Source organism: Oncorhynchus mykiss, chromosome 16, assembly GCF_013265735.2.
Source record: "Oncorhynchus mykiss isolate Arlee chromosome 16, USDA_OmykA_1.1, whole genome shotgun sequence".
Taxonomy (NCBI): Eukaryota; Metazoa; Chordata; class Actinopteri; order Salmoniformes; family Salmonidae; genus Oncorhynchus; species Oncorhynchus mykiss.
Window position 1 is genome coordinate 72,814,927 of NC_048580.1, and position 144,179 is coordinate 72,959,105.

Below are 144,179 nucleotides of genomic sequence, written 5' to 3' on the forward strand. Positions count from 1 at the left end.
TCTCCTACCACTCCAGAGGCCCATCCAATCTCTTCTCCTACCACTCCAGAGGCCCATCCAATCTCTTCCCCTACCACTCCAGAGGCCCATCCAATCTCTTCTCCTACCACTCCAGAGGCCCATCCAATCCCTTCTCCTACCACTCCAGAGGCCAATCCAATCTCTTCTCCTACCACTCCAGAGGCCCATCCAATCCCTTCTCCTACCACTCCAGAGGCCCATCCAATCTCTTCTCCTACCACTCCAGAGGCCCATCCAATCCCTTCTCCTACCACTCCAGAGGCCAATCCAATCTCTTCTCCTACCACTCCAGGGGCCCATCCAATCTCTTCTCCTACCATTCCAGAGGGTCCATCCCATCCCTTCTCCTACCACTACAGAGGCCCATCTCATCTACTGTCCAGACTTCCAGCATCTAGTGTTGGGTTACCTGGTGCGCAACCGGACTTTGTCTCTGGTATTAAAAGTGGGACTTTGTCAGACTTCCACCAGCCAAGGGTGGTCTGTCCAGCTCTACCTGCCCCAGACAGACAGTACCACCACCAACTAAACATCTGTTGCTAATCCCCAACCCAGTCCCCAGTTCCTCAGCCCAATCCCACTGCAGGGGAGGATGGGTGATGGGCCTTTGAGTCTCCCTGGCCTCTCTCCTTCTGTCTCTCTCATCCTCACATGGAGCCTCCTTCTGACACCTCCAGTTCCCCCTGGGACACCTCCAACTCCCTCTCCAGATCTCCAGGTTGGTATCCACGAAGATTGCAAAATTCTGGTAACCTTCTCAAAATTCCCATGGTTTTCCAGAAATTATGTTTAGAAGATTCTAGGAATAAGGAAGGAATAAGCAGGAAATCTGGAATCCTCCAACTCCGATTTCTGGAAACATCTGGGAATTTGTGGAAAGTTATCCAAATTTTGTACTGACTTGGTAGACTTTGTGTTTATGATCTCTGATAATTGTTTGTGTATGTATTGTTGTTCTCAAATGGCTGAGGCAATTCTACATGTATTTGAAATATGCCTAATAAAATGAATTATTTATTTCATTCAGGGCCATGGCTCCCAGCCCTCCCAGCATCGCTGCACCCCAACGTGAGTTTTCCTGTGGGCATCGGCGCCAGCGGAGCCCCCCTGTCCCTGACCCACTCCCTGGCCCTGGTTGCCATGCTCCTCATGGACCTCCTGGCCGTCGTTGGCAACCTAGCTGTCATGGCCGTCATCACCAAGACGCTGCAGCTGAGGAAGTTCGCCTTCGTGTTCCATCTGTGTCTGGTCGACCTACTGGCGGCTCTGGTTCTGATGCCTCTGGGGATGCTGTCGGACCGGATCTTGGTGCATGATGAGGCACTCTGCCAGAGCTACCTCTGCCTGAGTGTAGGGCTGGTCAGTGCTGCCATTTTGTCTATCTCAGCCATCAACGTGGAGAGGTATTACTACATCGTCCACCCGATGCGCCATGAGGTGAAAATGACAGTAGGGGTGGTTGTGGCAGTGTTAGTCGGGATCTGGGTCAAAGCTATTGTGATGTCAGCTCTGCCTCTACTGGGCTGGGTGCCCCAGGGAAACCAGGGGGTAGGTGACGGACTTGGAATAGGACTAGGGAGTCCCATGATCCCGGGTCCTCCAAGCCAAAGACGTTGCTCCCTACACTGGACTGGAGGAGGAGGGACCACACGATTAATCTTCATGGTCTTCTTCACCTTTGTCTACTTCCTGTGTACAGTACTGATCATCCTTATTGTGTACTGTAACATGTTTAAAGTAGCTCGGGTGGCAGCCATGCAGCATGGCCCCTTACCTACCGGGATGGACACACCTGGTCCCCGCCCTCACCGCTCCGAGTCCCTCAGCAGCCACTCCACCATGGTTGTCAGCTTGGGGGGCCCTGGGGGCCCATGTCCTCCACTCCGCACCCCCAGTCAGAGGACCTTCAACGGGGGTAAAGCCGCGGCAGTCCTGGTGGCGGTTGGAGGCCAGTTCCTATGCTGCTGGCTGCCTTACTTCTCCTTCCACCTGTACGCCGCCCTGGTCTCTACCCCCCAGGCCTCCCTGGTCTCTACCCAGCTGGAAGAAGTCGTGACCTGGATTGGTTACTTCTGCTTCACCTCCAACCCTTTCTTCTACGGCTGTCTGAACCGGCAGATCCGCACGGAGCTGGGCCGAAGCCTGGCCTGTCTCTTTAAGCGGGCGGGGCCGGGCGATGGGGATCAGCTGGCCAGCAGAGAGGCCTCCATCGAGGAGAACTTCCTCCAGTTCCTTCAGGGGACAGGGTGCAATCTGGAGCCCTCCACCCAGGCACACAGCAGGGCTAGCAGGCCCGAGGAGGAGGCGGGGGAGAGGGGCCCTCTTCGAGATGTACCTCGTCAGGACAATACTCTGGTCCAGGAACACACGCCTGTTGACTTCCACATCCCTGGACAGATTATCGAGAAGACCTCGGAGTTCTTGGAGCAGCAGGATCTGAATCTGAACGATGACATCAACCTAGCGGACAACTGCTGCAGAGTAAACAGGACCGTGCTGGACAGTGCCTGAACTCTAGTATTGGACGTTCATTCGTACAGTAGGCCTGTTTTTGGACCAGGCATCAGAGGTAGAAACACTAAAAGCCTTCGTCTGCAGGCCAAACATCGGCGTAGAAGTCCTGTGGTGGGAATGGCAGGTAGATGACCTGTCCTTTAGAACAGTCTGGGGGTATTTCTATTTGATGCTGTTTGACGATTTTGTTGTCCACCGTTGCTACAGTTGGATTATGGGACATGATGTACCTGATGACATGATGTACCTAGTAGGTGAGACATTGCTCTTGAGCTACAGTTACAGTGAACCTATCGTATAGACTTGGTATCGTCTTATGAAGAATTCAGGTTATTATCGTTTGCATTCTTTGGGACTGTCACTTGAATCAGGGTTCCTCTAGGAGGTATTAATTCCATTTGAATTCCAGTAAAATCAGGAAGTAAACTGAAATTCCAATCATCCTCAATGCTTTTTTAAAAAAAATGTTTTGGTTTACTTCCAAAATAGACTGAATTGAAATGTAATTGACCCTAACCCTGGTATAACAACATTGGTACCCATTTACCATTAAGACCAAAATCCATTACATCAAATACGTACAGACAGTCTATCTACCTCCCTTGTTTCCTGTCAATCCTCCCACTGATTTATATATTCTGGTCAAGGAGAGAACATTCTATCATACTACCACTTCGCAATCTTTGTTTTAGTGTGGATGAACCCCCCCCCCCCCCCCCCCCCCACCCCCCCCCCCCCCCCCCCCCCCCCCTCCCCGCACCAAGACAATCAGTTAAACACCTGTAAAACTCCAGTCCTACAGACATACATACAGTAGCAGACAAAGGGGTTAAGAACCAGGTCAACACACAGATCACAGAAAGGCCGAATCCATTTGTATCACTTTCTCATTCTCCGCTTCATAATGCAACCAAGAAATGAATACAGATTTAGTCGACTTTCCATTTCTGACTGTATCTCAATCTGAAGCTCTATGGGCCCTGGTCATAAGAAGTGCACTATATGAGGAATAGGGCACCATTTTGGATGCGGACAATGTGTTAACGGGATCATTTCACAGCTGGTTCTTCGCCAGTGGTATTTATAAGCAAGCTGGCACATTAGGTTATTTTTAGACTCTGAATCCATTACTGCTATTATTTGGTCTATTTATTTGAGCATAAACCCATATTGTTGTGTAGCTGTGATATCACACAGACAACAACTTCTTACCTACTGATATTATCTGATCTTATCTTCCATGAGAATGTCGATGTAGATTATTTGGCACGATGTAACAAATGGTTAGGCAATAATTACTGTTTAGAATAGATACGGTGTAATGACAAATCTAGCTTTTCTATTCTTTTTTTCCCATATTTTCCACAGCTCCATGCTCAATTTGAGCCCTCTCTCTGTCACGGAAGGGAAGCGTGGAGTTTCATCGTGTTCAAATGTCAACTTCGTTCAAAATGTCAGTTGAGAGTCGGACAGCCGCAGACAGCTGTTGAAGCCGCTTATGAAATGGGGACAATGGGGACAGATTCAAAAGATTTGGCGCTGACTTCCAAATGGCACCCTGTTCCCTATATAGCGCACTCATTTTTTTTAACCAGAACCCTATGCGCCCTGGTCAAAAGTTTTGCACTACGTAGGGAATAGAGTGCCATTTTCGACAAAACCAATTGCCAACCTCCACCAATGTCCCTGGTGTTTACAGGTAAACGTTGGCGAGTGCCTGACAGTACAGGCTAAGTGTTCTGTGGTGTTTACCCAGAAACACCCACGGCTTGTTGTGGCTACACAGCAAAGGTGACAGACAGACAGGTGTGATGAATTATTCTTACACATGGCACGCTTTTACCTCAGCCCTTCTCCTACAAGCTGTACTCTCTCTCTCTCTCTCTGTCTCTCTGTCTCTCTCTCTCTGTCTCTCTCTGACTCTCTCTCTCTGTTTCTGTCTCTCTCTCTGTTTCTGTCTCTCTGTCTCTCTCTCTGTCTCTCTGTCTCTCTCTCTGTTTCTCTCTCTCTCTCTCTCTGTCTCTCTGTCTCTCTCTCTCTGTCTCTCTCTGACTCTCTCTCTCTGTTTCTGTCTCTCTCTCTGTTTCTGTCTCTCTGTCTCTCTCTGTCTCTCTGTCTCTCTGTCTCTGTGTCTCTCTGTCTCTCTGTCTCTGTCTCTGTCTCTCTGTCTCTGTCTCTCTGTCTCGCTCTCTCTGTCTCTCTGTCTCTCTCTCTCTCTCTCTCTGTCTCTCTCTCTCTGACTCTCTCTCTCTGTTTCTGTCTCTCTCTCTGTTTCTGTCTCTCTCTCTGTTTCTGTCTCTCTGTCTCTGTGTCTCTCTCTCTCTCTCTCTCTCTCTCTCTGTCTCTCTCTCTCTGTCGCTCTCTCTCTCTCTGTCTCTCTCTGTCTCTCTCTCTCTCTCTCTCTGTCTCTCTGTCGCTCTCTCTCTGTCTCTCTCTGTCTCTCTCTGTCTCTGTCTCTCTGTCTCTCTCTCTCTGTCTATCTCTGTCTCTCTCTCTCTCTCTCTCTGTGTCTCTCTCTCTCTGTCGCTCTCTCTCTGTCTCTCTCTGTCGCTCTGTCTCTCTCTGTCGCTCTGTCTCTCTCGCTCCGTCTCTCTCTCTCTGTCAGTGTCTGTCTGTCTGTCTGTCTGTCTGTCTGTCTGTCTCTCTGTCTGTCTCTCTCAATTCAATTCCATTAAAAAAGCTTTATAGACATGAAAAGTGTTAAAAACAGACATTGCCAAAGCAAATGTGTAAATTTATCAGATCGTGATAATGTTGCCTTCACTTCCCTCTCTTTTCAAGAGAGTCCATCAACGTCGGAAGTTTTAGATTTGGGTGAAAAGGTTTTTGGAGAGAAGAACTTAAACGTTCCTAATTTTCTTGTGTCCATATTGACCCTGGTCAATAGTTGTCCACTATGTAGGGAATAGAAGGCCATTTGGAATACAGTCTTGTGTAATGACTTCAGTGCCGACTGTTGTTTTTCAATAGGACTGTTTTTGTTTCTAGCACATTTATGTTGCATGAAAAGAAAATGGGGTGGTGAGGCAAAATCAATGTCGTCCTGAGTTGTCTTTCAACGGGGTTGCAGTTTAGTACGGCCTTCGCTTGTGAACGAGCTGGGAATATCTCGCCCAGAGAACAACCTTCAATTCGTATTTCAGACCATATAGCATGTTTTCTCCTTCAACATGAACCTTGAATACCATGGAGGATGTCCTCAAATGGAAGAACATGAAAATGTTTGGCTATACGGCTATATATAGTATATATATAGTATATATAGCTAGATGGTTGATTTAAAAAAAAAGATTGACAGTATATTTATTTATTCAGTTATTCATTATTTTTGTATTTAATAATTTATTTTGTACCGACCCGTGAAGAAATTGACTGTTTGGTTTTTTTGTCCGTTCTGTTTTATCGCTTTCTATTTTGACATCTCTTCTGTATTGGTTACCAATCACCGAGTTAATTCATTCTCTTCTGTTAATTAAAGATATAGACTAGATGAACCTCTGTGTCCTTTTTCATGACCTCTAATACGCTGTCAAATGTGACCAGTGGTAGGACCACTTATTTTTTCATGACCTCTAATACGCTGTCAACAAATGTAGATAAATAACTTAGATATGTTTAAGTGACATTATTTAAATGATGCCCATTAATCATCATGCTTCTGTGTGTGTGTGTGTGTGTGTGTGTGTGTGTGTGTGTGTGAGTGAGCCTGCATGTGCACGCTTCCATATGTGTATGTGTGTGTGTGTGTGTGTGCGTGTGTGTGTGTGTGTGCGTATGTGCGAGTGAGCCTGCATGTGCACGCTTCCGTGTGTGTGTGTGTGTGTGTGTGTGTGTGTGCACGTGTGTGTGTGCACGTGTGTGTGTGTGTGTGTGTGTGCGTGTCTGCGTGAACATTCAACATGTATCTCTGTAGGTTGTATTGGCGGGAGGCATTGAGAGTGATGGTGTCATTGGAGGTCAGAGGTCAGATGAAGCCAGAAGAACACGATGAAAGAGGTCTGACATTAGGAGTAGCAGCATTAACAGCAGCACTGACTGACAGGCTCTAAAATATGAAGGAAGATTGTCACACTGTAAATCAAGGAGAGTTGAAATCATAGCGTTACATTTTTTTTTTGGGGGGGTGGGGGTTAAATTGACTCTACCGGGAGTTAGGCAGCCTAGTGGTTAGAGCGTTGGGCCATCAACCGAACGGTTGCTGGATCGAATCCCCGAGCTGACAAGGTACAAATCTGTCGTTCTAACCGTATTTTGTGTGTGGTACAAGCAGCTAACTGACGACGGGACGGCCCCTGGCATTCGTCCCGGTTGAGTCCGTTTCCGTCGTTACTTGGACTCTTTACAACATGCTAGGTGTTATAGCAAACGTGTCTTTGGTTGCCAAGGCAACCCCTCCCCTCCAGCAGCACAGCACATACAGTCAAGAGCAGAGGAGAGGGAAACAATTGTTTTTTACACCCACATTGTTTATATTTTTTTATTATGTTTTGCTATTCAAATGATTATAATGGTGACTGGTTGACCAATAACCTTCATCCAAACATTACATAAGTGTCACAGTCCGAGCTCTGATCATTGGCTTGATCGCTCGCAACCCATAACAATCTCCACCCAGTTGACTGCTTTAAAATCAGGTCATCTAGAACCCTCCTTCTTCCTCTATGAACCTATGACCTCCATCTTCACTGACCTTCGACAGTGGTTGTCTCGCTTAGGCGGCGTTCACCTCCTCTCGTTCTCTCCCTCTTATCTGGGGCGGCAGGGTAGCCTAGTGGTTAGAGCGTTGGACTAGTCGCCGGAAGGTTGCAAGTTCAACTCCCCGAGCTGACAAGGTACAAATCTGTCGTTTTGCCCCTGAACAGGCAATTGAAAATAAGAATTTGTTCTTAACTGACTTGCCTAGTTAAATAAAGGTAAAATAAAATCTGTTAACTGATAAACTCCTCTCTCCTGTGCTGCAGTTTAAAGGGGCCAGTCTGTGACGTGTACAGCTGTTTCTGATCGTCATGGCGGGGGTTTTGTTGTTTTTCAAATGATGGATTGAGCCGTTGTCAACGGAGTGACTCTGTGTTTTGATGTTGGACTGGAGAGAGAGGGAGGGAGGGCCTCCTGGAGGTTGGTTCAAACGCTCTCTGACCTTTCAGTGGGCTCAAAGAGTGGTGAAGCGGCTTCTGTCTCAGTTTAGGGTGCTGTTGAATAGTCTGCTCCCAGGTCAGTTTAGGGGGCTGTTGAATAGCCTGCTCCCAGGTCAGTTTAGGGGGCTGTTGAATAGCCTGGTCCCAGGTCAGTTTAGGGGGCTGTTGAATAGCCTGGTCCCAGGTCAGTTTAGGGGGCTGTTGAATAGCCTGCTCCCAGGTCAGTTTAGGGGGCTGTTGAATAGCCTGCTCCCAGGTCAGTTTAGGGGGCTGTTGAATAGCCTGCTCCCAGGTCAGTTTAGGGGGCTGTTGAATAGCCTGCTCCCAGGTCAGTTCAGGGGGCTGTTGAATAGCCTGCTCCCAGGTCAGTTTAGGGGGCTGTTGAATAGCCTGCTCCCAGGTCAGTTTAGGGGGCTGTTGAATAGCCTGCTCCCAGGTCAGTTTAGGGGGCTGTTGAATAACCTGGTCCCAGGTCAGTTTAGGGGGCTGTTGAATAACCTGGTCCCAGGTCAGTTTAGGGGGCTGTTGAATAGCCTTGTTCTAGGTCTGTTTGTGCATTTGTCTACTCCATTGTCATTGTCAAGCCACAGATGCAATTCCATAAGGAGCTGGCAAGGGAGCAGAAGCAGACGGGCTAGAGGAGCCAGGTTAGAGGGAGGAGCCAGGTTAGAGGGAGGAGCCAGGCTAGAGGGAGGAGCCAGGCTAGAGGGAGGAGCCAGGCTAGAGGAGCCAGGTTAGAGGGAGGAGCCAGGCTAGAGGGAGGAGCCAGGCTAGAGGGAGGAGTCAGGCTAGAGGAGCCAGGCTAGAGGGAAGAGCCAGGTTAGAGGGAGGAGCCAGGGTTAGAGGAAGAGCCAGGCTAGAGGAGTCAGGCTAGAGAGAGGAGCCAGGCTAGAGGAGCCAGGCTAGAGGGAGGAGCCAGGCTAGAAGGAGGAGCCAGGCTAGAGTAGTCAGGCTAGAGGGAGGAGCCAGTCAACATGTGCTTTTTTCACTTTTTTCCTGACTTCTCTGATGAAATGCAGAGTGATCTACAGTGCCTTGCATAAGTACTCAGACCCACACCTCACATGTTATTGTGTTACAAAGTGGGATTAAAATGGGTTTAATTGTCTTTTTTTGTCAACAATCTACACAAAATACTGGAAGACAAATTATATATTTTTTAAAGATAAATACAAAATTCCTAACTAAAATATCGTAGTTATATTTTAACAAATCAGACATTGAATATCTCTTTAAACATGGTCAAGTTAATAATTATGCTGTGGATTATACAGTGAGTGTACAAAACATTAGGAACACCTGCTCTTTCCATGTCATAGACTGACCAGGTGAATAAAGGTGACAGGTTGTCACTTGTTAAATCCACTTCAGTCAGTGTAGATGAAGGGGAGGAGACGGGTTAAAGAAGGATTTTTAAGACTTGAGACAACTGTGACATGGATTGTGTGCCATTCAGAGGGTGAATTGGAAAAAACTAAAGATTGAACGGGGTATGGTAGTAGGTGTCAGGCGCACCGGTTTGAACTGCAGCGCTGCTGGGTTTTTCCACACTCAACAGTTTCCCGTGTGTACCAACAATGGTCCACCACCCAAAGGACATCCAGCCAACTTGACACAACCGTGGGAAGCATTGGGAGTTAACATGGGCCATTATCCCTACAGAACGCTTTCGACACCTTGTAGAGTCCATTCCCCCTGATGAAATCCATCCACTGTTTCCATGGCAACCTGTCACCAATGACATTTTGGAGGAAGCGAGGTAGGAGGAGCAAGAGGACGAGAGGAGAAAAGGATTCTGATATGCTCTCTCCTTCTCCTCTCTCATCCCACCATCCCCCTCTACAGAGGATCTATTGAGTCAGTCGCTCTTATGCTCAATAGACATATACCACTGAGGTATATATATATATATATATATATATATATATATATATATATATATATATATATGACAATACATAGGGATTTATTTCAACATCCTTCTTTAGAAGGAGAGGACATTTTGCTCATATCAAATTACATACCCGTCTTCTAAAATCCTGTGGCTGCCTTTTATAATCAATAGGCTATGTTGATCTAATTTGCCAATAAAATTATGCAATTGTCAATTAAACTTAACATATGATGGATGATGTCTGTCTCATCATGTCTTGACTGGATGCAGATGTGCCCTCATAAATCTGAGCTGCCTGTAAATGACGATAAAATTAAATTCCACTGGGGGAGCTCATTCCAAAGAAAAAAGTTCCTCTGATCCCACCCTCCCCCCCCCCAAAAAAAAAAAATCTGTATTGTATTACCTCAAATAGAGGCTTTTGGATTGCTGCAACAATCATATTCAAAGGTGAGAATTAACCTCTACTGAGCATCTACTACTGAGACCAGAGCAATGTGTAGGCCGATATTATTTTAGTGTCAGAGAGGCACATCCTTTTCCATCCATCCCCCAAATATAGATTGTCTTTTTAGCCTGGTGTGACGTACCATGAGCGCAGCTGGCAGATGCGTACACCACCTCGCCATATGCGACAACATCAAGAAGACTTTGACATTTTTGTCGGTAGATATTTTATGAATCAATGACACAGTAGCTTTGAGTGGTATTACGAGCTGGCGAGCCAATAGTTTTGAAAGAATTCGGGACGAGGGATCTACTCACCAGTTTTCTTTTTTACTACGTTATTAACATTTGTAATAGGAAAGTCTTTTTTTTTTGCGTAGCTACTTTCTTAGTAAACTTGCCTAGGTCGCGGGCTCTAGCTTTACGTTAGAAAACGATTGCACTGTTTCTACTACTTGGGCAGCATCCGTAGTTCTTTCAACGCGAAACCACACTTGTTTTGGTGGCGTGAGTTTGTCCGCATCTCGTTTCTTTCCCATGTGGGATAGCAGTTATAGTGGTCGAGACTAGTCGACTGCCAACGCCTTTTTCTGTCTCTGACTGGGCGAAACTAAACGCTTTCTATTTTCCACCTCAACAATTTATGAGAGGTAGCTGCCATTCAAGCCAGATATTGAAGAAGTAACTAGCTAACTAAGAGATTCAAAATGGGTTGCACGATCAGCCAGGAGGATAAAGCAGCGATGGAAAGGAGTAAAATGATTGATCGGAACCTACGAGAAGACCGAGACAAAGCGTCCAGGGAAGTGAAACTACTACTACTTGGTAAGTCATTTTACATAGAAAGCTTGCTATTTTCCCGGTAACTAAAAAGGAGTAACAATTGCATCAAAATCTAGAGGAAGAAAATGCTTTGTTTGCTCTTTCAGAATAGTGGTACAGTTGTAGTTAGACATCGTTTAAAATCTAATCACATTTTATTTGTCACATGCGCCGAATAAAACAGGTGTAGAACTTACCGTAAAATGCTTATTTGATGGCCTTAACCAACAATGCGGGTTTAAGAAAAAATAATGACCAAATAAAGTTTTAAAAAGTAACCCAATAAAATAACGAGGCCATTCAGGGGGGACCGGTACCGAGTCAAAGTACGGGGGTACAGGTTATTCGAAGTAATTGAGGTAATATGTACATGTAGGTAGGGTAAAGTGACAAACAAGTGTGTGTGTGGGTGGTGGTGGTGGGGTAGCTGTTTGATTAGCTGTTCAGCAGTCTTATGGTTGGGGGTGAAAGCTGTTAAGCCTTGTGGACCTAGACATGGCGCTCTGTTACCGCTTGCTGTGCAGTAGCAGAGAGAACAGTCTATGACTTGGGTGGCTGGAGTCTGACAATTCTTTGGAACTTCCTCTGACACTGCCTGGTATAGAGGTCCTGGATGGCAGGAAGCTTGGCCCCAGGGATGTACTTGGCCGTATGCACTACCCTCTGTAGGCAAGCAGTTGCCATACCAGGCGGTGATGCAACCGGGCAAGATGCTCTCGATGGTGCAGCTGTAGAACTTTTTTGAGGATCTAAGGATCCATGCCAAATCTTTTCAGTTTCCTGAGGGGGAATAGGCATTGTCGTGCCAGCTTCAAGACTGTCTTGGTGTGTTTGGACCATGATACGTTTGTTAGTAAATGTGGACACCAATGAACTTAAAGCTCTCGACCCGCTCCACTACAGCTCCGTCGATGTGAATGGGTGTTTGTTCGGCCCCCCTTTTCCTGTAGTCCACGATCAGCTCCTTTGTCTTGCTCACGTTGAGCGAGAGGTTGTTGTCCTGGCATCACACATAGGGTTAATTTGCCCTTCCATTGCTTGTTTTTAGTGTGATCGGATCTCAAATGATTACTTTCTGCAACATTATGTATGTATGTAGGTGACATCTGAATGTAGTTTAGGATCTTTCTCCACCTGTTGAAATAACTCTTACATATTAATCTCCACACACTCTCTCTCTTTCTCTCTCTCTCTCTCTCTCTCTCTCAATTCAAATTGCTTTATTAACCAAACAATGTACGTTTTGCCAGAGTGTCCTTTGGAATTACAATGCATTCGGAAAGTAATCATACCCCTGAGTGTGTGCGGTAAGATTAATGTCCATTGTATAGTTCTTTTTAACCTTCATTTTTGTTGTTTCTAATTGTCCCTGTTAACAATATTATTGTAATTATGTTAATATTGTAAATTAATCACTTACAGTGCATTCAGAAAGTATTCAGACCCCTTGACCTTTTAGACATTGTTACGTTACAGCCTTATTCTAAAATGGATTAAGTAGTTGTTTTTCCTCATCAATCTACACACAATACCCCATAATGACATCACAATACCCCATAATGACATCACAATACCCCATAATGACATCACAATACCCCATAATGACATCACAATACCCCATAATGACATCACACCCCATAATGACATCACAATACCCCCATCATGACAAAACAAAACAGGTTTTTTGAACTTTTTGCAAATGTATAAACAAAAAATATCACAACAGGTGTTTACAAATGACATTTACATAAGTATTCAGACCCTTTCCTCAGTACTTTGTTGAAGCACCTTTTGGCTTTTTGGGTACCACGCTACAAGCTTGGCACCTGTATTTGGGGAGTTTCTCTCATTCTTCTCTGCATATCCTCTCAAGCTCTGTCAGGTTGGATGGGGAGTGTCGCTGCAAAGCTATTTTCAGGTCTCTCCAGAGATTGGGATCAAATCCGTGCCACTCAAGGACATTCAGAGACTTGTCGTGAAGCCACTCCTGCGTTGTTTTGGCTGTGTGCTTAGGGTCGTTGTCCCGTTTCCCTTCACCACAGTCTGAGGTCCTGAGCTATCTGGAGCAGGTTTTCATCAAGGATCTCTCTGTACTTTGCTACGTTCATCTTTGCCTCGATCCTGACTAGTCTCCCAGTCCCTACTGCTGAAAATCATCCCCACAGCATGATGCTGCCACCACCATGCTTCACCGTAGGGATGGTGCAGGGTTTTATCCAGACGTGACACTTGGCATTCAGGCCAAAGAGTTCAATCTTGGTTTCATCAGACCAGAGAATCTTGTTTCTCATGGTCTGAGAGTCTTTAGGTGCCTTTTCGTAAACTCAGAGCGGGCTGTCATGTGCCTTTTTACTGAGGAGTGGCATCTGTATGGCCACTCTACCATAATGGCCTGATTGGTGGAGTGCTGCAGAGATGGTTGCCCGTCTGGAATGTTCTCCCATCTCCATAGAGGAACTCCAGAGCTCTGTCAGATTGACCATTGGGTACTTGGTCACCTCCCAGTCAAAGGTTTTACACTTTTTTTTTTTGGTTACTACATATGTTATTTCATAGTTTTGATGTCATCACTATTATTCTACAATGTAAAAAAGAGTTAGTGTTAGTTTGTCCAAACTTTTGACTGGTAATATATATCTTACACCCACCCACCCACCCACCCACCAACCAACCACTTGGGCTCCTGAGAGCTAGTGTCAACTGTGAGCTGTTGCTAGAATGCCAAGTCAAACCTCTTATGGTTTTCATTGTGATTCAGTGGTGAGGATAAATAAATTCTCACCATGAATGCTGTTTTTCAGTGTCTGTGAGATTTGAATGTGTCAGGACAGTAAGGGACAGAGCAAGCAGTTGCTTTATGTTCTGCTCTGCATCAGGTAAACCGATAACAGTTTTACTATCGTCTTTAAAACATCTGAAACGTGTTACCTTACGTCCTCCCCCATAAAGCATGTGGTTGCCAATGGAGCCATGTAGTACAACTATAGCTAGGATATGGACAGACTATGTCCCATGTGAGAGAGCGCATCATTAGCTTTGTCTCTCTGTGTGTGTGTGTGTGTGAGAGAGAGAAACAGAACTATGCAGATTGGTGTTAAATAGGTTTATACATCTAATGGAAAAAATACATTTTTATTTAATATTTTCTAACCAACCGCACTGAAAAGTGGTTTTTCCATTTCCAGGCTTGGCCCTCACTTCTCTCTCACAGGCCTGGGTTGGAACGAAAGGAATTTCTAGGGGGAAACGAGAGCTGGGGGGGCGGGATTAAAGAGCTGATGTCTATGGTGATAGGTGGGATGGGCTGAGGGGGCGGGATTAAAGAGCTGAGGTCTATGGTGACAGGTGGGATGGGCTGAGGGGGCGGGATTAAAGAGCTGATGTTTGGTAATGTATTACTGTTATGTGACTGCTTTATATAAAAGTGCCGTGTATGTACAATCTATATGTAAAAAAAAAAAGAGAGAGATTTGGCCTCCGAAGAGGTGGTGGAGGGGATACTAATATCTGATACCTTATTGACATAAGTATTCAGACCCTTTGCTATGAGACTGGAAATTGAGCTCTGGTGCATCCTGTTTCCATTGATCATCCTTGAGATGTTTCTACAACTTGATTGGAGTCCACCTGTGGTAAATTCAATTGATTGGACATGATTTGGAAAGGCACACACCTGTCTATATAAGGTACCACAGTTGACAGTGCATGTCAGAGCAAAAACCAGGCCATGAGGTCGAAGGAATTGTCCGTAGAGCTCCGAGACAGGATTGTGTCGAGGCACAGATCTGGGGAAGGGTAACAAAACAATGTCTGCAGCATTGAAGGTCCCCAAGAACACAGTGGCCTCCGTCATTCTTAAATGGAAGAAGTTTGGAACCACCAAGACCCTTCCTAGAGATGGCCGCCCAGCCAAACTGAGCAATTTGGGCAGAAGGGCCTTGGTCAAGGAGGTGACCAATATCCCACTGGTCACTCTGACAGAGCTCTAGAGTTCCTCTGTGGAGATGGGAGAAACTTCTAGAAGGACAACCATCTCTGCAGCACTCCACCAATCTTGACTTTACGGTAGAGTGGCCAGACGGAAGCCACTCCTCAGTAAAAAGGCACATGACAGCCCACTTGGAGTTTGCCAAAAGGCACCTAAAGACTCTCAGACCATGAGAAACAAGATTCTCTGGTCTGATGAAAACAAGATTGAACTATTTGACCTGAGTGTCATGTCTGGAGGAAACCTGGCACCATCCCTACAGCGAAGCATGGTGGTGGCAGCATCATGTCTGGAGGAAACCTGGCACCATCCCTACAGCGAAGCATGGTGGTGGCAGCATCATGTCTGGAGGAAACCTGGCACCATCCCTACAGCGAAGCATGGTGGTGGCAGCATCATGTCTGGAGGAAACCTGGCACCATCCCTACAGCGAAGCATGGTGGTGGCAGCATCATGTCTGGAGGAAACCTGGCACCATCCCTACAGCGAAGCATGGTGGTGGCAGCATCATGTCTGGAGGAAACCTGGCACCATCCCTACAGCGAAGCATGGTGGTGGCAGCATCATGCTGTGGAGATGTTTTTCAGCGGCAGGGACTGGGAGACTAGTCAGGATCGAGGGAAAGAGCAAAGTACAGAGAGATCCTTGATGAAAACCTGCTCCAGAGCGCTCAGGACCTCGGACTGTGTCGAAGGTTCACCTTCCAACAGAACAACGACCCTAAGCACACGGCCAAGACAACGCAGGACTGTCTTCGGGACAAGTCTCTGAATGTCCTTTAGTGGCCCAGCCAGAGCCCAGACTTTAACCCAATCAAATAATGTTATTGCACATTCAAAACCCTTGCTAACTGAGGCTTATTCTTAGTCTGTTTAACTTGGGGACATGTGAAAGTCTCCTGTAGGTCTGAAATGCACATTTTAATGTGATCACATAGGCCTAGTCCTCTAACAATGGGAGCAATTTGCAGTCCAAATAGAATCCTATCAAACTCTCACACACACCATGTCAAACTTGGCAGATTTAGCTATTTCTCTGAAAACCAATTTTTGTTGGAGGCGAATCGTTATAGTATTTAGAAGGGTTACTGAATGAGAAAGTTAGTGAGGATACCACAAAACCAAGCTCCGTCTTTTCCTCTCTAATGATCCATCCCTGACTAAAGCTTGTTCTTGCTTTACAACCTCTGTCTGCTTGTAGTCGCGTCAGCGTTGTCCCCGACTCCCATCTATGACGTCATCAGTCAGAACACGTAGAAATGGAGTCCAGAACACCGTAGATGATATACATTTCTTTACACTGTTTGGAAGTCAGCGTTGTCCCCGACTCCCATCTATGACGTCATCAGTCAGAACACGTAGAAATGGAGTCCAGAACACCGTAGATTATATACATTTCTTTACACTGTTTGGAAGTCAGCGTTGTCCCCGACTCCCATCTATGACGTCATCAGTCAGAACACGTAGAAATGGAGTCTAGAACACCGTAGATTATATACATTTCTTTACACTGTTTGAAAGTCAGCGTTGTCCCCGACTCCCATCTATGACGTCATCAGTCAGAACACGTAGAAATTGAGTCTAGAACACCGTAGATTATATACATTTCTTTACACTGTTTGGAAGTCAGCGGATCATTCAGATGTAGATTCCTTAGCTGACTAACAAGTGCTTATTATTATTATTATTATTATTATTATATTGATTCCTAGTCCAACCTCCTAAACAGTCTAGTAACCAGTCCAACCTCTAAATAGTGACTACTGTACCATTGCTCCAGCAGTGCCTCCTCACTGTCTAAGCTAGACTAATTAGTGTGGTGCTACAGCGCAAATGCTGATTCAACCATCCATGCATGTTTATTGAACTTAACGTCTCTGTGGTGATTTGTGCTCCATTTAGGAGACACGTGTGTACACACACACACACACACACACACACACATACAGAGCTATAGACCTACATGCATACACACACACACACACACACATACAGAGCTATAGACCTACATGCATACACACACACACACACACATACAGAGCTATAGACCTACATGCATACACACACACACACACATTCAGAGCTATAGACCTACATGCATACACACACACACATACAGAGCTATAGACCTACATGCATACACACATACAGAGCTATAGACCTACATGCATACACACACACACATACAGAGCTATAGACCTACATGCATACACACACACATACAGAGCTATAGACCTACATGCATACACACACACACACACACAGAGCTATAGACCTACATGCATACACACACACACACACACACACACACACACATACAGAGCTATAGACCTACATGCATACACACACACACACATACAGAGCTATAGACCTACATGCATACACACACACACACACACACACATACAGAGCTATAGACCCACATGCATACACACACACACACACACACACACACACACACACATACAGAGCTATAGACCTACATGCATACACACACACACACACACACACACACACACACACACACACACACAGAGCTATAGACCTACATGCATATACACACACACACACACACACACATACAGAGCTATAGACCTACATGCATACACAGACACATACAGAGCTATAGACATACATGCATACACACAGACACATACAGAGCTATAGACCTACATGCATACACACAGACACATACAGAGCTATAGACCTACATGCATACACACACACACACATACAGAGCTATATACCTACATGCATACACACACACACAGGAGTGCTCACAAGCACCACACACATGCTTTGTTAATAAGCAGTGTTCACACCCTGTAGGCCTATTGTAAATTACAGTTATATTGTAGCAGTCGTCTCACTCATAGTTTCACCTTTTATTAGTACAGGAATCACATGGGATACACCGTCCAATGAAACGCTTACTTGCAGATTCCTTCTGGACAATGAAACAACAATAAGAAACAGTACTGGGCCGTCTTCACCACCCTCTGCAGGGCCTTGTGGTCCCAGTGATGTACTGGGACGTCTTCTCTCACACTATATACAGGGGGTACCAGTACAGAGTCAATGTGGAGGCTGTATACAGGGGGTACCAGTACAGAGTCAATGTGGAGGCTGTATACAGGGGCAGGGGGTACCGGTACAGAGTCAATGTGGAGGCTATATACAGGGGGTACCGTTACAGAGTCAATGTGGAGGCTATATACAGGGGGTACCGGTACAGAGTCAATGTGGAGGCTATATACAGGGGGTACCGGTACAGAGTCAATGTGGAGGCTATATACAGGGGGTACCGGTACAGAGTCAATGTGGAGGCTAAATACAGGGGGTACCGGTACAGAGTCAATGTGGAGGCTATATACAGGGGGTACCGGTACAGAGTCAATGTGGAGGCTATATACAGGGGGTACCGGTACAGAGTCAATGTGGAGGCTATATACAGGGGGTACCGGTACAGAGTCAATGTGGAGGCTATATACAGGGGGTACCTGTACAGAGTCAATGTGGAGGCTATATACAGGGGGTACCGGTACAGAGTCAATGTGGAGGCTATATACAGGGGGTACCGGTACAGAGTCAATGTGGAGACTATATACAGGGGGTACCGGTACAGAGTCAATGTGGAGGCTATATACAGGGGGTACCGGTACAGAGTCAATGTGGAGGCTATATACAGGGGGTACCTGTACAGAGTCAATGTGGAGGCTATATACAGGGGGTACCGGTACAGAGTCAATGTGGAGGCTATATACAGGGGGTACCGGTACAGAGTCAATGTGGAGGCTATATACAGGGGGTACCGGTACAGAGTCAATGTGGAGACTATATACAGGGGGTACCGGTACTGAGTCAATGTGGAGGCTATTTACAGGGGGTACCAGTACAGAGTCAATGTGGAGGCTGTATACAGGGGGTACCAGTACAGAGTCAATGTGGAGGCTGTATACAGGGGCAGGGGGTACCGGTACAGAGTCAGTGTGGAGGCTATATACAGGGGGTACCGGTACAGAGTCAATGTGGAGGCTATATACAGGGGGTACCGGTACAGAGTCAGTGTGGAGGCTATATACAGGGGGTACCAGTACAGAGTCAATGTGGAGGCTATATACAGGGGGTACCGGTACAGAGTCAATGTGGAGGCTATATACAGGGAGTACCGGTACAGAGTCAATGTGGAGACTATATACAGGGGGTACCGGTACAGAGTCAATGTGGAGACTATATACAGGGGGTACCGGTACAGAGTCAATGTGGAGGCTATATACAGGGGGTACCGGTACAGAGTCAATGTGCGGGGGCTCAGGTTATTCAAAGTAATTGAGGTGATCTGTACATGTAGGTAGAGTTAAAGTGACTATGCATAGACAGAGATTAGCAGCAGCATAAAAGAGGGGTCTGGGTAGCCCTTGGATTAGCTGTTCAGCAGTCTTATTGCTTGGGGGTAGAAACTGTTAAGAAGCCTTTTGGACCTAGACTTGGTGCTCCGGTATCACTTGCCGTGTGGGAGTAGAGAGCAGAGGTTGACCGATTAATCGGAATGGCCGATTAATTAGGGCCGGTTTCAAGTTTTCATAACATTCGGAAATCGGTATTTTTGGACACCGATTTAAAAAAAATTTTTTTACACCTTTATTTAATCTCTAATTAGGTCAGTTAAGAACACATTCTTATTTTCAATGACGGCCTAGGAACGGTGGGTTAACTGCCTTGTTCAGGGGCAGAACAACAGATTTTCACCTTGTCAGTTCGGTGATTCGATCATGCAACCTTTCAGTTAACTAGTTCAATGCTCTAACCACCTGATTACATTGCACTCCACAAGGAGCCTGCCTGTTACGCGAATGCAGTAAGAAGCCAAGGTAAGTTGCTAGCTAGCATTAAACTTTTCTTATAAAAAAAACAATCAATCATAATCACTAGTTAACTACACATGGTTGCTGATATTACTAGTTTTCTAGCGTGTCCCGCGTTGCATATAATCGATGTGGTGCGTATTCTCGAAAAAGGACCGTCTTGCTCCAATGTGTACCTAACCATAAACATCAAGGCCTTTCTTAAAATCAATACACAAGTGTATATTTTTAAACCTGCATATTTAGTTAATATTGCCTGCTAACCTGGCTCGTTGCGAACTCTGTGAATATTATTTCTTCCTAACAAAGACAGCCAACTTCACCAAACGGGGGATGATTTAACAAAAGTGCATTTGCTGAAAAAGCACAATCGTTTCACGACTGTACCTAACCATAAACATCAATGCATTTAAAAAAAATCAATACACAGAAGTATATATTTTTAAACCTGCATATTTAGCTAAAAGAAATCCAGATTAGCAGGCAATATTAACCAGGTGAAATTGTGTCACTTCTCTTGCGTTCATTGCACGCAGAGTCAGGGTATATGCAACAGTTTGGGCTGCCTAATTTGCCAGAATTTTACGTAATTATGACATAACATTGAAGGTTGTGCAAAGTAACAGGAATATTTAGACTAATGGATGCCACCCGTTAGATAAAATACGGAACGGTTCCGTATTTCACTGAAAGAATAAACGTTTTGTTTTCGAGATGATAGTTTCCGGATTCGACCATATTAATGACCTAAGGCTCGTATTTCTGTGTGTTATTATGTTATAATTAAGTCTATGATTTGATAGAGTAGTCTGACTGAGTGATGGTAGGCACCAGCACAGCAGGCTCATAAGCATTCATTCAAACAGCACTTTCATGCGTTTTGCCAGCAGCTAGTCGCTGTGCTTCAAGCATTGCACTGTTTATGACTTCAAGCCTATCAACTCCCGAGATTAGGCTGGTGTAACCGAAGTGAAATGGCTAGCTAGTTAGCGGGGTGCGCGCTAATAGCGTTTCAAACGTCACTCGCTCTGAGACTTGGAGTGGTTGTTCCCCTTGCTCTGCAAGGGCCACGGCTTTTGTGGAGTGATGGGTAATGCTGCTTCGAGGGTGGCTGTTGTCGATGTGTTCCTGGTTCGAGCCCAGGTAGGGGCGAGGAGAGGGACGGAAGCTATACTGTTACACTGGCAATACTAAAGTGCCTATAAGAACATCCAATAGACATAGGTATATGAAATACAGATCGTATAGACAGAAATTGTCCTATATATATATATATAACTACAACTTACAACTTCTTACCTGGGAATATTGAAGACTCCTGTTAAAAGGAACCACCAGCTTTCATATGTTCTCATGTTCTGAGCAAGGAACTGAAACGTTAGCTTTCTTACATGGCACATATTGCACTTTTACTTTCTTCTCCAACACTTTGTTTTTGCATTATTTAAACCAAGTTGAACATGTTTCATTTTATTTGAGGCTAAATGGTTTTTATTGATGTATTATATTAAGTTAAAATAAGTGTTCATTCAGTATTTTGTTTTAAATATATATATTTTTAAATCGGCCAATTAATCGGTATCGACTTTTTGTGGTCCTCCAATAATCGGTATCGGCCTTGAAAAATCATAATCGGTCGATCTCTAGTAGAGAGAACAGTCCATGATTCGGGTGGCTGGAGTCTTTGACCATTTTTAGGGCCTTCCTCTGACACCGCCTGGTGTAGAGGTCCTGGATTGCAGGAAGCTTGGCCCCAGTCCTGAGCCGTATGCACTAACCGCCGAGCAGTTGCCATACCAGGCAGTGATGCAGCCAGTCAGGATGCTCTCGATGGTGCAGCTGTAGAAGGAAATAGGCTTTGTCGTGCCCTCTTCACGACTGTCTTTGTGTTTTTACAGTTTTAAATATTTAACCTTCATCTAACTAGGCAACTTCTCTAGGGTAGGGGGCAGCATTTGGAATTTTGGATGAAAAGATTGCCCAAATTTAACTGTCTGCTACTCAGGCCCATAAGCTAGGATATGCATATAATTAGTAGATTTGGATATAAAACACTCTAAAGTTTCCAAAACTGTTAAAATAATGTCTGTGAGTATAACAGAACTGATATGGCAGGCGAAAACCCAAGGACAATCCAACCAGGAAGTATTATTATTTTGGGATTTCTGTTTTGAATTTGGTGCCCTGCAATTTCACTTGCTGTTGTCGAGTACCAGAGAGGTTAAGAACAAATTCTTACTTACAATGACTGCCTAGGAACAGTGGGTTAACTGCCTTGTTCAGGGCCAGAATGACAGATTTTTACCTTGTCAGCTTAGGGATTCGAACCAGCAACCTTTCGGTTACTCACTCAGATCACATTGTTATTGTTGTAACTTTTAATGTGTTAGAGTTCATGTTTACAGTTAATTCATTGAGCTGTATCTAAAGATATTTTCTTTAGTTATTTACATATGTAATTGTATTATAAATTGTGTGAGGGAGAGAACTACATACATACTTCTGCTCTATTGGTTAGTATTGCATTACGCTAGTGACTGAAGTACCAGAATGCCTTGCGACAGGTAGTAGACAAAAGGATGAATGCGCCAGTTATGTTCAAGTGATATTCCTGACTTTCGCTAGGAACTTTCTTTTATTGTTTTGTAGAATCTAAAGTTGTTCAATGAAACGTGAACAAGTATTATTACTAAAATAAGCTTTCATTTCACAACCCGGCGTCCCGAGTCATTACTTTTGAAGATAGTTATTCTATATTTTTGGTGCCGAAACCTGGGAAAAGTATGAGCTGCTACGAAGATCACAGGGATGAAGCGACTGAAATGGTTGAGGAGGAACGTCGGGCATGAAGCAGAAAGAATGAGACCAAAGCGGGGTGACATTCGAGGTTCCACAACGCGGATTTTGGATCAGATTGACGTTGAAATCACCCAGTCAAATCCGAATACCGATCGCTTGAGTACATTGTTGGAATTGCTATCAGCTGAGGAGGACAGTTCGTTTGAACTCGATCGTGGAATTGAACAGTTAACGCCATTGGACGGATTGGAGGAAGAGATTGCATGCACGGAGGATTACAAAGAGCGCATTATCATGCTGAAGAGTCGTGCACAAAGAGTGATAACGAAGAAACAGGACGTCATCCCACTACCAGCCCGGGTGAGTGACGCTAACTCAAACAGATCACACAGACAATCAGTAAGGCTACCAAAGTTGATTAGAAAATTCTATGCAGATGTCAGTATGTGGCAGGAGTTTTGGAGCCAGTATGAGACTGCTATTCACAACAATGATTCACTGTGTAATAGAGAAGTTTACCTATCTGAAAACATATCTCATTGGACCAGCTGCAAAGGCAGCAGCATGACTGATGTTAACAGACAGTAACTATGATGCAATAGCTCTGCTCAAGAGCAGATTTGGAAGGTAAGATCTTGTGATTAGTTCTCATGTCAAAGCTGCTGAATCTCACTCCTGTGAAGAAATCCTCTGACCTAAATGCATTGAGGCGGCTATATGATGAATGTGAAATTCAGATTAGGAGCTTGGAATCACTGGGTGTAGTGTCAGAAACCTCTGGAAGCCTACTATGCCCAATCTTACTGCAGATGATTCCAGAGGACATAGCTCTTGACTATAGTTGTCAGAGGGGAGTAGATGATGAATGGAAAGTGTCTGAGATTATCAGTTTCCTACAGAAAGAGGTTCAGAGCAGGGAGAGAGCGCTCCAAATGACAAGATCATGCAACCAACAGAAAGAGGACAAACCATTGAACAAGTCATCCTCCTCCAATGAAATGAAAACAAAAAGACCCAGACAGCTGCGGCACTGCACACAGCCAGCCAGCCACAAGGAACAAAACTGTCTATTCTGTGACCGTGCAGACCACAAATCAGAGAACTGCCCTGACCACAATATTGCTACACGCAAAGAGAAACTAAAGAAAACAGGAAGATGCTTTTTATGTTTAGGACAGAAACACCCAGCAAAATTCTGTAAAGTCAAAGATGTGTCATGTGCAACATGTGGAAGCAGACATCACATTGCTGTGTGTACTGGTAAGAGGATTGAGGTTCAACCCCCTACTGTTTCTGCAGATGATTATGTTTCCTCAGTTATTCCCCATTCAGTGAAGATGAAACCAGATGGACAGAACACTGTGTTTCTACAAACGGAAAAGGCATGAGTAGAAGGCCCATCGAGCAGGAAGATAGCTAGAAGATCTGTCCTGATAGGAGCAGACTACTACTGGCAGATAGTATCAGGCAGAGTGGAGCGACTGACGGGTACGCTGGTTGCTTTAGAGAGCACTTTTGGATGGTCTGTGCAGGGACCAGTGTCCATATCATGTGTCGCCAAGGCAACATGAATGTTCAGGAGCTTGAGTCTCTGGGTATTATAAGTGAGAACACAGAACCCAGAGGAAAACGAGGCTCTACAGAGGTTAGAGAAAACAACCGCCTTCAAAGACGGACGATAGCATGTGGAGTTGCCATGGAAATGAGAAATGCCAGAACTCCAAGACAACTGTAGAATCGCCAAGAAATGGTTTGAAATTCTGAAGAAAAGACTGAAGAAGGATGTGACATTGTACAGCAGATACAATGAAGTAGTAGAGGACTACTTATAACAGGATATGGCAGAGGACGTGCCCAAGGACAACGCATCAAGTGCAGACAACGTAAAATACTACTTACCTCACCATGCAGTGCTCCGAGAAGATAAGGTGACGACAAAACTGAGATTGGTGTTTGATGCCTCGTCCCATGAAGATGGCTGTCCATCCCTCAATGACCGTCTACTCACAGGACCGAACCTGAATCCGGATCTGCTCAGCGTTCTGATAAGGTTCAGACTACATGAGATCCCATGAAGATGGCTGTCCATCCCTCAATGACGGTCTACTCACAGGACCGAACCTGAATCCGGATCTGCTCAGCTTTTTGGTAGGGTTCAGACTACATGAGATCGCATGAAGATGGCTGTCCATCCCTCAATGACGGTCTACTCACAGGACCGAACCTGAATCCGGATCTGCTCAGCGTTCTGGTAAGGTTCAGACTACATGAGATCCCATGAAGATGGCTGTCCATCCCTCAATGACGGTCTACTCACAGGACCGAACCTGAATCCGGATCTGCTCAGCGTTCTGATAAGGTTCAGACTACATGAGATCGCATTCATGGCAGACAGCAAAAAGGCTTTCCTGCAGATATCTCTAGCAGAGAGAGACGCCGTGAGATTCCTATGGCTCACAGGCCCACCAAGGGGAGAAAATGAAGAGGAGCTGCGTGTGCTGAGGATGAACAGAGTGGTATTTGGAGCTTCCCCAAGTCCATTCTTGCTGGCAGCTACAATTAGGAAGCACCGGAAACACTATGAAACAGAACAACCAGAAGTTGTAGAGATATTGAGAGATGTAGATGACTTCATTGCAAGTTCACGCAATGTTGAAGAGGTTTCCTTTGTGACAACTGCAAAGCAAATGCTGTCGATTGCAGGCATGGACCTCTGCAAGTGGATTACCAACTCTCTTGATCTGAAAAACAAAATGGGAGGAGAGTACCGACAACTGACCACCCGTTGATGTTAGAAACACAAGGAGTAGTGCTGAAGGTTTTAGGTTTAGTTTGGAGGCCGGAAACGGATGACTTTGTGTTTGACCTCAGGCCGCTACTGAGCATTCTAAAGCAAAAGGAAAACACAAAGAGAAGTGTTCTGCAGTCGTCGACCCTCTTGGTTTTACCGTCCCCCTTCACCATCAGGATCAAGTGCATGTTCCAGGAAATGTGGGAGAAGGGACTGAATAATTACCACCTAATCTGACACGAGAATGGCAACAGTGGTGTTCAGAACTACCCCAGTTACACCTGCTCGCCATACCAAGGTGGTACAGAATAGACATGCGACCACAGAGCCACACGTGTTCTGTGACGCAAGTGAAAGGCGGTGCAGTAGCTCACTTGCAAGGTGAATCACAAGACCGGGAAACAATGACGAGTCTAGTCGCATCCAAGTCCAGGGTCGCCCCACTCAATAAAATTACGCTGCCACGCCTGGAGCTCATGGGAGCTGTGATTTGGAGCGAGACTAACAAAACAACCTGATCACCACACTGAAAATGGAACAAAAACAGATCGAAATGTGGACAGACTCGATGATCGTGCTGCATTGGATTTTCAGCTCAGAAATGGAAACAGTTTGTGGTGAACAAGGTGACAGAGATCCAGTCCTTGACCAATCCAGAGTCATGGTCACATATTAAAGGGAAAACGGATCCAGCCGACCTCCCTACAAGAGGACAAACTGTTCGAAACTTAACACAGAGCCATCTACGGTGGAATGGACCCAGCGTTCTGACATCACCCAATCAGTCCGAGGAGACTGATGATAACAAGGTTGCAGAAGAGGTGAATACAGAATTCAAGTCCAGTCGCCAGGTTACTGTACAGCTCACAGCAAACAGCACAGACATTACTGAACCTGTGTTGGAGCTTGAAAGGTACAGCAAACTGAAAAGAGTGTTCAGAGTTGACCGCCTGGATGATGAGATCTATAGGCAATGCTCGTACAAACATAAAGATGCAAGGTGAACCGACTGCTGACGAACTGAAGCACAAAAGTACTGGTTCAAGGTAACATGAGTTTCAGTCAGGAGATCAAACTACTGAAGGCAGGAAAAGGCCTAAACAATGACTGTAAAATTAGAGAACTGAAACCGTTCCTGGACGAACACAAACTACTCCGTGTAGGAGGAAGACTGCAACAGTCCAACTTCACATTCAGAGAGCAGCACCCATGGGTTCTGCTCAACAAGCACAGATACTCAAATGATACAGTACCATCATGAGAAGGTGATGCATTCCGTAGCAAGAGACACTCTAGTACAAATCAGAGAGCGATACTGGATCAGGCAGCTGATCAAGAGCACAGTGACAAGATGTTTAGTGTGCAAGAGATTCAAGGCAAGGGCCAGACAGCAGGTCACTCCGCCTTTACCAAAAGACAGAATAACTGAATCTCCACCATTCGAAGTCACAGGTGTGGATTTTGCTGGACCGCTCTACAGGAAAGAAAATGTTTCTGTGAAGAAGTCATACGTTGCACTGTTCACTTGTGCTGTAACCAGAACAGTGCATTTGTAACTGGTCTCAGATCAGTCAACAGAGACATTCCTGTCAGCTCTGAAAAGATTCATCTCAAGGAGAGGATTATGCAAGGTAATCTACTCAGACAATGCAAAAATGTTCAAGAGAGCTGATCAGGACTTGAAAGAGCTGTAGAAGGCAATTGAAGAGCCCTAACTCTTGGCGTTCTTCTCAGAAAGGGGCATCACCTGGAGGGTCCATCTCCGAGCGAGCAGCCTGGTGGGGTGGATTCTGGGAAAGACTCGTCAGGTCAGTGAAAGCATGCCTGAGAAAGGTTCCCTGGGAGAGCTTCACTCAGTCCTGACAGAGGTTGAAGCTATCCTAAATTCTAGGCCTCTTCATGCACAATGAAGTGGTGTTCAGTAAAGTCAGCACACTGCTGTGACACACCACAGCCCACCCCACTGAAAGCGGGTGACGTTGTACTCATCTGCGAAGATAACACACTCAGACAAACCTGGAAACTAGGAAAGATTGAGGAACTGTTTCCAGGCCGAGATGGCCTAGTTAGGTCATGTTCAGTTTGTACTGCTTCAGGGACTTTGTTTAGAAGACCTATTAATCTCAGCGATTTAGATGAACACCGTTGTTCATCGGGGGGAGGATGTTGGAACTTTTTAATGGGTTACAGAGTTAATGTCATTGAGCTGTAGCTAAAGATATTTTCTTTACAGTTATTTACATATGTAATTGTAGTAGAATTCGTGTGATGGTGAATTTACGGTATTGACTGCAAGTACCAGAATGCCTTGCGACATAATTTACAAACAAAGCATTTGTGTTTAGTGAGTCCACTAGGTCAGAGGCAGTAGGGATGACCAGGGATGTTCTCTTGATAAGTGTGTGAATTGGACCTTTTTCCTGTCAAAATGTAACAAGTACTTTTGGGTGTCAGGAAAAATGTATGGTGTAAAAAGTACATTTATTGTCTTTAGGAAAGTAGTGAAGTAAAAGTTGCCAAAAATATAAATAGTAAAGTACAGATACCCCCAAAAAACTACTTAAGTAGTTCTTTAAAGTATTTTTACTAAAGTACTTTACACCACTGCTCAGATCACATCATGTTCCTTCATTACTACTCTCACTACGATCACATCGGGGGCCCCTCAGGGGTACGTGCTTAGTCCCCCTCCTGTACTCCCTGTTCATCCATGACTGCATGGCCAAGCACAGGCTCCAACACCGTTAAGTTTTCTGACGACACGACGATGGTAGGCCTGATCACCGACAACAATGAGACAGCCTATAGGGAGGAGGTCAGAGACCTGACAGTGTGGTGCCAGGACAACAACCTCTCCCTCGTTGTGAGCAGGATAAAGGAGCTGATTGTGGACTATAGGAAAAGGAGGGCCGAATTCACATCGACGGGGCTGTAATGGAGCGGGTCGAGAGCTTCAAGTTCCTTGGTGTCCACATCACCAGCAAACTATCATGGTCCAAACACCAAGACAGTCATGAAGAGGACTCGACAATGCATATTCCCCCTCAGGAGACTGAATTTTTTTGGGCATGGGTCCCCAGATCCTCTAAGTTTTACAGCTGCACCATCAAGAGTCCTAACTGTGACTGTGACAGCTAGCTAGCTATGTTAACCGGGTGCTTTCTTAGCTAGACTACCAATGTTTTACAAACAAAAACACTAGCTAGCTCAATTAGCTACCTAAATATCACATAGGCTAGACCCTAAACTTATTGACTTAGCTAGCTACCTCTGCTCTAACAGGTAGCTAAGATAGCTAGTGAGCTAACATTAACATTAGCTGACGTTAACGGAGAAACTTTGACAACAACCATGAACAGTCCAGAAATGAAGCTAGATACAATGTCAAACTAGTTAGCGACTGCAACGAAATACACTACTACAAATACAATAGCTACAATGACCTATTTTTAACTTTTTGGTACCTTCTCCGGCTGGCCTCCACTGTTAACCAACTGACTGACCCTCACAACGACTGTTGGAAAGTCGAGCACAGAGGCAGGCTCGAGCTGCGGAGGCCACTGCTGCTGGATCGTGTGTGTGTTTTTTGAATCTTGAATGAAACTTTTGTCTATTTTCCGGTTCAGTAACAATTTGGCATGCAACCTTGGGTTATGACAAAGAAACACGATGGCAAAATGACACAGTTGGCGATACATCTTCATAACTTACCCGGTTTAGATACACTATTTTCCATTCCTATGTCTTCTCAGAATGCGCAGGCATAGCTACTGTCAAAAGTTGCATGCGGGACATGTCCATAGTGTGTCATCTCATAGTGTTGATGTCTTCACTATTAGAAAATAGTACAAATAAAGAAAAACCCTGTAATTAGAGTAGGTGTGTCCAAACTTTTGACTGGTACTGTATATGAGCCCAAGCCCCCCCCCCCCCCAAGAAACATGAATTAAAATAGTGACGGTGCCGTTATACAATCAATAGCCTACCGCGTATTACGCATGGCAGAAAAAACATGAAACAAAACTGACTTTTATAAGATGTCTTTTGGTACATAATTGGTCTAGTCTATAACAAATTGTAAACTTAAATTGTAGTGATTTGCCTTTTGAGTGTAGACTGTATTATTATGCATACTGGATGGAATGGTCACCTTCTGGTCCAAACTTTCTATTTATGAGTCCTGGGAGAGAAGGGTTCTTCCTTGTAAAAGTTGCGTCGTACTGCAGCACAGCTTGCGATCTGCCGCAAAATTCTATGGCACGTTATTTAAGTGTCAGCCATTGTTTCCATTAATGGTAGTTAGTGCTAGTCTGCCCACTAGAGGGCATCTTTGAGAAGCGAAGTTAATGAAATGACATGGAACTGTAGGGCCTAAGAGTCAAAGGGAGTCTTGAACAGATGGGATTGATTTTTGGAAATGTAGATGAATTAATTTGATGACTATTATGGTGTTTCTATTCCAAGAAAAACTAACATGTGTTTCTTACTGTAGCTGTTTTAGCACAACCTCCTTATTGGCATAAAGACCTTCTTCTTCAAAATGAACTACATCCATCAATCATTAATTTGTGCATGTCATCACACAGCATACAAGTCATCCATGTCATTAAATACAGTCAAGCATTTTAGTTATAAAACTAAATATTTAACAAAGGGAGCCTTGAATAATTGAAAAAAAAAATTTGGGCCTGATGCAGGACTCAAGTGCCAGAGAAGAGAGACTGTCCGACTGAAAACGCCTCCATTAATTTACGAAAAAGATAGTAAATTAGTGCCACAGTTTAGACTACCAATAGATCAGCGTTCTAACTTGTGATAGTGTGGTGCAATGACAGAATGCCACCATCTACCACAAACGGTCGTGGCATAAACTCTAAACTTTTAAGGGAAGAACCACTGTAGGCAATGCTGTTGGTTCGTTGACTGTGCAGGGCAATTTACAGAGTTAGCCTACAATTTCATAGTGAATTTGCATACTTTCACACATGACCTTTTAGGTAGAAAATATCTCACCACTGTGCGTTTCCATCTCCTCCACTCACTCCTTCATTCCTTTCTCAAGCACACAGAGGAGCTGTCAACCATGATAAATAATGAAATATGTTTAGTTGTGAAAACATTCCCGAAAAAGATTTCTCTTGGTTTCCCAAATTAAGCCCTGGGTAGCTGCAGGAACAGGTGTTGGAGAGCCAATGGCATACAGAGATTGGGTGGAATATTACCAGTCACGCAGCGAGAGGCTGCGTGCTCCTCAAACAGTGGTTGATGCATGGAGGGAAATATCTGGAGTAGCCTATCTAGCATGACTGAAAAGCGAACAGGCGCTTCCCCAAATTGAAACCGACTTGCCTCATATGCATAGACTAGTGATGTAGCGGTTTGTTACTCTTCTTATTGGCTGAGGAACAGGGGCAGCTATTTTAACGTCTTCAAACTGTGGATCTGAATTCGGTAAGAGGGACACGTGGCGTCGCATCCTCCACTTGCATGTTCTGTTAATATAAAGATTTCTGTCATTCTGAGCACCGTGGGTGGACTCCCCTGAGCACTGTGGGTGGACTCCCCTGAGCACTGTGGGTGGACCCCCCTGAGCACCGTGGGTGGACTCCCCTGAGCACTGTGGGTGGACTCCCCTGAGCACTGTGGGTGGACCCCCCTGAGCACTGTGGGTGTACTCCCCTGAGCACTGTGGGTGTACTCCCCTGAGCACTGTGGGTGTACTCCCCTGAGCACCGTGGGTGTACTCCCCTGAGCACCGTGGGTGGACTCCCCTGAGCACCGTGGGTGGACTCCCCTGAGCACCGGGGGTGGACTCCCCTGAGCACCGTGGGTGGACCCCCCCCCCCCTGAGCACCGTGGGTGGACCTCCCCTGAGCACCGTGGGTGGACCCCCCCCCCTGAGCACCGTGGGTGGACCCCCGAATCAGGTTAATCAGGTTACAATGCATATTGCTCTGGTAAATGTCTCGTATGTCCGGTAAATTAAAATGCTGCCGGTCAAATGTCCACCTCCACATTTTCATAACGGAAATCCTGAAATATACCTATTACTCTTGTAATTTCTTTGTCAGAATAAGCTGCCACGGGCTGCTTGAGTGCGGAGGGGAGACGACCCCACAACTCGCCACCGAACAGAACTAGTTCCCGTCTGTGCCTCACAAAAGAAAAGTTTGAATTACGCCAATTAAGATTCAAATGAGAATTTTGATAATAACGTGCGACAGGACAGGCTCTAGTCATTTAACTGAATAGCCTGAAATGTTTTTTTCAGCTCAGATTTAATCTATAGGCAGTGTTTTTAGTTTTTTTTTATGTTTAAAGAAAAATATGTATTCATTCAGGTTCACAGTGTGGACCGAACCGAGGTCCCCCATACCGAACCGAGGTCCCCCATACCGAACCGAGGTCCCCCATACCGAACCGAGGTCCCCCATACCGAACCGAGGTCCCCCATACCGAACCGAGGTCCCCCATACCAAACCGAGGTCCCCCATACCGAACGGTTCGGTACTGTTAAACCCCTACTGACCTCCATTCATTTAGTCACCCTAACACCCTACAGGCTACATACAGTATATGAGTTTTTAATTGGACACCCTACAGGCTACATACAGTATATGAGTTTTTAATTGGACACCCTACAGTATATGAGTTTTTAATTGGACACCCTACAGGCTACATACAGTATAGTGAATTCATGTGCTACTTCTCATTACAGTTAACTGTGTTACATTCATTATTTCATGGTATACAGAAACTATCCCGTTCTCCCCATTGGTATCTGACTGTCTCCTTTTTAAGGGAAGCACCGTTGGTATCTGACACTGTCCAGGTATTCCCTTAGTGCCTGGCAGCTCTCTACTGCAGTGTCCCATCCCAGACTGCATCGTACTATAGTACTGTCAATGAGGATTCTTCACCATGATACTAGTGCCCATGTCCCCTTTTCTATAGCCCACACACACTGAGCTATAAATATGGGCCAATGAGAGACTGATTTTCAGAGGCAGAATCTACCTCGTCTTCCTCACACATAGAACAAACCTCGGGCCAGCTGGCACCTACTAGTTCCTCTGCTGAATGCAAAAGGATACGAGGGAGGGTTATGGAGATGTAATGGTCCATGACGGTTTTTCCTTATCAGTAGACCTACAGTCATACAAACAGCTACACTAAGAGTGACATCAGAACCCCTGAGAGACTGATGACGGCGGCCTAACTATGAATTTTAGAAGACCTGTAATTGGCCAGCCAAATAACCGTGGTCTCCGTAATAACCATTGGAATAGATGCACATTTTCGCCGCTCCTGACTGCATGTCCTGCCATAGAAGGAATAGAACGGGCGTCACCCATTCAAGTCAATGATAGCATAATGGGTGGACTGGCGGCCACATTCAAGTCAATGATGGTATAATGTGTGGACTGGCGGCCACATTCAAGTCAATGATGGCATAATGGGTGGACTGGCGGCCACATTCAAGTCAATGATGGGTGGACTGGCGGCCACATTCAAGTCAATGATGGCATAATGGGTGGACTGGCGGCCACATTCAAGTCAATGATGGTATAATGTGTGGACTGGCGGCCACATTCAAGTCAATGATGGGTGGACTGGCGGCCACATTCAAGTCAATGATGGGTGGACTGGCGGCCACATTCAAGTCAATGATGGCATAATGGGTGGACTGGCGGCCACATTCAAGTCAATGATGGTATAATGTGTGGACTGGCGGCCACATTCAAGTCAATGATGGGTGGACTGGCGGCCACATTCAAGTCAATGATGGGTGGACTGGCGGCCACATTCAAGTCAATGATGGGTGGACTGGCGGCCACATTCAAGTCAATGATGGGTGGACTGGCGGCCATTGCGATTGTACCCATAGGAGCAAAGCAGGAAGTAAAATATGTGTTGATTCAACTGACATTTACAAAAAATACATTCCATTGTATGAGCTACGTTTAGTTAACCTTTTCACACGTGACTTCCAAATATCTCTACCGGTCGCCCCCAGCGTGAGTTGTTTTATGCACGTGATGTCAGAATAATTTTGCACGCCCAATTTTTCAGTTTTTGGTTTGTTAAAAAAGTTTGAAATATCCAATAAATGTCGTTCCACTTCATGATTGTGTCCCACTTGTTGTTGATTCTTCACAAAAAAATACAGTTTTATATCTTTATGTTTGAAGCCTGAAATGTGGCAAAAGGTCGCAAAGTTCAAGGGGGCCGAATACTTTCGCAAGGCCCTGTATTTGCCAGCTATGTGTGGCACCATGTTTGTTGACATTATACAATGCATTCTGGGTGTCACGTAAATGTCTGTCAGACCAAAGATGTTAGGAGGCAAAGGAACGGTTCACTCATCTTTCGGGTAAACTTCCGGAAGTGAATGAACGGAAGTGAATGATGGTAGACGACACCTTCTTCATCATGCATACTGCAAACAGACCAAACTCGTCTTGTCTCCACTTATTGTCTTTGGTTGACGTGAAAAACACATATGGCGACGCGCACAAAAACCACCCATCTTCGGTTTTACTTTTGATTTTAAGCTGTTTTACTCAATGATTCGGATCAGTGTTGAGCTCACCCGTGATGTATTATAATTGCTGTTAGCTCATTCATATTGTGGTTTCTGTCAGCTGAGTTATCTTAATATGACTGCTTGTGTTACGTCAATCTTTTCTCAGTTAGCGCTAGGACTAATGTAGCCTATATTTTCCGGTTTAGATTATTGTGTTATGCTGTTGCTACTTCTGTGAATGTCTGAACGTTCCATCCAAAAACAAACTGGCCATATTCAGAACATAACTTTTGTAAGGACTGTCTTTGTGCAGAAATGTTTCTTTGAGAAAAGTGTGCCTAGCTCAAATGCTGACTGTTGCGTTAATCGAAACTGGATATTCTAAATAAGTGTTCTAATCGCACCGGTTTGAGCGTACGCTGCAGGGACCACTGTAGAATCACACCCGTTTGTTGGTACCCGTTTGTTGGTACGTGTGAAAAGGTTAATATCATTTGAAGGAACATTCTACATCACAATGGAAATGATTGCATCACAATACCCTGATGAAGACAGCTTATTGCATCTGAGCTCCTATAGTGTGCGGCTCTCCTTTTAATTTTTCAAGTGTTCTACTCCGCTAGCCAGCACCTCGCCTAAATCGATGTGAGTTTCTTTCGCCTCTAGATGCATCACAATACCAGGCAGCCATTGTGAGGGTACCCATGAGTTTTTACCAGTGAAAATGCCAGAGTTAGAGGTTCCATGTCTAACCTTTCATCTGTATTTCATCTCTCTTCAGAAGACTTAAAATAGACAGACAGAGAGAGAGAGAGCGAGAGCGAGACAGATCTCAACCCAGAGTCAGAGCGTTCAGTCAGCCCACTGACACCCCTATCAGATCACAGTCTTCTTGAACAGAGCAATACTCAATCACGAGGCGTCAAAGGAACTGAATAATATTAAGAAATGCTATAGAAGGAAGGAAAGTAGTCTGGAACTCTGCCAAATAACAATTAGGCAACAACAAATTCAATCCCTTTGAGACAACTTCCTGGACAAAATGTTTCACTGTAATAATGAAAGTGTAACATTGGGAGTAGAAAATCTAAACTGTATATTTGACCTCCTGTTTCCCTATCAAATCTAAACATTTAAGTAGACAACCTTAAAAAATGAACAACAGTGACAAAATGTTTGATGAAGAATGCAGAAACCTATCCAACCAAAAACAGAGACCCAGAAAACCTGAGCCTGTGCCTTAAATGATAGAGGAACACACTACGGAAAAAGAAGGAACAGCACGTCAGAAATCAGCTCAGTGTAATTGAAGAATCCATAGAATCTAACCACTTCTGGGAAAATTTGAAAACACTAAACAAACAACAACATGAGTTATCTATCCAAAACGGAGATGCATTGATAAACCAATATTTTTGGCTCTAGAACAAACAGCAAAAACATATACATGATCAAATACAAATCTTAGAATCAACTATTAAAGACTTCCAACACCCACTGGATTCTCCAATTACATTGAATGAACTACATAACAAAATACAAACCCTCCAAATCAAAAAGGTGTTGATGATATCCTAAATGAAATAAAATATGCAGACCACAGATTCCTCAACCCAATTGAGATGGTTTGGGATGAGTTAGACTGCAGAGTGAAGGAAAAGCAGCCAGCAAGTGCTCAGCAAATGTGGGAACTCCTTCAAGACTGTTGGAAAACCATTCCTCATGAAGCTGGTTGAGAGAATGCCAAGAGTGTGCAAAGCTGTCATCAAGGCAAAGGGTGGCTACTTCGAAGAATCTTAAATATAAAATATATTTTGAATTAACATTTTACTTTTTCTTTTGGTTACTACATTTGTGTTATTTCACTGTTGTGATGTCTTCACTAACATTCTACAATATAGAATCCTCACTTTTGACTGGTACTGTGTATATATAAACAAATTGGTGAGGGCACTAGAACAGTCTGCAGCACCCGGCCTCACTCTACTGAAATCAAACGTCTACTGTTTTCTGACAATCTGGTGCTTCTGTACCCAACCAAGGAGGGCCTACAGCAGCACCTAGATATTCTGTCAGACCTGGGCTCTGACAGTAAATCTCAGTAAGACAAAAGTAATGGTGTTCTAAAAAGGTCCAGTTGCCAGGACCACAAATACAAATTCCATCTAGACACCGTTGCCCCAGAGCACACAAAAATGTATAGTGGTTCTTCCTTTATAAGTTGTCGTACTGCAGCACAGCTAGCAGGTTGCTCCAAAATTCTATGGCACGTTATTTAAGTGTCAGCCATTGTTTCCATTAATGGTAGTTAGTGCTAGTCTGCCCACTAGAGGGCATCTTTGAGAAGCGAAGTTATTGAAATGACATGGAGGTGTAGGGCCTAAGAGTCAAAGGGAGCTTTGAATAGAACAGACACTATGGGATTGATTTTTGGAAATGTAGCTTAATTAATTTGATGACTATTATGGTGTTTCTATTCCAAGAAAAACCAAAATGCATTTCTTACTGTAGCCGATGTAGGCCTAAGTGTTTCCGTTAGTAAATTATGACGCTGTACAACGTGACCGGTCGGGAGTAGACCTAGGCTACTAAGTGACTGCAAGCGAAGAGCAAAATAATCCTAATATTCCACATAAAAATCTGATTGATTCATAAAGACCAGTCCCCAAGCTCTGTCATTCGGTGATATTTATTCCCATAGTAATGTATGGATCCAGACAGATATGGTTTGAAAACAATGCATTTGGTGGTCTATGCAAAAGAGATGGGAGAAATTCCCTGAACTCGGCAAGAGTCTATTGTCCTGCTGATAGCCCATCAAGGGTGGATGGCTTCTTGTTTATTCTTAAAAGAACTCCAGCTCAGAGAAGAGAAAGGAGCCGTGAATAATATGAATAATATATATATATATTTTTTTTTCAGAACATTAACCATGTATGTTCTCTAGTTTTGACCCAATGATTTGTCTGACAAAGACCTTTGCGTGGCCCAGGCATGGATCAAAGCTGGCGAGACTTTCAATGACGTCATCTTCACAGACGAGTCAACCGTTGCCGTCAACCACTTTTAACAGCACAATACTCAACTCTAGTGAGACTCACCACTTTAAACAGCACATTACTCAACGCTAGTGAGACTCACCACTTTTAACAGCACAATACTCAATGCTAGTTTGACTCCACTTTAAACAGCACATTACTCAACACTAGTGAGACTCACCACTTTAAACAGTACATTACTCAACACTAGTGAGACTCGCCACTTTAAACAGTACATTACTCAACACTAGTGAGACTCACCACTTAACTCTTGCAACTCCCCCCTACTTTGTGCAATTTCCGCCTGAAGACATACCCAAATCTAACAACCTGTAGCTCAGGCACAGAACCAAGGATATGCATATTCTTGGTACCATTTGAAAGAAAACACTCCGAAGTTTGTGTAAATGTGAATTGAATGTAGGAGAATAACACACAATAGATCTGGTTTAGATAAAACAATGAAAAAAAACATGTTTTTTCTTTTTGTATCATCTTTAAAATGAACAAGATAAAACAAACATTCAGATAGGATGATAGGGACAATTTCAGTGAAAAACATAAGAGGGCAACAGTACTTGTGCAAAGTTTCAGAATGATAACCAAAATGAGTGTGCTACATGACATTTATCATGAAGTCACCCAGGTGTCCCACACAAGTAACCCAAATGTACCCAAGTGGCCAAATTGGTGAAGGTATACATTTTGAAGCAAATAACTATATACAAAATGCCAAAATGGTATTCTAACACACCCCCCCCCCAAAAAAAAAATTAAGAAAAAAAAAAGAAAAAAATATGAAAAAAAAATATATATATATATATATATATATATACATTTACAAAATAACATGGGTAACTATTTACACACTTTCAATATTTGGAAGACCCTCAGTCCTCTATCAAATCAAATCTATTTAAATAGCCCCAGCCTAAAACCCCAAACAGCAAGCAATGCAGGTGTAGAAGCACGGTGGCTAGGAAAAACCAGGCTGAGGGGTGGCCAGTCCTCTTCTGGCTGTGCCGGGTGGAGATCACAGTGGTTGTAGAGGGTGCAACAGGACAGCACCTAAAGAGTAAAAATGAACAGTTTAGGGTTCCATAGCCGCAGGCAGAACAGTTGAAACTGGAACAGCGGCAAGGCCAGGTGGACTGAGGACAGCAAGGAGTCCTCATGCCAGGTAGTCCTGACGCATGGTCCTAGGGCTCAGGTCCTCCTCCGAGAGAAAGAGAGAATTAGAGAGAGCATACTTAAATTCACACAGGACACCGGATAAGACTCCCATTTGGAGTCAGTGTCACTGTGAAAGAAGATGTTCAGTTAGAATAGTTTCACATATGAGCCCTGTATCAACAGGTATAATAAACAGATATATAGAGAGAGTTGAAGGTTGAATATATTATTATATTATTATTATTACCTGCTAGATCTACTGTCTCTTATATTATGACAGACCAGCTAGATCTACTGTCTCTATTATATTATGACAGACCAGCTAGATCTACTGTCTTTATTATATTACTGTCTTTATTATATTACAACAGACCAGCTGTATCTACTGTGTCCATTTCACTTTAGCCATTGATGTGGTCCTGCCCTCTCCTCAACAGCCTCATAGACTATTTCATCTGGGTTGGGGTGGGGCGGCAGACACACGCATCTCACATTTCATGACATTAAATGTTTATATATTGCTTCTAAAATAAATAAAAAATCACAAATAATATTTTATATTATTAATTTCAAACAGGGCATTAGCATGATAAGAACTTACCAGTCCAAAACGATATCCTCTCCCGTTCAAAAAATATTCCTCCACAATTGCTAAATGAAGCGTCCTACAACAATCTCTGTCTCACCTTCCCAGTCAATTTATTCTAAAGTTGTGTGTACATCTGTATATCTAGACTTAGATTTAGCTTTCCCTGACTTAGTCGCCATAATGATTGATATATAAACAGCTGAATCTGCGCATTCACCAAACAATGCAGTGCGTAATATGTGTTTCTCCTTCCGGTATGAAACTTCAATAGCGCATGACTCACTTTACGCTGGAGTTTACTACATGGGTTGGTCTTGCAACACATAAACATGGCGTATTGCCGTTTAGCTCAGCTCATTGGCTATCTACCCAGCTAGATTTCAAGACGATCAGTGGTCATTGGGTTAAAAGACAGTCAATCAACGAAACAGCGGGCCAATCATTGGTTCACAATGATGTCATTACTTGTTGTCTTCAAATCGGTTTCTTTCAGTCAATGCGTCCCGCGAAATGGCCCATCAGGTTTGATTGTGTTACAAACAAACCAGTTGATTGCAGTGAAACCAAACATGACTGGAAAAGTCAAGTTCTGTGTGGGTGATTTACCTGGAATGTGTCGTCGAAAATGGAATGAGACGGAATTCACTACACAAGCGGTTCACAAAATGTTTCGTGTTAGGCTATAAAAACGACATTTAATTATTTTGGGATATGTATACCGAGTATGTTCACATCCCTGTCAGACCATTTTTATTGGTAAACTACACGGTAATGTAAAAGTTTGTATTTTTTTTAGTGATCCAATACGTAATATAGTAAGTACACTTATCATAATTTGGTTTTAATCCAGACAGGTCAGAATAAGTATCTAAATCCTGTGGAGGGATTCTAATTGTTGTTTTTAAAAAGATAACAGCGTACAATGAAACCCTTGTTTTTAAGCCCTGGATTTCTAGCACTTTGATATTATTGTTGGATCTGATTTTAACAGCTAACATTTCAGTGGCCATTATAAATAGATATGCCGACAGTGGACAACCTTGTTTTTACTCCTCTTGACAGTTTAAAACTTTCAGAGATGTAGCCATTATTTACTATTTTACACCTAGGGTTACTATACATAATAACATTTTATAAGGGCTTCTCCAAAATTGAAATATTCCAGGCATTTATATATAAACTCTAGTCGTACTTTATCAAAGGCCTTTTCAAAGTCGGCTATGAATGCCAGGCCTGGTTTCCCAGATATTTCATAGTGTTCTATTGTTTCCAGTACTTATATTATCTCCAATGTATTGTCCATGTAAAAAAAAAAAACTGTCTAATTAGGATATTAATAATATCAGACAATACCTTTTTTAAATTCTATGCGCTAAGCATTTTGCTAGAATTTTTGCATCACAACACTGAAGTGTAAGAGGCCTCCCATTTTTTTTAAATGGTCTGGATCTTTATATTTACCACTTGGATCCTGTTTCAGTAGTAATGAAATCAGACCTTCTTGGTGAGTGTCTGATAATCTACCATTTATATAGGAGTGGTTAAAACACGCTAATAACAGTCGTGAGTATATCAAAAAAAGTTTGGTATCCAGCCCTGGAGTTTTCCCAGCCTTAAAGGCTTTAATTGCATCAAGAAGTTCCTCCTCTGTAATTTGGCCTTCACATGAGTCTTTCTGTACATTATTAATAGGAAAGAAATCCATACAATTAGCTTCGGTTAGTGGAGATGGAGGCGACTGAAACGAAAACATATGCTTAAAGTACTTTACTCCCTCTTTCAAAATGTTGTTTGGTGATTCATGGGTGACTCCATTTCTAACAAGTTTCAGTAAATACCTTTTGGTAGCATTCCATTTCCTTTGTTAGTATGGACTCTTTTGACCTAAAGTGCTTCTTTTTTTTTTTTAGAGATCGATACTGAATTGCATGGCCTCTAAAGACACATTAAAAAAGTGTCCCATACAATAAGGGGATCTGCTGTACCTATGTTATGTCGGGAAAAAGTCAGTTATCAATTCTTCTGTCCTAGTTAAAAACAAGTTATCATTCAATAGATTTTGATTAAATCTCCAATATCCTTGCCCACGTGGAAAATCTGTAAGAGTAATATATATTCCCATTATGTGATGGTCCGACCGCATCCTGTCCCCTATCAACACTTTTTAAACTTTTGGTGCTAGAGAGATTGACATAAGAAAGTAATCAAGACGACTAGCTTGATTGAGCCTCCTCCATGTATATCTCACTAGGTCAGGGTATTAAACCTCCTCCATGTATATCTCACTAGGTCAGGATATTAAACCTCCTCCATGTATATCTCACTAGGTCAGGATATTAAACCTCCTCCATGTATATCTCACTAGGTCAGGATATTAAACCTCCTCCATGTACAGTGCCTTGCGAAAGTATTCGGCCCCCTTGAACTTTGCGACCTTTTGCCACATTTCAGGCTTCAAACATAAAGATATAAAACTGTATTTTTTTGTGAAGAATCAACAAGTGGGACACAATCATGAAGTGAAACGAGATTTATTGGATATTTCAAACTTTTTTAACAAATCAAAAACTGAAAAATTGGGCGTGCAAAATTATTCAGCCCCTTTACTTTCAGTGCAGCAAACTCTCTCCAGAAGTTCAGTGAGGATCTCTGAATGATCCAATGTTGACCTAAATGACTAATGATGATAAATACAATCCACCTGTGTGTAATCAAGTCTCCGTATAAATGCACTGTGATAGTCTCAGAGGTCCGTTAAAAGCGCAGAGAGCATCATGAAGAACAAGGAACACACCAGGCAGGCAGATACTGTTGTGAAGAAGTTTTAAAGCCGGATTTGGATACAAAAAGATTTCCCAAGCTTTAAACATCCCAAGGAGCACTGTGCAAGCGATTAATATTGAAATGGAAGGAGTATCAGACCACTGCAAATCTACCAAGACCTGGCCGTCCCTCTAAACTTTCAGCTCATACAAGGAGAAGACTGATCAGAGATGCAGCCAAGAGGCCCATGAGCACTCTGGATGAACTGCAGAGATCTACAGCTGAGGTGGGAGACTCTGTCCATAGGACAACAATCAGTCGTATATTGCACAAATCTGGCCTTTATGGAAGAGTGGCAAGAAGAAAGCCATTTCTTAAAGATATCCATAAAAAGTGTTGTTTAAAGTTTGCCACAAGCCACCTGGGAGACACACCAAACATGTGGAAGAAGGTGCTCTGGTCAGATGAAACCAAAATTGAACTTTTGGCAACAATGCAAAACGTTATGTTTGGCGTAAAAGCAACACAGCTGAACACACCATCCCCACTGTCAAACATGGTGGTGGCAGCATCATGGTTTGGGCCTGCTTTTCTTCAGCAGGGACAGGGAAGATGGTTAAAATTGATGGGAAAATGGATGGAGCCAAATACAGGACCATTCTGGAAGAAAACCTGATGGAGTCTGCAAAAGACCTGAGACTGGGATGGAGATTTGTCTTCCAACAAGACAATGATCCAAAACATAAAGCAAAATCTACAATGGAATGGTTCAAAAATAAACATATCCAGGTGTTAGAATGGCCAAGTCAAAGTCCAGACCTGAATCCAATCGAGAATCTGTGGAAAGAACTGAACTGCTGTTCACAAATGCTCTCCATCCAACCTCACTGAGCTCGAGCTGTTTTGCAAGGATGAATGGGAAAAAATGTCAGTCTCTCGATGTGCAAAACTGATAGAGACATACCCCAAGCTACTTACAGCTGTAATCGCAGCAAAAGGTGGCGCTACAAAGTATTAACTTATGGGGGCTGAATAATATCTCACTAGGTCAGGATATTAAACCTCCTCCATGTATATCTCACTAGGTCAGGGTATTAAACCTCCTCCATGTATATCTCACTAGGTCAGAATATTAAACCTCCATGTATATCTCACTAGGTCAGGGTATTACACCTCCATGTATATCTCACTAGGTCAGGATATTAAACCTCCTCCATGTATATCTCACTAGGTCAGGATATTAAACCTCCTCCATGTATATCTCACTAGGTCAGGATATTAAACCTCCTCCATGTATATCTCACTAGGTCAGGGTATTAAACCTCCTCCATGTATATCTCACTAGGTCAGGATATTTAAGCCTTCATATATCCAACAATTCCAATATATCCATGACATTCATGATTCCCTTGAGTGCATGAGGGTGATAGTTTGTAGTGTGATCTCCTTAAGTGCATGAGGGTGATAGTTTGTATTGTGATCTCCTTAAGTGCCTGAGGGTGATAGTTTGTATTGTGATCTCCTTAAGTGCCTGAGGGTGATAGTTTGTATTGTGATTTCCTTTAGTGCCTGAGGGTGATAGTTTGTAGTGTGATTTCCTTAAGAGCCTGAGGGTGATAGTTTGTAGTGTGATTTCCTTTAGTGCCTGAGGGTGGTAGTTTGTAGTGTGATTTCCTTTTCGGTCCATAGAGCTATTTAAAACCATATTATAATCTCCCACCATAACGATACAGTATGGTGTTGCTTATAGAGTTGATCAATTATTATATATTTTGTCAAAGAAGTGTGGATCATCGTGATTTGGACCGTACAGGTCAACGAGACATATCTGTTTATGGTCCAGTAACATATTAAACATCATCCATCTACCTTGAGGATCTGTTAGTTATGGTTGAGGATCTGTTAGTTATGGTTGAGGATCTGTTACTTATGGTTGAGGATCTGTTAGTTATGGTTGAGGATCTGTTAGTTATGGTTGAGGATCTGTTAGTTATGGTTGAGGATCTGTTAGTTATGGTTGAGGATCTGTTAGTTATGGTTGAGGATCTGTTAGTTATGGTTGAGGATCTGTTAGTTATGGTTGAGGATCTGTTAGTTATGGTTGAGGATCTGTTAGTTATGGTTGAGGATCTGTTAGTTATGGTTGAGGATCTGTTACTTATGGTTGAGGATCTGTTAGTTATGGTTGAGGATCTGTTAGTTATGGTTGAGGATCTGTTAGTTATGGTTGAGGATCTGTTAGTTATGGTTGAGGATCTGTTAGTTATGGTTGAGGATCTGTTAGTTATGGTTGAGGATCTGTTAGTTATGGTTGAGGATCTGTTAGTTATGGTTGAGGATCTGTTAGTTATGGTTGAGGATCTATTTGTTATGGTTGAGGATCTGTTAGTTATGGTTGAGGATCTGTTAGTTATGGTTGAGGATCTGTTAGTTATGGTTGAGGATCTGTTAGTTATGGTTGAGGATCTGTTAGTTATGGTTGAGGATCTGTTAGTTATGGTTGAGGATCTGTTAGTTATGGTTGAGGATCTGTTTGGACAGATGGGTGAAGTTGGTTATGGTTGGAGTTAGAATTTTGGCTGTCAGAAGTATTAAAATCAACCAATGTCAGCCTTTTTAAATGCTTTATTATCCAAATGTTTAAAGTGCATGTGGGGTGACGGGAAAGAAAAGGAAATGGTGCAGTTTGAGGCAATGTGGCAGAGAGTGATGGGTGCGCTGGAGATGGGGGTGGGAACAGGTGGGTCTGGGGGGGGTGGGTGAACAGGTGGGTCTGGGGGGGTGTGGACAGGTGGGTCTGGGGGGGGTGGGTGAACAGGTGGGTCTGGGGGGGTGTGGACAGGTGGGTCTGGGCAGGTGTGGACAGGTGGGTCTGGGCAGGTGTGAGCAGGTGGGTCTGGGGGGGTGTGAACAGGTGGGTCTGGGCGGGTGTGAACACAGGTGGGTCTGGGCGGGTGTGGACAGGTGGGTCTGGGCAGGTGTGAGCAGGTGGGTCTGGGGGGGTGTGAACAGGTGGGTCTGGGCGGGTGTGAACACAGGTGGGTCTGGGCGGGTGTGAACAGGTGGGTCTGGGCAGGTGTGATGTAGTTGTCTTGTATGTGTATGTTTTGTACTGTCTAAAAAATATAAAAATGAATACAAAGAAAAATCAATCTGGCATCTGATTATTTATTATGAATAGGATTTGTTTGATTAATTTTGTTTACATTAATTATAACTACAATGTCACAAATAATTGCTCACACACAACATGAGTCGATTAACTTGGTCGAAACAACCAAAACATTTATTTATTAAAGGTGCTTATTTATTTTGATCCGAAGCCATGAATGAGTGAGTGAGTCATCTTTATGCTGACGAATCCTCGCTGGTCTCTTTCATTCAGTTTCTTCTTCACCTCAGCAAAGGACTCCGTGTTTCAGCAACTCACTTTATATATAGAGGGGCTATCAGTCTTTCACACTGTGGTAAATAATGGCACTTTGTTATCTATAATTATTTCTTTCTGTTTTTAGAGGGAGAGAAACCAAAAGGCCACCGTACCTATTTTTCAAAAATCGTCTCTACACGTCAAGTGTAATTCCCCCATTTGTATTTACCCAAGTTCTCTCTCAACACCAGGACCACCGGCAGCGTTGCGTGTGTGTGTGTGTGTGTGCCTGATGCAGGACTCAAGACTGAAAACGACTCCATTAATATCCGAAAAGAGAGTCAATTTGTGCCACATTTTAGACTACTGATAGATGAGCATTCTGACTCCTCCTTGTCGTAGTGTGGTGCAATGACAGAATTACGCAATCTGCCACCATCTACCATAAACGGTCGCTGCATAAACTCAACACCTTTTTAAGGAAGAACCACTGTACGTACCTCGGCCTAAACGTCAGCGCCACTGGTAACTTCCACAAAGCTGTGAACGATCTGAGAGACAAGGCAAGAAGGGCCTTCTATGCCATCAAAAGGAACATCAAATTCGACATACCAATTAGGACCTGTCTAAAAAATACTTGAATCAGTTATAGAACCCATTGCCCTTTTTATGGTTGCGAGGTCTGGGTTCCGCTCACCAACCAAGAATTCACAAAATGGGACAAACACCAAATTGAGACTAATTCTGCAAAAATATCCTGTGTACAACGTAAAACACCAAATAATGCATGCAGAGCAGAATTAGACTGACACCCGCTAATGATCAAAATCCAGAAAAGAGCCGTTAAATTGAACAAACGATTCCCAAACCTTCCATAACAAAGCCAGAGTGGTCCTGGGGCTCTGTTCACATACACAAGCAGACCCCACAGAGCCCCAGGACAGCAACACAATTAGACCCAACCAAATAATGAGTAAACAAAACATTATTACTTGACACATTGGAAAAAACTAGCAAAAAAACTGAGCAAACTAGAATGCTATTTGGCCCTAAACAGAGAGTACACAGCGGCAGAATACCTGACCAATGTGACTGACCCAAACGTAAAGAAAGCTTTGACTATGTACAGACTCAGTGAGCATAGCCTTGCTATTGAGAAAGGCTTCCGTAGGCAGACATGGCTCAAGAGAAGACATACTATGTGCACACTGCCCACAAAATGAGGTGGAAACTGAGCTGCACTTCCTAACCTCCTGCCAAATGTATGACCATATTAGTGACACATATTTCCCTCAGATTACACAGATCCACAAAGAATTCGAAAACAAATCCAATTTTGATTAACTCCCATATCGATTGGGTGAAATACCACAGTGTACCATCACAGCAGCACGATTTGTTACCTGTTGCCACAAGAAAATGGCAACCAGTGAAGAACAAACACCATTGTAAATACAACACATATTTATGTTAATTTATTTTCCCTTTTGTACTTGAACATTTTGCACATCGTTACCACACTGTATACAGACATATGACATTTGAAATGTCTTTACACTCACAAAAGTTCAAAAGAAATAATGTTTACTGTAAGTAAATGTGTTTATTTTATTTAAACATATGTTTCCCATTGCCAATAAAGCCCCTTACATTTAAATTGAATTGAAAATGTTTAGCTTACAGTTCAAAATGTACTTTTCTGGCTGATTTTGTTTCATTTATTAGTTCTCCTGTAATCGATGAGTCTCTTTTTTTTTCTCTTTTCAGGTGCTGGGGAGTCTGGGAAAAGTACAATAGTGAAGCAGATGAAGTAAGTTCAGGAAACATCTTTCATCAAACTGCATTATGTCAAACTCACAAATCCCCATGATGGTTGCAGCACAGAACTAGAATGAGTTGGTGATGAGCGGTTTGACTGTTCTGTTCATTCCATTTCTATGGGTAGAATGTTGGTGATGTTGGTGATGAGCGGTTTGACTGTTCTGTTCATTCCATTTATATGGGTAGAATGTTGGGGATGTTGGTGATGAGCAGTTTGACTGTTCTGTTCATTCCATTTCTATGGGTAGAATGTTGGTGATGTTGGTGATGAGCGGTTTGACTGTTCTGTTCATTCCATTTCTATGGGTAGAATGTTGGTGATGTTGGTGATGAGCGGTTTGACTGTTCTGTTCATTCCATTTCTATGGGTAGAATGTTGGTGATGTTGGTGATGAGCGGTTTGACTGTTCTGTTCATTCCATTTCTATGGGTAGAATGTTGGTGATGAGCGGTTTGACTGTTCTGTTCATTCCATTTATATGGGTAGAATGTTGGGGATGTTGGTGATGAGCAGTTTGACTGTTCTGTTCATTCCATTTCTATGGGTAGAATGTTGGTGATGTTGGTGATGAGCAGTTTGACTGTTCTGTTCATTCCATTTCTATGGGTAGAATGTTGGTGATGTTGGTGATGAGCAGTTTGACTGTTCTGTTCATTCCATTTCTATGGGTAGAATGTTGGTGATGTTGGTGATGAGCGGTTTGACTGTTCTGTTCATTCCATTTCTATGGGTAGAATGTTGGTGATGTTGGTGATGAGCGGTTTGACTGTTCTGTTCATTCCATTTCTATGGGTAGAATGTTGGTGATGTTGGTGATGAGCAGTTTGACTGTTCTGTTCATTCCATTTCTATGGGTAGAATGTTGGTGATGTTGGTGATGAGCAGTTTGACTGTTCTGTTCATTCCATTTCTATGGGTAGAATGTTGGTGATGTTGGTGATGAGCGGTTTGACTGTTCTGTTCATTCCATTTCTATGGGTAGAATGTTGGTGATGTTGGTGATGAGCAGTTTGACTGTTCTGTTCATTCCATTTCTATGGGTAGAATGTTGGTGATGTTGGTGATGAGCAGTTTGACTGTTCTGTTCATTCCATTTCTATGGGTAGCACGTTGCAGCCCAAAAATAGCATTCCAACTCACATACAACACGACAGTAGCAGTCCAAATAGCATTCAAACTCACATACAACACGACAGTAGCGCGTTGCAGTCCAAATAGCATTCCAACTCACATACAACACGACAGTAGCGCATAAACCATGGCAAAAGGTTACTGTTACTATTTCTGGTTTTGACATTTGTAAGTTATATAGCTGATTATTTTAACTTATTAAACAGTTAACCCGATTAGTTAAACTTGTTAACTGTCATTCAGATAATATGCTGTCGATGTACAGTACTGTCTTTTGTGAGGGTTTAATGGTGCAGGGATAATTGCCATTGCCAGCTGAGTTCATCTCTTTCTGTCGTGTGTGTGTGTTTTGTGTGTGTGTGTGTTGCATAGAGAGATGCTAGCCTCATTTTAACGTGGCGCTCAGGCAGAGAGACGATGGAGGGAAGCACACATTGCATAACACAATGGCCACAGAGGCCAGCAGCTAGCCTGGCATGGCCTGAATAGACTACCAACCCTGGATTCCCACATTTAGCATGCCTATTTACTCACACAATAGACCTGTTAACAGTTGGTTGGTTTTGGAAATGTCTTGTCTTGAATGGTCACGCATACAGAAAAGTTAAAAACTTCAGTTAGATTTCCCTTAGACCAGAGTGACAATGTTCCGCTGTGCACATTACGTAGAAAACATGCCTAATCCATTGATTCATACCAAGTGTTAAGTTGTATTTAAAAAATATATTATATTTTTGAGGAGGGATGGGGGACCGCCACCATCCACCCCTTCAGAGGACAACTTAATTAATGATATTCAAGTGTGGATATTGGACGTTTATTGAATATTGGACGTTTTGAATGTTCTCCTGTTCAGAATCATCCATGAGGCCGGCTACTCCGAGGAGGAGTGTAAACAGTACAGAGTGGTGGTGTACAGCAACACAATCCAGTCTATCATCGCCGTCATCAGAGCCATGGGACACCTAAAGATAGACTTTGGGGACCCCGCACGAGCGGTAGGCACACAACGCAACGTAACTTTATGGTCTGGCAAAACTTGTTCTTAATGAGTGGTTCGCATTGTGTCTATGTTTTTAATGGCCTGCTTTCTTAAACTATGGGTCGGGACCCAAAGTGGGTCTGGCATGTGAGAGGTGGGTCGCCAGTTATGATCACATGCTATTTCATCTTAATTTGGGTCTTTTGGAGGGCGATTTGAGTCACCAGAGGACGGTCAATTTCTCATTTGGGTCTCAAGCTGAAAAAAAGGGTTTGAAGAACCCATGCCCATCTGTATTTGATGAGCTGAGTCTTTAGAGTTCTCATCGTCTACCGAACAGGTCTCACATTTTCACCCAAAGGGTCTGATTTAGAGTTGAGAAAAGTGGACGCAACTCAGACTTTCACTTTAATAATTTACAGAGTTTAACGGGAGGCTTGCTCAAAAAGGTGATGTAAGGATCTCAGGACAGAATATTGCCCCAAGTGCAGTGGTGTAAAGTACTTTAGTAAAAATAAGTACTACTCAAGTAGTTTTTTGGCGTAATATACTTTACTATTTATATTTTTGATAAAATATAATATATCTAATTTACGTAGGTATTCACACCCCTGAGTCAATATATGTTAGAATCACTTTTGGCACATTTGTTAAAAATTTGTTAAGCAAATTTTTACTCCTGAACTTATTTAGACTTTCCATAACCAAAGGGTTGAAAAAGTACTGACTCAAGACATTTTCAACTTTTAATTTATTTAGTAAACATTTCTAAAAACATAATTCCACTTAGACATTATGATGTATTGTGTGTAAAACATTTTTAATTCAGGCTGAAATAAAATGAAAAAATGAAAAAAAGTCAAGGGGCTGTGAATGTACCTGTAGGCATGTACCTGTAGGCATGTACCTGTAGGCACTGTACCTGTAGGCACTGTACCTGTAGGCACTGTACCTGTAGGCACTGTACCTGTAGGCACTGTACCTGTAGGCACTGTACCTGTAGGCACTGTACCTGTAGGCACTGTACCTGTAGGCACTGTACCTGTAGGCACTGTACCTGTAGGCACTGTACCTGTCTGTAGGCACTGTACCTGTCTGTAGGCATGTACCTGTAGGCACTGTACCTGTAGGCACTGTACCTGTAGGCACTGTACCTGTAGGCACTGTACCTGTAGGCACTGTACCTGTAGGCACTGTACCTGTAGGCACTGTACCTGTAGGCACTGTACCTGTAGGCACTGTACCTGTCTGTAGGCACTGTACCTGTCTGTAGGCACTGTACCTGTCTGTAGGCACTGTACCTGTCTGTAGGCACTGTGTCTGTAGGCACTGTACCTGTAGGCACTGTACCTGTAGGCACTGTACCTGTAGGCACTGTACCTGTAGGCACTGTACCTGTAGGCACTGTACCTGTAGGCACTGTACCTGTCTGTAGGCACTGTACCTGTAGGCACTGTACCTGTAGGCACTGTACCTGTAGGCACTGTACCTGTAGGCACTGTACCTGTAGGCATGTACCTGTAGGCACTGTACCTGTAGGCACTGTACCTGTAGGAATGTACCTGTAGGCACTGTACCTGTAGGAATGTACCTGTAGGAATGTACAGTGCCTTGCGAAAGTATTCGGCCCCCTTGAACTTTGCAAACTTTTGCCACATTTCAGGCTTCAAACATAAAGATATAAAACTGTATTTTTTTGTGAAGAATCAACAACAAGTGGGACACAATCATGAAGTGGAACGACATTTATTGGATATTTCAAACTTTTTTAACAAATCAAAAACTGAAAAATTGGCCGTGCAAAATTATTCAGCCCCTTTACTTTCAGTGCAGCAAACTCTCTCCAGAAGTTCAGTGAGGATCTCTGAATGATCCAATGTTGACCTAAATGACTAATGATGATAAAAACAATCCACCTGTGTGTAATCAAGTCTCCGTATAAATGCACCTGCACTGTGATATTCTCAGAGGTCCGTCAAAAGCGCAGAGAGCATCATGAAGAACAAGGAACACACCAGGCAGGTCCGAGATACTGTTGTGAAGAAGTTTAAAGCCGGATTTGGATACAAAAAGATTTCCCATGCTTTAAACATCCCAAGGAGCACTGTGCAAGCGATAATATTGAAATGGAAGGAGTATCAGACCACTGCAAATCTACCAAGACCTGGCTGTCCCTCTAAACTTTCAGCTCATACAAGGAGAAGACTGATCAGAGATGCAGCCAAGAGGCCCATGATCACTCTGGATGAACTGCAGAGATCTACAGCTGAGGTGGGAGACTCTGTCCATAGGACAACAATCAGTTGTATATTGCACAAATCTGGCCTTTATGGAAGAGTGGCAAGAAGAAAGCCATTTCTTAAAGATATCCATAAAAAGTGTTGTTTAAAGTTTGCCACAAGCCACCTGGGAGACACACCAAACATGTGGAAGAAGGTGCTCTGGTCAGATGAAACCAAAATTGAACTTTTTTGGCAACAATGCAAAACGTTATGTTTGGCGTAAAAGCAACACAGCTCATCACCCTGAACACACCATCCCCACTGTCAAACATGGTGGTGGCAGCATCATGGTTTGGGCCTGCTTTTCTTCAGCAGATGATGGTTAAAATTGATGGGAAGATGGATGGAGGACCATTCTGGAAGAAAACCTGATGGAGTCTGCAAAAGACCTGAAACTGGGACTGAGATTTGTCTTCCAACAAAACAATGATCCAAAACATAAAGCAAAATCTACAATGGAATGGTTCAAAAATAAACATATCCAGGTGTTGGAATGGCCAAGTCAAAGTCCAGACCTGAATCCAATCGAGAATCTGTGGAAAGAACTGAAAACTGCTGTTCACAAATGCTCTCCATCCAACCTCACTGAGCTCGAGCTGTTTTGCAAGGAGGAATGGGAAAAAATGTCAGTCTCTCGATGTGCAAAACTGATAGAGACATACCCCAAGCGACTTACAGCTGTAATCGCAGCAAGAGGTGGCGCTACAAAGTATTAACTTAAGGGGGCTGAATAATTTTGCACGCCCAATTTTTCAGTTTTTGATTTGTTAAAAAAGTTTGAAATATCCAATAAATGTCGTTCCACTTCATGATTGTGTCCCACTTGTTGTTGATTCTTCACAAAAAAATACAGTTTTATATCTTTATGTTTGAAGCCTTAAATGTGGCAAAAGGTTGCAAAGTTCAAGGGGGCCGAATACTTTCGCAAGGCACTGTACCTGTAGGAATGTACCTGTAGGGAATGTACCTGTAGGCATGTACCTGTAGGCACTGTACCTGTAGGAATGTACCCGTAGGACATGTACCCGTAGGACATGTACCTGTAGGAATGTATACCCTTGGAAGTGAGCCTTTATTGGAAGCAGAGTTGGAAGGTTTTGCAGCTTCCGGGGGTTTTCCTGAGGAGGGGGGAGGGGCATTCATCTTTCATAAACATATGGCAGTGGTTCCCAAAGCTCTTCCACCTGTTCTATTTATTCTAGACTAGCACATCTGATTCAATGTATCTAGGGGTTGGGGATTATACACTGAACGGAAATGTATAAACACAACATGCAACAATTTCAAAGATTTTTACTGAGTTACAGTTCATATAAGGAAATCAGTCAATTGAAATACATTCATTTGGCCCTAATCTATGGATTTCACATGACTGGGAATATAGATATGCATCTGTTGGTCACAGATACCTTAAAAAATAAGTAGGGGTGTGGAACCAGTCAGTATCTGGTGTGACAACCATTTGCATCGAGTTGATCAGGCTGTTGATTGTGGCCTGGGGGATGTTGTCCCTCTCCTCTTCAATGGCCGTGTGAAGATGCTGGATATTTGCGGGAACTGGAACGCGCTGTCGTACACATCGATCCAGAGCATCCCAAACATGCTCAATGGGTGACATGTCTGGTGAGTATGTGGGCCATGGAACTGGGACATTTTCAGCTTCCAAGAATTGTGAATAGATCCTTGAAACATGGGGCCGTGCATTGTCATGCTGAAACGTGATGGCGGTAGATGAATGGCACAACAATGGACCTCAGGATCTCATCACGGTATCTCTGCATTCAAATTGCCATTGATAAAATGTAATTGTGTTCGTTGTCCGTAGCTTATGCCTGCCCATACCACCACCACCATGGGGCACTCTGTGGAGGACCTGGGCTGGCGTGGTTACATGTGGTCTGCGGTTGTTAGGCCGGTTAGACGTACTGCCAAATTCTCTAAAACGACGATGGAGACGGCTTATGGTAGAGAAATTAACATTTAAATTATCCGGCAACCGCTCTGGTGGATATTCCTGCAGTCAGCATGCCAATAGCACGTTCCGTCAAAACTTGAAACATATGCGGCATTGTGTTGTGGGACAAAACTGCCCATTTTAGAGTGGCCTTTTATTGTCCCCCCCGCACAAGGTGCACCTGTGTAATGATCATGCTGTTTAATCAGATTCTTGATATGCCGCACCTGTCAGGTGGATGGATTATCTTGGCAAAGGAGAAATGCTCACTAACACGGATGTAAACAAATTTGTGCACAACATTTTAGAGAAATACGTTTTTTTTGTGCGTATAGAAGATTTCTGGCATCTTTTATTTAAACTCATGAAACATGGGACCAACACTTTTTACATGTTGCGTTTATATATTTGTTCTGTTTAGTTAACCAGTTGAATCAGGTGAGCTTGTTCTGGAATATATGACGTATCTGGAAGTATGGGTCCCAGATGCATTTTGGGAAACACTGGTCAATCAACGAATCAATGAATCACTGGTCTAATGAGCATGTCTATTTTACCAGGACGATGCTCGTCAGCTGTTTGTATTGGCTGGTACAACGGAGGAGGGTGTGATCTCATCAGATCTAACCGGTGTGATACGGAAACTGTGGTCGGACAGCGGGGTCCAGACCTGCTTCCTGCGTTCCAGAGAGTACCAGCTCAACGACTCCGCATCCTAGTAAGACACGCACACACAGACTGACAGACGGACACAGTGTACACACACACACACACACAGACTGACAGACGGACACAGTACACACACACACGCACAGACTGACAGACGGACACAGTACACACACACACACACACACACACACACACACACACACACACACACACACACACACACACACAGACTGACAGACGGACACAGTGTACACACACAGTACACGCGCTGTACCTCACTTGTTATGCTTATAGACTTGTTTTATTTAGACACAATACAAATACGTGCCACAAAGATACACCCTGGCAGTTTACAATGCTGTAAGCTGCCGACACATTCACTTCTATAGGAACGACTGTGTCTTAAATTCACTGACAACTTCCTCTTGTCATACATGACTGAAACTTAACCTCGACCTCTTTCCTCTGAATTTCATTGTTTTATTACATCTCCTAAGAGGTTACATTTCCGAAGGACCGAGAAGAGTTTTTTTTTTTGGCAATGTAAAGGTAGAGATGGACAAGACTGGTCTTGCTTATCGCCTTGGATAGGGCTCGTTTAGACTGCAGCCTGTTCAGAATGTAGACCAGCTCGCTAGCTGATACAGCTGATGGTGTTCTACAACGCAGTGGGAGATTATGATAAACGCTGTCATCACAGACATTACCCAGCTGGTTGTCAAAGCTGTTACCATTTCACTTAGGAAATATTAGAGTTGCTCTACACTGTAAATTCATGTGTCACTGTAGGTTGTAGTATATTGTTTTTCCATTTCCGTTATAATTTGAATTAGTTACAGTTAGAGCCTTCGTCAAAGAGTAATATAATTTACTGTGGCCTATAAGTTGAACACTAGATTGTGTAAGTACAGTATACGATATTTGTACACCAGAATCTAAAAGTGGGAACTAACTTTATTTATACATGTACTGAATATTTAGACCAGGGTTCCCCAAATGGCAGCCTGCCGGCCTATACTGGCCCTCTAGTGACCCCCCCCCCCCCCCCCCCAAACAAATCTTGTTTTAGTTGTTGGACAGACTGTAAAAACACCAGCAAATCAGCTCCAAGTATTCTCACACATAGTAGAGCTATATACACACTCAGTGGCCTGTTATCTAGGTACACCGCCGTTCATGAAAATGGTTCGCTCCTACAGACAGTGAGTCACGTGGCTGTATGAAGCAGGCAGACAGGCATCGAGGCATTCAGTTCGATTGAACTTTAGACTGGACAAAAACGAGAGCCCCGAGAGACTTTGAGCGTGGTATGATCGTTTGGTGCCAGGCGCTCCGGTTCCAGTATCTCAGAAACGGCCCACCTCTTGGGCTTCTCACTCACGACAGTGTCTAGGGCTTTACCGAGCATGTGGCGACAAACAAACATCCAGTCAGCGGAAGTCCTGTGGGTGAAAACATCTCGTTGTGGAGAGAGAAGCTAACAGGCGGGCCACAAACAGGGAAATAAACGGCGCAACAGTGGTGTGCAGAACGGCATCTCAGAACGCATAACTGGTCGGTCCTTGTCACGGATTGGCTATTGCAGCAGACAACCACACCTGGTTCCACTCCTATCAGCTAAAAACAAGAAGAAGCAGGTTCACCAACACTGGACAAGTTAGGAATGGAAAAACAACAGGTGTAGACTAACAGTGAAATGCTGACAGGCCCTTCCCAACAATGTAGAGAGAAACAACAGGTGTAGACTAACAGTGAAATGCTGACGGGCCCTTCCCAACAATGTAGAGAGAAACAACAGGTGTAGACTAACAGTGAAATGCTTTCTGATGGACCCTTCCCAACAATGTAGAGAGAAACAACAGGTGTAGACTAACAGTGAAATGCTGATGGGCCCTTCCCAACAATGTAGAGAGAAACAACAGGTGTAGACTAACAGTGAAATGCTGACAGGCCCTTCCCAACAATGTAGAGAGAAACAACAGGTGTAGACTAACAGTGAAATGCTGACTGACGGGCCCTTCCCAACAATGTAGAGAGAAACAACAGGTGTAGACTAACAGTGAAATGCTGATGGACCCTTCCCAACAATGTAGAGAGAAACAACAGGTGTAGACTAACAGTGAAATGCTGATGGACCCTTCCCAACAATGTAGAGAGTAACAACAGGTGTAGACTAACAGTGAAATGCTTTCTGACAGGCCCTTCCCAACAATGTAGAGAGAAACAACAGGTGTAGACTAACAGTGAAATGCTGACAGGCCCTTCCCAACAATGTAGAGAGAAACAACAGGTGTAGACTAACAGTGAAATGCTGAGGGGCCCTTCCCAACAATGTAGAGAGAAACAACAGGTGTAGACTAACAGTAAAATGCTTTCTGATGGACCCTTCCCAAAAATGTAGAGAGAAACAACAGGTGTAGACTAACAGTGAAATGCTGAGGGGCCCTTCCCAACAATGTAGAGAGAAACAACAGGTGTAGACTAACAGTGAAATGCTTTCTGATGGACCCTTCCCAACAATGTAGAGAGTAACAACAGGTGTAGACTAACAGTGAAATGCTGAGGGGCCCTTCCCAACAATGTAGAGAGTAACAACAGGTGTAGACTAACAGTGAAATGCTTTCTGATAGGCCCTTCCCAACAATGTAGAGAGAAACAACAGGTGTAGACTAACAGTGAAATGCTGACGGGCCCTTCCCAACAATGTAGAGAGAAACAACAGGTGTAGACTAACAGTGAAATGCTTTCTGATGGACCCTTCCCAACAATGTAGAGAGAAACAACAGGTGTAGACTAACAGTGAAATGCTGATGGGCCCTTCCCAACAATGTAGAGAGAAACAACAGGTGTAGACTAACAGTGAAATGCTGACAGGCCCTTCCCAACAATGTAGAGAGAAACGACAGGTGTAGACTAACAGTGAAATGCTGACAGGCCCGTCCCAACAATGTAGAGAGAAACAACAGGTGTAGACTAACAGTGAAATGCTGAGGGGCCCTTCCCAACAATGTAGAGAGTAACAACAGGTGTAGACTAACAGTGAAATGCTGACGGGCCCTTCCCAACAATGTAGAGAGAAACAACAGGTGTAGACTAACAGTGAAATGCTGATGGGCCCTTCCCAACAATGTAGAGAGTAACAACAGGTGTAGACTAACAGTGAAATGCTGACAGGCCCTTCCCAACAATGTAGAGAGTAACAACAGGTGTAGACTAACAGTGAAATGCTGACAGGCCCTTCCCAACAATGTAGAGAGAAACAACAGGTGTAGACTAACAGTGAAATGCTTTCTGATGGGCCCTTCCCAACAATGTAGAGAGAAACAACAGGTGTAGACTAACAGTGAAATGCTGACTGACAGGCCCTTCCCAACAATGTAGAGAGTAACAACAGGTGTAGACTAACAGTGAAATGCTGACAGGCCCTTCCCAACAATGTAGAGAGAAACAACAGGTGTAGACTAACAGTGAAATGCTGAGGGGCCCTTCCCAACAATGTAGAGAGAAACAACAGGTGTAGACTAACAGTGAAATGCTTTCTGATGGACCCGTCCCAACAATGTAGAGAGTAACAACAGGTGTAGACTAACAGTGAAATGCTGAGGGGCCCTTCCCAACAATGTAGAGAGAAACAACAGGTGTAGACTAACAGTGAAATGCTTTCTGACGGGCCCGTCCCAACAATGTAGAGAGTAACAACAGGTGTAGACTAACAGTGAAATGCTGACAGGCCCTTCCCAACAATGTAGAGAGTAACAACAGGTGTAGACTAACAGTGAAATGCTGACAGGCCCTTCCCAACAATGTAGAGAGAAACAACAGGTGTAGACTAACAGTGAAATGCTGACAGGCCCTTCCCAACAATGTAGAGAGAAACAACAGGTGTAGACTAACAGTGAAATGCTGACTGGCCCTTCCCAACAATGTAGAGAGAAACAACAGGTGTAGACTAACAGTGAAATGCTGATGGGCCCTTCCCAACAATGTAGAGAGAAACAACAGGTGTAGACTAACAGTGAAATGCTTTCTGATGGGCCCTTCCCAACAATGTAGAGAGAAACAACAGGTGTAGACTAACAGTGAAATGCTGACAGGCCCTTCCCAACAATGTAGAGAGAAACAACAGGTGTAGACTAACAGTGAAATGCTGATGGGCCCTTCCCAACAATGTAGAGAGAAACAACAGGTGTAGACTAACAGTGAAATGCTGATGGGCCCTTCCCAACAATGTAGAGAGAAACAACAGGTGTAGACTAACAGTGAAATGCTGATGGGCCCTTCCCAACAATGTAGAGAGAAACAACAGGTGTAGACTAACAGTGAAATGCTGATGGGCCCTTCCCAACAATGTAGAGAGAAACAACAGGTGTAGACTAACAGTGAAATGCTGATGGGCCCTTCCCAACAATGTAGAGAGAAACAACAGGTGTAGACTAACAGTGAAATGCTGATGGGCCCTTCCCAACAATGTAGAGAGAAACAACAGGTGTAGACTAACAGTGAAATGCTGATGGGCCCGTCCCAACAATGTAGAGAGTAACAACAGGTGTAGACTAACAGTGAAATGCTGACAGGCCCTTCCCAACAATGTAGAGAGAAACAACAGGTGTAGACTAACAGTGAAATGCTGATGGGCCCGTCCCAACAATGTAGAGAGAAACAACAGGTGTAGACTAACAGTGAAATGCTGACTGACGGGCCCTTCCCAACAATGTAGAGAGTAACAACAGGTGTAGACTAACAGTGAAATGCTGATGGGCCCTTCCCAACAATGTAGAGAGAAACAACAGGTGTAGACTAACAGTGAAATGCTGACGGGCCCTTCCCAACAATGTAGAGAGTAACAACAGGTGTAGACTAACAGTGAAATGCTGATGGGCCCTTCCCAACAATGTAGAGAGTAACAACAGGTGTAGACTAACAGTGAAATGCTGATGGGCCCTTCCCAACAATGTAGAGAGTAACAACAGGTGTAGACTAACAGTGAAATGCTGACGGGCCCTTCCCAACAATGTAGAGAGAAACAACAGGTGTAGACTAACAGTGAAATGCTGATGGGCCCTTCCCAACAATGTAGAGAGTAACAACAGGTGTAGACTAACAGTGAAATGCTGATGGGCCCTTCCCAACAATGTAGAGAGTAACAACAGGTGTAGACTAACAGTGAAATGCTTCCTGACGGGCCCTTCCCAACAATGTAGAGAGAAACAACAGGTGTAGACTAACAGTGAAATGCTGACAGGCCCTTCCCAACAATGTAGAGTAACAACAGGTGTAGACTAACAGTGAAATGCTTTCTGATGGGCCCGTCCCAACAATGTAGAGAGTAACAACAGAGAAATAATAGATAAGTGAAACCACAGTAGCGGTTCTACTAAGCGAACACATGGAAGTATCATTTAGCCCTTCCCAAGTATCATTTAGCCCTTATTAGTATCATTTAGCCCTTCCCAAGTATCATTTAGCCCTTATTAGTATCATTTAGCCCTTCCCAAGTATCATTTAGTTCTTACCAAGTATCATTTAGCCCTTACCAAGTATCATTTAGCCCTTACCAAGTATCATTTAGCCCTTATTAGTATCATTTAGCCCTTCCCAAGTATCATTTAGACCTTACCAAGTATCATTTAGCCCTTACCAAGTATCATTTAGCCCTTATTAGTATCATTTAGCCCTTCCCAAGTATCATTTAGCCCTTCCCAAGTATCATTTAGCCCTTCCCAAGTATCATTTAGCCCTTCCCAAGTATCATTTAGCCCTTCCCAAGTATCATTTAGCCCTTCCCAAGTATCATTTTGATTTGGAATTTTATGACTCCTTCAGGTATACAAAAAAAATCTAAAATATTTGATGAAACAATGCATTTGGATTTACTGCTCTTTCCCCATAGGAACACATAGAATAACAGATTCATACATGGACAAACAGATGGCCCAATAATACTTCAAAAGGGAAGTTTGTTTTAAAGTGTCTGTCCCAAATCTGAGAGATTATTTTTATTTATATCCATATTTAACTCGTTCTTTATCTCGCTCTTTTTTGCTCTCTCCTGACCTGTCTGTCTCGTTCTCTCTCCTGACCTGTCTGTCTCTTTCTCTCTCCTGACCTGTCTGTCTCTTTCTCTCTCCTGACCTGTCTGTCTCTTTCTCTCTCCTGACCTGTCTGTCTCTTTCTCTCTCCTGACCTGTCTGTCTCTTTCTCTCTCCTGACCTGTCTCTCTCTTTCTCTCTCCTGACCTGTCTGTCTCTTTCTCTCTCCTGACCTGTCTGTCTCTTTCTCTCTCCTGACCTGTCTGTCTCTTTCTCTCTCCTGACCTGTCTCTCTTTCTCTCTCCTGACCTGTCTGTCTCTTTCTCTCTCCTGACCTGTCTGTCTCTTTCTCTCTCCTGACCTGTCTGTCTCTTTCTCTCTCCTGACCTGTCTGTCTCTTTCTCTCTCCTGACCTGTCTGTCTCTTTCTCTCTCCTGACCTGTCTGTCTCTTTCTCTCTCCTGACCTGTCTGTCTCTTTCTCTCTCCTGACCTGTCTGTCTCTTTCTCTCTCCTGACCTGTCTGTCTCTTTCTCTCTCCTGACCTGTCTGTCTCTTTCTCTCTCCTGACCTGTCTCTCTTTCTCTCTCCTGACCTGTCTGTCTCTTTCTCTCTCCTGACCTGTCTGTCTCTTTCTCTCTCCTGACCTGTCTGTCTCTTTCTCTCTCCTGACCTGTCTGTCTCTTTCTCTCTCCTGACCTGTCTGTCTCTTTCTCTCTCCTGACCTGTCTGTCTCTTTCTCTCTCCTGACCTGTCTGTCTCTTTCTCTCTCCTGACCTGTCTGTCTCTTTCTCTCTCCTGACCTGTCTGTCTCTTTCTCTCTCCTGACCTGTCTCTCTTTCTCTCTCCTGACCTGTCTGTCTGTCTCTCCTGACCTGTCTCTTTCTCTCTCCTGACCTGTCTGTCTCTTTCTCTCTCCTGACCTGTCTGTCTCTTTCTCTCTCCTGACCTGTCTCTTTCTCTCTCCTGACCTGTCTCTCTTTCTCTCTCCTGACCTGTCTCTCTTTCTCTCTCCTGACCTGTCTGTCTCTTTCTCTCTCCTGACCTGTCTGTCTCTTTCTCTCTCCTGACCTGTCTGTCTCTTTCTCTCTCCTGACCTGTCTCTCTTTCTCTCTCCTGACCTGTCTGTCTGTCTCTCCTGACCTGTCTCTTTCTCTCTCCTGACCTGTCTCTTTCTCTCTCCTGACCTGTCTCTCTTTCTCTCTCCTGACCTGTCTGTCTCTTTCTCTCTCCTGACCTGTCTGTCTCTTTCTCTCTCCTGACCTGTCTCTTTCTCTCTCCTGACCTGTCTGTCTCTTTCTCTCTCCTGACCTGTCTCTTTCTCTCTCCTGACCTGTCTCTCTTTCTCTCTCCTGACCTGTCTCTCTTTCTCTCTCCTGACCTGTCTGTCTCTCCTGCCCTGTCTCTTTCTCTCTCCTGACCTGTCTGTCTCTTTCTCTCTCCTGACCTGTCTGTCTCTTTCTCTCTCCTGACCCGTCTCTCTTTCTCTCTCCTGACCTGTCTCTCTTTCTCTCTCCTGACCTGTCTCTTTCTCTCTCCTGACCTGTCTCTTTCTCTCTCCTGACCTGTCTCTTTCTCTCTCCTGACCTGTCTCTTTCTCTCTCCTGACCTGTCTCTCTTTCTCTCTCCTGACCTGTCTCTCTTTCTCTCTCCTGACCTGTCTGTCTCTCCTGCCCTGTCTCTTTCTCTCTCCTGACCTGTCTGTCTCTTTCTCTCTCCTGACCTGTCTGTCTCTTTCTCTCTCCTGACCTGTCTGTCTCTTTCTCTCTCCTGACCTGTCTCTCTTTCTCTCTCCTGACCTGTCTGTCTCTTTCTCTCTCCTGACCTGTGTCTCTTTCTCTCTCCTGACCTGTCTGTCTCTTTCTCTCTCCTGACCTGTCTGTCTCTTTCTCTCTCCTGACCCGTCTCTCTTTCTCTCTCCTGACCCGTCTCTCTTTCTCTCTCCTGACCCGTCTCTCTTTCTCTCTCCTGACCTGTCTCTTTCTCTCTCCTGACCTGTCTCTTTCTCTCTCCTGACCTGTCTCTTTCTCTCTCCTGACCTGTCTCTCTTTCTCTCTCCTGACCTGTCTGTCTCTCCTGCCCTGTCTCTTTCTCTCTCCTGACCTGTCTCTTTCTCTCTCCTGACCTGTCTCTCTTTCTCTCTCCTGACCTGTCTCTCTTTCTCTCTCCTGACCTGTCTGTCTGTCTCTCCTGACCTGTCTGTCTGTCTCTCCTGACCTGTCTCTTTCTCTCTCCTGACCTGTCTCTCTTTCTCTCTCCTGACCTGTCTGTCTCTTTCTCTCCTGACCTGTCTGTCTGTCTCTCCTGACCTGTCTCCCTTTCTCTGTCCTGACCTGTCTGTCTGTCTCTCCTGACCTGTCTCTTTCTCTCTCCTGACCCGTCTCTCTTTCTCTCTCCTGACCCGTCTCTCTTTCTCTCTCCTGACCTGTCTCTCTTTCTCTCTCCTGACCTGTCTCTCTTTCTCTCTCCTGACCTGTCTCTCTCTTTCTCTCTCCTGACCTGTCTGTCTCTTTCTCTCTCCTGACCTGTCTGTCTCTTTCTCTCTCCTGACCTGTCTGTCTCTTTCTCTCTCCTGACCTGTCTCTCTTTCTCTCTCCTGACCTGTCTGTCTGTCTCTCCTGACCTGTCTCTTTCTCTCTCCTGACCTGTCTCTTTCTCTCTCCTGACCTGTCTCTTTCTCTCTCCTGACCTGTCTCTTTCTCTCTCCTGACCTGTCTCTTTCTCTCTCCTGACCTGTCTCTTTCTCTCTCCTGACCTGTCTCTTTCTCTCTCCTGACCTGTCTCTCTTTCTCTCTCCTGACCTGTCTCTCTTTCTCTCTCCTGACCTGTCTGTCTCTTTCTCTCTCCTGACCTGTCTGTCTCTTTCTCTCTCCTGACCTGTCTGTCTCTTTTTCTCTCCTGACCTGTCTGTCTCTTTCTCTCTCCTGACCTGTCTGTCTCTTTCTCTCTCCTGACCTGTCTGTCTCTTTCTCTCTCCTGACCTGTCTGTCTCTTTCTCTCTCCTGACCTGTCTCTCTTTCTCTCTCCTGACCTGTCTCTCTTTCTCTCTCCTGACCTGTCTCTCTTTCTCTCTCCTGACCTGTCTGTCTCTTTCTCTCTCCTGACCTGTCTGTCTCTTTCTCTCTCCTGACCTGTCTGTCTCTTTCTCTCTCCTGACCTGTCTGTCTCTTTCTCTCTCCTGACCTGTCTGTCTCTTTCTCTCTCCTGACCTGTCTGTCTCTTTCTCTCTCCTGACCTGTCTGTCTCTTTCTCTCTCCTGACCTGTCTGTCTCTTTCTCTCTCCTGACCTGTCTGTCTCTTTCTCTCTCCTGACCTGTCTGTCTCTTTCTCTCTCCTGACCTGTCTGTCTCTTTCTCTCTCCTGACCCGTCTCTCTTTCTCTCTCCTGACCCGTCTCTCTTTCTCTCTCCTGACCCGTCTCTTTCTCTCTCCTGACCCGTCTCTTTCTCTCTCCTGACCTGTCTCTTTCTCTCTCCTGACCTGTCTCTCTTTCTCTCTCCTGACCTGTCTCTCTTTCTCTCTCCTGACCTGTCTGTCTCTCCTGCCCTGTCTCTTTCTCTCTCCTGACCTGTCTGTCTCTTTCTCTCTCCTGACCTGTCTCTCTTTCTCTCTCCTGACCTGTCTCTCTTTCTCTCTCCTGACCTGTCTCTTTCTCTCTCCTGACCTGTCTCTTTCTCTCTCCTGACCTGTCTCTTTCTCTCTCCTGACCTGTCTCTTTCTCTCTCCTGACCTGTCTCTCTTTCTCTCTCCTGACCTGTCTCTCTTTCTCTCTCCTGACCTGTCTGTCTCTCCTGCCCTGTCTCTTTCTCTCTCCTGACCTGTCTGTCTCTTTCTCTCTCCTGACCTGTCTGTCTCTTTCTCTCTCCTGACCTGTCTGTCTCTTTCTCTCTCCTGACCTGTCTGTCTCTTTCTCTCTCCTGACCTGTCTCTCTTTCTCTCTCCTGACCTGTCTGTCTCTTTCTCTCTCCTGACCTGTGTCTCTTTCTCTCTCCTGACCTGTCTGTCTCTTTCTCTCTCCTGACCTGTCTGTCTCTTTCTCTCTCCTGACCTGTCTGTCTCTTTCTCTCTCCTGACCTGTCTGTCTCTTTCTCTCTCCTGACCTGTCTGTCTCTTTCTCTCTCCTGACCCGTCTGTCTCTTTCTCTCTCCTGACCCGTCTGTCTCTTTCTCTCTCCTGACCCGTCTCTCTTTCTCTCTCCTGACCCGTCTCTCTTTCTCTCTCCTGACCCGTCTCTCTTTCTCTCTCCTGACCTGTCTCTTTCTCTCTCCTGACCTGTCTCTTTCTCTCTCCTGACCTGTCTCTCTTTCTCTCTCCTGACCTGTCTGTCTCTCCTGCCCTGTCTCTTTCTCTCTCCTGACCTGTCTCTTTCTCTCTCCTGACCTGTCTCTTTCTCTCTCCTGACCTGTCTCTCTTTCTCTCTCCTGACCTGTCTGTCTGTCTCTCCTGACCTGTCTGTCTGTCTCTCCTGACCTGTCTCTTTCTCTCTCCTGACCTGTCTCTCTTTCTCTCTCCTGACCTGTCTCTCTTTCTCTCTCCTGACCTGTCTGTCTCTTTCTCTCCTGACCTGTCTGTCTGTCTCTCCTGACCTGTCTCCCTTTCTCTGTCCTGACCTGTCTGTCTGTCTCTCCTGACCTGTCTCTTTCTCTCTCCTGACCCGTCTCTCTTTCTCTCTCCTGACCCGTCTCTCTTTCTCTCTCCTGACCTGTCTCTCTTTCTCTCTCCTGACCTGTCTCTCTTTCTCTCTCCTGACCTGTCTCTCTCTTTCTCTCTCCTGACCTGTCTGTCTCTTTCTCTCTCCTGACCTGTCTGTCTCTTTCTCTCTCCTGACCTGTCTGTCTCTTTCTCTCTCCTGACCTGTCTCTCTTTCTCTCTCCTGACCTGCCTCTCTTTCTCTCTCCTGACCTGTCTGTCTGTCTCTCCTGACCTGTCTGTCTGTCTCTCCTGACCTGTCTCTTTCTCTCTCCTGACCTGTCTCTTTCTCTCTCCTGACCTGTCTCTTTCTCTCTCCTGACCTGTCTCTTTCTCTCTCCTGACCTGTCTCTTTCTCTCTCCTGACCTGTCTCTTTCTCTCTCCTGACCTGTCTCTCTTTCTCTCTCCTGACCTGTCTCTCTTTCTCTCTCCTGACCTGTCTCTCTTTCTCTCTCCTGACCTGTCTGTCTCTTTCTCTCTCCTGACCTGTCTGTCTCTTTCTCTCTCCTGACCTGTCTGTCTCTTTCTCTCTCCTGACCTGTCTGTCTCTTTCTCTCTCCTCAACTGTCTGTCTCTTTCTCTCTCCTGACCTGTCTGTCTCTTTCTCTCTCCTGACCTGTCTGTCTCTTTCTCTCTCCTGACCTGTCTCTTTCTCTCTCCTGACCTGTCTCTTTCTCTCTCCTGACCTGTCTGTCTCTTTCTCTCTCCTGACCTGTCTGTCTCTTTCTCTCTCCTGACCTGTCTCTCTTTCTCTCTCCTGACCTGTCTGTCTCTTTCTCTCCTGACCTGTCTGTCTGTCTCTCCTGACCTGTCTGTCTCTCCTGACCTGTCTCTTTCTCTCTCCTGACCTGTCTCTTTCTCTCTCCTGACCTGTCTCTTTCTCTCTCCTGACCTGTCTCTTTCTCTCTCCTGACCTGTCTGTCTCTCCTGACCTGTCTCTTTCTCTCTCCTGACCTGTCTCTTTCTCTCTCCTGACCTGTCTCTCTTTCTCTCTCCTGACCTGTCTGTCTGTCTCTCCTGACCTGTCTGTCTGTCTCTCCTGACCTGTCTCCCTTTCTCTGTCCTGACCTGTGTCTGTCTCTCCTGACCTGTCTCTTTCTCTCTCCTGACCTGTCTCTTTCTCTCTCCTGACCTGTCTCTTTCTCTCTCCTGACCTGTCTCTTTCTCTCTCCTGACCTGTCTCTCTTTCTCTCTCCTGACATGTCTGTCTCTTTCTCTCCTGACCTGTCTGTCTGTCTCTCCTGACCTGTCTCCCTTTCTCTGTCCTGACCTGTCTGTCTGTCTCTCCTGACCTGTCTCTTTCTCTCTCCTGACCTGTCTCTTTCTCTCTCCTGACCTGTCTCTTTCTCTCTCCTGACCTGTCTGTCTCTCTCTCCTGACCTGTCTGTCTCTCTCTCCTGACCTGTCTGTCTCTCTCTCCTGACCTGTCTGTCTCTCTTTCCTGACCTGTCTGTCTGTCTCTCTTTCCTGACCTGTCTGTCTGTCTCTCTCTCTCTCCTGACCTGTCTGTGTCTTTCTCTCTCCTGACCTGTCTGTGTCTCTCTCTCTTCTGCTCTGTCTCCCTCTCCTGACCTGTTTTTCGTTGTCTCTCTTCCCTCAGTTATCTGAATGACCTGGACCGTATTGCCCAACAGAGTTATGTCCCCACCCAGCAAGACGTGCTGAGGACCAGAGTCAAGACTACTGGCATCGTGGAGACACACTTTACCTTCAAGGAGCTCTACTTCAAGTCAGTACACCCGCTGCTATCCTCACACACACACACACACACACACACACACCTTCAAGGAGCGCTGTTTGAAGTCTTTATACCTACCGATAGCTACACACACCATTTTGATTGAGACAGATCTTAGTTATTTGAGAATAGTCGGCTCAGTGCCAAAGCCAGAGCCTAATGAGTCAAACAACTGTTTCACAGGTGATGGGGACAGATGATTTGGTATAGAGTCAACATAATTCATTAATTAGATGGATTCAATAATCGTACTTAATTCATTCATTTGTTTAGACAAACACAATCCATTAGTTCTTAATTATTACGATCAGCCCCTTTTTTTACATCAGTCGACGTCACGAAGGGCTTGAGAGTAACCTTCCCCCCCCCACACAGAGGAAGCAAAGCACAAGCTAAACTAAATAACTAATGGTCAGTTTAAATAGTGGTGTTGACACTCAGTCTGTTCATAGTTGTATGTGTTCAGCAAAGATTTAGTTCCTATAAATGCTGATTGGCTGGGTTGATGCAGGGGCACCGTCCATATGGTCGGTCGGTCTGTCTTAAGTTGAAGGGCGTTGCTCCGTCAATCAATGAACTGTATTTATAAAGCCCTTCTTACATCAGCTGATGTCACAACGTGCTTATACAGAAACCCAGCCTAAAACCCCAAACAGCAAGCAATGCAGGTGTAGAAGCACAGTGGCTTGGAAAAACTCCCTAGAAAGGCCAGAACCTAGGAAGAAACCTAGAGAGGAACCAGGCTATGAGGGGTGGCCAGTCCTCTTCTGGCTGTGCCAGGTAGAGATTATAACAGAACATGGCCAAGATGTTCAAATGTTCATAGATGACCAGCATGGTCAAATAATAATAATCACGGTAGTTGTAGAGGGTGCAACAGGTCAGCATCTCAGGAGTAAATGTCAGTTGGTTTTTCATAGCCGATCATTAAGAGTCCAAAACAGCAGGTCTGGGACAGGTAGCACGTCCGGAGAAAAGACTAATCCTTGTCTATGACCATAGTGGTGAGGGTGGGTCTCAGGTACAGACAGGAGCCTTGTCTATGACCATAGTAGTGATGTCATCTCCATGATGTCAATTGTATATTAGGGAGCTAAAGTGTGTGTGTGTGTGTGTGTGTGATCAGTTGTCAAATCTCTTCTGTCGATAAGAAGCCGTAGCACCCATACCCTGCTGAGTCACCTCCCCCTTACCCTGCTGAGTCACCTCCCCCTTACCCTGCTGAGTCACCTCCCCGTTACCCTGCTGAGTCACCTCCCCGTTACCCTGCTGAGTCACCTCCCCGTTACCCTGCTGAGTCACCTCCCCCTTACCCTGCTGAGTCACCTCCCCCTTACCCTGCTGAGTCACCTCCCCCTTACCCTGCTGAGTCACCTCCCCCTTACCCTGCTGAGTCACCTCCCCGTTACCCTGCTGAGTCACCTCCCCGTTACCCTGCTGAGTCACCTCCCCGTTACCCTGCTGAGTCACCTCCCCGTTACCCTGCTGAGTCACCTCCCCGTTACCCTGCTGAGTCACCTCCCCGTTACCCTGCTGAGTCACCTCCCCGTTACCCTGCTGAGTCACCTCCCCGTTACCCTGCTGAGTCACCTCCCCCTTACCCTGCTGCGTCACCTCCCCCTTACCCTGCTGCGTCACCTCCCCCTTACCCTGCTGAGTCACCTCCCCCTTAACCTGCTGAGTCACCTCCCCCTTAACCTGCTGAGTCACCTCCCCCTTAACCTGCTGAGTCACCTCCCCCTTAACCTGCTGAGTCACCTCCCCCTTAACCTGCTGAGTCACCTCCCCCTTAACCTGCTGAGTCACCTCCCCCTTGCCCTGCCGAGTCACCTCCCCCTTGCCCTGCCGAGTCACCTCCCCCTTGCCCTGCCGAGTCACCTCCCCCTTGCCCTGCCGAGTCACCTCCCCCTTGCCCTGCCGAGTCACCTCCCCCTTGCCCTGCCGAGTCACCTCCCCCTTGCCCTGCCGAGTCACCTCCCCCTTGCCCTGCCGAGTCACCTTGCCCTGCCGAGTCACCTCCCCCTTACCCTGCCGAGTCACCTCCCCCTTACCCTGCCGAGTCACCTCCCCCTTACCCTGCCGAGTCACCTCCCCCTTACCCTGCCGAGTCACCTCCCCCTTACCCTGCCGAGTCACCTCCCCCTTACCCTGCCGAGTCACCTCCCCCTTACCCTGCCGAGTCACCTCCCCCTTACCCTGCCGAGTCACCTCCCCCTTACCCTGCCGAGTCACCTTACCCTTACCCTGCTGCGTCACCTCCCCCTTACCCTGCTGAGTCACCTCCCCCTCACTTTGCTGCGTAACCTCCCCCTTACCCTGCTGAGTCACCTTACCCTGCTGAGTCACCTTACCCTGCTGAGTCACCTCCCCCTGCTCAGTCACCTCCCCCTCACTTTGCTGCGTAACCTCCCGCTTACCCTGCTGAGTCACCTTACCCTGCTGCGTCACCTCCCCCTTACCCTGTTTCCCTTTGTTTCCCCTCAGGATGTTTGACGTGGGCGGCCAGCGTTCTGAGAGGAAGAAGTGGATCCACTGCTTTGAGGGCGTGACATCTATTATCTTCTGTGTGGCGCTCAGCGACTATGACCTGGTGCTGGCAGAGGACGAAGAGATGGTGAGGAGAGAGGAGGGGTAGCAGGGAGGGGTGGGTGAGGGGTGCTGAGGGAGGGTGTGACATCTATTATCTTCTGTGTGGCGCTCAGTGACTATGACCTGGTGCTGGCAGAGGACGAAGAGATGGTGAGGAGAGAGGAGGGGTAGCAGGGAGGGGTGGGTGAGGGGTGCTGAGGGAGGGCGTGACGGCCATTATCTTCTGTGTGGCGCTCAGTGACTATGACCTGGTGCTGGCAGAGGACGAAGAGATGGTGAGGAGGGGTAGCAGGGAGGGGTGGGTGAGGGGTGCTGAGGGAGGGCGTGACATCTATTATCTTCTGTGTGGCACTCAGTGACTATGACCTGGTGCTGGCAGAGGACGAAGAGATGGTGAGGAGAGAGGAGGGGTAGCAGGGAGGGGTGGGTGAGGGGTGCTGAGGGAGGGTGTGACGGCCATTATCTTCTGTGTGGAGCTCAGTGACTATGACCTGGTGCTGGCAGAGGACGAAGAGATGGTGAGGAGGGGTAGCAGGGAGGGGTGGGTGAGGGGTGCTGAGGGAGGGCGTGACATCTATTATCTTCTGTGTGGCACTCAGTGACTATGACCTGGTGCTGGCAGAGGACGAAGAGATGGTGAGGAGAGAGGAGGGGTAGCAGGGAGGGGTGGGTGAGGGGTGCTGAGGGAGGGTGTGACGGCCATTATCTTCTGTGTGGAGCTCAGTGACTATGACCTGGTGCTGGCAGAGGACGACGAGATGGTGAGGAGAGAGGAGGGGTAGCAGGGAGGGGTGGAGAGTGGGTGAGGGGTGCTGAGGGAGGGTGTGACGGCCATTATCTTCTGTGTGGCGCTCAGCGACTATGACCTGGTGCTGGCAGAGGACGAAGAGATGGTGAGGAGAGAGGAGGGGTAGCAGGGAGGGGTGGGTGAGGGGTGCTGAGGGAGGGCGTGACATCTATTATCTTCTGTGTGGCACTCAGTGACTATGACCTGGTGCTGGCAGAGGACGAAGAGATGGTGAGGAGAGAGGAGGGGTAGCAGGGAGGGGTGGGTGAGGGGTGCTGAGGGAGGGCGTGACATCTATTATCTTCTGTGTGGCACTCAGTGACTATGACCTGGTGCTGGCAGAGGACGAAGAGATGGTGAGGAGAGAGGAGGGGTAGCAGGGAGGGGTGGGTGAGGGGTGCTGAGGGAGGGTGTGACGGCCATTATCTTCTGTGTGGCGCTCAGTGACTATGACCTGGTGCTGGCAGAGGACGAAGAGATGGTGAGGAGAGAGGAGGGGTAGCAGGGAGGGGTGGGTGAGGGGTGCTGAGGGAGGGCGTGACATCTATTATCTTCTGTGTGGCACTCAGTGACTATGACCTGGTGCTGGCAGAGGACGAAGAGATGGTGAGGAGAGAGGAGGGGTAGCAGGGAGGGGTGGGTGAGGGGTGCTGAGGGAGGGCGTGACATCTATTATCTTCTGTGTGGCACTCAGTGACTATGACCTGGTGCTGGCAGAGGACGAAGAGATGGTGAGGAGAGAGGAGGGGTAGCAGGGAGGGGTGGGTGAGGGGTGCTGAGGGAGGGTGTGACGGCCATTATCTTCTGTGTGGAGCTCAGTGACTGACCTGGTGCTGGCAGAGGACGAAGAGATGGTGAGGAGAGAGGAGGGGTAGCAGGGAGGGGTGGAGAGTGGGTGAGGGGTGCTGAGGGAGGGTGTGACGGCCATTATCTTCTGTGTGGAGCTCAGTGACTATGACCTGGTGCTGGCAGAGGACGAAGAGATGGTGAGGAGAGAGGAGGGGTAGCAGGGAGGGGTGGGTGAGGGGTGCTGAGGGAGGGTGTGACGGCCATTATCTTCTGTGTGGAGCTCAGTGACTATGACCTGGTGCTGGCAGAGGACGAAGAGATGGTGAGGAGAGAGGAGGGGTAGCAGGGAGGGGTGGAGAGTGGGTGAGGGGTGCTGAGGGAGGGTGTGACGGCCATTATCTTCTGTGTGGAGCTCAGTGACTATGACCTGGTGCTGGCAGAGGACGAAGAGATGGTGAGGAGAGAGGAGGGGTAGCAGGGAGGGGTGGAGAGTGGGTGAGGGGTGCTGAGGGAGGGTGTGACGGCCATTATCTTCTGTGTGGAGCTGAGCGATTATGACCTGCTGCTGGCAAAGGACGAGGAGGGAGAGAAGGGAAGGGTGGATAGAGGGAGAGGGGTCTTCAGTTAAGTCGGGAGATGTGTGGAGGAGATGTGTTGCGGGAGAGGAGTTGAGGGAGAGGATTTGAGGGAGATGATTTGAGGGAGAGGGGTTGCGGGAGAGGTGTTGAGGGAGAGGTGTTGAGGTAGGGAGCGGAGTTGAGGGAGAGGAGTTGAGGTGTTGAGGGAGAGGATTTGAGGTGTTGAGGGAGAGGTGCGAGCCACTCTCACCACTGTGAGCACAGAGGAGGGAGAGATGCGTTCTGAAAGCACAAGCATATGACCATTTCTCAAAATACAACTAATGTTGTAGTTACAGATAGGAGAGTCACTGCTTTCTGTGAGCACATTGCCTTCAGAAAGTATTCATACCCCTTGACTTATTCCACATTTTGTTGTTACATGTTTTAAAAAATGTTTGCAAATCAGTCCATTTAAATAAATAAATTAGGCCCTAATCTATCGCAGGAGCACAGCCATGGGTGGGCATTTGCCCACGCACTTGGGAGCCAGGCCCAACCAATCAGAATTTGTGTTTTCCTCACAAAAGGGCGTTATTACAGACAGAAATACTCCCCCCCCCCCCCCCCCTCCCCCTCCCCACCAGACTGGGTTGTGAGGCCAGTTGAAACATACTGACAAATTCTCTAAAACAACGTTGGTGGCGGCTTATGGTAGAGAAATAAACATTCAATTCTATAGCAACAGTTCTGTTGGACCTTCCTGCAGTCAACATGCCAATTGCACTCTCTCGCAAAACTTGAGACATCTCTAGCGTTGTGTGACAAAACTGCACATTTTAGAGTGGCCTTTTATTGTCCCCAGCACAAGGTGCACCTGTGCAATGATCATGCTGTTTAATCCGCTTCCTGATATGCCACACCTGGCAGGTGGATGGATTATCTTGGCAAAGGAGAAATGCTCACTAAACCAATTTGTGGCAAAAATTTGAGAGAAATAAGCTTTATGGAAAATTTCTTAGATCTTTTATTTCAGCTCATGAAACATGGGACCAACACTTTGGGGCCCTTGTTGTGTTTATATTAGTATAAATTAGATATTTCTGAATTTAATTTTAAATACATTAGCCAAAATGTCTAAACATGTTTTCAATTTGTCATTATCTGGTATTGTGTGTAAATAATATTTTTTTATCCATTTTGAATTCAGGCTGTAACACAACAAAATGTGAAATAAGTCAAGGGGTAGGAATACTTTCTGAAGGCTCTGTAGCAACAATATCATTATTTGTTGTTAGAAAGGGTTTTGAGTTCCCACTTCCTCAGATGGTGAATGTTATAGACAATTCCAAGTCAACATGCGTAAAGATGTCGGCAAATTCTCTGAAAAGCCCAAAATAAATCTGATCATTCTGGATCCTATTTTGACAGGTTGCATATCAAAATATGAACCATCCGTTCCCTGGAAATGTTAGATCAAGTAGATAACTTTTTTAATCAAAGGCTGCCATCTCAGTTGTCTAACTTGGCGCTGGAAGACAACTTTACATTTTTCTGTTGTTGTTGTATTTATTGTTATCAAGCTAAATAGTTTATCACGACATGACTTTTATGTCCATATCGCACAGCTCTACTGTTATCCTGTTCTGATTCCACACCGTGCTTCCGGGTCTCCTCTATAGAACCGGATGCATGAGAGCATGACTTTTATGTCCATATCGCCCAGCTCTACTGTTCTGATTCCACACCGTGTTTCCGGGTCTCCTCTATAGAACCGGATGCATGAGAGCATGACTTTTATGTCCATATCGCCCAGCTCTACTGTTCTGATTCCACACCGTGTTTCCGGGTCTCCTCTATAGAACCGGATGCATGAGAGCATGAAGCTGTTTGACTCCATCTGCAACAACAAGTGGTTCACAGACACCTCCATCATCCTCTTCCTCAACAAGAAGGATCTGTTTGAGGAGAAGATTGCCAGGAGTCCACTCACCATCTGTTACCCTGAGTACGCAGGTGGGTGATAAACATACTACAAGTACAGTTGAAGTTGGAGGTGTACATCCACTTACGTTGGAGTCATTGAAACTCGTTTTTCAACCACTCCACAAATTTCTTGTTAACAAACTATAGTTTTGGCAAGTCGGTTAGGACATCTTCTTTGTGCACGACACAAGGTATTCTTCCAACAATTGTTTACAGACAGATTATTTAACTTATAATTCACTGTATGACAATTCCAGTGGGTCAGAAGTTTACATACACTAAGTTGACTGTGCCTTTAAAAAGCTTGGAAAACTCCAGACAATGATGTCATGGCTTTAGAAGTTTCTGATAGGCTAATTGACATCATTTGAGTCAATTGGAGGTGTATCTGTGGATGTATTTCAAGGCCTACCTTCAAACTCAGTGCCTCTTTGCTTGACATCATGGGAAAATCTAAAGAAATCAGCCAAATACCTCAGTAAAAAATTGTAGACCTCCACAAGTTTGAAGACCTCCACAAACGCCTGAAGGTACCACGCTCACCTGTACAAACAATAGTATGCAAGTATAAACACCATGGGACCACGCAGCCGTCATACCTCACAGGAAGGAGTCTCCTAGAGATGAACGTACTTTGGTGTGAAAAGTCCAAATCAATCCCAGAACAACAGCAAAGGACCTTGTGAAGATGCTGGAGGAAACAGGTACAAAAGTATCTTTCTCCACAGTAAAACGAGTCCTATATCGACATATCCTGAAAGGCCGCTCAGCAAGGAAGAAGCCACTGCTCCAAAACCGCCATAAAAAAGCCAGACTACGGTTTGCAACTGCACATGAGGACAAACATCGTACTTTTTGGAGAAATGTCCTCTGGTCTGATGAAACAAAAATAGAACTGTTTGGCCATAATGACCATCGTTATGTTTGGAGGAAAAAGGGGGAGGGTTGCAAGCAGAAGAACACCATCCCAACCGTGAAGCACGGGAGTGGCAGCATCATGTTGTGGGGGTGCTTTGCTGCAGGAGGAACAGGTGCACTTCACAAAATCGATGGCATCATGAGGTCGGAAAATTATGTGGATATATTGAAGCAACATCTCAAGACATCAGTCAGGAAGTTAAAGCTTGGTCGCAAATGGGTCTTCCAAATGGACAATGACCCAAGCATACTTCCGAAGTTGTGGCAAAATGGCTTAAGGACAACAAAGTCAAGGTATTGGAGTGGCCATCACAAAGTCCTGACCTCAATCCTATAGAAAATTTGTGGGCAGAACTGAAAAGGCGTATTTGAGCAAGGAGGCCTACAAACCTGACTCAGTCACTCCAGCTCTGTCAGGAGGAATGGGCCAAAATTCACCCAACTTATTGTGGAAGGAGACCCAAAACGTTTGACCCAAGTTAAACAATTTAAAGGCAATGCTACCAAATACTAATTGAGTGTATGTAAACTTCTGACCCACTGGGAGTGTAATGAAATAAATAAAAGCTGAAATAGATCACTCTCTACTATTATTCTGACATTTCACATTCTTAAAATAAAGTGGTGATCCTAACTGACCTAAGACAGGGAATGTTTTTTTAGGATTAAATGTCAGGAATTGTGAAAAACTGAGTTTAAATGCATTTGGCTAAGGTCTGTGTAAACTTCTGACTTCAACTGTAACACACACACACGCCTGTGCGCATGTGAAGAATACACACACACACACAACACATACATGATGTGAAATACTTGGAAGTGTTTGAGTTGTTCCTGATTCAACTAGTTTGTGTACTTTTTTTTTTTAAAGCACAAAGGCAGTATTGAAAAAGCTGTTCGAACCTGTTGTGTTTCCTCTTTTGGGACCATTCCATTGGTTCCATGGTTACCTGGTTACCCATCTCATTCCATTCCATGGTTACCTGGACAACTAAATCAAGCATCTTTATACGGTTGGCTTTTTTGGGAACTTCTCAGAAGTTTTGCTTTGGCTTGCCTTTCTACTACCGATATCCGTTGACATTGTCTCTGCGACCAGTCTTAAAATAAATGATCTGCTATATATAATACAAGGAGTCATAGGCGGCGCGTGGGTTTCAAGCTTGAGGAAGCTGTATTTTTTGCGGCCTATGAAAAGGGGAGACGTAGGCTATGACGTCCATCTAGCCTGAAGGACAAAATTATTGTGCTAACAAAAAAAAAAAATCGCTCCAGTCACCAGGGATATGGCCAATGCGCTCTGCTATAATGCCAATAGGAGAGATCCAATAAGATCTTTAGTCTCAAGGTTCTGCTTGCCTGAGTTAGAATACCGTATGATAACCTGTAGACCATACTATTTACCAAAATTGTCAGTCACGGGTCAATAATGTACGGATATTAGAAGCATGTCTATCTAATACATTTCATGACAAACCATCTAACTACTTGGGTAAACATGTGAATTACCTGCGCAGGTGTATGGCGAACCAGTTACCAACACCTGCGCCGAACGTTGTGCAACAGATCATTCATATGTTTACCTAAGTAGTTAGATGGAGCTTAATATGAGGAGGCTGCAGCCTACATCCAGTATACTACAGTACCCATAATGCACTAGTATTATTACTACAGGAGCCAGTACATATGAGGAAGCAGCAGCCTACATCCAGTATACTACAGTACCCGTAATGCACTATTATTATTACTACAGGAGCCAGTACATATGAGGAAGCAGCAGCCTACATCCAGTATACTACAGTACCCATAATGCACTATTATTATTACTACAGGAGCCAGTACATATGAGGAAGCAGCAGCCTACATCCAGTGTCAGTTTGAGGATCTGAACAGGAGGAAGGACACTAAAGAGATCTACACCCACTTCACCTGCGCCACCGACACCAAGAACGTTCAGTTCGTGTTCGACGCCGTCACAGACGTCATCATCAAGATCAACCTCAAGGAGTGTGGACTCTACTGAGGTGGGACCAGGGATCTTCAGGTCAGTACCAAATCAACCCTTACTCCCTAGCACCTACCCTTTGGGGATTCTATGGGGATTGAACCCATAGAAAGGCTAGCGGGGGGATTGAACCCATAGAAAGGCTAGCGGGGGGATTGAACCCATAGAAAGGCTAGCGGGGGGATTGAACCCATAGAAAGGCTAACGGTGGATTGAACCCATAGAAAGGCTAGCGGGGGGATTGAACCCATAGAAAGGCTAGCGGGGGGGATTGAACCCATAGAAAGGCTAGCGGGGGGGATTGAACCCATAGAAAGACTAGCAGGGGGATTGAACCCATAGAAAGGCTAGCGGGGGGGATTGAACCCATAGAAAGGCTAGCGGGGGGGATTGAACCCATAGAAAGGCTAGCGGGGGGGATTGAACCCATAGAAAGGCTAGCGGGGGGGATTGATCCCATAGAAAGGCTAGCGGGGGGGATTGAACCCATAGAAAGGCTAGCAGGGGGGATTGAACCCATAGAAAGGCTAGCGGGGGGATTGAACCCATAGAAAGGCTAGCGGGGGGATTGAACCCATAGAAAGACTAGCGGGGGGATTGAACCCATAGAAAGACTAGCGGGGGGATTGAACCCATAGAAAGGCTAGCGGGGGGGATTGAACCCATAGAAAGGCTAGCGGGGGGGATTGAACCCATAGAAAGACTAGCGGGGGGATTGAACCCATAGAAAGACTAGCGGGGGGATTGAACCCATAGAAAGGCTAGCGGGGGAATTGAACCCATAGAAAGGCTAGCGGGGGGATTGAACCCACAGAAAGGCTAGCGGGGCGATTGAACCCATAGAAAGGCTAGCGGGGGGATTGAACCCATAGAAAGGCTAGCGGGGGGGATTGAACCCATAGAAAGGCTAGCGGGGGGATTGAACCCATAGAAAGGCTAGCGGGGGGATTGAACCCATAGATAGGCTAGCGGGGGGATTGAACCCACAGAAAGGCTAGCGGGGGGATTGAACCCACAGAAAGGCTAGCGGGGCGATTGAACCCATAACCATGGGGACTCTAACATGTCCTTGCTGTGAGAACTGTTTGGGTTTGGCCTCTAAGGAGGTGACAGGGCGCTTCAGGTTTGTGACCTTTTGAACTTTGTACATACTGAATCACTGTAGACATACACCTGTTATTGGTTAAAGCTGCAGAAGGTTTTTCTTTTATTTTGGGGGCATTTGGGTAATATCTGAAAGGACTGGATAGTCTGACTGTATGTTACAGATTCTTTGTCCTCTTGATTGTTTGATTCAGTGGCAGCATGTGTAGGTGTTGTAATGAAGCAATTCATGAGGGGGGCGTGCTTCATTGGGATGTTAGCACAGCTTGTATTCATGAGGGGGGCATGCTTCATTGTGATGTTAGCACAGCTTGGATTCATGAGGGGGGCGTGCTTCATTGTGATGTCAGCACAGCTTGGATTCATGAGGGGGGTGTGCTTCATTGTGATGTTAGCACAGCTTGGATTCATGAGGGGGGCATGCTTCATTGTGATGTCAGCACAGCTTGTATTCATGAGGGGGGCATGCTTCATTGTGATGTCAGCACAGCTTGGATTCATGAGGGGGGTGTGCTTCATTGTGATGTCAGCACAGCTTGGATTCATGAGGGGGGCGTGCTTCATTGTGATGTTAGCACAGCTTGGATTCATGAGGGGGGCATGCTTCATTGTGATGTCAGCACAGCTTGGATTCATGAGGGGGGCGTGCTTCATTGTGATGTCAGGACAGTTTGGATTCATGAGGGGGGCGTGCTTCATTGTGATGTCAGCACAGCTTGGATTCATGAGGGGGGCGTGCTTCATTGTGATGTCAGGACAGCTTGGATTCATGAGGGGGGCGTGCTTCATTGTGATGTTAGCACAGCTTGGATTCATGAGGGGGGCGTGCTTCATTGTGATGTCAGGACAGCTTGGATTAATGAGGGGGGCGTGCTTCATTGTGATGTCAGGACAGCTTGGATTCATGAGGGGGGCGTGCTTCATTGTGATGTTAGCACAGCTTGGATTAATGAGGGGGGCGTGCTTCATTGTGATGTCAGCACAGCTTGGATTCATGAGGGGGGCGTGCTTCATTGTGATGTCAGGACAGCTTGGATTCATGAGGGGGGCGTGCTTCATTGTGATGTTAGCACAGCTTGGATTAATGAGGGGGGCGTGCTTCATTGTGATGTCAGGACAGCTTGGATTCATGAGGGGGGCGTGCTTCATTGTGATGTCAGGACAGCTTGGATTCATGAGGGGGGCGTGCTTCATTGTGATGTTAGCACAGCTTGGATTAATGAGGGGGGCGTGCTTCATTGTGATGTCAGGACAGCTTGGATTCATGAGGGGGGCGTGCTTCATTGTGATGTCAGGACAGCTTGGATTCATGAGGGGGGCGTGCTTCATTGTGATGTCAGGACAGCTTGGATTAATGAGGGGGGCGTGCTTCATTGTGATGTCAGGACAGCTTGGATTCATGAGGGGGGCGTGCTTCATTGTGATGTCAGGACAGCTTGGATTAATGAGGGGAGCATGCTTCATTGTGATCTCAGGACAGCTTGGATTCATGAGGGGGGCGTGCTTCATTGTGATGTCAGGACAGCTTGGATTCATGAGGGGGCGTGCTTCATTGTGATGTCAGGACAGCTTGGATTAATGAGGGGGGCGTGCTTCATTGTGATGTCAGGACAGCTTGGATTCATGAGGGGGGCGTGCTTCATTGTGATCTCAGGACAGCTTGGATTCATGAGGGGGGCGTGCTTCATTGTGATGTCAGGACAGCTTGGATTCATGAGGGGGGCGTGCTTCATTGTGATGTCAGGACAGATTGGATGCAGTCATAGATATGTTTTTTTTATAATGGTTCACTTTTATCCTCTCTCTTCCTCTTCTGTAGGTGTCTGGTGGACCGTGAGCCTCATGTAAGGGGGATGAAGATATGAGATGACTTGGGACATTTGCATTAGATGATCGTGGAAGTAGAAGAAGATTATGGAAAGTAGAACCAGCGATTGAGACTGTTGGTTGCCATGCTGAATACAGCGGATGATGAATACTGCATTCTGGGATTGTTTTCGTTTTACCACTTTTAATTTTTCTCCATGTTCTCAACCCTCTGATACACTGAGCTCAGGACAGAACTGAACTGTGGGGAAAACCTTAAACAGTGAAATATAGTCACTGTGACTTCTATGGGAACTGCCAAGTCAGACTACAGAATAATTATGTTTTTAGTTCCAGATAATTTACACTGAACAAAAATATATAAACGCAACATATAAAGTGTTGGTCCCATGTTTCATGAGCTGAAATTAAAGATCCCAGACATTTTCCATACGCACAAAAAGCTTATTTCTCTAAAAATTTGGTGCAGAATTTTGTTTACATCCGTGTTAGTGAGCCTTTGCCAAGATAATCCATCCACCTGACAGGTGTGGCATATCAAGATACTGATTAAACAGCAGTATCATTACATAGGTGCACCTTGTGCTGGGGCAATATAAGATAACTCTTAAAGGTGCAGTTTTGTCACACAACACAATGTCACAGATGACCCAAGTTTTAGGGGACCGTGCAATTGGCATGCTGACTACAGGACTGTCCACCAAAGCTATTGCCAGAGAATTTAATGTTAATTTCTCGTCTCCAACGTTGTTTTAGAGAATTTGCCAATACGTCCAACCGGCCTCACAACCGCAGACCACGTGTGAACCACGTCAGCCCAGGACCTCCACATCTGGCTTCTTCCCCTTCAGGATTGTCTGAGACGAGCCAGCCGGACAGCTGATGCAACTGTGGGTTTGTGCAACCTTCTCAGGGAAGCTCATCTACTTAGCCTTGACCTGACTGCAGTTCGGCGTCGTAACCGACTTCAATGGGCAAATGCTTACCTTCGATGGCCACTGGCACACTGGAGAAGTGTGCTCTTCACAGATGAATCCTGGTTTCAACTGTACCGAGCAGATGGCAGACAGAGTGTATGGCGTCTTGTGGGCGAGCGGTTTGCTGATGTCAACGTTGTTAACAGAGTGCCCCATGGTGGTGGTGGGGTTATGGTATGGGTAGGCATTAACTACGGACAACGAACACAATTGCATTTTATTGGTAGCAATTTGAATGCACTGAGATACCGTGACGAGATCCTGAGGCCCATTGTCGTGCGATTCATCCACCGCCACCCCCTCATGTTTCAGCATGATAATGCACAGCCTCATGTCGCAAGGATCTGTACACAATTTCTGGAAGCTGAACATTTCCCAGTTATTCTATGGCCTGCATGCTGTCACCCATTGAGCATGTTTGGGATGCTCTGGATCGACGTGTACGACAGCGTGTTCCAGTTCCCGCCAATATTCAGCAATTTCATACAGCCAATGAAGAGGAGAGGAACAACATTCCACAGGCCACCAATCAACAGCCTGAACAACTCTATGTGAAGGAGATGAGGCATTGTGAACAGAGTGCCCCATGGCAAATTGTGGTCACACCAGATACTGACTGGTTTTCTGATCCACAGATGCATATCTGTATTCCCAGTCATGTGAAATCCATAGATTAGGGCCTAATTAATTTATTTAAATGGACTGATTCCCTTATAATGAACTGTAACTCAGTAAAAATCTTTGAAATGGTTGCATGTTGCGTTTTATATTTTTGTTCAGTGGAGTGATATTTTTATGGCATTTGGTTGATTTATTAACCAACAAATCACACAGATAGAAAAAAAAATCATCCTTGGCTGTGTCCCAAACGACACCCAATCCCCTATGTAGTGCGATACCTTCGACCAGAGTAGTAGTGCACTACATAGGGGAATAGGGTGTCTTTGGAACATATCCCTTCTCTCCATTCCAGTGCTCCCATCTATAGATTGACACAATACTGGTATACACTGAGTGTACAAAACATTAAGAACAACTTCCTAATATTGAGTTGCAACTCCTTTGCCCTCAGAACAGCCTCAAATCACTGGGGAAAGGTGTCGAAAGCATTGTACAGGGATGCTGGCCCATGTTGACTCCAACGCTTCCCACAGTTGTGTTAAATTGGCTGAATGTCCGTTGGGGTGGTGGACCATTCTTGATACACACGGGAAACCGTTGAGCGTGAAAAACCTCAGCAGAGTTGCAGTTCTTGACACAAACCTGGCACCTACTTATATCTGAGATATAAGAAAGATCAGGAAACATTTACAGTACCAGTCCAAAGTTTGGACACACCTCATTCAAGGAGTTTTCTTTATTTTTACTATTTTCTACATTGTTGAATAATAGTGAAGACATCAAAACTATGAAATAACACATTTGGAATCATGTAGTAACTAAAAAAAAGTGTTAAACAAATAAAAATATATTTTAGATTCTTCATGGTAGCCTCCTTGATGACAGCTTTGCACACTCTTGAAATTCTCTCAACCAGCTTCACCTGGGATGCTTTTCCAACAGTCTTGAAGGAGTTTCCACATATACTGAGCACTTGTTGGCTGCTTTTCCTCCACTCTGCGGTCCAACTCATCGCAAACCATCTCAATTGTGTTGAGGTCAGGGGATTGTGGAGGCCAGGTCATCTGATGCAGCACTCCATCACTCTCTTTCTAGGTCAAATAGCCCTTACACAGTCTGAAGGTGTGTTGGGTCATTGTCCTGTTGAATAACAAATGATAGTCCCACTAAATGCAAACCAGATGGGATGGCGTATCACTGCAGAATGCTGTGGTAGCCATGCTGGTTAAGTGTTCCTTGAATTCTAAATTAATCACAGACAGTGTTACCAGCAAAGCACCCCCACACCTACTCCTCCATGCTTCACGGTGGGAACCATACATGCAGAGATCATCCATTCACCTACTCTGTGTCTCACAAGAACACAGCAGTTGGAACCAAAACTCTCCAATTTGGACTCATCAGACCAAAGGACATATTTCCACCGGTCCAAGCAAGTCTCTTCTTCTTATTGGTGTCCTTTAGTAGTGGTTTCTTTGCAGCAATTAGGCCATGAAGGCCTGATTCATGCAGTCTCCTCTGATCAGTTGATGTTGAGATGTGTCTGTTACTTGAACTCTGTGAAGCATTTATTTGGGCTGCAATGTGAGGTGCAGTTAACTCTAATGAACTTATCCTCTGCAGTAGAGGTAACTCTGGGTCTTCCTTTCCTGTGGCTGTCCTCATGAGTATCAGTTTCATTATAGTGTTTGATTTTTTTTGCGACTGCACCTGAAGAAACTTGAAAAGCTTCTTGACATTTCCCATATTGATTGAACCGAAAAAAAAGTCAAAGTAATGATTGACTGTCGTTTCTCTTCGCTTATTTGAGCTGTTCTTGCCATAATATGGACTTGGTCTTTCACCAAATCTTCTGTATACCACCCCTACCTTGTCACAAAACAACTGATTGACTCAAACGCATTAAGAAGTAAAGAAATACCACAAATTCATTTTAACAAGGCACACCTTTTAATTGAAAATCATTCCAGGTGACCTCATGAAGCTGGTTGAGAGAATGCCAAGAGTGTGCAAAGCTGTCATCAAGGCAACGGGTGGCTACTTTGTAGAATCTCAAATATAAAATATATTTTGATTTTGTTTAAACACTTTTTTTTGGTTACTACATGATTCCATATGTGTTATTTCATAGTTTTGATGTCTTCACTGTTATTCGACAACGTCTCCTGGTCTGACAAACACCGCTCTAGCTTTGTCACCTTTCACCACAGGAAGTGTTACATCGACGGTAGATTAAGATGCAACAGCAACAAAACTCTAGTTTAAACTGACAGGTTTTTTTTTTAAAGTTATATTTGTGTTTTATTATGCTAATTCATTTTCCACGGGGGTGTGGACATCGACCTTAGGTGGTTAAGTCTCTTTTTTTTTCTTGCCCGTTCACCCTCTGAATGGTCCATGTCTCAATTATCTCCAGGCTTAGACATCCTCCCCTTCATCTACAACGTTCACCTGGTCAGTCTGGTGGAAAGAGCAGGTGTTCCTAATGTTTTGTCTACTCAGAATGCACACCAGACCAAACCACCAAGCTGGACATCTCATGTCACTATTTCACCTTTGTTGTGTTTGTTTACTGAGTTAATTATCTCATTTAATTTCCTGTAAAACCATTGTCTTTATGGCATGTTGTTTGTATGGACTAGTTCAAACTGTCTTTTTTCATTTGGGGATTTTCTTTACAAGATCAGATTCCATCTATAAGTAGTGTCAATGCTCTAGAGATGGATCGGGAATTAATGTGATAGATTTGACGTGGCACCTAACTCTTTACCTTTCATCACGTTTTACCTAGATTACATCCTTATTTGTTATTTCATTTTCAAAACTTAAATTACAAATGGACCACTTTGTATTGAACAGTATTTTTGTATGTTGGGACTCTTGTTCACTACGGCACATTATTGTATAATATTGATCATTGAATATTGATTATTGTCAAGTGAGATTAATAGTTTTATCGCACCACTTTATAAAACAATACTTATTGATTATCTGGATGAAAATACAATTTTTGTAATTCACTATCTTGATATTTTATAGCCTTTATAATTAATTAAGAGATGTATTTTATCCAAAGTGTATTGTTAAGAATGAACGGACCAATGAACTAGATCAAGTATGTAACAAAAACAATTTTGTACAGAGGGGAAAGCTGTTCTCAGAACCACACTGCATGCCTTCACTTGCTTGGGAGGCAGAAACAAATGTGATACTAAGTAAGTCAGTCCACGAAAGGTTAGGTAGGTTTATGGGTGGGGTTACTGTTACATAAGAAACATTGATTGGTTGGTTCGGGAACCAAGGAGAACTCCACTGAACATTTATTTTGTCCAGAAAACAGTTTGTCAAATAGCCACCAACTGTCTGGGTTAGAGACTGTTAATGACTTCCTCCTCGGTCAGAACTATACCTTACATTCCACGGTCATATTCATCAGGTACCAAAACGGAATAAAATACACTGAAACAGGAAGGGACTACCCGGAATTGTCCAATAAGAAACGCTCTTTTTTTTTTCTCTCTCTCTCTCTCCTGTTGCCAGATGTCTTTTTCGCTACGTTTTGAAACGGTGTGCACTAATGAATGCGACCCTGTAGATGGATCAGATGAGCTGGTTACATTATACTTCTGGTTCAGGTTGACTTTGTTCAGATGTGTTACTATTAACTCTATTAAATGATGGCACTTCAACTCTCTGCTCTATTTTTCTATCCTTGGTTGCATCCTAGATGGCACCATATTCCCCTGTATTACTTTTGACCCGGGCCCGTAGGGAATACGATGCCCTTTTGACCCGGGCCCATAGGGAATATGATGCCCTTTTGACCAGGGCCCATAGGGAATATGATGCCCTTTTGACCAGGGCCCGTAGGGAATATGATGCCCTTTTGACCAGGGCCCATAGGGAATATGATGCCCTTTTGACCAGGGCCCGTAGGGAATACGATGCCCTTTTGACCCGGGCCCATAGGGAATACGATGCCCTTTTGACCCGGGCCCATAGGGAATATGATGCCCTTTTGACCAGGGCCCTTAGGGATTACGATGCCCTTTTGACCCGGGCCCATAGGGAATACGATGCCCTTTTGACCCGGGCCCGTAGGGAATATGATGCCCTTTTGACAAGGGCCCATAGGGAATATGATGCTCTTTTGACCAGGGCCCATAGGGAATATGATGCTCTTTTGACCAGGGCCCGTAGGGAATACGATGCCCTTTTGACCAGGGCCCTTAGGGAATTCAATGCTCTTTTGACCAGGGCCCGTAGGGAATACGATGCCCTTTTGACCAGGGCCCATAGGGAATTCAATGCTCTTTTGACCAGGGCCCGTAGGGAATACGATGCCCTTTTGACCAGGGCCCATAGGGAATTCAATGCTCTTTTGACCAGGGCCCGTAGGGAATACGATGCCCTTTTGACCAGGGCCCTTAGGGAATTCAATGCTCTTTTGACCAGGGCCCGTAGGGAATACGATGCCCTTTTGACCAGGGCCCATAGGGAATTCAATGCTCTTTTGACCAGGGCCCGTAGGGAATACGATGCCCTTTTAACCAGGGCCCTTAGGGAATACGATGCTCTTTTGACCAGGGCCCGTAGGGAATACGATGCCCTTTTGACCAGGGCCCGTAGGGAATACGATGCTCTTTTGACCAGGGCCCGTAGGGAATACGATGCTCTTTTGACCAGGGCCCGTAGGGAATACGATGCCCTTTTGACCAGGGCCCGTAGAGAATACGATGCCCTTTTGACCAGGGCCCGTAGGGAATATGATGCCCTTTTGACCAGGGCCCGTAGGGAATACGATGCCCTTTGACCAGGGCCCGTAGGGTATACGATGCCCTTTTGACCAGGGCCCGTAAGGAATACGATGCCCTTTTGACCAGGGCCCGTAAGGAATACGATGCCCTTTTGACCAGGGCCCGTAGGGAATGTGATGCCCTTTTGACAAGGGCCCGTAGGGAATACGATGCCCTTTTGACCAGGGCCCGTAAGGAATACGATGCCCTTTTGACCAGGGCCCGTAGGGAATGTGATCCGTAGGGAATACGATGCCCTTTTGACCAGGGCCCGTAAGGAATATGATGCCCTTTTGACCAGGGCCCGTAGGGAATATGATGCCCTTTTGACCAGGGCCCGTAAGGAATACGATGCCCTTTTGACCAGGGCCCGTAGGGAATGTGATGCCCTTTTGACAAGGGCCCGTAGGGAATACGATGCCCTTTTGACCAGGGCCCGTAGGGAATACGATGCCCTTTTGACCAGGGCCCGTAGGGAATACGATGCCCTTTTGACCAGGGCCCGTAGGGAATACGATGCCCTTTTGACCAGGGCTCGTAGGGAATGTGATGCCCTTTTGACAAGGGCCCGTAGGGAATACGATGCCCTTTTGACCAGGGCCCGTAGGGAATACGATGCCCTTTTGACCAGGGCCCGTAGGGAATACGATGCCCTTTTGACCAGGGCCTGTAGGGAATACGATGCCCTTTTGACCAGGGCCCGTAGGGAATACGATGCCTTTTTGACCAGGGCCCGTAGGGAATACGATGCCCTTTTGACCAGGGCCCTTAGGGAATACGATGCCTTTTTGACCAGGGCCCGTAGGGAATACGATGCCCTTTTGACCAGGGCCCGTAGGGAATACGATGCCCTTTTGACCAGGGCCCGTAGGGAATACGATGCCCTTTTGACCAGGGCCCGTAGGGAATACTATGCTCTTTTGACCAGGGCCCGTAGGGAATATGATGCCCTTTTGACCAGGGCCCGTAAGGAATACGATGCCCTTTTGACCAGGGCCCATAGGGAATTCAATGCTCTTTTGACCAGGGCCCGTAGGGAATACGATGCCCTTTTGACCAGGGCCCATAGGGAATTCAATGCTCTTTTGACCAGGGCCCGTAGGGAATACGATGCCCTTTTGACCAGGGCCCTTAGGGAATTCAATGCTCTTTTGACCAGGGCCCGTAGGGAATACGATGCCCTTTTGACCAGGGCCCATAGGGAATTCAATGCTCTTTTGACCAGGGCCCGTAGGGAATACGATGCCCTTTTAACCAGGGCCCTTAGGGAATACGATGCTCTTTTGACCAGGGCCCGTAGGGAATACGATGCCCTTTTGACCAGGGCCCGTAGGGAATACGATGCTCTTTTGACCAGGGCCCGTAGGGAATACGATGCTCTTTTGACCAGGGCCCGTAGGGAATACGATGCCCTTTTGACCAGGGCCCGTAGAGAATACGATGCCCTTTTGACCAGGGCCCGTAGGGAATATGATGCCCTTTTGACCAGGGCCCGTAGGGAATACGATGCCCTTTGACCAGGGCCCGTAGGGTATACGATGCCCTTTTGACCAGGGCCCGTAAGGAATACGATGCCCTTTTGACCAGGGCCCGTAAGGAATACGATGCCCTTTTGACCAGGGCCCGTAGGGAATGTGATGCCCTTTTGACAAGGGCCCGTAGGGAATACGATGCCCTTTTGACCAGGGCCCGTAAGGAATACGATGCCCTTTTGACCAGGGCCCGTAGGGAATGTGATCCGTAGGGAATACGATGCCCTTTTGACCAGGGCCCGTAAGGAATATGATGCCCTTTTGACCAGGGCCCGTAGGGAATATGATGCCCTTTTGACCAGGGCCCGTAAGGAATACGATGCCCTTTTGACCAGGGCCCGTAGGGAATGTGATGCCCTTTTGACAAGGGCCCGTAGGGAATACGATGCCCTTTTGACCAGGGCCCGTAGGGAATACGATGCCCTTTTGACCAGGGCCCGTAGGGAATACGATGCCCTTTTGACCAGGGCCCGTAGGGAATACGATGCCCTTTTGACCAGGGCTCGTAGGGAATGTGATGCCCTTTTGACAAGGGCCCGTAGGGAATACGATGCCCTTTTGACCAGGGCCCGTAGGGAATACGATGCCCTTTTGACCAGGGCCCGTAGGGAATACGATGCCCTTTTGACCAGGGCCTGTAGGGAATACGATGCCCTTTTGACCAGGGCCCGTAGGGAATACGATGCCTTTTTGACCAGGGCCCGTAGGGAATACGATGCCCTTTTGACCAGGGCCCTTAGGGAATACGATGCCTTTTTGACCAGGGCCCGTAGGGAATACGATGCCCTTTTGACCAGGGCCCGTAGGGAATACGATGCCCTTTTGACCAGGGCCCGTAGGGAATACGATGCCCTTTTGACCAGGGCCCGTAGGGAATACTATGCTCTTTTGACCAGGGCCCGTAGGGAATATGATGCCCTTTTGACCAGGGCCCGTAAGGAATACGATGCCCTTTTGACCAGGGCCCGTAGGGAATACGATGCCCTTTTGACCAGGGCCCGTAGGGAATACGATGCCCTTTTGACCAGGGCCCGTAGGGAATACGATGCCTTTTTGACCAGGGCCCGTAGGGAATACGATGCCCTTTTGACCAGGGCCCTTAGGGAATACGATGCCTTTTTGACCAGGGCCCGTAGGGAATACGATGCCCTTTTGACCAGGGCCCGTAGGGAATACGATGCCCTTTTGACCAGGGCCCGTAGGGAATACGATGACCTTTTGACCAGGGCCCGTAGGGAATACGATGCTCTTTTGACCAGGGCCCATAGGGAATACGATGCCTTTTTGTGACACATCCCTTGTCTTCATAAACAACACAAGGGCTCCCAAGTGTCGCAGCGGTCTAAGGCACTGCATCGCAGTGCTAGAAGCGTCACTACAGACCCTGGTTTTCGATTACAGGCTGTATCACAACCGGCCGTGATTGGGAGTCCCCATAGGGCGGCGCACAATTGGCCCAGCGTCGTCCGGGTTAAGAAAGGTTTTGGCCGGGGTAGGCCGTCATTGTAAGTAATAATAATTTGTTCTTAACTGTCTTGACTAGTTAAAGGTTAAATAAAATGAATAAAACCACCAGCTGATGGTAAAGTGTGATATGATGTCCATGTATGTAATGGTATTAAGTACAACTCAACTGTTGTCATCACAGTGTTCTGATTCAATTGTACCTATCCAAGGCGTTTGGTCCATCCACTCTGCTCTCACACAACAGGTCAAGCAGAAGAGGAATAGTAGCACCTTAGAGGTCAATTCAGAAAGTAAACACAATTCCTAATTTTCCTCATTGAAGAGAATTGGATTCAGAATTTAAATGTCAATGTACTTCATGAATCGACTGGAATTGAAATGGAATTGACTCCAAGTCCAAATGATTGTGCTGCAAACAACAGTTTGTTTTCTCGTGTCTGGTACGGTCTGTGTAATTGGTGTCTGGTACGGTCTGTGTAATCGGTGTCTGGTACGGTCTGTGTAATCGGTGTCTGGTACGGTCTGTGTAATCGGTGTCTGGTACGGTCTGTGTAATTGGTGTCTAATACGGTCTGTGTAATCGGTGTCTGGTACGGTCTGTGTAATTGGTGTCTAATACGGTCTGTGTAATCTGTCTAATACGGTCTGTGTAATTGGTGTCTGGTACGGTCTGTGTAATCGGTGTCTAATACGGTCTGTGTAATCTGTCTAATACGGTCTGTGTAATCGGTGTCTGGTACGGTCTGTGTAATCGGTGTCTGGTACGGTCTGTGTAATCGGTGTCGTGGACGGTCTGTGTAATCGGTGTCTGGTACGGTCTGTGTAATCGGTGTTGGGTACGGTCTGTGTAATCGGTGTCTGGTACGGTCTGTGTAATCGGTGTTGGGTACGGTCTGTGTAATCGGTGTCTGGTACGGTCTGTGTAATCGGTGTCGTGGACGGTCTGTGTAATCGGTGTCTGGTACGGTCTGTGTAATCGGTGTTGGGTACGGTCTGTGTAATCGGTGTCTGGTACGGTCTGTGTAATCGGTGTTGGGTACGGTCTGTGTAATCGGTGTCTGGTACGGTCTGTGTAATCGGTGTTGGGTACGGTCTGTGTAATCGGTGTCTGGTACGGTCTGTGTAATCGGTGTTGGGTACGGTCTGTGTAATCGGTGTCTGGTACGGTCTGTGTAATCGGTGTCGTGGACGGTCTGTGTAATCGGTGTCTGGTACGGTCTGTGTAATCGGTGTCGTGGACGGTCTGTGTAATCGGTGTCTGTGTAATCTGTCTGGTACGGTCTGTGTAATCTGTCTGGTACGGTCTGTGTAATCGGTGTCGGGTACGGTCGGTGTAATCGGTGTCTGGTACGGTCTGTGTAATCGGTGTCGGGTACGGTCGGTGTAATCGGTGTCTGGTACGGTCTGTGTAATCGGTGTCTGGTACGGTCTGTGTAATCTTCAGTTATCAAAAACAGAGTACAGAGAAGTCTATCCATCTTTATTTTGTCTCTAAACTTCAAAAATAAGGACAAACGTAATATTCAAAACGATCCCTTTCTCACAGTACTTACGATAATATTGGTCTGGTCAAAATAGAGTTTGGTCTGTTATTATTTAGTCTAAGCTTGTGTCTCACAATACACCGTTTATGCTATTAAAATAGATTCCATTAAAAATAGATGATCATTTTCAAATATCTGCTGTTGGTAACTGTTTTACAAGTTAAAGAGTAACAGCAGGAGACTACTAAAGGTAAAACATAAACACTAGCTTCAGGGTGTTTAAAGGTACGTTACACAATATAAGTGCCGTCCAAGGAGCACTTTCATTTAATTTTTTTTACAACAAAAATGTTAAATGTTGATACTCTGTTTTCTACCCAATGGACTTGATGATGATGATGATGATGTTGTAGTAGTAGTAGAGGGATGCATCCGAGGAACCCAGGGCTCGGCGGTGGTGACGATGACAGCAGGATAAACAGTTGTCCACCAACTGTCCACCTTCTCCAGCACAGTGGCCCAATAAAAACCAGTGAGTTGGCTGATGGAAGTTCTGAAGAGATGAAGAGAAAGTCCATTTAATATGTCCATAAAAAAACTTTGTGAATGCTACTCGTCGTAGATCAATCATGTCTGCAGATTCAGTTTTGTTTTGGACACGCTGCAATGCCTCACAGCTGCTCTAATATATATTTGATCGCATTTGTATCGAGTAAAATATATCTTAACTAGTGTCTTCTATTCAAAGTGTAAAGCTGAAGCGATAGAAATGTAAAGGTCATTTCCGGTTTACGTCGACATGCAGCATGCAGCGTTTTTCATGAACGCCGTCTCCTGTAAAGCGGGAGTGTGCTGTACAGCTGAACTTCTGCCATGCACATTAAATAGAGCCCCAGGTCTGTTTTAATGGGACTTTTGGGAGGCTTATGATGAAAAATAAACCGTAAAAAGAAAGCAATATGGGAGGGACAGGGATAGTGTCGAGATGGGGAGGGAGGGACAGGGATAGTGTTGAAATAGGGAGGGACAGGGATAGTGTTGAAATAGGGAGGGACAGGGATAGTGTTGAAATAGGGAGGGAGGGACAGGGATAGTGTCGAGATGGGGAGGGAGGGACAGGGATAGTGTCGAGATGGGGAGGGAGGGACAGGGATAGTGTCGAGATGGGGAGGGAGGGACAGGGATAGTGTTGAAATAGGGAGGGACAGGGATAGTGTCGAGATGGGGAGGGAGGGACAGGGATAGTGTTGAAATAGGGAGGGACAGGGATAGTGTTGAAATAGGGAGGGAAAGGGATAGTGTTGAAATAGGGAGGGAGGGACAGGGATAGTGTTGAAATGGGGAGGGAGGGACAGGGATAGTGTCGAGATGGGGAGGGAGGGACAGGGATAGTGTTGAAATAGGGAGGGACAGGGATAGTGTTGAAATAGGGAGGGACAGGGATAGTGTTGAAATAGGGAGGGAGGGACAGGGATAGTGTCGAGATGGGGAGGGAGGGACAGGGATAGTGTCGAGATGGGGAGGGAGGGACAGGGATAGTGTCGAGATGGGGAGGGAGGGACAGGGATAGTGTTGAAATAGGGAGGGACAGGGATAGTGTCGAGATGGGGAGGGAGGGACAGGGATAGTGTTGAAATAGGGAGGGACAGGGATAGTGTTGAAATAGGGAGGGAAAGGGATAGTGTTGAAATAGGGAGGGAGGGACAGGGATAGTGTTGAAATGGGGAGGGAGGGACAGGGATAGTGTCGAGATGGGGAGGGAGGGACAGGGATAGTGTTGAAATAGGGAGGGACAGGGATAGTGTTGAAATAGGGAGGGACAGGGGTAGTGTTGAAATAGGGAGGGAAAGGGATAGTGTTGAAATAGGGAGGGAGGGACAGGGATAGTGTCGAGATGGGGAGGGAGGGACAGGGATAGTGTCGAGATGGGGAGGGAGGGACAGGGATAGTGTCGAGATGGGGAGGGAGGGACAGGGATAGTGTCGAGATGGGGAGGGAGGGACAGGGATAGTGTCGAGATGGGGAGGGAGGGACAGGGATAGTGTTGAAATAGGGAGGGAAAGGGATAGTGTCGAGATGGGGAGGGAGGGACAGGGATAGTGTCGAGATGGGGAGGGAGGGACAGGGATAGTGTCGAGATGGGGAGGGAGGGACAGGGATAGTGTCGAGATGGGGAGGGAGGGACAGGGATAGTGTTGAAATAGGGAGGGAAAGGGATAGTGTCGAGATGGGGAGGGAGGGACAGGGATAGGGATAGTGTTGATGGGGAGGGAGGGGCAGGGATAGTGTCGAGATGGGGAGGGAGGGAGGGGGATAGTGTCGAGATGGGGAGGGAGGGACAGGGATAGTGTTGAGATGGGGAGGGAGGGACAGGGATAGTGTTGAAATAGGGAGGGAACGGGATAGTGTCGAGATGGGGAGGGAGGGACAGGGATAGTGTCGAGATGGGGAGGGAGGGAGGGGGATAGTGTCGAGATGGGGAGGGAGGGACAGGGATAGTGTCGAGATGGGGAGGGAGGGACAGGGATAGTGTCGAGATGGGGAGGGAGGGACAGGGATAGTGTCGAGATGGGGAGGGAGGGACAGGGATAGTGTCGAGATGGGGAGGGAGGGACAGGGATAGTGTCGAGATGGGGAGGGAGGGACAGGGATAGTGTCGAGATGGGGAGGGAGGGACAGGGATAGTGTCGAGATGGGGAGGGAGGGACAGGGATAGTGTCGAGATGGGGAGGGAGGGACAGGGATAGTGTCGAGATGGGGAGGGAGGTACAGGGATAGTGTCGAGATGGGGAGGGAGGGACAGGGATAGTGTCGAGATGGGGAGGGAGGGACAGGGATAGTGTCGAGATGGGGAGGGAGGGACAGGGATAGTGTCGAGATGGGGAGGGAGGGACAGGGATAGTGTCGAGATGGGGAGGGAGGGACAGGGATAGTGTCGAGATGGGGAGGGAGGGACAGGGATAGTATCGAGATGGGGAGGGAGGGACAGGGATAGTGTCGAGATGGGGAGGGAGGGACAGGGATAGTGTCGAGATGGGGAGGGAGGGACAGGGATAGTGTCGAGATGGGGAGGGAGGGACAGGGATAGTGTCGAGATGGGGAGGGAGGGACAGGGATAGTGTCGAGATGGGGAGGGAGGGACAGGGATAGTGTTGAAATAGGGAGGGACAGGGATAGTGTTGAAATAGGGAGGGACAGGGATAGTGTCGAGATGGGGAGGGAGGGACAGGGATAGTGTCGAGATGGGGAGGGAGGGACAGGGATAGTGTCGAGATGGGGAGGGAGGGACAGGGATAGTGTCGAGATGGGGAGGGAGGGACAGGGATAGTGTCGAGATGGGGAGGGAGGGACAGGGATAGTGTCGAGATGGGGAGGGAGGGACAGGGATAGTGTCGAGATGGGGAGGGACAGGGATAGTGTCGAGATGGGGAGGGACAGGGATAGTGTCGAGATGGGGAGGGAGGGACAGGGATAGTGTCGAGATGGGGAGGGAGGAACAGGGATAGTGTCGAGATGGGGAGGGAGGTACAGGGATAGTGTCGAGATGGGGAGGGAGGGACAGGGATAGTGTCGAGATGGGGAGGGAGGGACAGGGATAGTGTCGAGATGGGGAGGGAGGGACAGGGATAGTATCGAGATGGGGAGGGAGGGATAGTGTCGAGATGGGGAGGGAGGGACGGGGATAGTGTCGAGATGGGGAGGGAGGGACGGGGATAGTGTCGAGATGGGGAGGGAGGGAGGGGGATAGTGTCGAGATGGGGAGGGAGGGAGGGGTATAGTGTCGAGATGGGGAGGGAGGGACAGGGATAGTGTCGAGATGGGGAGGGAGGGACAGGGATAGTGTTGAGATGGGGAGGGAGGGACAGGGATAGTGTCGAGATGGGGAGGGAGGAACAGGGATAGTGTCGAGATGGGGAGGGAGGTACAGGGATAGTGTCGAGATGGGGAGGGAGGGACAGGGATAGTGTCGAGATGGGGAGGGAGGGACAGGGATAGTGTCGAGATGGGGAGGGAGGGACAGGGATAGTATCGAGATGGGGAGGGAGGGATAGTGTCGAGATGGGGAGGGAGGGACGGGGATAGTGTCGAGATGGGGAGGGAGGGACGGGGATAGTGTCGAGATGGGGAGGGAGGGAGGGGGATAGTGTCGAGATGGGGAGGGAGGGAGGGGTATAGTGTCGAGATGGGGAGGGAGGGACAGGGATAGTGTCGAGATGGGGAGGGAGGGACAGGGATAGTGTTGAGATGGGGAGGGAGGGACAGGGATAGTGTCGAGATTGGGAGGGAGGGACAGGGATAGTGTCGAGATGGGGAGGGAGGGACAGGGATTGTGTCGAGATTGGGAGGGAGGGACAGGGATAGTGTCGAGATGGGGAGGGAGGGACAGGGATAGTGTCGAGATGGGGAGGGAGGGACAGGGATAGTGTCGAGATGGGGAGGGAGGGACAGGGATAGTGTTGAAATAGGGAGGGACAGGGATAGTGTTGAAATAGGGAGGGACAGGGATAGTGTTGAAATAGGGAGGGACAGGGATAGTGTCGAGATGGGGAGGGAGGGACAGGGATAGTGTCGAGATGGGGAGGGAGGGACAGGGATAGTGTCGAGATGGGGAGGGAGGGACAGGGATAGTGTTGAGATGGGGAGGGAGGGACAGGGATAGTGTCGAGATGGGGAGGGAGGTACAGGGATAGTGTCGAGATGGGGAGGGAGGGACAGGAATAGTATCGAGATGGGGAGGGAGGGATAGTGTCGAGACGGGGAGGGAGGGACAGGGATAGTGTCGAGACGGGGAGGGAGGGACGGGGATAGTGTCGAGATGGGGAGGGAGGGACGGGGATAGTGTCGAGATTGGGAGGGAGGGACGGGGATAGTGTCGAGATGGGGAGGGAGGGACGGGGATAGTGTCGAGATGGGGAGGGAGGGACGGGGATAGTGTCGAGATGGGGAGGGAGGGACGGGGATAGTGTCGAGATGGGGAGGGAGGGACGGGGATTGTGTTGAGATTGGGAGGGAGGGACGGGGATAGTGTCGAGATGGGGAGGGAGGGACAGGGATAGTGTCGAGATGGGGAGGGAGGGACAGGGATAGTGTCGAGATGGGGAGGGAGGGACAGGGATAGTGTCGAGATGGGGAGTGAGGGACAGGGATAGTGTCGAGATGGGGACGGAGGGACAGGGATAGTGTCGAGATGGGGAGGGAGGTACAGGGATAGTGTCGAGATGGGGAGGGAGGGACAGGGATAGTGTCGAGATGGGGAGGGAGGGACAGACATAGTTTCGAGATGGGGAGGGACAGGGATAATATCGGGGAAATGTTAGTGATATGATTCTCTTCATCCATCCTCCTCACCCTCAGCCGTCTGAACCATAGAAACTCAATTACTAGAAGGGACAAAGCACCTCAGACCATGGTATGTCCATTCTAGTAATAGATTTCTATGTTCTGACCTGACCGTGTAATAGAAGTATAATAATGCTGTAATAATTAGAACCATACTTAAACTCAGCAAAAACAGAAACATCCTCTCACTGTCAACTGCGTTTATTTTCATCAAACTGAACATGTGTAAATATGTATAGGAAAGACCCCAGACCATGACAGACCCTCCACCTCCAAATCGATCCAGCTCCAGATTACAAGAAAGGCCTCTTCAGTGTCCTAAGTTTTCATAACTGTGACCTTAATTGCCTACCGTCTGTAAGCTGTTAGTGTCTTAATTAACGACCGTTCCACAGGTGCATGTTCATTAATTGTTTATGGTTCATTGAACAAGCATTGGGAAACAGTGTTTAAACCCTTTACAATGAAGATCTGTGAAGTTATTTGGATTTTTACAAATTCTCTTTAAAAGACAGGGTCCTGAAAAAGGGCTGTTTCTTTTTTTGCTGAGTTTATGTCATTGAGGTAATATGTCAGACATAAAACAACATGTCGTATTTTAATTTAATTTCATTGCAGATGGTCTATTCACAGCCAGGCCTTATTACAGTTTGTCAGCAGATGGTCTGTTCACAGTCAGGCCTTATTACAGTTTGTCAGCAGATGGTCCGTTCACATTTAGGCCTTATTACAGTTTGTCAGCAGATGGTCTGTTCACAGCCGGGCCTTATTACAGTTTGTCAGCAGATGGTCTGTCCACAGCCAGTCCTTATTACAGTTTGTCAGCAGATGGTCTGTTCACAGCCAGGCCTTATTACAGTTTGTCAGCAGATGGTCTGTTCACAGTCAGGCCTTATTACAGTTTGTCAGCAGATGGTCCGTTCACATTTAGGCCTTATTACAGTTTGTCAGCAGATGGTCTGTTCACAGCCGGGCCTTATTACAGTTTGTCAGCAGATGGTCTGTCCACAGCCAGTCCTTATTACAGTTTGTCAGCAGATGGTCCGTTCACATTTAGGCCTTATTACAGTTTGTCAGCAGATGGTCTGTTCACAGTCAGGCCTTATTACAGTTTGTCAGCAGATGGTCTGTTCACAGCCAGTCCTTATTACAGTTTGTCAGCAGATGGTCTGTTCACAGCCGGGCCTTATTACAGTTTGTCAGCAGATGGTCTGTTCACAGTCAGGCCTTATTACAGTTTGTCAGCAGATGGTCTGTTCACAGTCAGGCCTTATTACAGTTTGTCAGCAGATGGTCTGTCCACAGCCAGTCCTTATTACAGTTTGTCAGCAGATGGTCTGTTCACAGTCAGGCCTTATTACAGTTTGTCAGCAGATGGTCTGTTCACAGTCAGGCCTTATTACAGTTTGTCAGCAGATGGTCTGTCCACAGCCAGTCCTTATTACAGTTTGTCAGCAGATGGTCTGTTCACAGTCAGGCCTTATTACAGTTTGTCAGCAGATGGTCTGTTCACAGCCAGTCCTTATTACAGTTTGTCAGCAGATGGTCTGTTCACAGTCAGGCCTTATTACAGTTTGTCAGCAGATGGTCTGTTCACAGCCAGGCCTTATTACAGTTTGTCAGCAGATGGTCTGTTCACAGCCAGGCCTTATTACAGTTTGTCAGCAGATGGTCTGTTCATAGCCAGGCCTTATTACAGTTTGTCAGCAGATGGTCTGTTCACAGCCAGGCCTTATTACAGTTTGTCAGCAGATGGTCTGTTCACAGCCAGGCCTTATTACAGTTTGTCAGCAGATGGTCTGTTCACAGTCAGGCCTTATTACAGTTTGTCAGCAGATGGTCTGTTCACAGCCAGGCCTTATTACAGTTTGTCAGCAGATGGTCTGTTCACAGCCAGTCCTTATTACAGTTTGTCAGCAGATGGTCTGTTCACAGCCAGGCCTTATTACAGTTTGTCAGCAGATGGTCTGTTCACAGTCAGGCCTTATTACAGTTTGTCAGCAGATGGTCTGTCCACAGCCAGTCCTTATTACAGTTTGTCAGCAGATGGTCTGTTCATAGCCAGGCCTTATTACATTGTTTCAGTAAGGCCACAGGACTAATGTTGGTCCTTCATAGTGATTTCCTGTTCGGCACTGAGGTGTGAGCGTGCGTCAGGCAGTAATACAGGCTGTTATACTGTACCTGCTCAGAACAGCCCGGCGTCTTTTAGGTTGGTTTTGATGACGTCTGTGATGGTGTTGAAGGCCTGGTTGACGTCCTGTGTCTCTACAGCGCAGGTGATGTGGGTGTAGATGGGTTTCTCCGCCTGCTTCAAGTTCAGAGACTCAAATTGCATCTTCACGTGGTTGCTGGCGTCTTCGTATGTGTTAGGCCCTATAGGGAGATAAGAGCTGTAAAAACTGATCAGAGACTAGTTGCTGGTGTCTTCGTATGTGTTTGACAGAGGGAATAAGAGGGAGTTTCTTATTGTGTTTTAATTGAGTGAGAAAGATTTTAATGTATTAATTTTTTTTATGTATATATTTTTATTTAATCTTTATTTAACTAGGCAAGTCAGTTAAGAACAAAATCATATTTACAATGACAGCCCAACCCGGACAATGCTGGGCCAACTGTGCGCAGCCCTATGGGACTCCCAATCACGGCCCTATGGGACTCCCAATCACGGCCCTATGGGACTCCCAATCACGGCCCTATGGGACTCCCAATCACGGCCCTATGGGACTCCCAATCACGGCCCTATGGGACTCCCAATCACGGCCCTATGGGACTCCCAATCACGGCCCTATGGGACTCCCAATCACGGCCCTATGGGACTCCCATTCACGACCCTATGGGACTCCCAGTCACGGCCGGATGGGATTCAGCCTGGAGTCATTCATCACACACGGTGAATAAACTCAAAACCAAAGGTCAAAGTTCATGGAAAACAACTTTTCGTTGAGTAGGACTCACCATCGTAGTCGGGGAAGCAGACATTGAGGTGGACATTCTTGATCTTCTCTTGGAAGATGTCCTTCTTGTTGAGGAAGAGCATGTGGATGGTGTCCTCGAAGAACCTGTGGTTGCAGATACTGTTGAATAGGTGGAGAGACTCGTGCATGCGGTTCTGAAAAGAGAAGAGGACAGGAGGAATGAAGGATGGGTCATCGTCATCGTCGGGCTCAACCTCCACTAGCTCGCTGCGGTCACACTAGTTGGTGAGGTTTGCAATATGGTTGAACGTCTCCTCCCTCTCATCTGTACCCTCCTTTTTTAGTTTAGATTAACTTTGAAGTGTGTGTGTGTGTGTGTGTGAAACAGTGTGTGTGTGTGTGAAACAGTGTGTGTGTGTGTGTGTGTGTGTATGTATGTGAAACAGTGTGTGATCACTCACCATTTCCTCGTCCTCCAGCAGCACCAGGTCATACGCGCTGAGGGAACTACAGAACAGGACACAATGGACGCCCTGGAAACAGTGGATCCACTTCTTCCTCTCTTCTCTTCTACCGCTCATATCAAACATCCTGTCCGTCAGAGACACAATTAACCAATCAATCAATTATTAAGCCCTTTTTATAGGAGGGTAGCTCTCCAGGAACAGGGCTGTAGTGAACCTATAGGGGGGTAGCTCTCCAGGAATAGGGCTGTAGTGAACCTATAGGAGGGTAGCTCTCCAGGAACAGGGTTGGAGTATCCTGATCTAATGGTTAAGATGTTGGGTAAGAAGTGGCTGGTTCAGTTGCAACAGTTACACTACCTTGCCTTCATTTGACGTCTTTGCAGGTGAACTATAATGTACTGTGACAAAGGAGCCAGGTAGTTAGCTACTGTAGCTCACCTGAATTTAACATCTTTGCAGGTGAACTATAATGTACTGTGACAAAAGAGCCAGGTAGTTAGCTACTGTAGCTCACCTGAATTTAACATCTTTGCAGGTGAACTATAATTTACTGTGACAAAAGAGCCAGGTAGTTAGCTACTGTAGCTCACCTGAATTTAACGTCTTTGCAGGTGAACTATAATTTACTGTGACAAAAGAGCCAGGTAGTTAGCTACTGTAGCTCACCTGAATTTAACGTCTTTGCAGATGAACCTCTCCTCATTGACCCCGCCGGTCTTGATCCTGCACCGAAGGATGTCCTGGTCGTTAGGGGTGAAGTCAGCCTGGGTGATGCGCTCCAGGTCACTGAGGAAGCTGTGTGAGAGAGGCAGAGTAAATCAATCAACTAATCAATAAAATGTATTTTAAAAGCCTTTTTTAGATCAGCAGTTATTACAGAGTGCTTTACAGTAACTAGACCCCAAAGACAACAGCACTGTTTAGCATCCACAGAGGCCATAGACCAGGGATCCCCAACTGGCGGCCCGCAGGCCAAACTTTGGCCCGTGATTGATTTTATTTGGACCCTCAATTTTTCTGAACACCAAAAAAAACACTGAACAAAAATATAAATGCAATAGGCAACATTTTCAAAGATTTTTACTGAATTACAGTTCATATATGCAAATCAGTTAATTTAAATAAATGAATTAGGCCCTAATCTATGGATTTCACATGACTGGGAATACAGATATGCATCTGTTGATCACATATACCTTTAAAAAATAAATAGGGGCGTGGATCAGAAAACCAGTCAGTATCTGGTGTGACCACCATTTGCCTCATGCAGCGTGACACATCTTCACATAGAGTTGATCAGGGCTGTTGATTGTGGAATGTTGTCTCACTCCTCTTCAAGGGCTGTGTGAAGTTGCTGGATATTGTCAGGAACTGGAACACGCTGTCGTTCACATCGATCCAGAGTATCCCAAACATGCTCAATGGGTGACATGTCTGGTGAGTATGTGGGCCATGGAACTGGGACATTTTCAACTTCCAAGAATTGCGTACAGATCCTTGAGACGGGCCCATGAATTATCATGCTGAAACTGTGATGGCAGCTGATGAATGGCACAACAACGAGCCTCAGGATCTCATCACGATATCTCATTGTCATCCATAAAATGCAATTGTGTTCGTTGGCCGTGGCTTATACCTTCCCCATACCATAACCCCACCGCCACCATGGGGAAACTGGTAACAAGGTTGACATCAGCAAACCGCTCGCCCACAAGACGCCATACTCTGGGATTCATCCGTGAAGAGCACACTTCTCCAGCGTGCCAGTGGCCATCGAAGGTGAGCATTTGCTCACTGAAGTCGGTTACAACGCCGAACTGCAGTCAGGTCAAGATCCTGGTGAGGACAACGAGCATGCAAATGAGCTTCCCCGAGACGATTTCTGAACATTTCTACAGAAATTCTTCCATTGTGCAAACCCGCAGTTTCATCAGATGTCCGGGTGGCTGGTCTCAGACGATCCCGCATGGGAAGAAGCCGGATGTGGATGTCCTTGGCTGGCGTGGTTGCACGTGGTCTACGGTTGTGAGGCCGGTTGGGCGTTCTGCCAAATTCTCTAAAACGGCAATGGAGGCGGCTTATGGTAGAGAAATTAACTTTCAATACTCTGGTGGACATTCCTGTAGTCAGCATGCCGATTGCACGCTCCCTCAACGTGAGACAGCTGTGGCATTGTGTTGTGGGACAAAACTGCACATTTTAGAGTGGCCTTTTATTGTCCCCAGCACAAGGTACACCTGTGTAATGACCATGCTGTTTAATCAGCTTCTTGATATGCCACACCTGTCAGGTGGATGGATTATCTTGGCAAATGTGAGCACTAAATTTGATAGAAAACCTTTTTGTGCGTATGGACAATTTCTGGGATCTTTAATTTCAGCTCATGAAACATGGAACCAACACTTTACATGTTGCGTTTATATTTTTGTTCAGTATAAAAGACTGTAAAAACACCAGCAAAGTTATTTTAATTGTGTAAATCTGTCTAAAAGTATTCCAGTGTATAACAGATATATATGTGATCGTATACAAATGTCAGAAAAATTTGAAATGGTCTTTTAGTCAAATATTATATATGTTTAGGCTTCTTGCTGTCAATTTGCATTCTACAAATGATTTGTAATTATGTTCCGGCCCCCTGACCCTCCGATCAAGAAAAAAACGTCCCGCGCCTGAATCTGGTTATTGAGCCATGCCATAGACTCACTAGTGAGCGGAGTCGAGGAGATGGTAGCCCTCGGCTGCTGACTCGAAACACTCCTGGATGCCAGGGTCCATCCACAGCTTCTTGATGCACTCAGCCAGCTCAGGAGACATGGTTCCCTCCTCAGTAGAGTTGGATAGGTTCTCCAGCTTCGTGCCTTCATCCTGGACACACAGAGAACAACACCCATACATGCATCAGTATAGCATAGTATGATGTAACATTACCAGGCAGAAAAGAAACACCTGAAACTACTGTAGAGCCCTCCACATTCTGGTCTTGAAGAGAACACAAAGACAAACTGTGGGGGGAGGTTCTCTTCTGCACTGTTCAACCAATCCAGTGAATGTGGAGGAGGAGTTAAGATGAAGTCTCGCCTTAACATCCAAAAAGAGGAAGTCGAGTCACAGGCTCTCATTCCATTTCCCCTGACAACCAGAACTTCCGGTTGTTGGCAACTCCGCAATCTTATAAAATGTGTACAGTATAGTATAGTATATCATGTCTATACAGTATAGTATAAAATGTCTACAGTATAGTATATCATGTCTATACAGTATACTATAAAATGTCTTCAGTGTAGTATATCATGTCTATATAGTATAAAATGTCTACAGTATAGTATATAGTGTCTATACAGTATAGTATATAGTGTCTATACAGTATAGTATAGTATAACATGTCTACAGTATAGTATAATATAGTATACCATGTCTATACAGTATAGTATAACATGTCTACAGTATAGTACACCATGTCTGTACAGTATAGTATAGTATAACATACTATAACATATATAACATGTCTGTATAGTATAACAGTATAGTATAACAGTATAGTATAGTATAACAAGGTTCAGTTTAACATGTCTGTATAGTATAACAGTATAGTGTAGTATAACAGTATAGTATACCATGTCTATACATTTTAGTATAGTATAACATATATAACATGTCTATATAGTACAGTATAACATGTCTGTATAGTATAACAGTATAGTACAGTATAACATGTCTGTATAGTCTAACAGTATAGTATAACAGTATAGTACAGTATAAGATGTCTATAGTATAACAGTATAGTATAGTATAACATAAGGTACAGTATAACATGTCTCTATAGTATAACAGTATAGTACAGTATAACATGTCTGTATAGTACAACAGTATAGTATAACATAAGGTACAGTATAACATGTCTGTATAGTACAACAGTATAGTATAACATAAGGTACAGTATAACATGTCTGTATAGTACAACAGTATTGTACAGTATAACATGTCTATAGTATAACAGTATAGTATAACATAAGGTACAGTATAACATGTCTGTATAGTATAGTATAACAGTATAGTATAACGTGTCTGTATAGTATAACAGTATTGTACAGTATAACATGTCTATAGTATAACAGTATAGTATAACATAAGGTACAGTATAACATGTCTGTATAGTATAACAGTATAGTACAGTATAACATGTCTATAGTATAACAGTATAGTACAGTATAACATGTCTATAGTATAACAGTATAGTATAACATAAGGTACAGTATAACATGTCTGTATAGTATAGCAGTATAGTATAACAGTACAGTATAACATGTCTGTATAGTATAACAGTATTGTATAACAGTATAGTTTAACATGTCTGTATAGTATAACAGTATTGTACAGTATAACATGTCTCTATAGTATAACAGTATAATATAACAGTATAGTATAATATAACATAAGTTACAGTATAACATGTCTGTATAGTATAACAGTATAGTACAGTATAACATGTCTATAGTATAGCAGTATAGTATAACATAAGGTACAGTATAACATGTCTACATGGTACAGTATATTATAGTATTGTTTCACACACACACACGCAAACACCCAGCCTAGAGTACCCACCTCCGCAGCCGGTGATCCGTACTTGATCCCCAGGATGCCCATGCCTCTGACGATGGACAGAGCTGACTGCAGGATGTTACCAAAGATCGCCCCTCTGGATGACACCTTCTCCTCCTTATTAAAACCACCCAGGTGAAGGATTCTGTGAAGAAGAAGAAGAAGAAGAACTATTGGGTTAGTATTGAGTTATTCCACTTTAAAAAAAAATTGTTTAACGTAGTCCTTGTTGTGCATAGAGTTGTATGGTTTGTTTAACTTTGACGTCTGAGTCACTCTGTGAAAGTGGAATTTCCCTGTGGCTCAATTATCCAAACTGCCACCTAGTGGTGCTTCTGTGGCAGTGCAGCTCACCTCTCTGCTGCCCCATATTAACAGAGAGAGAACCCGAAAAAGCGTACTTCATTTGTAACTTAACGTACTTCATTTGTTTTACGATGGTGCTTTTCCCAGACTCCTCAGCACCTGAAAGAAAACAAAAATACACCATTTATTACAACAGTTAAATAAAGGTCAACAATGTCATTTTTAATTACAAAGCTGACAAGGTGAAAAACCGGCCAATGTGCCCTTGAGCAAGGCACTTAACCCTAATTTGCTCCAGGGGTGTTCTACTATGACTGACCCTGTAAAACAACACATTTCACTACACTATCCGGTGTACGTGACAATAAAATATCTAAATACTCCTGGACCTGGTGGCCAGCGAAACATAGGGTTATTCCCAAATGGCACCCTCTTCCCTATATAGTGCCCTAATTTTGACCAGAGCCCTATGGGACCGATTGAAAATAGAGCAGTTTGACAGAACAGTCTGTGTGGAGATCACTGACATCTCCTTACTGGGACAAAGGTCTGGATGTCACTTAAAAACCTTTATTTTAAAACCTTCATTTTAAACGCTATTGTTTGACCAGTGCTTAATAGGATGCCATTTGAGAGGCAGCCTGGGTCTCTCAGAGACTTCAGGGTAAAAAAGACCTTGATGTCACCTAAAATATTTATTTTAAACCTTTTATTTTAAAACCTTTAAAACTAAAATACTATGGGTGCCTACCCCAACATGTAACCAGACCAGTGCAGCACGGCTCAGCTCGTTTTTTGAGCTCAGATGGACCCTTATTCCCTACATAGTGCACTACTTTAGACCAGAGTCCGATGGAACCCTCTTCCCAACATAGTGCACTACTTTAGACCAGAACCCTATGGAACCATCTTCCCTACATAGTGCACTACTTTAGTCCAGAACCCTATGGAACCATCTTCCCTACATAGTGCACTACTATAGACCAGAACCCTATGGAACCCTCTTCCCTACATAGTGCACTACTATAGACCAGAACCCTATGGAACCCTCTTCCCTACATAGTGCACTACTTTAGACCAGAACCCTATGGAACCCTCTTCCCTACATAGTGCACTACTTTAGACCAGAACCCTATGGAACCATCTTCCCTACATTGTGCACTACTTTAGACCAGAACCCTATGGAACCCTCTTCCCTACATAGTGCACAACTGCTTAAATAGGGTTCCGTTTGGGATGTAACCTGGTTCTCTCAGGCAGATTAGGACAAAGGCCTCGATGTCACTTATTTAAACCCCTTTATTTAAACACCATATTGAAAAGAAGACCTCGGCTTTATTGTGTTTTTAGCCTCGCTTACAGTTCATGTAATGCTGTGTCAACCTGCTACTTTCAAATGTCCCATAAGTTCAATCAATCAACACTATGGTACCGATCCCACCCTGTACCAAGCGCGTGTGTTAGTACCTATTGCTCAGCACTTAGCCTGGTTCCAGTTCTGTTTGTGCTGTCTTGCCATGACTAAAGCGGCATGACAACGAACATAGATAGGAATAGGTTACACAACACAAACAATCCGGTGCGCAGGCTCTCAGCTGAGCTTAAAGAGTCTCTCTACAGGTCTCTCTGTTAACCATCACCTCTGCATCCTGCTGCCTCTCTCCTCTCAGCTGAGCTTAAAGACTCTCTCTACAGGTCTCTCTGTTAACCATCACCTCTGCATCCTGCTGCCTCTCTCCGGTTGCTCGACGTGGCCGGTTGTCTCATCATTACGCACACCTGTCACAGTCGTTACACGCACCTGCGCCTCATGACACTCACCTGGACTCCATCACCTTCCTGATTACCTCCCCTGTATCTGTCCGTCCGCTTTGTTCTCTCCTCGGGTGTTATTGACTCTGTACGCTTTCCATGTTTATTATTTTGTACTATATTTATTATAAAATGTGCAATTCCTGTACTTCCTGACTTCCAGCGTACACTTTACAATGTATCCCTTGTAAAAGAGGTATTCTGGCCTCAGTGGGACTTCCTGGACAAATAAAGGTTCAATAAAAACAAAATAAAAATTGGGCAATAGAAACCCAAGAGGGACCACCTTCTGAAGGAGATGGGTTCTCTATTTAGTCTACTCTAATTGGTTAAGTCCTGCACCACTCCTAGTCACAGATAGCACCCATTGGCTAAGTGCCCGTTCCAGATTATGGTTGGCCCGCCCTCCTCTTCATCCACCTCCCTATTGAGTGTTGGGCTTTGTCTCCTGTGTCTTAACACATCAAGCATTATGTAACCTGGTCTTGTGTCTTAACACATCAAGCGTTATGTAACCTGGTCCTGTGTCTTAACACATCAAGCATTATGTAACCTGGTCCTGTGTCTTAACACATCAAGCATTATGTAACCTGATCCTGTCTTAACACATCAAGCATTATGTAACCTGGTCCTGTGTCTTAACACATCAAGCATTATGTAACCTGGTCCTGTGTCTTAACACATCAAGCATTATGTAACCTGGTCCTGTGTCTTAACACATCAAGCATTATGTAACCTGGTCCTGTGTCTTAACACATCAAGCATTATGTAACCTGGTCCTGTGTCTTAACACATCAAGCATTATGTAACCTGGTCCTGTGTCTTAACACAACAAGCAGTATGTAACCTGGTCCTGTGTCTTAACACATCAAGCATTATGTAACCTGGTCCTGTGTCTTAACACATCAAGCGTTATGTAACCTGGTCCTGTGTCTTAACACATCAAGCATTATGTAACCTGGTCCTGTGTCTTAACACATCAAGCGTTATGTAACCTGGTCCTGTGTCTTAACACATCAAGCATTATGTAACCTGGTCCTGTGTCTTAACACATCAAGCATTATGTAACCTGATCCTGTCTTAACACATCAAGCATTATGTAACCTGGTCCTGTGTCTTAACACATCAAGCATTATGTAACCTGGTCCTGTGTCTTAACACATCAAGCATTATGTAACCTGGTCCTGTGTCTTAACACATCAAGCATTATGTAACCTGGTCCTGTGTCTTAACACATCAAGCATTATGTAACCTGGTCCTGTGTCTTAACACATCAAGCATTATGTAACCTGGTCCTGTGTCTTAACACAACAAGCAGTATGTAACCTGGTCCTGTGTCTTAACACATCAAGCATTATGTAACCTGGTCCTGTGTCTTAACACATCAAGCGTTATGTAACCTGGTCCTGTGTCTTAACACATCAAGCATTATGTAACCTGGTCCTGTGTCTTAACACATCAAGCATTATGTAACCTGGTCCTGTGTCTTAACACATCAAGCATTATGTAACCTGGTCCTGTCTTAACACATCAAGCGTTATGTAACCTGGTCCTGTGTCTTAACACATCAAGCATTATGTAACCTGGTCCTGTCTTAACACATCAAGCATTATGTAACCTGGTCCTGTGTCTTAACACATCAAGCATTATGTAACCTGGTCCTGTCTTAACACATCAAGCATTATGTAACCTGGTCCTGTCTTAACACATCAAGCGTTATGTAACCTGGTCCTGTGTCTTAACACATCAAGCATTATGTAACCTGGTCCTGTGTCTTAACACATCAAGCATTATGTAACCTGATCCTGTGTCTTAACACATCAAGCATTATGTAACCTGGTCCTGTGTCTTAACACATCAAGCGTTATGTAACCTGGTCCTGTGTCTTAACACATCAAGCATTATGTAACCTGGTCCTGTGTCTTAACACATCAAGCATTATGTAACCTGGTCCTGTGTCTTAACACATCAAGCATTATGTAACCTGGTCCTGTCTTAACACATCAAGCGTTATGTAACCTGGTCCTGTGTCTTAACACATCAAGCATTATGTAACCTGGTCCTGTCTTAACACATCAAGCATTATGTAACCTGGTCCTGTGTCTTAACACATCAAGCATTATGTAACCTGGTCCTGTCTTAACACATCAAGCATTATGTAACCTGGTCCTGTCTTAACACATCAAGCGTTATGTAACCTGGTCCTGTGTCTTAACACATCAAGCATTATGTAACCTGGTCCTGTGTCTTAACACATCAAGCATTATGTAACCTGATCCTGTGTCTTAACACATCAAGCATTATGTAACCTGGTCCTGTGTCTTAACACATCAAGCGTTATGTAACCTGGTCCTGTGTCTTAACACATCAAGCATTATGTAACCTGGTCCTGTGTCTTAACACATCAAGCATTATGTAACCTGGTCCTGTGTCTTAACACATCAAGCATTATGTAACCTGGTCCTGTCTTAACACATCAAGCGTTATGTAACCTGGTCCTGTGTCTTAACACATCAAGCATTATGTAACCTGGTCCTGTCTTAACACATCAAGCATTATGTAACCTGGTCCTGTGTCTTAACACATCAAGCATTATGTAACCTGGTCCTGTCTTAACACATCAAGCATTATGTAACCTGGTCCTGTCTTAACACATCAAGCGTTATGTAACCTGGTCCTGTGTCTTAACACATCAAGCATTATGTAACCTGGTCCTGTGTCTTAACACATCAAGCAGTATGCAACCTGGTCCTGTCTTAACACAACAAGCATTATGTAACCTGGTCCTGTGTCTTAACACATCAAGCAGTATGTAACCTGGTCCTGTGTCTTAACACATCAAGCATTATGTAACCTGGTCCTGTGTCTTAATACATCAAGCATTATGTAACCTGGTCCTGTGTCTTAACACATCAAGCATTATGTAACCTGGTCCTGTGTCTTAATACATCAAGCAGTGTGTAACCTGGTCCTGTGTCTTAACACATCAAGCATTATGTAACCTGGTCCTGTGTCTTAACACATCAAGCATTATGTAACCTGGTCCTGTGTCTTAACACATCAAGCATTATGTAACCTGGTCCTGTGTCTTAACACAACAAGCAGTATGTAACCTGATCCTGTGTCTTAACACATCAAGCATTATGTAACCTGATCCTGTGTCTTAACACATCAAGCATTATGTAACCTGGTCCTGTCTTAACACATCAAGCATTATGTAACCTGGTCCTGTGTCTTAACACATCAAGCATTATGTAACCTGGTCCTGTCTTAACACATCAAGCAGCATGTAGGATGAAGAGATATCACTGCCCGTGCAATAAAACAACAATCAACCTGAGAAACGAGACCTTAAAACTTGTGTTCGCTTCCCATCCCCAATCTAATGTCTAGGCTTTACTGCATAGGGCTAACAAAAACGTATTGGGACAAATTCACTTATAGTGTATTAAAGTAGTAAAAAGTGTAGTATTTGCTCCCATATTCATAGCATGCAATGACTACGTCAAGCTTGTGACTATACACATTTTTGGTATGCATTTGCTCATTATTTTGGTTGTGTTTAAGATTAAGAGAGAGTTAGACCCTGTCATATACCCCCCCAAAAATGCTAACCTACCCTTATTGAAATGGTGAGAGGTTAGCATGTTATTCTCATTCGTTATTCACGGTTCATTCAGGATTATCCGTAATCATGGTAGCATCCACATTAATGTAGAAGTGTTCAGAAACATATTCTGTTCTTATTTATAATAAAAGTGGCTCCAAAATGACACAATACATTATTTACCATTTAATATCTTTTGGGCTCAAAATAATCTGAAACACAACCAAAACAAACAGCAAATGCATCCAACAAGTTTGTAGAGTCACAAGCTTGATGTAGTCATTACGTGCTGTGGATATAGGACCAAATACATTAGCTTTTCACCACTTTCATACTCAAGTGAATTTGTCCCAATAGTTTTGCTCTCCTAAAATGGGTGGGGGGGGACTATGTACATAAAGTGCTGTAATTTCTAAACGGTTCAGCTGATATGGATCTAAATACCCTCAAATTAAAGCTGACAGTCTGCACTTTAATGTCATTGTTTGATTTCAAGTATAGAGTATAAAGACAAAATAAGACAAAGGCTTCACTGTTCCAATGATTAGAAAGGGCACTGTATATACTGACTGTTTCGGGCTCTGATCTTTGACCTTGATTGAGACTTTAAGTGGCTACATGCAGAGAGGCTAAGAGAATTACCCCTTTTCACACTACTGAACCTCAGCCCAGTCAAACCATGCTGATCTGAGAACCTAGTCAAACCCTGCTGATCTGAGAACCCATCTGAACCCTGCTGATCTGAGAACCCATCTGAACCCTGCTGATCTGAGAACCCATCTGAACCCTGCTGATCTGAGCACCCATCTGAACCCTGCTGATCTGAGAACCCATCTGAACCCTGCTGATCTGAGAACCCATCTGAACCCTGCTGATCTGAGAACCCATCTGAACCCTGCTGATCTGAGAACCCATCTGAACCCATACATCATAGGTGCTGGAAGAGGAACTAGGTGAAAATAACACTAAGTCAGAGCCAGTACAGTTTGGATTGGGTCAGAATGATGTGGAGTAAAGTACTTAAGTAGTACTTTAAAGTCTTTTTATTTAAGTCGTTTTTGGGGGTCTCTGTAATTCACTATTTATTTATTTTAAACTTTTACTTTTACTCCACTACATTCCTAAAGAAAATAATGTACTTTTTACTCCATACATTTTTCCTGACACACAAAAGTACTCGTTACATTTTGAATGCTTTAGCAGGACAGGAAAATGGTCCAATTCACACACTTATCAAGAGAACCTGCCTGGTCGTCTACTGCCTCTAATCTGGCGGACTCATTAAACACAAGTGCTTTGTTGTGTTGGAGTGTGCCCCTGTCTATCGTCAATTTAAAAAAACAAGAAAATCATGCCTTCTGGTTTGCTTAATATGAGGAATTTGAAATTATTAATACTTTTACTTTTAATAATTAAGTATATTTAGCAATTACATTTACTTTTGATACTTAAAAATATTTAAAACCAAATAATTTTAGACTTTTACTCAAGTAGTATTTTACTGAGTGATTTTCACTTTTACTTGAGTCATTTTCTATTAAAAACTTCTTATGGCTGAGATCCCGTTAACGGGATCGATATGACAACAGCCAGTGAAAGTGCAGGGAGCCAAATTCAAACAACAGAAATCTCCTAATTTAAAATTCCTCAAACATACAAAAGTATCTTATACCATTTTAAAGGTAATCTAATTTCTGATTTCAAAAAGGCTTTACAGCGAAAGCACCACAAACGATGATGTTAGGTCAACACCAAGTCACAGAAAAACACAGCCATTTTTCCAAGCCAAAGACAGGAGTCATAAAAAGCAGAAATAGAGATAAAATGAATCACTAACCTTTGATGATCTTCATCAGATGACACTCATAGGACTTCATGTTACACAATGCATGTATGTTTTGTTCGGTAAAGTTCATATTTATATCAAAAAATCTCATCCGGTGATTTTGCAGAGAGCCACATCAATTTCCAGAAATACTCATAATAAACGTTGATCAAAGATACAAGTGTTAACATGGAATTTTAGATCCACTTCTCCTTAATGCAACCGCTGTGTCAGATTTCAAAAAAGCTTTATAAAAAAAGCAAACCATGCAATAATCTGAGTACGGCGCTCAGAGCCCAAACCAGCCAAAAAGATATCCGCGATATTGTGCAGTCAACAGAAGTCAGAAATAACATGATAAATATTCACTTACCTTTGATGATCTTCATCAGAATGTACTCCCAGGAATCCCAGTTCCACAAGAAATGTTTGTTTTGTTCAATAATGTCCATCATTTATGTCCAAATAGCTACTTTAGTAAACAAATCCAAAGTCACGAAGCGCGTTCACTAGGAGCAGACGAAATGTCAAAAAGTTCCGTTACAGTCCGTAGAAACATGTCAAACGATGTATAGAATCAATCTTTAGGATGTTTTTAACATACATCTTCAATAATGTTCCAACTGGAGAATTCCTTTGTCTGTAGAAAAGCAATGCAATACGAGCTACCTCTCACGTGAACGAGCCTCACGAGCCTCACGAGCCTGTGGCACTCTGCCAGACCACTGACTCAAAGAGCCCTTATGAGCCCATCCTTTTACAGTAGAAGACTGAAACAAGTTTCTAAAGACTATTGACATCTAGTGGAAGCATTAGGAAGTGCAACATGACCAATAGCCCACTATCTTCAATAGGGAATGAGTTGAAAATCGACTAACCTCAGATTTCCCACTTCCTGGCTGGATTTCTTCTCAGGTTTTTGCCTGCCATATGAGTTCTATTATACTCACAGACATCATTCAAACAGTTTTAGAAACTTCAGAGTGTTTTCTATCAAAATGTACTAACAATATGCATGTATTTGCAACTGGGACTGAGTAGCAGGCCCTTTACTCTGGGCACCTCTGGGCACCTTATTCATCCAAGCTACTCAATACTGCCCCCAGCCATAATTAAGGTATCTTTACTTTTACTCAAGTATGGCAATTGGGTACATTTTCCACCACTGTGTGAAAGTACAGTTTGGATTGGGTCAGCATGATAGTGTGAAAGGTTAAATGCTGTCTGACGAGAGGATGGGTACACCAATCTGGACTGGATTCTGAGACTGGACTAAACCAGTTAGAGTAATAGGCTTGACCTCTCATCAGCAAGGGAACATGATTGACTTGGACCTAAAGTAGTGATTCTTTCAGCACCTCACTGTGTCCTGACTTTCACCTGGACTATAACTCTTCTGGGAAGGAGCAATGTACCTCAGGGAGAAATGTACTTCAATGTACCTCAGGGAGAAATGTACTTCAATGTACCTCAGGGAAAAATGTACTTCAATGTACCTCAGTAGCCTCGGTTTTTCTAATGACTGCCTTGCCTGGTTCACCAACTACTTTGCAGACAGAGTTCAGTGTGTCAAATCGGAGGGCATGTTGTCCGGTCCTCTGGCAGTCTCTATGGGGGTGCCACAGGGTTCAATTCTCGGGCCGACTCTTTTCTCTGTATACATCAATGATGTTGCTCTTGCTGCGGGCGATTCCCTGATTCACCTCTACGCAGACGACACCATTCTGTATACTTCTGGCCCTTCCTTGGACACTGTGCTATCTAACCTCCAAACGAGCTTCAATGCCATACAACACTCCTTCCGTGGCCTCCAACTGCTCTTAAACGCTAGTAAAACCAAATGCATGCTTTTCAACCGTTCGCTGCCTGCACCCGCACGCCCGAATAGCATCACCACCCTGGATGGTTCCGACCTAGAATATGTGGACATCTATAAGTACCCAGGTGTCTGGCTAGACTGTAAACTCTCCTTCCAGACTCATCAAACATCTCCAATCTAAAATCAAATCTAGAGTCGGCTTTCTATTCCGCAACAAAGCCTCCTCCACTCACGCCGCCAAACTTACCCTAGTAAAATTGACTATCCTACCGATCCTCGACTTCGGCAATGTCATCTACAAAATAGCTTCCAATACTCTACTCAGCAAACTGGATGCAGTTTATCACAGTGCCATCCGTTTTGTTACTAAAGCACCTTATACCACCCACCACTGCGACCTGTATGCTCTAGTCGGCTGGCCCTCGCTACATATTCGTCGCCAGACCCACTGGCTCCAGGTCATCTACAAGTCCATGCTAGGTAAAGCTCCGCCTTATCTCAGTTCACTCTTCTCGATGGCAACACCCACCCGTAGCACGCGCTCCAGCAGGTGTATCTCACTGATCATCCCTAAAGCCAACACCTCATTTGGCCGCCTTTCCTTCCAGTTCTCTGCTGCCTGTGACTGGAACGAATTGCAAAAATCGCTGAAGTTGGAGACTTTTATCTCCCTCACCAACTTTAAACACCTGCTATCTGAGCAGCTAACCGATCGCTGCAGCTGTACATAGTCTATCAGTAAATAGCCAACCCAATTTACCTACCTCATCCCCATACTGTTTTTAATGATTTACTTTTCTGCTCTTTTGCACACCATTATATCTTCCTGCACATGACCATCTGATAATTTATCACTCCAGTGTTAATCTGCTAAATTGTATTTATTCGCCTACCTCCTCATGCCTTTTGCACACAATGTATATAGACTCTCCTTTTTTTATTTTTTTATTCTGTGTTATTGATTTGTTTATTGTTTACTCCATGTGTAACTCTGTGTTGTCTGTTCACACTGCTATGCTTTATCTTGGCCAGGCCACAGTTGTAAATGAGAACTTGTTCTCAACTAGCCTACCTGGTTAAATAAAGGTGTTCTCAACTAGCCTACCTGGTTAAATAAAGGTGAAATAAAATAAAATAGAAATGTACTTCAATGTACCTCAGGGAGAAATTTACTTCAATGTGCCTCAGGGAGAAATGTACTTCAATGTGCCTCAGGGAGAAATTTACTTCAATGTACCTCAGGGAGAAATGTACTTCAATGTACCTCAGGGAAAAATGTACTTCAATGTACCTCAGGGAGAAATGTACTTCAATGTGCCTCAGGGAGAAATTTACTTCAATGTACCTCAGGGAAAAATGTACTTCAATGTACCTCAGGGAGAAATGTACTTCAATGTACCTCAGGGAGAAATGTACTTCAATGTACCTCAGGGAAAAATGTACTTCAATGTACCTCAGGGAGAAATGTACTTCAATGTACCTCAGGGAGAAATGTACTTCAATGTACCTCAGGGAGAAATGTACTTCAATGTACCTCAGGGAGAAATGTACCTCAATGTACCTTAAAGCTCTTAGTCTGAACTTTAACAATGTTCCTTATTTTCTAGGTTCAGTCACATATATCTTAAAACATTCTATGAGAAAGAACATTATGCCTTGATCTGTGTTTTGTTTGCTCTTAACTGTCAACGTTCAGACAAAGTGTTGCTCTTAACCAGGGCTGCCCAACCTACAGTCCCGTGGGACTGAAACCCCCACAAGACTGTAGATCTCCAGGAAGAGGAATTGGACTGAAAACCTACAGGACAGTAGATTTCCAGGAAGATGGTTTGGCAGCCCTGCTCTTAACTGTCAATGTTCAGACGAAGTGAATAATCAATTCACAGACAAAAACAGGACTTCATTGTCTGTGTTTGATTGAAATGTGACCATAGAGAAAGCATCATATCATTTCATGGACTATATTCAACAGCAGAAACATTAAATGTGCAAATTACAGATGTTTTTCAAACAGGTGACATCTGGTCATCTCAATTTAATTTTTAAATAGTTTTAGTGCTATCGGGAGGCCAAATGTGTTGTGTTAAATGTTGCACAACAAATACCCTGTTTATTGTTCCATGGCATTTAGTTGAAATATATCCTTTCAGTTTCTATATGAACAGGGAAAAAATATCATGGGGGATCCTAACCTCTTAGCCATTAGACCAAAAGGACCACCTTCTGGCTTCTAAGTCTCAGACAGGGTTAACTCTTCACAATAACGTGATGATTTTCAAATCACCTCCGATACATTCACACCAATGGGTTCAGTACACTTACCCAGCATCAGCACTTTAACTGCCTTAGACTCTGCCAGCTGCTTCTTCAGCTCCTTGGAGTCTATCCCCTCCTCTCCCTCCATCTCCAGATCCTCCGGCTGGTCCATCGACATCTTGGCGGTTAGTTGTCCGGAGTGCCTAACTACACAGAAACAGCCTTTCAGTCACTAAACGATGTGTGATCGCCCAGATAAAGGGACAATCAGTTAGATCGTTAAGTAGTTGTTTGGCTAGGTAGGCTACTGTTCAAAGGTTGAGTCAAGAGTGTCGCTCCTCTGCAGGTTCAGGTGCTAAATGTCACTCGGGTAGTCTCTGTGGTTTAAAGCTCATGTCATAGAACATGGAACCAGAAGCCAAATCCTATTAACACAGCTAATCAGGTCTGGACTGAAGAGACCAAAACACGACCAATTTGGCTCCTCTACGGTTGGTTAGGGATTTGATATGGAGAGATGCATTGACTGTTCCCTTTTTCTGTAACTTTGACACCAGGAGAATGACCTTTCAAAGGTTTTGTACTGTATATGATTTAGTAAAGAGCATTGGTACCTCCATTAGAGGACTTTAAAATGAAATGTATATATATATAGGTATATAGCCATTGATTCTTCAAGACCATAACTCAATGCCTTATGAGCTTGTTGTTTTACTCCAATGTTTGTAAACACAGTACATGTAAACAAATACTGTGTAGCCTGAAAACATGGTTCCTACTATAATGTTGATATCATGAATGGTCAGTCCTTGTGTCATATCTCTGTCTAGCAGAGAGTGGTTACATTTCTCCAGCCCCGTCCCTCAGCTGTTTAACAGGTTTGTTATTGTTTGAACTGCAGATTGCCCTTTTAAGAGCTCTTGTAAATGATTAAAAAGTGCAGGTTCCTATTACTGTGATGCTTCCAGTACTATATAAACCATTCTGTAAAGGACAATGGGAAAGAAACATTACCGAGCTAGCACAGCACAGTTCAGGTAGGCACGATCGTGTGAGAAGGTTATGGGTGTGTGCAGGCTTTTGATCCAGCACTGCTTTAGCCTACCTCATCACACCCTTAGACCAGGGTTAACCTACCTCATCACCCCTTAGACCAGGGTTAACCTACCTCATCACCCCTTAGACCAGTGTTAACCTACCTCATCACCCCCTTAGACCAGGGCTAACCTACCTCATCACCCCCTTAGACCAGGGCTAACCTACCTCATCACCCCCTTAGACCAGGGTTAACCTACCTCATCACAACCTTAGATCAGGGTTAACCTACCTTAGACCAGGGTTAACCTACCTCATCACAACCTTAGACCAGGGTTAACCTACCTCATCACCCCCTTAGACCAGGGTTAAACTACCTCATCACCCCCTTAGACCAGGGTTAAACTACCTCATCACAACCTTAGACCAGGGTTAACCTACCTCATCACCCCCTTAGACCAGGGTTAAACTACCTCATCACCCCCTTAGACCAGGGTTAAACATCCTCATCACCCCCTTAGACTAGGGTTAAACTACCTCATCACCCCCTTAGACCAGGGTTAAACTACCTCATCACCCCCTTAGACCAGGGTTAACCTACCTCATCACAACCTTAGACCAGGGTTAACCTACCTCATCACAACCTTATACCAGGGTTAACCTACCTCATCACCCCCTTAGACCAGGGTTAAACTACCTCATCACCCCCTTAGACCAGGGTTAACCTACCTCATCACCCCCTTAGACCAGGATTAACCTACCTCATCACAACCTTAGATCAGGGTTAACCTACCTCATCACAACCTTAGATCAGGTTTAACCTACCTCATCACAACCTTAGATCAGGGTTAACCTACCTCATCAGGACCTTAGACCAGGGTTAACCTACCTCATCACGACCTTAGATCAGGGTTAACCTACCTCATCAGGACCTTAGACCAGGGTTAACCTACCTTATCACAACCTTAGATCTGGGTTAACCTACCTCATCACAACCTTAGACCAGGGTTAACCTACCTCATCACAACCTTAGACCAGTGTTAACCTACCTCATCACGACCTTAGACCAGGGTTAACCTACCTCATCAGGACCTTAGACCAGGGTTAACCTACCTCATCACGACCTTAGACCAGGGTTAACCTACCTTATCACGAGAGTGGGATTCTGACTCACCTCCGCTACACCTTAGACCAGGGTTCAGCTCCCACCCATGACAAAGGCAACTACAGGAGTGTTGGTGAACCCTGGCAGAACCCTGGTAGAACCTTGGTCAAACCCTGGCAGAACCCTGACGCAGTTCAAGAACCCTGGTAACCTCTCCGGAAGAACACTTTTATCCCCAAAAAGAAAGAAGGGAACCCCGATCTAAGGCTTGCATCTCTCCATCTGGACTCAAGTGCTTTCCTGAGATAGTCAGCATCAGATGGACGTCACTGAATCTCCCCTAACAGAAACGCTAAGTGACAGCTAGCTAATTTACTCCAGATCCAAATCCCCAAAGGCTTCCATTGACAGCTAATCATGGCCTCATCATCTAGCCAATCCAATGAATGTCTCTAAGGCGTGGATGGCTGGACTAGGCCAACCACACACATAGGCGCACGAGTAGACATTCACACACGCAAGTGCACATGGACACGCACTTGCATGCATACGCGCAGATACACACACACACACACACACACATATATATATATATACGCACGAGCACAGACACACACACCACCCCCACCATCATCACTGCTGATCTGTTGAGGAGATTACCCCTACAGAGCCCCTGATCCACCCAGGGAGGGACAGGCTTAAAATGCTTAAACCGGGCAGATGGCCCCTTGCCGTCTGTGTGGGTGGACTCTGGGCAAATAGAGGAGCAACTGGGTCACCCTGCTCAGCCATGGAACGGCCCCAAAGCATTGCATGTCATGAGTTTAATACCAAGCGGGTGGCCCTGTCCCAGACTCCCAGAGTCAATCCCCAGCGTATTGTACTCTTTTGGGTCCAATTGATTGCCATGTGTGACTAACTGGTCTCTGAACCCGGGTCATCTGTGCACCACAACACTGCGAGGTTCCCCGGCGAGTTAGAGTCTAGGCGTTACTCACTACGACAGCATGGTTGACCACATCACCATGGTTACACATGCTCAATTATTTTTATATATTTTTTATTTTTTTATATTTCAGATAGATAGTAGCTTCTATCAATGTAATTGTCTGCATCATTTCGAATCGCCCATATATGTGTTTTATAAATGTACAGTACCAGTCAAAAGTTTGGACACACCTCCTCATTCAAGGGGTTTTCTTTCTTTTTTACTATTTTCTACATTGTAGAAAAACAGTGAAGACATCAACACTATGAAATAACACATATGGAATCGTGTAGTAACCAAAAAAGTGTTAAACAAATGAAAATATATTTTAAATTTGAGATTCTACAAAGTAGCCACCCTTTGCCTTGATGACAGCTTGGCACACTCTTGGCATTCTCTCAACCAGCTTCATGAGGTAGTCACCTGGAATGCATTTCAATTAACAGGTGTGCCTTGTTAAAAGTTCATTTGTGGAATTTCTTTCCATCTTGATGTTTGAGCGGATCAGTTGTGTTGTGACAAGGTAGGGGTGGTATACAGAAGATAGCCCTATTTGGTAAAAGACCAAGTCCATATTATGGCAAGAACAGCTAAAATAAGCAAAGAGAAATGACAGTTCATCATTACTTTAAGACAGGTCAGTCAATCCGGAAAATGTCAAGAACTTTTCAAGTTCCTTCAAGTGCAGTCGCAAAAACCATCAAACGCTATGATGAAACTGGCTCTCATGAGGACCTCCACAGGAAAGAAAGACCCAGAGTTACCTCTGCTGCAGAGGATAAGTTCATTAGAGTTAACTGCACCTCAGATTGCAGCCCAAATAAATGCTTCACAGAGTTCAAGTAACAGACACATCACAACATCAACTATTCAGAGAAGACTGCGTGGATCAGGCCTTCATGGTTGAATTGCTGCAGAAAAAAACACTACTAAAGGACACCAATATGAAGAAGAGACTTGCATGGGACAAGAAACATGAGCAATGAACATTAGACTGGTGGAAATCTGTCCTTTGATCTGATGAGTCCAAATTTGAGATTTTTGGTTCCAACCGCCGTGTCTTTGTGAGATGCAGAGTAGGTGAACGGATGATCTCTGCATGTATGGTTCCCGCTGTGTAAGGGCTATTTGACCAAGGAGAGTGATCGAGTGCTGCCTCAGATGACCTGGCCTCCACAATCACTAGCCTTCAACCCAATTGAGATATTTTGTGATAACCCGGACATGCAAAGTGAAGGAAAAGCAGCAAACAAGTGCTCAGCATATGTGGGAACTCCTTCAAGACTGCTGGAAAAGCTGTCCTCATGAAGCTGGTTGAAAGAATGCCAAGAGTGTGCAAAGATGTCATCAAGGCAAAGGGTGGCTACTTTGAAAAATCTAAAATATATTTTGATTTGTTCAACACTTTTTTTGGTTACTACACAATGTGTTATTTCATAGTTTGATGTCTTCACTATTATTTGACAATGTAGAAAAAATAAAATAAAAACCTTGAATTAGTAGGTGTCCAAACTTTTGACTGGTACTATATATTATATTATAAGAAAAAGTATGTGAACCCTTTGGAATTACCCGGATTTCTGTATAAATTGGTCATCAAATTTGATTAGATCTCCATCTGAGTCACAACAATAGACAGACACAGTCTGCTTAAACTAATAACACACAAACAATTTTACGTTTGCATACTTTAAACATTCACAGTGTAGGTTGGAAAAGGTATGTGAACCCCTAGGCTAATGACTTCTCCAAAAGCTAATTGGAGTCAGGAGTCAGCTAACCTGGATTCCAATCAATGAGACGAGATTGGAGATGTTGGTTAGAGCTGCCGTGCCCTATAAAAAACACTCACAAAATTTGAGTTTGCTATTCACAAGAAGCATTGCCTGATGGGAACCATGCCTCGAACAAAAGAGATCTCAGAAGACATAAGAATTGTTGACTTGCATAAAGCTGGAGAGGGTTACAAAAGTATCTCTAAAAGCCTTGATGTTCATCAGTCCACGGTAAGACAAATTGTCTAGAAATTGAGAAAGTTCAGCACTGTTGCTACTCTCCCTAGGAGTGGCCGTCCTACAAAGATGACTGCAAGAGCACAGAGCAGAATGCTCATTGAGATCAGTGAGTGTCAGCTAAATACTTACAGAAATCTCTGGAACATGCTAACATCTCTGTTCACGAGTCTACGATACGTAAAACACTAACCAAGAATGGTGTCATGTGAGGACACCACGGAGGAAGCCACTGCTGTCAAACAAAAACATTGCTGAACGTCTGAAGTTTGCAAAGGTGCACTTGGATGTTCTACAGTGCTACTGATACAATATTATGTGGACAGATGAAACTACTGTTAAGTTGTTTGGAAGGAACCCACAACAGCAACAGTATGTGCGGAGAAAAAAGGCACAGCACAGCACACCAACATCAAAACCTCATCCCAACTGTAAAGTATGGTGGAGGGAGCATCATGGTTTGGGGCTGCCTCAGGGCCTGGACAGCTTGCTATTATCGACGGAAAAATGAATTCCCAAGTTAATCAAGACATTTTGCGGGAGAACGTTAGGCTATCTGTCCGCCAATTGAAGCTCAACAGAAGTTGGGTGATGCAACAGGACAACGACTCAAAACACGGACAACCAAATGGTTTCACACAAAGAAAATACGCCTTCTGGATTGCCAGAGTCCTGACCTCAACCCGATTGAGATGCTGTGGCATGACCTCAACCCGATTGAGATGCTGTGGCATGACCTCAACCCGATTGAGATGCAGGGTCCTAACCTCAACCCGATTGAGATGCTGTGGCATGACCTCAACCCGATTGAGATGCAGGGTCCTAACCTCAACCCGATTGAGATGCTGTGGCATGACCTCAACCCGATTGAGATGCTGTGGCATGACCTCAACCCGATTGAGATGCTGTGGCATGACCTCAACCCGATTGAGATGCAGGGTCCTAACCTCAACCCGATTGAGATGCTGTGGCATGACCTCAACCCGGTTGAGATGCTGTGGCATGACCTCAACCCGATTGAGATGCTGTGGCATGACCTCAACCCGATTGAGATGCTGTGGCATGACCTCAACCCGATTGAGATGCTGTGGCATGACCTCAACCCGATTGAGATGCTGTGTCCTAACCTCAACCCGATTGAGATGCTGTGGCATGACCTCAACCCGATTGAGATGCTGTGGCATGACCTCAACCCGATTGAGATGCTGTGTCCTAACCTCAACCCGATTGAGATGCTGTGGCATGACCTCAACCCGATTGAGATGCAGAGTCCTAACCTCAACCCGATTGAGATGCTGTGGCATGACCTCAACCCGATTGAGATGCTGTGGCATGACCTCAACCCGATTGAGAAGCTGTGGCATGACCTCAACCCGATTGAGATGCTGTGGCATGACCTCAACCCGATTGAGATGCTGTGGCATGACCTCAACCCGATTGAGATGCTGTGGCATGACCTCAACCCGATTGAGATGCTGTGGCATGACCTCAACCCGATTGAGATGCAGTGGCATGACCTCAACCCGATTGAGATGCTGTGGCATGACCTCAACCCGATTGAGATGCTGTGGCATGACCTCAACCCGATTGAGATGCTGTGGCATGACCTCAACCCGATTGAGATGCAGTGTCCTAACCTCAACCCGATTGAGATGCTGTGGCATGACCTCAAGAGAGCGGTTCACACCAGACATCCCAAGAATATTGCTGAACTGAAACAGATTTGTAATGAGGAATGGTCCAAAATTCCTCCTGACCGTTGTGCAGGTCTGATCCGCGACAACAGAACACGTTTGGTTGAGGTTATTGCTACCGAAGTAGGGTCAACCAATTACTAAAATCCAAGGGTTTACATACTTTTCCCACCCTGCACTGTGAATGTTTACATGGTGTGTTCAATACAGACATGAAAACGTAGAATTGTTTGTGTGTTATTAGTTTAAGCAGACTTTGTTTGTCTATTGTTGTGACCTAGATGAAGATCGGATCCAATGTTATGACCAATTTATGCAGAAATCCAGGTATTTCCAAAGGGTTCAAATACTTTTTCATGCTAACTGTATTTAACTTATTTTATTATTTTCCCCTAACCCTACCACCCCTCCCCTAATTGGAGTAAACTAATGGACAACAACACTTGGGCTCCCACTTTCAGCTTAATACATACTACATGCATTTCACAGACAGTATATTTTACATTTAGTTATCTTTTGTTTGTTATAGTCCCATCCTTCAGCTCCCCTCAACCCCTCCCATCTATCTCTGAACACCATCCAGTCCCATCCTTCAGCTCCCCTCAACCCCTCCCATCTATCTCTGAACACCATCCAGTCCCATCCTTCAGCTCCCCTCAACCCTCCCATCTATCTCTGAACACCATCCAGTCCCATCCTTCAGCTCCCCCCAACCCCTCCCATCTATCTCTGAACACCATCCAGTCCCATCCTTCAGCTCCCCCCAACCCCTCCCATCTATCTCTGAACACCATCCAGTCCCATCCTTCAGCTCCATTCAACCCCTCCCATCTATCTCTGAACACCATCCAGTCCCATCCTTCAGCTCCATTCAACCCCTCCCATCTATCTCTGAACACCATCCAGTCCCATCCTTCAGCTCCCCTCAACCCCTCCCATCTATCTCTGAACACCATCCAGTCCCATCCTTCAGCTCCATTCAACCCCTCCCATCTATCTCTTAACACCATACAGTCCCATCCTTCAGCTCCCCTCAACCCCTCCCATCTATCTCTGAACACCATCCAGTCCCATCCTTCAGCTCCCCTCAACCCCTCCCATCTATCTCTGAACACCATCCAGTCCCATCCTTCAGCTCCCCTCAACCCCTCCCATCTATCTCTGAACACCATCCAGTCCCATCCTTCAGCTCCCCTCAACCCTCCCATCTATCTCTGAACACCATCCAGTCCCATCCTTCAGCTCCCCCCAACCCCTCCCATCTATCTCTGAACACCATCCAGTCCCATCCTTCAGCTCCCCCCAACCCCTCCCATCTATCTCTGAACACCATCCAGTCCCATCCTTCAGCTCCATTCAACCCCTCCCATCTATCTCTGAACACCATCCAGTCCCATCCTTCAGCTCCCCTCAACCCCTCCCATCTATCTCTCAACACCATCCAGTCCCATCCTTCAGCTCCATTCAACCCCTCCCATCTATCTCTGAACACCATCCAGTACCATCCTTCAGCTCCCCTCAACCCCTCCCATCTATCTCTCAACACCATCCAGTCCCATCCTTCAGCTCCCCCCAACCCCTCCCATCTATCTCTGAACTCCATCCAGTCCCATCCTTCAGCTCCCCTCAACCCCTCCCATCTATCTCTCAACACCATCCAGTCCCATCCTTCAGCTCCATTCAACCCCTCCCATCTATCTCTGAACTCCATCCCGTCCCATCCTTCAGCTCCCCTCAACCCCTCCCATCTATCTCTGAACACCATCCAGTCCCATCCTTCAGCTCCCCTCAACCCCTCCCATCTATCTCTGAACACCATCCAGTCCCATCCTTCAGCTCCATTCAACCCCTCCCATCTATCTCTGAACACCATCCAGTCCCATCCTTCAGCTCCCCTCAACCCCTCCCATCTATCTCTCAACACCATCCAGTCCCATCCTTCAGCTCCATTCAACCCCTCCCATCTATCTCTTAACACCATCCAGTCCCATCCTTCAGCTCCCCTCAACCCCTCCCATCTATCTCTGAACACCATCCAGTCCCATCCTTCAGCTCCCTTCAACCCCTCCCATCTATCTCTGAACACCATCCAGTCCCATCCTTCAGCTCCCCTCAACCCCTCCCATCTATCTCTCAACACCATCCAGTCCCATCCTTCAGCTCCCCTCAACCCCTCCCATCTATCTCTGAACACCATCCAGTCCCATCCTTCAGCTCCCCTCAACCCCTCCCATCTATCTCTGAACATCATCCAGTCCCATCCTTCAGCTCCCCTCAACCCCTCCCATCTATCTCTGAACACCATCCAGTTCCATCCTTCAGCTCCCCTCAACCCCTCCCATCTATCTCTGAACCCCATCCAGTCCCATCCTTCAGCTCCATTCAACCCCTCCCATCTATCTCTGAACCCCATCCAGTCCCATCCTTCAGCTCCCCTCAACCCCTCCCATCTATCTCTGAACATCATCCAGTCCCATCCTTCAGCTCCCCTCAACCCCTCCCATCTATCTCTGAACACCATCCAGTTCCATCCTTCAGCTCCCCTCAACCCCTCCCATCTATCTCTGAACCCCATCCAGTCCCATCCTTCAGCTCCATTCAACCCCTCCCATCTATCTCTGAACCCCATCCAGTCCCATCCTTCAGCTCCCCTCAACCCCTCCCATCTATCTCTGAACCCCATCCAGTCCCATCCTTCAGCTCCATTCAACCCCTCCCATCTATCTCTGAACCCCATCCAGTCCCATCCTTCAGCTCCCCTCAACCCCTCCCATCTATCTCTGAACACCATCCAGTCCCATCCTTCAGCTCCATTCAACCCCTCCCATCTATCTCTTAACACCATCCAGTCCCATCCTTCAGCTCCCCTCAACCCCTCCCATCTATCTCTGAACACCATCCAGTCCCATCCTTCAGCTCCCCTCAACCCCTCCCATCTATCTCTGATCACCATCCAGTCCCATCCTTCAGCTCCATTCAACCCCTCCCATCTATCTCTGAACACCATCCAGTCCCATCCTTCAGCTCCCCTCAACCCCTCCCATCTATCTCTCAACACCATCCAGTCCCATCCTTCAGCTCCCCTCAACCCCTCCCATCTATCTCTGAACATCATCCAGTCCCATCCTTCAGCTCCCCTCAACCCCTCCCATCTATCTCTGAACACCATCCAGTCCCATCCTTCAGCTCCCCTCAACCCCTCCCATCTATCTCTGAACCCCATCCATATTAGATTTCTATTTGCCATTCCACTGTGCTGTGTGATGTTTCACAAAAGTTCTAAACATTTCTATTCTCATAGTTTCTACAGATTGTAAATTAAAGATACACGTTTTTTTGTTTGTTGCTAAGATTATTATTATATTATTGATCGATTTAACTATGAATTTTCAGCCGGCAGTGCTATTTGCAGAGTTAATTATTCAGCCATTCCTGAACTTGCAACCAAAAACAAGCTACATGTGGACAGTACCAAAACAAATGATCTAATGATTCTGTCTCTTCGCAGCAAAAATCTCCATTCTTAGATCATGTCGTGTTTGTGTTCATTGATTAGCCATGGAACTTGAACACTAACAGAATTCCTATACTATGGATATAAGACGGTTTTCTATCCCACTGTATTCTACTGGCTCTACCTGAAGCCTGCATGGGAAACAGGGGAAAAACCTGCCAACTGCCCAAAAGCTTTGCATGTCAACCAGTTTAACTTCAATAACAAACGTGTAGCTCTGTCTCAGACTGAGATAAAGGAATGCGAGTCCCTCACACGGAATATTGCTGTGCCACAGGCTTTCATTCACCCAAATACATGTAAATAGATTCCCCGGCAGGGCCAATCCTATTGTCTCCTGCACGTTTTTTTTGGGGTCCCGTTAGTTCACGCAACTATTTGCAGAGCCAGTACCATGTGTGACTGACTGGTATTTGAACCCAACCTGGTCTGCTTAGTCACTGGCTGCTACCTCAAACCAATTTGTTAATTTGTTAACCAATTATAGGTTATTGTTGTAAGACACGTGTACGTCAGGGGTTTATTACCTATACTTGAAGAATAGGGCTTTTGAGGTAGGCCATAGACCAGCTCAGGCAAATACGCATGATAAAAACAAATTGGGCTAATATAATTTCTCTAGGAAAAGAAATGTCCCAGCGTATTAGAAATTCCCGGGCCCATTTCTGGTCTCAGTCCCTACCTTGTAGAACTGTCTGTCTCTTTTTTTGTTGTCTCTGTCTCTCGTCTCTCTCTCCTCTCCCTCTCTCCATACCTCTATACCTACCAATCCATATAGGGCCATAGTGTTAATTGAAAGGGATCAGGGATACATTACCTTCATTCACTTTGAATTGACACTATGAAAGCGTGGTGAGGAATAGTGTGGTGGTTTGAGATTCAACAGATGGTATTTAGTAACCAGAGGAGGCTTCTGTAGATCAGTATTATCCTTTATTTATACCTGTAGTCAATGAGCTTAGCCATAGAGTTGGATAGAGGGAGCTCATTTAGAAATCGAGAAAATTAACCATTTAGGAAGAATTGTTCACTTCTCCCATTGACTTGCCAAACCCCAGTCTATCTCTTTTGGTATTGGCCTGCTAGCCAAATAACATTTTATTGGTCGCATACATGTTTAGCAGATGTTATTGCAGATGTACTGAAATGTTTCCTTATATTAAAATGGTGGAATCCCTCAATGGGAGGCCAGATACAGGGTTTATATAGTTTGTCTCTATGGTATTAGCCTGCTAGCATGTAGGACCAGTTACAGGGTTTATCTAGTTTGTCTCTATGGTATTAGCCTGCTAGCATGTAGGACCAGTTACAGTGTTTATCTAGTTTGTCTCTATGGTATTAGCCTGCTAGCATGTAGGACCAGTTACAGAGTTTATCTAGTTTGTCTCTATGGTATTAGCCTGCTAGCATGTAGGGCCAGTTACAGGGTTTATCTAGTTTGTCTCTATGGTATTAATTAGCCTGCTAGCATGTAGGACCAGTTACAGGGTTTATCTAGTCTCTCTATGGTATTAATTAGCCTGCTAGCATGTAGGGCCAGTTACAGGGTTTATCTAGTCTCGCTAAGGTATTAATTAGCTTGCTAGCATGTAGGGCCAGTTACAGGGTTTATCTAGTCCCTCTATGGTATTAATTAGCCTGCTAGCATGCAGGGCCAGTTAGATGGTTTACTCCAGGCCCTAGCCAATATAGCTATACCATATATAAGTGGTTTAGCCTGTAAGAGAGCTTATATAGGGATACTCACAGTGATGACGTAGAATAAGCCACTGCTCACAGTAATCCCTAAAATACTAAAGCAACTACGCACGCAAACTTACAAATGATTTTGAATAGCATACTTATCGTTAAGTTTGTACTTCCTCTTGGGTTGGTTTTAAGAAGCGGACAGTGAAATGAATTCTACTTTTGAAGACAACCGGAAGACAGTCTCAGAGACGCGTTCCATTTGAGGACTGAATACATGGAAATCAAATAACGCACATTAAAAACTATCCAATCACCATAGTGATTTGACACAACTGTTGATACAATGTTTAAAAAGTAGATAAAACAACAAAAAAAAACTTAAAACAAAAATGGGAATACACTATTTACATAATATTCAGAACCAATTTCAGTGTTGCTGTTTGGAATTAAAATAGAATTGAATTGAAATATAATAGAATTGATATAGAACTGACCCCAATCTTGGCTGCCATAAACACCACTTTATGGATACATTGTAATTGAACCGTATACAAAATGTAGCTACAGGAAATGGTGGAAAGGTAAGTGACACAAATATTTTACCACACTTTGACAGGGCCATGTATTATGTATTATCTACTGTATAGTACCACAGTCTCTCCTGCCATTTTGTTTTGTTGTTGTTGTTCGTAGGCAAGTCAGTTAAGAACCTATTCTTAATTTCAATGACGGCCTAACTCTAACCAGGACGACACTGGGCCAATTGTGCACCGCCCTATGGGACTCCCGACCACGGCTGGTTGTAATACCACTGTGATGCAGTGCCTTAGACCGCTGCGCCACTTGGGAGCCCAAATGTTTTAAATGGTACAATGGGATGAATGAACAGATTGGGAGAGATGAATGGGCTTATCTAAGGACAAGGCTGACTTTATTCTCCATCAGCTTTAGAAAAGGATTTTCCATCTTGGCGCCAATGCCAGGTGACATCCTTCAGTGAAAGTGAACGTGTGGTAACGCTCTAATATTGGCTATTATATTTTTTGGGACCAATTGTGACCTTAGCATTGATATTTTTGATCTGCACTAGTCTCTTTTCCTAAGAGCAGTGAAGTACAGACACAGTATACAGAGGAGTTTACCACCAGATCAGCCTATAGAAACTAGGGCCTGGACTTGTGTATTTATAAACAGGTTGATATTTATTGGGATGAATCTTGCCCTGGAGGCAGAACTGAGCGATTTGCGCTAGATGGGCCAGCTTAACGACTGATGATTGGTTGAAAGAAATTGATAATAAGAAGATTGTGAGAGCTGTACGTTTAGATTTCAGTGCAGCCATTGATATTATTGACCATGACCTGCTTTTCAACGTCAGCCACATCCTGGAATCAGAGCTATCTATCTAATAGAACACAGGTTTTTCTTTAATGAAAGCTTCTATAATCGTCAGTAACCAAATCTAGTGAAATTGCTGCAACCCTAACCAAAGAGTTGCAGTCCGTTTTAGAATTTGTGGCCAGTAATATCCTTTTCATACACAGAAAAAAAATTCCCACTAATTTACCATCCCTGTATTTGTATACCAGCCTTTTCATATATCTGAAAGTGGTAAAAAAACATGGAAAAATAAAAAAAACACCTGCATTTTCACAGACTCCGTAACCAGAATACGGGTATCGGATCTGTGTGATTGGTTCTGTGCTTCTCTGCAGGTAAATTCATTAACACTTCCGTTGTTTAACACCTCCCCAATTTGAACTGCAAACAGCATCCATGGTTTCACAACACCCCCAACTCCCTACCTCTCCACAATTGTCCAGTTACACACTGATATGTATGAAAGGGACATACCTGCAAGAAAGGGATAAATAAGGGGCTGTTTGAAAGGGGGCCATATAAACATTGCCTTATATATATTTTTACAGGTAACATACCACATCTTCTGTCTGAAATGGGTATAATAGTCAGCTTATATACAGCACTGACACACCCACTTACCCCACCAGACATGCCACCAGGGGTCTTTTCACAGCCCCCGAGGTCCAGAACAAATTCAAGGAAACATACAATATTATACAGAGCCATGACTGCATGGAACTCCCTTCCATCTAATATACAGTATTATACAGAGCCATGACTGCATGGAACTCCCTTCCATCTAATATACAATATTATACAGAGCCATGACTGCATGGAACTCCCTTCCATCTCATATACAGTATTATACAGAACCATGACTGCATGGAACTCCCTTCCATCTAATATACAGTATTATACAGAACCATGACTGCATGGAACTCCCTTCCATCTAATATACAGTATTATACAGAGCCATGACTGCATGGAACTCCCTTCCATCTAATATACAGTATTATACAGAGCCATGACTGCATGGAACTCCCTTCCATCTAATATACAGTATTATACAGAGCCATGACTGCATGGAACTCCCTTCCATCTAATATACAGTATTATACAGAGCCATGAGTGCATGGAACTCCCTTCCATCTAATATACAGTATTATACAGAGCCATGACTGCATGGAACTCCCTTCCATCTAATATACAGTATTATACAGAGCCATGACTGCATGGAACTCCCTTCCATCTAATATACAGTATTATACAGAGCCATGACTGCATGGAACTCCCTTCCATCTAATATACAGTATTATACAGAACCATGACTGCATGGAACTCCCTTCCATCTAATATACAGTATTATACAGAGCCATGACTGCATGGAACTCCCTTCCATCTAATATACAGTATTATACAGAGCCATGACTGCATGGAACTCCCTTCCATCTAATATACAGTATTATACAGAGCCATGACTGCATGGAACTCCCTTCCATCTAATATACAGTATTATACAGAGCCATGACTGCATGGAACTCCCTTCCATCTAATATACAGTATTATACAGAACCATGACTGCATGGAACTCCCTTCCATCTAATATACAGTATTATACAGAACCATGACTGCATGGAACTCCCTTCCATCTCATATACAGTATTATACAGAGCCATGACTGCATGGAACTCCCTTCCATCTAATATACAGTATTATACAGAGCCATGACTGCATGGAACTCCCTTCCATCTAATATACAGTATTATACAGAGCCATGACTGCATGGAACTCCCTTCCATCTAATATACAGTATTATACAGAACCATGACTGCATGGAACTCCCTTCCATCTAATATACAGTATTATACAGAGCCATGACTGCATGGAACTCCCTTCCATCTCATATACAGTATTATACAGAGCCATGACTGCATGGAACTCCCTTCCATCTAATATACAGTATTATACAGAGCCATGACTGCATGGAACTCCCTTCCATCTAATATACAGTATTATACAGAGCCATGACTGCATGGAACTCCCTTCCATCTAATATACAGTATTATACAGAGCCATGACTGCATGGAACTCCCTTCCATCTAATATACAGTATTATACAGAACCATGACTGCATGGAACTCCCTTCCATCTAATATACAGTATTATACAGAACCATGACTGCATGGAACTCCCTTCCATCTAATATACAGTATTATACAGAACCATGACTGCATGGAACTCCCTTCCATCTAATATACAGTATTATACAGAGCCATGACTGCATGGAACTCCCTTCCATCTAATATACAGTATTATACAGAGCCATGACTGCATGGAACTCCCTTCCATCTAATATAGTGCAAATGAAGAGCAAATCTAGCTCCAACAAAACAAATAAAGCAACACCTCACGGAACAATGCCTCTCTCCCATGTGACTTACTCTTTGTATGTATGTACTGACATGTACAGTACCAGTTAAAAGTTTGGATACACCTACTCATTCAAGGGTTTTTCTTTATTTGTACTAGTTTCTACATCGTAGAATAATAGCGAAGACATCAAAACTATGAAATAACACATGGAGTCATGTATTAACCAAAAAAAGTGGTAAGCAAGATTCTTCAAGGTAGCCATCCTTTGCCTTGATGACAGCTTTGCACACTCTTGGCATTCTCTCAACCAGCTTCACCTGGAATGCTTTTCCAACAGTCTTGTTGAGGTCCAACTCATCCCAAACCATCTCAATTGGGTTGAGTTCGGTGATTGTGGAGGCCAGGTTATCTGATGCAGCACTCCATCACTCTCCTTCTTGACCAAATAGCCCTTACACAGTCTGAAGGTGTGTTGGGTCATTGTCCTGTTGAATAACAAACGATAGTCCCACTAAACGCAAACCAGATGGGATAGTGTATTGCTGCAGAATGCTGTGGTTGCCATACTGGTTAAGTGTGTCTTGAATTCTAAATAAATCACAGACAGTGTCACCAGCAAAGCAGCCCCACACATCACACCTCCTCCTCCATGCTTCACGATGGGGACCACACATGCAGAGATCATCCTTTCACCTACTCTGCGTCTCAAAATAACATGGCGGTTGGAACCAAAAATCTAAAATTTGGACTCATCAGACCAAAGGACAGATTTCCACCTCTCTAATGTCCATTGCTCATGTTTCTTGGCCCAAGCAAGTCTCTTCTTCTTATTGGGGTCCTTTAGTAGTGGTTTCGTTGCAGCAATTAGGCCATGATGGCCCGATTCATGCAGTCTCCTCTGAACAGTTGATGTTGAGATGTGTCTGTTACTTGAACTCTGTGAAGCATTTATTTGGGCTGCAATGTGAGTTGCAGTTAACTCTAATGAACTTATCCTTTGCAGCAGAGGTAACTCTGGGTCTTCCTTTCCTGTGGCAGTGAGAGAGAGCCAGTTTCGTCATAGCGTTTGATGGTTTTTGCGACTGCACTTGAAGAAATTTTAAAAGCTCTTGAATTTTTCAAGATTTACTGACCTTCGTGTCTTAAAGTAAGGATGGGCTGTTGTTTCTCTTTGCTTATGTGAGCTGTTCTTGCCATAATATGGACTTGGTCTTTCACCAAATCTTCTGTATACCACCCCTACCTTGTCACAAAACAACTGATTGGCTCAAACACATTAAGAAGGGAAGAAATTCCACAAATGAACTTCTAACAAGGCTCACCTGTTAATTGAAATGCATTTCAGGTGACTACCTCATGAAGCTGGTTTAGAGACTTCCAAGAGTGTGCAAAGCTGTCATCAAAGCAAAGGGTGGCTACTTTGAAGAATCTCAAACATAGAATATGTATTTTGATTTGTTTAACCCTTTTTTTGGCTACTTACATGATTCCATATGTGTTATTTCCTAGGTTTGATGTCTTCCATTTTGCCATCCATTTGTCACCACTGATACCTCTTCATCTCCACAAGAGGGAGCAAACATAAGCTCCTTTTTCATTTTTTCATTTTTTTTTTTTTTTTTTTCAATTTCAAGTTTTATTAAGTTTTCTTGTTTTTCAATCAACCAACAAAACACATTCCACATTCACAGATGTGACAGGCTTTAATTTTTTTTATTTTTTAAATAATAATAATATTTTTGAAAAAATAAAAATACAATTAAAATGAATGATAAAGTCAAATAAAAGCATTTATTTTTCTTAATCTATATATTTTCCTTGGTACATATATACATACATACGCACATATACATACACACCCACACATACGCACACGTACTCAAACTAAATTAAAATAAAAACACACAAAAAAAAAAACATATAACACTTGCAGCAGCATTATCAAGATTACTTTTTCATTTTTTATTTCACCTTTGTTTAACTAGGTAGGCCAATTGACAACACGTTCTCATTTACAACTGCGACCTGGCCAACACAGTTGACAACTCAGTCCTTGACTGAGTGACGTAGGAGGCGTTCTCATAACGCTTGACATTACACTTGCCCAATATCCCATAATGCTTAGCAATACCTCACACTATTAAGTGTATGATTTTGTATCTTTTTGAGGTATCAATCACATTAACAGATGGTGCTTTGCCCGCACAGTTTACCCTCCAGTCTCTGTTTCTTCCAGGCTAACTGTTTTTATAAAAGGTCATCTAGAAGGTCAAATAGGACCCTATTACTTTTGAGCTCTGGTCAAAGATAATTGTGTGTGTGTGTGTGTGTGTGTGTGTGAGTGTGTGTGTGTGTGTTAGTGTGTGTGTGTGTGTGTGTTAGTGTGTGTGTGTGTGTGTGTGTGTGTGTGTGTGTGTGTGTGTGTGTGTGTGTGTGTGTGTCTGTGTGTCTGTGTGTCTGTGTGTGTGTGTGTGTGTGTGTGTGTGTGTGTGTGTGTGTGTGTGTGTGTGTGTGTGTGTGTGTGTGTGTGCGTTGCCATCTGTCAATTATTTTTTATTTTGTAGGAGGTTTCCACCAGCATGATGCCAGAGACTCTACTAACTGCTGTTGAAATAGAAGGGTTTATCTAGTGAGAACACCTTCTGATATACCGGCGCTGTTGAGTGGAACAAACTACCACAGCAACTCTAAGCCCCACCAAACCATAAGCTCATTTAAAAAGGAATGTCAAAAACTGCCTAACGGTTAAACAGTAGAAACATTGTTCATGTCTATGTCTCTGTAATGTGTCTGTATCTATGTAATTGTAACTATGTAAGTATATCTATGTAACTATGTAACAGTATCTATTTAACTGTTTCTGTATCTATGTAATGATTCTGTATCTATGTAAGTATATCTATGTAACTGTAACTATGTAAGTATATCTATGTAACTGTATCTATGTAACTGTATCTATGTAACTGTATCTATGTAACTGTATCTATGTAACTGTATCTGTAACTATGTAACTATATCTATGTAAGTATATCTATGTAACTGTAACTATGTAAGTATATCTATGTAACTGTATCTATGTAACTGTATCTATGTAACTGTATCTATGTAACTGTAACTATGTAACTGTATCTGTAACTATGTAACTGTATCTATATAACTGTATCTGTAACTATGTAACTATGTAACTGTATCTATGTAACTATCTATGTAACTGTAACTATGTAACTATGTATCTATATTACTGTATCTATGTAACTGTATCTATGTAACTGTATCTATGTAACTGTAACTTTATAACTAAATCTATGTAACTGTATCTATGTAACTGTATCTGTAACTATGTAACTATGTAACTGTATCTATGTAACTGTATCTATGTAACTGTATCTATGTAACTGTAACTTTATAACTAAATCTATGTAACTGTATCTATGTAACTGTATCTATGTAACTGTATCTATGTAACTGTAACTATGTAACTGTATCTGTAACTATGTAACTGTATCTATATAACTGTATCTGTAACTATGTAACTATGTAACTGTATCTATGTAACTATCTATGTAACTGTAACTATGTATCTATATTACTGTATCTATGTAACTGTATCTATGTAACTGTATCTATGTAACTGTAACTTTATAACTAAATCTATGTAACTGTATCTATGTAACTGTATCTGTAACTATGTAACTATGTAACTGTATCTATGTAACTGTATCTATGTAACTGTATCTATGTAACTGTAACTTTATAACTAAATCTATGTAACTGTATCTATGTAACTGTATCTATGTAACTGTATCTATGTAACTGTAACTATGTAACTGTATCTGTAACTATGTAACTGTATCTATATAACTGTATCTGTAACTATGTAACTATGTAACTGTATCTATGTAACTATCTATGTAACTGTAACTATGTAACTATGTATCTATATTACTGTATCTATGTAACTGTATCTATGTAACTGTATCTATGTAACTATATATGTAACTGTGACTTTGTAACTATATCTATGTAACTGTATCTATGTAACTGTATCTATGTAACTGTATCTATGTAACTGTAACTATGTAACTGTATCTATGTAACTATGTAACTATATCTATGTAACTGTATCTATGTGACTATATCTATGTGACTATATCTATGTAACTGTAACTATGTAACTGTAACTATGTAACTGTATCTATGTAACTGTAACTATGTAACTGTATCTATGTAACTGTATCTATGTAACTGTAACTGTATCTATGTAACTGTATCTATGTAACTGTAACTGTATCTATGTAACTATGTAACTGTATCTATGTAACTATGTAACTATATCTATGTAACTGTATCTGTAACTATGTAACTATGTAACTGTATCTATCTAACTGTATCTATCTAACTGTATCTATGTAACTATGTAACTGTATCTATGTAACTATATCTATGTAACTGTATCTGTAACTATGTAACTATGTAACTATGTAACTGTATCTATGTAACTGTATCTATGAAACTGTAACTATGTAAATATGTAACTGTATCTATGTAACTATGTAACTGTATCTATGTAACTGTAACTATATCTATGTAACTGTAACTATGTAACTAACTATGTAACTGTAACTATGTAACTGTATCTGTAACTATATCTATGTAACTGTATCTGTAACTATGTAACTATGTAACTGTATCGATGTAACTACATCTATGAAACTGTAACTATGTAACTATGTAACTGTAACTGTGTAACTGTATCAATGTAACTATGTAACTGTATCAATGTAACTATAACTATATCTATGTAACTGTATCTGTAACTATATAACTATGTAACTGTATCTATGTAACTGTAACTATGTAACTGTAACTGTATCTATGTAACTGTATCTGTAACTATGTAACTATGTAACTGTATCTATGTAACTGTAACTATGTAACTGTATCTATGTAACTGTATCTATGTAACTGTATCTATGTAACTGTATCTATGTAACTGTAACTGTATCTATGTAACTGTAACTGTATCTATGTAACTGTATCTATGTAACTGTAACTATGTAACTGTATCTATATCTATGTAACTATGTAACTGTATCTATATCTATGTAACTGTAACTGTGTAACTGTATCTATGTAACTGTATCTATGTAACTGTATCTGTAACTATGTAACTATCTATGTAACTGTATCTATGTGACTGTATCTATGTAACTGTATCTGTAACTATGTAACTGTATCTGTAACTATGTAACTGTATCTGTAACTATGTATCTATGTAACTGTAACTATGTACCTATATCTATGTAACTGTAACTCTATCTATGTAACTGTGTAACTGTATCTATGTAACTGTATCTATGTAACTGTATCTGTAACTATGTAACTATCTATGTAACTGTATCTATGTGACTGTATCTATGTAACTGTATCTGTAACTATGTAACTGTATCTGTAACTATGTAACTGTATCTGTAACTATGTATCTATGTAACTGTAACTATGTACCTATATCTATGTAACTGTAACTCTATCTATGTAACTTTGTAACTATATCTATGTAACTGTATCTATGTAACTGTAACTATGTAACTGTGTTTATGTAACTGAGCTCCAGAGACTGACTCTAGAGCTCTGTCAGAGTGACTATCAGGTTCTTGGTCACCTCCCTGACCAAGGCCCTTCTCCCCCAATTGCTCACTTTGGCCGGGCGGACAGCTCTAGGAAGAGTCTTGGTGGTTCCAAACTTATTCCATTTAAGATTGATGGAGGCCACTGTGTTCTTGGGGACCTCAATGCTGCAGAAATGTTTTGGTACCATTCCCCAGATCTGTGGCTCGACACAATCCTGTCTCGGAGCTCTACGGACAATTCCTTCGACCTCGTGGCCTGGTTTTTGCTCTGACATGCACTGTCAAGTGTGGGACCTTATATAGACCGGTGTGTGCCTTTCCTAATCATGTCCAATCAATTTAATTTACCACAGGGGGACTCCAATCAAGTTGTCGAAACATCTCAAGGATGATCAATGAAACAGGATGCACCTTAGCTCAATATCGAGTCTCATAGCAAAGGGTCTGAATACTTATGTAAATAATGTATTTCCTTTTTTTATTTGTAATAAAAGTGCAGAAATGTCTAGAACACAATTTTTCGCTTTGTCATTATGGGGTATTGTGATGCAATTATGGGGTATTGTGATGCAATTATGGGGTATTGTGATGTCATTATGGGGTATTGTGATGTCATGATGGGCCATTGTGTGTATGTTGATGAGGATTTTTTTTATTTAATCAATTTTAGAAGAAGGCTGTAACTTAACAAAATGTGGAAAAAGTCAACTGGTCTGAATACTTTTCGAATGCACTGTAAATGTTAACAAACACAGTAGAGCCTTAAAACTAGTTCAGTTTTGTTTCACGTATGTTGCATTGAAAGTGTCTAACATTGCCTTGATTCGATCACAATTCCCACAGTGAAGGGACATGTTGATAGTGTTAACTAAAGGGAGAAAACTCTAGAAAGTTGAGTGAAGTTCAATCTCGTGCTGGTCTGAGAGGGCCCAGTGCACCTGCAGTTTAGAGGGAACATTGAACTCTCTGTGAACAAGGGAGGGGCTACAAAGGTGACTCACATTATGGCTTCTTCCACATACTGTATCAATGATCAAATAAATGTATAGTAGCGGCTGTATGGTTCAGAATTGTATGAATGAAAGCGTATATACTGCAGTGTCTTCATCAAGTATTTACACCCCTTTTTCCACATTTTGTTGAGTTACAGCCTGAATTTAAAATGGATTAAATGAAGATTGTTGTGTCACTGGCGCAGGGTGGCCTAGTGGTTAGAGCGTTGGACTAGTAACCGGAAGGTTGCAAGTTCATACCCCCGAGCTGACAAGGTACAAATCTGTCGTTCTGACCCTGAACAAGGCAGTTAACCCACTGTTCCTAGGCCGTCATTGAAAATAAGAGTTTTGTTCTGAACTGACTTGCCTAGTTAAATAAAGATAAAAAGTGGAAGTATGTTTTTAGATTATGTATTTTTTTTAAATGATGCATTAAAAAATGAAAAGCTGAAATGTCTTGAGTCAATAAGTATTCAACTCCTTTCTTATAGCAATACTTAAATTCAGGAGTAAAAATGTGCTTAACAAGTCACATAATAAGTTGCATGGACAATAATAGTGTAAATAGTCTTTAACATGATTTTTGAATGACTACCTCATCTCTGTACGCCACAACATACAATTAATTATCTGTAAGGTCCCGCAATCGAGTAGTACATTTCAAACACTTCTGCAACCACACGGACCAGGGATATTGTGTGACTGCTTCGCAAAGAAGAGCACCTATTGGGTGAAACATTTATAGAAGCGAACACTGAATATCCCTTTGAGCAGGGTGAAGTTATTAATTACACTTCGGACGGTGTATCAATAGACTCAGTCACTACAATGATACAGACGTCCTTCCCTAACCCAGTTGCCGAGGAGGAAGGAAACCGCTCAGGGATTTCACCATGAGGCCAATGGTGATTTAAAAACAGTTACAGAGTTTAATGGCTGTGATAAGGGAAAACTGAGGATGGATCAACAATGTAGTTACTCCACAATACCAACCTAAATGACAGAGTGAAAAGAAGGACGCCTGTACAGAATACACATTTTCCAAAGCATCCTGTTTGCAACAAGGCACATAAGTAAAAATGCTAAAAATGTTTCAACGAAATTTCTTACCAAAATGGAATTGAATGTTCCGGAGTGGCGTAGTTACAGTTTTGACTTGAAAATCTATGGTCAGGCTTAAATGGCTGATCAAACAGCCAACTTGACAGAGCTTGAAAAATAAATAAATAAATAAATAAATAATGTGCAAATATTGTAAAGTCCAGGTGTGAAGGACTCTTAGAGACTTACCCAGAAAGACTCGCAGCTCCAATCACTGCCAAAGGTGATTCTAACATGCATTAGACTCTGGGTTGAATACTTATGTAAATGAGCTATTTCTGTATTTCATTTTCAATACGTTTGCTAACATTTCTAAAAACGTCTTTTCACTTTGTCATTATGGGGTATTTATGGGTGAGAGAAAATATATATAATTTAATACATTTTTAATTCAGGCTATAATATCACAAAATGTGTAATAAATCAATAATAATAAATACATTCTGAAGCACTGTAAATGACTACAGACATTTAAACTAAATACATTGATAAATCATTTTTTTTTATTTTTATGAATCATAGGATCTAGTAAATACTATCATTACCAAAACAGAAGGCCACAGACAACACACTTTGTGATTCATTTCACATGTCCATGTAATAATGACTTTGCAATACTGTCTGTGGTCAATTTGTCTTAGGGAACAAGCTACATTAATGTCACCATAACAGTGATGACATGCCATGGACTGTCACCTGAATCTTTTGCGATCAAACGTGTGAGCCATATTAGGTCATGGGAGACTCGTTAATAATGTGTGTTTCGCACTAGTAGGAGATATGTCCGGTATATACGGTATATTCCCTCTCCAAGCACCTTTCAAATAGTCTTAGTTCAACAGCTTTCAAATAGTCTTAGTTCAACAGCTTTCAAATACAGAGTATTGGTTTGACCCATAGAGAATGATAGAGGACTCTAGGGTCCAAAATGGAGTACTATGGAGTCCTCTAGCATGCTCTATGGAGTCCTCTAGCATGCTCTATGGAGTCCTCTAGCATGCTCTATGGAATCATCTAGCATGCTCTATGGAGTCTTCTAGCATGCTCTATGGAATCTTCTAGCATGATCTATGGAGTCCTCTAGCTTGCTCTATGGAATCTTCTAGCATGATCTATGGAGTCCTCTAGCATGCTCTATGGAATCTTCTAGCATGCTCTATGGAATCTTCTAGCATGATCTATGGAGTCCTCTAGCTTGCTCTATGGAATCTTCTAGCATGCTCTATGGAGTCCTCTAGCATGCTCTATGGTTTGGACTTCTTTTTTTCCTTATTGAATTTTTTCTCAAAATGGAGACAATGGGCCGTCATTGGTCACCACCTTTCAAAGTGCATTGCATTATGGGGATACAAAGTGTCCAGCTTGCACCTACATGTCAGTAAGGTCACATGAACTTTTGCAGTTAGAGAGGAAGAGGTGAAGCGAGAGGGTTTACTCAGCCAATCATTAGGCTGTTTTATTTTTGACCCACGCGAACCTGACCAAAGACACGACTGAAACAGGGACCAACTTTGCAGTGATTCATGTCTACACTGAATCAGATATATACTAAATGTATGTAATGTTTAGGCTCTCTCTCACTAATTGATTGTACAATGTAAAACACATATGATTTCTGTCTGCGAGGGTGTGATATGGGGGTTGGAGACGTGTTTATTGTGACATTATAAATAAACAAATTAATAAAGAATGGCAACACTGCCGTGTTGATCTGTAGCTTGTCTGACGCAACCCACGTGATTTGCAGCGCAGGGAGAGCTGTGACCACAAGAGTCTGGAAAGGAGGCCGTTTGTTAAAGTAATATAATTGCTCAGAAATTGTGCGACAGATTTGATTGGTTCTTTTCAACCATCAACAATCAAACAAACAATTCATTTGAGGGTTGAGACCTCTCACTGTTTGAATTTTAAAACTCCAGCCGTTGTAAATGGAAGGGGTCAGGGGTCTGTGTGTGACTGTGGGTGTTTGAGTGATAAAGACACAGAGGAGAGCCGACCAGTAAAAACACAGCCCCTTACGTCATTGGAGCATTTTGTCGACAACATCAAAGAGCCATTCCGGACTCTGAAATCAGGAAGAAGTTAGGTGTTAGCCAGGCTAGTTGGTCTGAGCCTTGCTGTTGAAAAACTAGATTAGTGTTTGACCTTGGATCTATGCAATTGAACAACAGCATAAATAGGCCTAAAAATATTTACATTTTTGCATTTGAAAATCAGAATCCCTGCTGCACTTGGTTTTGAACAGATTACCAGATTACCATCAATTAGAAAGAGCTACCGGTGATTTGAACAGATTACCAGATTACCATCAGTTAGAAAGAGCTACCCGTGATTTGAACAGATTACCAGATTACCATCAATTAGAAAGAGCTACCAGTGTTTTTAACAGATTACCAGATTACCATCAGTTAGAAAGAGCTACCAGTGATTTGAACAGATTACCAGATTACCATCAGTTAGAAAGAGCTACCAGTGTTTTTAACAGATTACCAGATTACCATCAGTTAGAAAGAGCTACCAGTGTTTTTAACAGATTACCAGATTACCATCAGTTAGAAAGAGCTACCAGTGATTTGAACAGATTACCAGATTACCATCAGTTAGAAAGAGCTACCAGTGTTTTTAACAGATTACCAGATTACCATCAGTTAGAAAGAGCTACCAGTGATTTGAACAGATTACCAGATTACCATCAGTTAGAAAGAGCTACCAGTGATTTGAACAGATTACCAGATTACCATCAATTAGAAAGAGCTACCAGTGATTTGAACAGATTACCAGATTACCATCAGTTAGAAAGAGCTACCAGTGATTTGAACAGATTACCAGATTACCATCAGTTAGAAAGAGCTACCAGTGATTTGAACAGATTACCATCAATTAGAAAGAGCTACCAGTGATTTGAACAGATTACCATCAGTTAGAAAGAGCTACCAGTGATTTGAACAGATTAACAGATTACCATCAATTAGAAAGAGCTACCAGTGATTTGAACAGATTACCATCAATTAGAAAGAGCTACCTGTGTTTTGAACAGATTACCATCAATTAGAAAGAGCTACCAGTGATTTGAACAGATTAACAGATTACCATCAATTAGAAAGAGCTACCAGTGATTTGAACAGATTACCAGATTACCATCAGTTAGAAAGAGCTACCAGTGATTTGAACAGATTACCATCAATTAGAAAGAGCTACCAGTGATTTGAACAGATTACCATCAGTTAGAAAGAGCTACCAGTGATTTGAACAGATTAACAGATTACCATCAATTAGAAAGAGCTACCAGTGATTTGAACAGATTACCATCAATTAGAAAGAGCTACCTGTGTTTTGAACAGATTACCATCAATTAGAAAGAGCTACCAGTGATTTGAACAGATTAACAGATTACCATCAATTAGAAAGAGCTACCAGTGATTTGAACAGATTACCAGATTACCATCAGTTAGAAAGAGCTACCAGTGATTTGAACAGATTACCAGATTACCATCAGTTAGAAAGAGCTACCAGTGATTTGAACAGATTACCATCAATTAGAAAGAGCTACCAGTGATTTGAACAGATTAACAGATTACCATCAGTTAGAAAGAGCTACCAGTGATTTGAACAGATTACCAGATTACCATCAGTTAGAAAGAGCTACCAGTGATTTGAACAGATTACCAGATTACCATCAGTTAGAAAGAGCTACCAGTGATTTGAACAGATTACCAGATTACCATCAGTTAGAAAGAGCTACCGATGACGTTGACTGATAGATGAAGGGGAAAACACAAGAAGCACAGAAACAACAAGTGAAAACGAGTCAACTATCCCACTGGGCAAAAACTGGTTGACTCAACGTTGTTTCCACGTCAATTCAACCACAATATTTAATTAGATGACAATGAATCAATGTAGAAAACTGATTGGATTTGCAAAAAATCAACGTAAGGGAAATTCATATTTTTTTTCACTAAACTTTTAATCCTTAAAAGAGTATTGACGCACCAGTCTAATGAACATAATTTCAAAAAAAATCCCCATCAAAATCTGTGAGTTTAAAGCTACAGATATCTGCAGTTGAAAGTGGCAGAGCGACAGCGGTGTTGGTCAGACCGTGAGAAGAAAAAATAACCGGTCTTCTGATGATCCTATTTCTGTCTGTAGCGTCTGAACCGTTTGGGATTTAATCTAATATGGAGAGACTCTCACGAGTTTTGCTCTACAACCCCAACAAGTGTCAAGGGACTCTTCGGAAGGTAACCCATACAAATTGATGGAAGCATGGAGTTAATTCTCCGTTTTGGTAACCCATACAAATTGATGGAAGCATGGAGTTAATTCTCCGTTTTGGTGACCCATACAAATGAATGGAAGCATGGAGTTAATTCTCCGTTTTGGTGACCCATACAAATGAATGGAAGCATGGAGTTAATTCTCCGTTTTGGTGACCCATACAAATGAATGGAAGCATGGAGTTAATTCTCCGTTTTGGTGACCCATACAAATGAATGGAAGCATGAAGGTAGTTTTGTGTCAACAAAAATAAGGGGTTCAATGTGTCCAAACTAAAATATTTCCTGAACTTTCTTGAATCTCCGATATACGACAGACACCTCAAAACCTTACTCCTTATTTTTCTTATTATTATTTTTGTAATTTTTTAAATTATTATTATTATTTTGTATTATTATTATTATTATTATTATTTTTATTATTATTATTATTATTATTATTTGTATTATTATTATTTGTATTATTATTATTTGTATTATTATTATTATTATTAGTATTATTTTTATTATTATTATTATTATTAGTATTATTTTTATTATTATTATTATTTTTTTTTTGTATTATTATTATTATTATTTTTAGTATTATTTTTATTATTTTGTGTATTTTTTGCCGTTTTCTGAACGTCTTATTCAATGCATGTCTATGGGCTATAGTAGTAAAGCCCAAATTCAATATTTTATCCTAAAAATAAATATATATATATATTTTTTTTTATACCGAAAGGGGTCCTAAAATTCTAAATCAAAAAGCTAAATGATCTTTGGTATGACCATCTTAAAACAATTCCATATGTTAGCTTAGTAGAACCCCCCCCCCCCCCCCCCCCCCCCCCACCTTCTAACTCAGAACTAACCAAATGTAACTCAAAACTAATCAAATGTAACTCAAAACTAATCAAATGTAACTCAAAACTAATCAAATGTAACTCGAAACTAACCAAATGTAACTCAAACCTAGACGTTGCGAAGTGAGATCTTACTGGGGATAGCTAGCGTAGGCTACATCACAAAGCAGGATGAGGTAGCTACTTAACTTTTCAAAATATTCGCAATATTCTGCAAGTAATACCTCATACTATGATGTTGATGTTTTTTGCATTTTCTCTTTTATGTATCAATCACATTCCTACACACACACGCACGCACGCACGCACGCACACACACACACACACACACACACACACACACACACACACACACACACACACACACACACACACACACACACACACACACACACACACACACACACACACACACACACACACACACACACACACACACACACACACACACACACACACCCTTCTAATTTCCTAGACAGACAGTCTACCTACATAGGAAATTGGGCCACTTTCTAAGTCTGCCTGAAGGTTCATCAAAATCAAATGACATTTTCTTGGTCACACACACATGGTTAGCAGATGTTAATGGTCACATACACATGGTTAGCAGATGTTATTGGTCATATGGTTAGCAGATGTTATTGGTCACATACACATGGTTAGCAGATGTTATTGGTCACATACACATGGTTAGCAGATGTTAATGGTCGCATACACATGGTTAGCAGATGTTATTGGTCACACACACATGGTTAGCAGATGTTATTGGTCACACACACATGGTTAGCAGATGTTAATGGTCACACACACATGGTTAGCGGATGTTAATGCGAGTGTAGCGAAATGCTCATGCATCTAGTTCCGACAGTGCAGTAATACCTAACAAGTAATCTAACAAATTCACAACAACTACCTTATACACAAATCTAAAGGGTTAAATAAGAATATGTACATATAAATGTATGGATGAGCGATGGCTGTGCGGTATAGGCAAGATGCAGTAGATGGTATAGAATACAGTATTTACATATGATATGAGTAATGTAGGATATGTAAACATTATTAAAGTGGCATTGTTTAAAGTTACTAGTGATATATTTATTTAAGTGGCCAGTGATTGGGTCTCAATG

General features: G+C 44.2%; 3 protein-coding genes across 4 annotated transcripts in view; 2 read left to right on the top strand and 1 right to left on the bottom strand.

Annotated features, from left to right (window-relative positions):
* LOC110492598 (G-protein coupled receptor 61-like) overlaps positions 1 to 3,239 on the top strand; it is a 3,819-nt gene extending 580 nt beyond the window's left edge. Inside the window, exons 1-2 of the mRNA XM_021567025.2 lie at positions 1 to 739; positions 1,049 to 3,239. The exon at positions 1 to 739 is cut by the window's left edge and continues 580 nt beyond it. Of these exons, the coding sequence (XP_021422700.2) occupies positions 673 to 739; positions 1,049 to 2,532 (1,551 nt within the window). The 5' untranslated portion in view covers positions 1 to 672 and the 3' untranslated portion in view covers positions 2,533 to 3,239. The remainder of the gene's footprint in view (positions 740 to 1,048) is intronic.
* A 6,829-nt stretch (positions 3,240 to 10,068) lies between these two features.
* Positions 10,069 to 79,275, top strand: LOC110491159 (guanine nucleotide-binding protein G(i) subunit alpha). The gene is made up of 9 exons (XM_036947744.1): positions 10,069 to 10,836; positions 46,503 to 46,545; positions 48,545 to 48,686; positions 53,467 to 53,624; positions 65,892 to 66,020; positions 68,514 to 68,643; positions 72,614 to 72,767; positions 75,488 to 75,699; positions 78,584 to 79,275. The coding sequence occupies exons 1-8, from the start codon at positions 10,719 to 10,721 to the stop codon at positions 75,676 to 75,678; spliced, it is 1,065 nt and encodes a 354-aa protein (XP_036803639.1). The 5' UTR covers positions 10,069 to 10,718; the 3' UTR covers positions 75,679 to 75,699; positions 78,584 to 79,275.
* Positions 79,276 to 89,443: 10,168 nt separating this feature from the next.
* Positions 89,444 to 114,840, bottom strand: LOC110491158 (guanine nucleotide-binding protein G(t) subunit alpha-2-like). 2 transcript variants are annotated; one of them, XM_036947745.1, is made up of 10 exons: positions 114,490 to 114,839; positions 103,221 to 103,263; positions 102,802 to 102,943; positions 100,901 to 101,061; positions 98,860 to 98,988; positions 98,188 to 98,317; positions 97,767 to 97,920; positions 96,991 to 97,184; positions 96,783 to 96,790; positions 89,444 to 90,024 (listed from the first exon to the last, which is right to left on the bottom strand). In XM_036947745.1, the coding sequence occupies exons 1-8, from the start codon at positions 114,599 to 114,601 to the stop codon at positions 96,997 to 96,999; spliced, it is 1,059 nt and encodes a 352-aa protein (XP_036803640.1). In that variant the 5' UTR covers positions 114,602 to 114,839; the 3' UTR covers positions 89,444 to 90,024; positions 96,783 to 96,790; positions 96,991 to 96,996. The 2 variants fall into 2 exon arrangements, with proteins under 2 accessions (XP_036803640.1, XP_036803641.1); XM_036947746.1 differs by lacking the exon at positions 96,783 to 96,790 and having other exon boundaries at positions 89,444 to 90,021; positions 96,993 to 97,184; positions 114,490 to 114,840.
* Positions 114,841 to 144,179: the final 29,339 nt, after the last annotated feature.

Coding starts and splice junctions, on each gene's coding strand:
- LOC110491158 (XM_036947746.1), bottom strand. CDS start 114,601: ATGTCGATGGACCAGCCGGAGGATCTGGAGATGGAGGGAGAGGAGGGG. Junction 103,264..114,489: donor AGTTAAAGTGCTGATGCTGG/GTAAGTGTACTG, acceptor GTTTTCTTTCAG/GTGCTGAGGAGTCTGGGAAA. Junction 98,989..100,900: donor CTCCTCGACTCCGCTCACTA/GTGAGTCTATGG, acceptor TCTCTCACACAG/CTTCCTCAGTGACCTGGAGC.
- LOC110491159 (XM_036947744.1), top strand. CDS start 10,719: ATGGGTTGCACGATCAGCCAGGAGGATAAAGCAGCGATGGAAAGGAGT. Junction 10,837..46,502: donor AGTGAAACTACTACTACTTG/GTAAGTCATTTT, acceptor TTCTCTTTTCAG/GTGCTGGGGAGTCTGGGAAA. Junction 53,625..65,891: donor CTCAACGACTCCGCATCCTA/GTAAGACACGCA, acceptor CTCTTCCCTCAG/TTATCTGAATGACCTGGACC.